Raw genomic sequence first — 121,896 nt, forward strand, 5'->3', positions numbered from 1 at the left:
AGGCACCTGTCTTTGTAGATCACGAAGGTCGGTTCCTGCGTGCCCTCTTACGGGCTATCTTAATCAATTTGTTGAGCAAACAATTTGCTATATTTAATCATTAATATCATTGGTCAACACAAGCAATCTGCTGCATACTTCAACGTAAGCAGAAGAGTACTCAGATGTTCATTTTTTTCCATCTGTTATCTTGTATTTGTGTACTAGCTATTAATATGTTGTTATATTGATCCGCTGCAGTATGTAAGAAAGCCGTCCCGATATCCCCATTGATGACCGCTTTCATAGAGTAGGATTTTCCAAATTTTCGGTTTGATTTCCGCTTTAAACTAACTTCTCTGGCTAGCTGCTTTTCTGATAAGTAAACCTCGCTCTCAATCCCCCTTCTCATCGCACACACTTCTCCTTCATCGACCACTCATATTCTCATGCTTCATTCTAATTCGATGGCACATTTGTTGGTTGATTCACCAAACCCTCCCCTGGTCTCACTAATTGGGTTTGAGAGATATGAGAAGCGCCTTGAGATCACTTTCTCTAAGGCACTTGTCTTTGCGGATCCCCAAGGCCAGGGCTTGCGTACCCTCTCACGGGCTATCTTAATCAATTTGTTGAGCAAACAATTTACTATATTTAATCATTAGTATCATTGGTTAACATAAGCAATCTGCTGCGTACTCCAACGTAAGAAGAAGAGTACTTAGATGTTTATTTTTTTCCATCTATTACCTTGTATTTGTGTACTAGCTACTAATACGTTGTTATATTGATCCGTTGCAGTGCGTAAGAAAGCCGTCCTGATATCCCTATTGTCGACCTTTTTCATAGAGTAGGATTTTCCAAATTTTCAGTTTGATTTCTGCTTTAAACTAACTTCTCTGGCTAGCCGCTTTTCTGATAAGTAAACCTCACTCTCAATCTTCCTTCTCGTCGCACTCTCTTCTCCTTCATCAACCACTCATATTCTCATGCTTCATTCTGATTCGATGGCACATTTGTTGGTTGATTCACCAAACCCTACCCTGGTCTAACCAATTGGGTTTAAGGGATATGAGAAGCGCCTTGAGATTACTTTCTCTAAGGCACCTGTCTTTGCAGATCCCCAAGGCATGCCCTCTCACGGGCTATCTTAATCAATTTGTTGAGCAAGTAATTTGCTATATTTAATCCTTAATATCATTAGTTCACGCAAGCAATCTGCTTGATACTAAAACGTAAGCAGAAGAGTACTCAAATGTTCATTTTTTTCCATTTGTTATCTTGTATTTGCGTACTAGCTACTAATATATTGTTATATTGATCCATTGCAGTGCGTAAGAAAGCCGTCCCGATATCTCTATTGATGATCTCTTTCATAGAGTAGGATTTTCCAAATTTTCAATTTGATTTCTATTTTAAACTAACTTCTCTGGCTAGCCACTTTTTGGATAAGTAAACCTCACTCTCAATCTCACTTCTCGTTGCACTCTCTTTACTTTCATCGACCACTCATATTCTCATGCTTCATTCTGATTCGATGGCACATTTGTTGGTTGATTCACCAAACCCTCTCCTGATCTCACCAGTTGGGTTTGAGGGATATGAGAAACGCCTTGAGATCACTTTTTCCAAGGCACCTATCTTTGTAGATCACCAAGGTCGGTTCCTGCTTGCCCTCTTACGGGCTATCTTAATCAATTTGTTGAGCAAACAATTTGCTATATTTAATCATTAATATCATTGGTCAACACAAGCAATCTGCTGCATACTCCAACGTAAGCAGAAGAGTACTCAGATGTTCATTTTTTTCCATATGTTATCTTGTATTTGTGTACTAGCTATTAATATGTTGTTATATTGATCCGCTGCAGTATGTAAGAAAGCCGTCCTGATATCCCTATTGATGACCGCTTTCATAGAGTAGGATTTTCCAAATTTTCGGTTTGATTTCCGCTTTAAACTAACTTCTCTGGCTAGCTGCTTTTCTGATAAGTAAACCTCGCTCTCAATCCCCCTTCTCATCGCACACTGTTCTCCTTTATCGACCACTCATATTCTCATGCTTCATTCTGATTCGATGGCACATTTGTTGGTTGATTCACCAAACCCTCCCCTGGTCTCACTAATTGGGTTTGAGAGATATGAGAAGCGCCTTGAGATCACTTTCTCTGAGGCACTTGTCTTTGCGGATCCCCAAGGCCAGGGCTTGCGTACCCTCTCACGGGCTATCTTAATCAATTTGTTGAGCAAACAATTTACTATATTTAATCATCAATATCATTGGTTAACATAAGCAATCTGCTGCGTACTCCAACGTAAGAAGAAGAGTACTTAGATGTTTATTTTTTTCCATCTGTTATCTTGTATTTGTGTACTAGCTACTAATACGTTGTTATATTGATCCGTTGCAGTGCGTAAGAAAGCCGTCCTGATATCCCTATTGACGACCTTTTTCATAGAGTAGGATTTTCCAAATTTTCAGTTTGATTTCCGCTTTAAACTAACTTCTCTGGCTAGCCGCTTTTCTGATAAGTAAACCTCACTCTCAATCTTCCTTCTCGTCGCACTCTCTTCTCCTTCATCAACCACTCATATTCTCATGCTTCATTCTGATTCGATGGCACATTTGTTGGTTGATTCACCAAACCCTACCCTGGTCTAACCAATTGGGTTTGAGGGATATGAGAAGCGCCTTGAGATTACTTTCTCTAAGGCACCTGTCTTTGCAGATCCCCAAGGCCGGGGCCTGCATGCCCTCTCACAGGCTATCTTAATCAATTTGTTGAGCAAGTAATTTGCTATATTTAATCCTTAATATCATTAGTTCACACAAGCAATCTGCTTGATACTAAAACGTAAGCAGAAGAGTACTCAAATGTTCATTTTTTTCCATTTGTTATCTTGTATTTGCGTACTAGCTACTAATATGTTGTTATATTGATCCATTGCAGTGCGTAAGAAAGCCGTCCCGATATCCCTATTGATGACCTCTTTCATAGAGTAGGATTTTCCAAATTTTTAATTTGATTTCTATTTTAAACTAACTTCTCTGGCTAGCCACTTTTTGGATAAGTAAACCTCACTCTCAATCTCACTTCTCGTTGCACTCTCTTCTCCTTCATCGACCACTCATGTTCTCATGCTTCATTCTGATTCGATGGCACATTTGTTGGTTGATTCACCAAACCCTCTTCTGGTCTCACCAGTTGGGTTTGAGGGATATGAGAAACGCCTTGAGATCACTTTCTCCAAGGCACCTGTCTTTGTAGATCACCAAGGTCGGTTCCTGCGTGCCCTCTTACGGGCTATCTTAATCAATTTGTTGAGCAAACAATTTGCTATATTTAATCATTAATATCATTGGTCAACACAAGCAATCTGCTGCATACTCCAACATAAGTAGAAGAGTACTCAGATGTTCATTTTTTTCCATCTGTTATCTTGTATTTGTGTACTAGCTATTAACATGTTGTTATATTGATCCGCTGCAGTATGTAAGAAAGTCGTCCTGATATCCCTATTGATGACCGCTTTCATAGAGTAGGATTTTCCAAATTTTCGGTTTGATTTCCGCTTTAAACTAACTTCTCTGGCTAGCTGCTTTTCTGATAAGTAAACCTCGCTCTCAATCCCCCTTCTCATCGCACATTCTTCTCCTTCATCGACCACTCATATTCTCATGCTTCATTCTGATTCGATGGCACATTTGTTGGTTGATTCACCAAACCCTCCCCTCGTCTCACTAATTGGGTTTGAGAGATATGAGAAGCGCCTTGAGATCACTTTCTCTAAGGCACTTGTCTTTGCGGATCCCCAAGGCCAGGGCTTGCGTACCCTCTCACGGGCTATCTTAATCAATTTGTTGAGCAAACAATTTACTATATTTAATCATTAGTATCATTGGTTAACATAAGCAATCTGCTGCGTACTCCAACGTAAGAAGAAGAGTACTTAGATGTTTATTTTTTTTCATCTATTATCTTGTATTTGTGTACTAGCTACTAATACGTTGTTATATTGATCCGTTGCAGTGCGTAAGAAAGCCGTCCTGATATTCCTATTGACGACCTTTTTCATAGAGTAGGATTTTCCAAATTTTCAGTTTGATTTCCGCTTTAAACTAATTTCTCTGGCTAGCCGCTTTTCTGATAAGTAAACCTCACTCTCAATCTTCCTTCTCGTCGCACTCTCTTCTCCTTCATCAACCACTCATATTCTCATGCTTCATTCTGATTCGATGGCACATTTGTTGGTTGATTCACCAAACCCTACCCTGGTCTAACCAATTGGGTTTGAGGGATATGAGAAGCGCCTTGAGATTACTTTCTCTAAGGCACCTGTCTTTGCAGATCCCCAAGGCATGCCCTCTCACGGGCTATCTTAATCAATTTGTTGAGCAAGTAATTTGCTATATTTAATCCTTAATATCATTAGTTCACGCAAGCAATCTGCTTGAAACTAAAACGTAAGCAGAAGAGTACTCAAATGTTCATTTTTTTCCATTTGTTATCTTGTATTTGCGTACTAGCTACTAATATGTTGTTATATTGATCCATTGCAGTGCGTAAGAAAGCCGTCCCGATATCTCTATTGATGATCTCTTTCATAGAGTAGGATTTCCCAAATTTTCAATTTGATTTCTATTTTAAACTAACTTCTCTGGCTAGCCACTTTTTGGATAAGTAAACCTCACTCTCAATCTCACTTCTCGTTGCACTCTCTTCTCTTTCATCGACCACTCATATTCTCATGCTTCATTCTGATTCGATGGCACATTTGTTGGTTGATTCACCAAACCCTCTCCTGATCTCACCAGTTGGGTTTGAGGGATATGAGAAACGCCTTGAGATCACTTTTTCCAAGGCACCTGTCTTTGTAGATCACCAAGGTCGGTTCCTGCTTGCCCTCTTACGGGCTATCTTAATCAATTTGTTGAGCAAACAATTTGCTATATTTAATCATTAATATCATTGGTCAATACAAGCAATCTGCTGCATACTCCAACGTAAGCAGAAGAGTACTCAGATGTTCATTTTTTTCATATGTTATCTTGTATTTGTGTACTAGCTATTAATATGTTGTTATATTGATCCGCTGCAGTATGTAAGAAAGCCGTCCTGATATCCCTATTGATGACCGCTTTCATAGAGTAGGATTTCCAAATTTTCGGTTTGATTTCCGCTTTAAACTAACTTCTCTGGCTAGCTGCTTTTCTGATAAGTAAACCTCGCTCTCAATCCCCCTTCTCATCGCACACTGTTCTCCTTTATCGACCACTCATATTCTCATGCTTCATTCTGATTCGATGGCACATTTGTTGGTTGTTCACCAAACCCTCCCCTGGTCTCACTAATTGGGTTTGAGAGATATGAGAAGCGTCTTGAGATCACTTTCTCTGAGGCACTTGTCTTTGCGGATCCCCAAGGCCAGGGCTTGCGTACCCTCTCACGGGCTATTTTAATCAATTTGTTGAGCAAACAATTTACTATATTTAATCATTAGTATCATTGGTTAACATAAATCTGCTGCGTACTCCAACGTAAGAAGAAGAGTACTTAGATGTTTATTTTTTTCCATCTGTTATCTTGTATTTGTGTACTAGCTACTAATACGTTGTTATATTGATCCGTTGCAGTGCGTAAGAAAGCCGTCCTGATATCCCTATTGACGACCTTTTTCATAGAGTAGGATTTTCCAAATTTTCAGTTTGATTTCCGCTTTAAACTAATTTCTCTGGCTAGCCGCTTTTCTGATAAGTAAACCTCACTCTCAATCTTCCTTCTCGTCGCACTCTCTTCTCCTTCATCAACCACTCATATTCTCATGCTTCATTCTGATTCGATGGCACATTTGTTGGTTGATTCACCAAACCCTACCCTGGTCTAACCAATTGGGTTTGAGGGATATGAGAAGCGCCTTGAGATTACTTTCTCTAAGGCACCTGTCTTTGCAGATCCCCAAGGCATGCCCTCTCACGGGCTATCTTAATCAATTTGTTGAGCAAGTAATTTGCTATATTTAATTCTTAATATCATTAGTTCACGCAAGCAATCTGCTTGATACTAAAACGTAAGCAGAAGAGTACTCAAATGTTCATTTTTTTCCATTTGTTATCTTGTATTTGCGTACTAGCTACTAATATGTTGTTATATTGATCCACTGCAGTGCGTAAGAAAGCCGTCCCGATATCCCGATTGATGACCTCTTTCATAGAGTAGGATTTCTCAAATTTTCAATTTGATTTCTATTTTAAACTAACTTCTCTGACTAGCCACTTTTTGGATAAGTAAACCTCACTCTCAATCTCACTTCTCGTTGCACTCTCTTCTCCTTCATCGACCACTCATATTCTCATGCTTCATTCTGATTCGATGGCACATTTGTTGGTTGTCAGGATCAAGCGCTACCATTACACCAAAACCCGCAGGTGTTAGTGAAGGCGCAACTTTATTTCCTTAAACTAGCGCAGGGGCCCATAGCGCCACGAGTCGACTCCGACCAAGCCTCGCCCAACTCCGGACTCCGACAGGGCCTCGCCAGTGGGTTCAGGGACCCCCTAGTGGTATAACCCACCCTACTCCTCCAGCGCATCCACGTTGGTAGGCGGCAGGACTGACTCGGCCCTCCAGGCCTCCGCCAACGTTGACTCGGCCCCTCAGGCCTCCGCCAACATTGGTTGATTCACCAAACCCTCTCCTGGTCTCACCAGTTGGGTTTGAGGGATATGAGAAACGCCTTGAGATCACTTTCTCCAAGGCACCTGTCTTTGTAGATCACCAAGGTCGGTTCCTGCGTGCCCTCTTACGGGCTATCTTAATCAATTTGTTGAGCAAACAATTTGCTATATTTAATCATTAATATCATTGGTCAACACAAGCAATCTGCTGCATACTCTAACGTAAGCAGGAGAGTACTCAGATGTTTATTTTTTTCCATTTGTTATCTTGTATTTGTGTACTAGCTATTAATATGTTGTTATATTGATCCGCTGCAGTATGTAAGAAAGCCGTCCTGATATCCCTATTGATGACCGCTTTCATAGAGTAGGATTTTCCAAATTTTCGGTTTGATTTCCGCTTTAAACTAACTTCTCTGACTAGCTACTTTTCTGATAAGTAAACCTCACTCTCAATCTTCTTTCTCGTCGCACTCTCTTCTTCTTCATCGACCACTCATATTCTAATGCTTCATTCTTATTCAATGGCACATTCGTTGGTTGATTCACCAAACCCTATCCTAGTCTCACCAATTGCGTTTGAGGGATATGAGAAGCGCCTTGAGATAATTTTCTTTGAGGCACCTATCTTTGCAGATCCCCAAGGCTGGGGCCTGCATGCCCTCTCACGGGCTATCTTAATTAATTTGTTGAGCAAGCAATTTGTTATTTTTAATCATTAATATCATTGGTTAACACAAGCAATCTGCTGCATACTCCAACGTAAGCAGAAGAGTGCTCAAATGTTTATTTTTTCCCATCTCTTATCTTGTATTTATGTACTAGCTACTAATATGTTGTTATATTGATCTGTTGCAGTGCGTAAGAAAGCTGTCCTGATATCCCTATTGATGACCTCTTTCATAGTAGGATTTTCCAAATTTTTAGTTTAATTTTCACTGTAAACTAACTTCTCTCGCTAGCCTCTTTTCTGATAAGTAAACCTCACTCTCAATTTTCTTTCTCATCGCACTCTCTTCTCCTTCATCGACCACTCATATTCTCATTCTTTATTCTGATTCGATGGCACATTTGTTGGTTGATTCACCAAACCCTCCCCTGGTCTCACCAATTTGGTTTAAGAGATATGAGAAGAGATCACTTTCTCTGAGGCACCTGTCTTTGCAGATCCCCAAGGCCGGGACCTGCGTGCCCTCTCCCGGGCTATCTTAATCAATTTGTTGAGCAAATAATTTGCTATACTTAATCATTAATATTATTGGTTAACACAAGCAATCTGTTGCATACTCCAACGTAAGCGGAAGAGTACTAAGATGTTCATTTTTTTCCATCTGTTATCTTATATTTGTGTGCTAGTTACTAATATGTTGTTATATTGATCCGTTGAAGTGCATAAGAAAGCCGTCCTGATATCCCTATTGATGACCTCTTTCATAGAGTAGAATTTTCCAAATTTTCAGTTTGATTTCCGCTTTAAACTAACTTCTCTGGCTAGCCGCTTTTCTGATAAGTAAACCTCACTCTCAATCTCTCTTCTCGTCGCACTCTCTTTTCCTTCATCGACCACTCATATTCTCATGCTTCATTATGATTCGATGGCACATTTGTTGGTTGATTCATCAAACCCTCCCCTGGTCTCACCAATTGGGTTTGAGGGATATGAGAAGCGCCTTGAGATTTTCTCTGAGGCACCTGTCTTTGCAGATCCCCAAGGTCGGGGCCTGCGTGCCTTCTCACGAGCTATCTCAATCAATTTGTTGAGCAAACAATTTGCTATATTTAATATCATTGGTTAACACAAGCAATATGCTGCATACTCCAACGTAAGCAGAAGAGTACTCAGATGTTCATTTTTTTCCATCTCTTATCTTGTATTTGTGTACTAGCTACTAATATGTTGTTATATTGATCCGTTGTAGTGCGTAAGAAAGACGTCATGATATCCCTATTGATGACCTCTTTCATAGAGTAGGATTTCTCAAATTTTCAGTTTGATTTCCACTTTAAACTAACTTTTCTATCTAGCCGCTTTTCTGATAAGTAAACCTCACTCTTAATCTCGTTTCTCGTCGCGCTCTCTTCTCCTCCATCGACCACTTATATTCTCATGCTTCATTCTGATTCGATGGCACATTTGTTGGTTGATTCACCAAACCCTTCCCTGATCTCACCAATTGGGTTTGAGGGATATGAGAAGCGCCTTGAGATCACTTTCTCTAAGGCACCTGTTTTTGCGGATCCCCAAGGCCGGGGCCTGCGTGCCCTCTCACGGGCTATCTTAATTAATTTGTTGAGCAAACAATTTGCTATATTTAATCATTAATATAATTGGTTAACACAAGCAATTGATTGATTGATTGATGCCTTATTCATCTTCTCTTGGTATGAATAGAATAGCTATTATCTCCATCCATCACATGAATAGAGTTAGATGAGATAGATTCGACCAATCAAGCTAATTTTTTTAATACAATCTATATTTTTTAATCTCAATAAGATAATTTATAAAAATATATATCTGAATCAGATTCGGAATAAATTTTATCATTATCCACTCTATTTTGGATCAGCTATGGATTGGATAAAATCTGCTTCATTGGAACAGATATATCCAAAGGGCAGAGTAAATTTCCATTTCTGGTGAGGGGTTCTGGATTAGGATAGGATGCTGAGAGGCAAAGCTGCCAACTTTCAGTTACGTAAGGGGACGCTTTGTGTTGCGACTCTTTTTGTTACCATCTATTTACGCCTCTGCTTACCGCTCACACTTGGCATGATTCCTTGCGGGCTCGGGGGGCCCAGTGGTCCACATGGTCACCGCGATTCACGGCTTTGTTTACGCCGAGCGGAAAACATGGTTGATTTCAAACTCTGAAGGCCATCCCTTGGTCTAATTATTAGATGGACGAGCCCAATAGACACTCGCCATGTCATTCCCTTTATTTAAATAATTCAAGATATGCCTTCAGATTTGGACTGATTGATCAGATCTGGTCCTACGATGATTTCTCTATTCCTTCGGCCGCGTTTGACCCCACTCCCCACTCTCGGTTTTGAATTCTCACGCTGCTGCCACGTGGAGGAGTCGCCATCCTCCCAGTGCCTAGAGTTATCTTTTCCATGACGTTATAAAATATCATGGGCTGCCATTTTGGTTGGTAGGTCAACCAGGCAAGTTGCCGAACCTACTGCATTTAATCAAGCAACCTCCCCAGATGTTACATAGGAAAAAACTCTATGGTACAATGTGGCAACGTACTGGATTATGTGGTTGCACCGTTTCTCTAGTGGGAGAAGGCCTTGGTTCAAAACTTTGGAAGAATTTTTCTCTGTTTTTGACCTAAGTAACCATTTCTCTCATCATATTTACTTTAGAAAATGAACGACAACGGTCCCATCTTCTGTTCTTAAAAGAATGGATGCAAACATGTTTGGATATTAGTCTTTTATAGGAAATCCGAAATATCACTCCAATAACCTAACGATATGAGGTAATGATTGACTCATAATTCTGGATTTGTGATTAGTTAGATTTTCAATAACTAATCTTGGGTTTACTTTATCACCGAGTTGATCTTTTTCATCTTAGTATGTACTTGTTTTTAAGCACCTTGGTATATATATTAAGAGCATGTTTGGTTAGAGAGAGTTGGGCTTTGAGATGGAAATGGAAATAGGAATGAGTAACTCCCATTCCAGCTATTCGGTTGGAAGAATCTTTCATTCCCATTTGGATTATAGAGGAAATAGAAATATCCCAATTCCTCAAAAACTCAATCCTAATTATTTTCCAGTATTCAGATCTCATTCCAATTTCAATTCCGGTTTCCGTTATAAATCAAATGCGTGGAGGATATGACCATTCTAATTTTCATTCCAATCCATTCCGATTTCTATTCCTATTTCAATTCTGATTCCGCTTACAAACCAAACACATCTCGAATGGAGTCTCGTAATGATTGCACATTCATGTCTCCCTGATGTTCTATTCATGCATAATTAATACTACTAGGCTGTTTTGAATTTTTATGAGACACTTGTTGGTCGAAGCGTTATATGATCCTACTTAAACGTAGCCGATATCTTGCTACTATGAAACAGATATAAGATTAAACTCATGCTTGCGTGCATGGGTCCTTATAGCTTAGCTTATTCTTAAACTCATGAGCTTTGAGGTTTGCTAGTAATTTGAGCTTTTCGATGGACTGCCATATGCCACTAAATTTTGTGTTTCATGCTAGCGGGGTAAGGCTGCATGAAATGGCAAAATGGCATATATCAAACATGGCCCAAACTAAAGAAGAAAAGGCCCATCATGCGTTCTGGTCAGATATAGTCTGAGATCAATTCCGGCCCATATTTAACCCAAATTGACGATACCTTCAGATCATATGATCAAGTCACTTTGCCTCCATCTTGATAATGGTTATAATGTATTAAATTATTCTCTAGACTTTTAAATGTGCAACGATGGGGAACATAGCTGTTCATTTCATAGAAGAAATGATGAAAATTATCCATATTTGGGGGAGCTTTTGGAGGGCCGAAAAGTACTTTCTGGCTCTCCAAAAGCATTTTTAGATGAAATAGATGTGTTTAGTAAAAATTTCGAGAAGCTGTTTTAGCTTTTCTAGAAAACTAAAAACAACGTTTTGGGAGAAACTCCATTTTGAAGCTTTCCGGAAAAACACTTTTAGGCCCCGTCGGAAAGCTATTTTTATGACCAAAATACCCGTGATAAAATATAACAATTATACAAAATGTTCCTTTATAATTTTGAAAATCTATAGAAGGGTGGAAAATTAATTTACACTAATAATAATAATATTTTATACCTTTATTATTATACTATACTATAAATATAATATTATATTACATTATATCATAATATATTGATATGTTATGTTAAATAATTTAATATTATATTAAATTGTTATGCTATAGTATACAATATTATATCACATTATAATTATTTTATACTATATCATATATTTATGTATTAATATATATTATATTTTATTATGCTCTCTTGTATACCAAAAGTACTCCTTAGTTTATTTACCAAACATATGTTAAAGTGCGACAATACTTTGAAAATATAGTTACCAAATAGGAAACATTTTTTTATACAAGCTCTACTTTAGAAAGCTCTATTTCCAAACGTTCTACTTCCAAAAGTCCTACTGCCAACAGCTCCTCAGATGGAGATTTAATGAGTTGGCACTTGCTTACCTGTTCGTCTGAGGCATCTTAGCTTCAAATCTTAGTTGCAGTTGCTTAATTGGATTATGTCGATAAAAAATTTTGGATAGCCAATGCCCAGAACCTGGCTCCTCTGCCTCCCTATTTTTTCTAAATTGCATCTATAAGAACCTGACACATCTTGATGATCAGGGGTGCCTGTGACAGAAAACTGCTTAAGTGCATTAATCCACTCCGTTCGATGCTCCATTCCTTGATCTGATGTGGTGCCTGGTGGTTAGCCAAACTCTACCTCACCAAAGCCCCATACATTGCATCAATCCTGATGGAAGATTGTGTGGTGATTGCGGACCATGAAGAAAATAAGCAATGGACCAAAAATGGTGTACCCTCCACTTTGGTACATTGGATCACACTCTAGGCCCCAGCACATAATAAGCTTATGAAAATGCATATGAAATCGGTTTGGTGACTGATGGATTCACTTGGATGTCAGTTGACTCTCCTATCAAGATAATTATATAACATGCAAAATTGATCTAGTGTTTTTCTGAGATTTTTTTTTCTTCTAAAAGAATAACAAGCAAGCATTGCTGACTCGGGTCGGACAGTAACAACACCACCACTTGGACTTTTCTCCAACATGAAGTGGGTCGGTTAATTTCAGTTGGCTAGGAACCTAAGTTTATCATCTTTGCCGACCATACATTAGTTGTGACTTAAGAGATGAATGGAGTTATGAGACTTTTATCACCAAAAAAATGGGGGGAAAATGAAAAATATTTTTCTAGAGGAGGATGTCAATGAGAGGTATAGACTGAAAGTCCTATGACTTTAATGCATCTTGAAAGTCTTTTTTTTTTTTTTTTTTTTTGAGAAAAGTTGTATCTTGAAACACTGATACATGCAATGTGACCTATGGAGGCCACATTAGCTAGTTATCCTTCTAAATAACGCGACCAAACCAGATTTGTTGAATACAGCTGAGAAATGACATGTGGGCCGAATTGAGATGCGTTTATTAGGTCAGTTGGAGATGAACTTTACCGCTTGATAGCAAATCCTGCCAAGACTCATAAATTCTTGCTAAACCTACTATCTGCTCTTTTGTAAACACAATCTAAAGATGCCGATTGTCTACGTAAGATAAATTTTATATGTATATATATACACATACATACACGTGTATATATATATATATATATGCATATAAATACATATATATATATATATATACCTATATATGTATGTATATAAGTATGTATGCATATATGTCTAGTATCTGCTTTCCCAGGGCAGGCTTCTTCTCTCAATCCTGCTGACATAGTGATCCTGCGGTCGTAGATTCATTTTTTGGGCGCAATCCTTTTCCACAGTATACCTTTCTCTAAAAAAAAGAAGATACAGAATAGAAGAGTAACCCAATATCTTTTGTCCAGGCACAGTGTTCACGGGCTCCACTTGGAAGTCGGAGCGCTAGACGCTGGAGTCGAGAATCCATCTCCGTGGCTTCCTAAAAAACTTCCACCCGTCCTGCTACGAATAAAAGAAAGAAAGACGAATTTTACCTCTCCCTATCATCGATGGGCCCACTGGATCGGCGGACCAATCACTTCACGCGACACCCCAAGGGCGCAAGGCAAACTTTTGTACACATGCCACTTGGCACTTGGCTAATTGCGTAGATTCTAATGGCTCCACCGTAACAACTCAAGGCCCTATCCAAAATGGCTGTCGGCATGGATCCTCACGTATTCTTCTTATTTAAATTTTGATGTTCTTGTCAGGTTAAAAATTCAAATTCATTCAAATTTAATCATAAATACCATGATCGGCCCATGGTCAGCTTCAATGAATTTGTATTACAGTGTCTCCTAATTCACATAGGTTATGGGACAGATCTGCTCTGATATCATTTGTAACAACTCAAGAGCTCATCCAAAATATCTAGCCGAAAAATATTATTTGAATTTTTTAATATTGTATAAGTATCCAAAATCTATTCAGCAAATAATCAATGTGAGGCTAAATACTCACATGCACGAGTCCTCACACTCACAATGCTCGCTATTGGAATCCTAATACAATATAACGTTTCAAGATGTTGTAGAAACATCTCTTATTAACTTAAAAATAATTTAAGCAATCATATTCTTAACACACCTAAGCAGAAGAGAAGAGAATGCCCGGCGCCGGCTGCCGGCTTTGTCTTCTTGTCTTTGGATAGCATAGTTTTCTTTGCTTGGACGGCAATATGGTTCTAACTGAAGATGTGTCTTTCTGCATGACACGGGCCGCAACCGGACCCGCACCATACCAATCACAACCACAAGGAATGCGTGACAAGAGATACCAGCAAAACTTCCTCTACAATTTACTCCAAATAATACTTAAGATGATAGCCGTGCGTAAACTTTGATGTAGATATCTCAGATGTGATCTTTAATTGGCCCCTTAGTTTTATCATCTGTGTATGAAAATAAAGGCTAAACCTTGCACGCACAGCAATAGCGACAACTAGACCAAACAAAGGGATTAAAGTTAAAGAAAGCAGATATGAAGTAAGTCTGTGGACATATCAAAACTTTCAAAGCATCCAAATCATAACCGAACCTTGACTTGGACAATAATCTGAAAGATACAAGTCTATCCATGCCAAAGGAGAAAAAGGAACGCGATAGTGAGAGCCACAAAGAATGGCGGTCAAAAAGCCTTATAATAAATATTCACTTTCATGGTTGGCCTGATGTTAGCTTTGGGCATTTGGCAAGTGAGAGTCCATGTTATGCATACAGGATCATTTAGGAATTCAATAAATTTATGCATCACTCACAATTAATATATTCTTTACCATATTAATCCACTAGATTGGGCCGAAACAAATCTCATTCTATCAACTCTTAGGTCTCGTTGTTTCTAATAACTTAAGAGTTATGGCAAAATATAACCTCGATCTAATGTGCTAGTCTAGTTTAAACTTGTGATATTTCTGCTTGTCAAAAGATAAAAATACCATGTCCAACAGATTTGCTTTGGACTAAAACTATGTGATTAGATTTCTATAATTAGCAAAAATAAGAAACACTAAAACAACGCTAATTACAAGCAAAATTACAATAATATGTTGAAAATTCTTGCAAGGAAGCAAACAAAGTCTCCACTTCCCAGCGGGTAGTCTTTTGGTGAATGTGATAGAAGGCTCGGTTCAAATGCCATTCACCCTTATTTAAGCTGGAGGAATTAAGAGGAAATAATATATTGAATTAATTTTGGTAAGAAATATGTATTCAATTATTAAACATATACGAACTTTATGGATACCGAGATGATATGATATACCGGTTTACTATATGCAGGTGTTGCTTGCCATTTGGTGGCGGGGGAGTCGGTAACCGTACTTAAAAATGCTACGCGATTGGCCCCGGCCATCATAAAAGCCGCTCCCTCCTCCCGATTCCTTGGCATACTTCCCATCGCCAGAATCCCCTCGGAATCTCATATCCAAATCCCCCGTCCTCCGCTCCCTCTCAATCCCAGTCCAAGGTCCAAAAATGGGTCTTCGATCCAAAGAGGAGGAGGAGGAAGAAGGGTCGTCTCTTGCTTTGGGCCCTTACAGATACAATTCGCCGTTTGTCCAGGTCTGCCTGATCGGGCTGGTGTGCTTCTGCTGCCCGGGAATGTTCAACGCCCTCTCCGGCATGGGCGGCGGCGGCCAGCTCGAGCACAAGGCCGCCAACAACGCCAACACCGCCCTCTACACCACCTTCGCCGTCTTCGGCGTCCTCGGCGGCGGCATCTACAACCTCCTCGGCCCCCGCCTCACCCTCCTCGCCGGCTGCTCCACCTACGTCCTTTACGCCGGCTCCTTCCTCTCCTACAACCACTCCCACCGCCAGCCTTTCGTCGTAACCGCCGGCGCAATCCTCGGAATCGGCGCTGGCCTCCTCTGGGCCGGACAGGGTGCCATCATGACCTCCTACCCCCCGGCCCACCGCAAGGGCTCCTACATCTCCCTCTTCTGGGCCATCTTCAACCTCGGCGGCGTCATCGGCGGCCTCATCCCCTTCCTCCTCAATTACCACCGCGAGGAGGCCGGCTCCGTCAACGACGGCACCTACATCGCCTTCATGTGCTTCATGGCCGCGGGCGCCGCTCTCTCCCTCGCCATCCTCCCCCCGGCGCGGGTCGTCCGCGACGACGGCACCCGCGCCACCGCCATGACCTACTCCAACGTCCGCACCGAGGCCGTGGAGATCCTCAAGCTCTTCGCCAACTGGAAGATGCTCCTCATCGTCCCCGCCGCCTGGGGCAGCAACTTCTTCTACACCTACCAATTCAACAACGTGAATGGACTCATCTTCACTCTGAGGACCAAAGGGCTGAACAACGTGTTCTACTGGGGGGCGCAGATGCTCGGCTCCTTCGGGATCGGCTACTTCCTGGACTACAGCTTCAAGAGCAGGAGGATGCGGGGGCTGGTGGGGATCGGGGCCGTGGCGGTGCTCGGGACGGCGATCTGGGCCGGAGGGCTAGTGAACCAGCTAAGGTATACTGATGGCAAATGGAAGGGGCATACCTTGGATTTCAAGGACTCCGGTGGGCGGTTCGCCGGCCCATTTGTCCTCTACTTCAGTTATGGCTTGCTCGATGCCATGTTTCAGACCTTGTGCTACTGGATGATCGGGGCGCTGGCTGATGACTCCGAGACCCTTAGCAGGTAAATTTTTCTTCTATGCATGCACTACCTACTTCCGAACTATCTTCTTTTTTTTTTTCTATTGCCTTCTGATCATCGATGGCTATTAAACTGTGTGCAGGTATAGTGGATTCTACAAGGGAATGCAGAGTGCCGGCGCTGCCGTTGCCTGGCAAATTGATAACAGTAAAACGAAGCTGCTGTCGCAGTTGATAGTAAACTGGTCTCTTACTACTGTAAGCTATCCCTTGCTTGTGGTGTTGGTGTTGCTTGCTGTGAAGGACGAGGACACGGCCGAGGATGGAGAGAGCAAGGTGCCAAAGCCATCACCTCTTCCTCGGTCAGCGGATGATGATCGTGTACAGGAGTACAGCGGGATAAATTAGGAAAGACTGGATGAAAGCTGCTTCTCTTTGGGAAACGGACTGGGTCGCCAGTATTGGTTAGATATATACGGGCACCACCATTGGAGCCATTCCCAATTTGCATACCAGCCGTCTCCTATTACAGCTCCAAGTAGTGCCGACCTAAACCGTACTTTGCTTCTGTTCTTGTGTTCGCCATGGTGATGATGCTCTCGTCTCACTGGTACCTGAAAATTGTGTCAAATATTTCATGAAAAAGAAGAAGAAAGAAACCGCGGCAGGCATCCATCATGCAACAACTCATGGGTGTCAGTTGCAAGTCTTCTCTGAATCTCACTTTTAGCTTCAATCTTATCTTGCACAATCTGTGGGAAAAGGTGTTTTTAGTTCTCGAGTAGGATTTTTTTTTTCTTCTTCTGAATGGAAAATGTTTGTCAACAAACGCACTAATCGTCTCGAATTTTAACAGTATGGTGCGTCTATCTCCATTTTTCTGAATGGTGCGTCTCATACCAGAGAATCTGCTGTTCTTCTACCTGTGTGAGAAATGGAGGAGATTCTCTGGCTCGTTAACTCCTGAAGTATCTGCATAAGAAAGCAACATTCTCCATGGTCACCTTTGTCTCTTCGGCTGGAGGTGGGGAGGGGGTAAACTGATTAGTGCCCCTTTCCAACATATTACCTGCATTGTTTACCGAAGAGCTATACAGAAACAAGCGCAGATGATGGGCCGCCAGGCCCATTCTAGCCCAGCCTGAAATTTAGCGGGCCTGGCCAAAAAAGGCCTGTTCTGAAAATCGGGCCAGGCATGGGAAAATTATAAATTGGCCCACCCCACCCAGCCCAAGATGATTATATATTTAATATTATATTAAATATAATAATAATAAAATTGTATACTATATGTTAATGGACATATCAATACCGGGTTTTTGGGCGTGTCTGGTATTGACCTTTGAGGATTGGGACGTTCCTGGACAAACAGAAGAGGCCCGATGGGCCGGGCTGGGCCTAGGCATATACCGGCCCAACCCAAACAGCTCTAGTCTACTGAATTTAAAAATAGTTTGATTTATCCAATCAGAAAACGAATTAACAACAGCTCATTTTGAGCAAATTTTCACGGACGCATGTTGGGGTACTGTTTTTAAGGAGCCTTTTTCGTCCCATTTCATCTATATTGGGATGAAGCCGGATTCAAAAAGGAGGGCACCAAATTTGGGCAATTCATGTCATGGTCCTACGATTGGATGCTGCATTAGGGAATTGGCATGATGCCTTGGCATGCGATCATTCTGTAAAATGCAGCGGGTTTGTAGTACTAGTAGATGGTATAAATATAAGAAAAGAAGAGATCTAAAAAGAACAGATCTATAGAAAAATGTTGATAATTATGGAAAAGCTGTCAGTCAACCAGTAGGGATACGCATTAGCAGTATACTAGATCTTGGTATTTTCACAGCCTTGGGGGTCAAACAAACCATGAACAATATTATGGTAGCTATGCTTGTGCTAAATGTGGTATGACTGAATTCATTTAATTGTTCGTATGTTGTTGCCAAAATCCAATCCGAAGCACGGATCTGCGCACACAAGAAAGGATAGAAGTCGTCGGAGTTGCCCAGTGAGGCGACTATCCAATGCTTAAGTTAGCGAATATGATTTTAGAGAATAGAGGAGAATAAGATCTGAATAATGGATCAGAGAGAAAGATCTTACCTTGTCTGCCAAGCTCTTATTTATAGGTACAAAGTCTTTGTCTTATTGGTGTTGGACTTGGGAGTCCTAAGTTATGTGAAAAACAAGTTCTTGGTTGTCTTTATCCAGCTCAGCCCATGAAGATTTGTCCAATGAAAAACAATCTTCTTCCCCTTTAGTGCTATGTGTCAGCCTGTGATTGGAGGTTGGATTTGGGCCACATCCACCATGGCGTGGTTTCACTACGCCTGCGGCTTTAAAGGAGCATCCTTGCAAAGCATAGGATGATTGGAATGTCAGTGAAGAGTTTCTTTGACCAACATTATTATATATGCCCTTTATTGCTGGGATAAAAGTGTTTTTGTTTGAATGTCTATGATCAAGATTGTTGCATGCAACTCTAAAACTTTCGATAGCTGGAGACTTATTAGAGGCAATTCTAGCTATGTTTTAAATTTTGATGAGATCGATGGAGTGTATCTCTGACTATTATATCCTACTCTTGCAACAAAAAGTGAACCGTGATGTGGGCCTACACTTCCCTGCAGAGAAAAAAGAAAAAGAAAAAAATTAGAAGGAAAGGAAGAAAAGAAAAAAAGAAAAAAAAAGAAAGAAGAAAAGAACGAATTAAAAAGGACAGAAAGAAAAGAAGGGAGAAGAAAGAGATCGAAAAGGAAAGAAATAAAGAATAAAAGAAAATAAAAAGAAGGAAAGGAAGAAAAAAAAAGGAAAAAGGAAAAAGTGAAATATAAAGATGAAAGGCAAGAAGAAGAGGACAGAGATGGAGGGTAACTATCGGGATGCCTGGCTAAAATAGTGTCATCAATATGAGACAGGACAATGGTGTATGTCCTTTCGCAGAGAATCCAAAACTCCTCTATCCAAGACTCTAAGAAAATAATATTCTATTAGTCTATATAATCAACCTATCTAGGCTTTTCTTCGGACCGCCACCACCTAATTATACTGATGAGTGCTTAATCTTGAGCACCATCAGAATTGCATCATCTTTTGGATCCATGATTTTATATTTAAGCATGCATCCCCATTATCATGTCCATCTTTAGCTATGAATTTAGTTTCTACTAATTCACAAAATTACATATCACAAGTCTCTCTCAAAAAAATCATAAAAGTCTCCAATTTAAGACTTTCTCCATGGGGAGAGTTTTGCTGGCCTAAGCTCTTATTGGTCATGTAACTATCTTACTTGAAATAAGTTTCACGACACATACAAATTACATATTCATCAGGGAATAATTCGTGTCTAATTGCAGATACGTCATTAAAATTTTACTTAGGGTTGAAGAGAAACATACATCAAGGCCTCTCTTAATTGTCATAGATTCTCAAGCTGGATTGTGTTACATGTCTAAGTTGCGAGACTCGACATGTTATGTTACGAATGATCAAACTCTTATAAAAAAAACACGCTGATCTTGTGAGTCATACCTATCTCCTCATCTGAAGTAAGATTGGGAACCAGCAAGAAAACTAGCCCTATTCCCAATACAGAATCTCTTCTTTTACACTAGTTGGCTAGATGTGATGGCAATTTGACTATTTCATATGGAAATGGCCTAGGTAATGGGCTTCACGAACAGGAGGCAGCCCACGGTCCTAGCCCCCCAAACCCTAATAAGATGGATTGCATCCCAAATAGTTTGGGATTAGCTATCAAAACTTTGTTTTGAGCTGATCCTGGCCATTTCCAGCTTTGACCCACCAAGTCAAGGCTTTTGCATCCAACCAGGCCATCATCCGAATGGGCCCTCGGCTTCGTGCGCTAAGGCTTATTGGGCTTCGGGTGGGAAGTTCACGTACACCGTGAGAGGGCAAGAAAGGACGAGCGGTGCGGGGAGGAAGAGCGAAACGGAGAAACTGAGGGCAGTATGCTGTTCCACGGCGGCGGCGGCGGCGTCGGCGGCGTCGGCGGCGTTGGTAGAGGTGCGGCGGCGGCATGCCGGATTCTGGTGCGGTGTTTCTCTCGGAAGCGCAGCCCGGATCTTCGGAGGATAAACCCCAAGGTGCCCAGGGAGGAGGCCAAGACCATCTCTAAAGGCCTCTACGATATCCTCAAGGACCATGGCCCCCTCACTGTCTCCAACACTTGGGACTACGCGAAGGTATTATAAACCTCTGTAGGCTTTGTTTGTCTTGCTTACCCTTCTTGCTTTTTTTTTTTTTCTTTTTTTTTCTTTTGTTCTCTTTTTCCCCTTTTCGCCAAGAACGTTTGTGACTTGGGTTTATGGTGGTAAGTGCATTGATAAAATTGTAGATTTTTCATTTTGTTCATGGACTTATTAGAGTTGGTTGGTTCTCATTCATGCTGTTTATCGGCTGCTAAGAAGATTTGAGTCATTCTAATAGGTGTTTGACGAATTGTCCTTGAAGCTGTTGTTGCCAGCCATTTGCTGTGGCTTTTCATCAGCTAATTCTTGCTTCCTTTTACTGTTTGAGGATGATATTTCTTTTGGTTTAGGATTCTTATTTCAAGGACACTTGATTGGAACAAGAAAAGGTGCTTTTAGTGTGTATTCGTGCCTTATCTATACTCAAAATATACATATTTGTGTATTCTTTCACCCGCCTAGCCACGACATCTTTTTTATGTGCCATGTTGCATCATTGTTGAATTTTCTTTCTGCCCTCGGACAATGCCCGCTCGATCTTCAATCATTTTTAGTATTTCGATTCACATATTCTTGAATATCGTTCCAATCAACTAGTCCCATATATGCAACCCAAGGGCAACCATTCTTAGGTATTCAACTTTCTTTTTTCTTTGTGGTCATGTTTGTTTGGTCTCTAAAATAACAACATTAGAATTAAATTTGGGCTATCATTTGACAAATTCTGTTATGTTGTGGAAATTAGTAGTTTGGGCAATGTGATTCTTTGAAATTTTTCTGTTGCTTTTCTTTGAAGCACTTAAGGAGCTGAATGCCTTATTGAAAGACATATTTTGTGTATGGTTGACTTCATTTTGCTTCGCATCAGAATTGAAAGATCTTTAGTTGTTTATGTGGCCACTGTTATGGAAAGATGAAATTTATTTTTGATATAGAAATAAAACTGTATGCATGCAAATCAGAAATTACACGCACAGTTCCGTTATTTGATTGGAGAAAACTTGTTATCAAGATTCATAAAAATTGAGATGTAGAATAATGTAAGAAAAACAAAATCTTTGACATATGACATATCCAAAATCATGAAACATGTTATGTATAGTCCGTATCACTCCATTGAAGGTCAACCAATAGATAGTGATTTTCCCCTCTTTTCCTGAATGACTCCAATTGATCACCAAAACAGCTTATGTTTCGTATCTAGTCTCCAAAGCAGAGAAAAGCAGGAGACAGAGAGCTATATAAATGGGACATTATCTATATACTAGAAAAAGGTTAAAATTGCAAAAAAGGCTTTTAAAAAATTATAATTCCCCAAGGAAGGTCTACTATTGCATGATGAGGATTTTCTTTCCTACGAGAAATAACTGCAGTTCTCTATTCAGAAGACTCCAAAATTAAGCGAAAAGCAAAACAAAAAATAGAAAAAAATTGTAAAAAAGTTGGTCAGCCATTTAAATTAATCCCTCAAACATTTTCCTCCTAGAAAGTGATGTGGGAGAGATTCAAATTCTGTTGAGCATATTTGTAACTATGCTAATTTTGATTTTCACAGAAGGCATCAGCTAGCCTTTAAGCTTGGTTTCTTGGTGTTTGTATAAGGGATCTGGAATCAAGTTTTTTCTCCCTTTCTTTTGGTTTGGTTTTTTTTTTTTTTCGAGCGCCCGCCGGGGGGTGGGGGGGTGGGGGGTGTTGGCAGGGGGAGGGGAAGTGGGTTGAAATTAGAAGTCTTCAGGAAGGTTGCCTCTTTTATGTAGTCCTAAATTGTTCATGAGTCTCATAACAAAAGGAAGTTTTGACTCAAGTAACTTCAACTTATTTAATTTTGTGGTTGTCTGAAACTATGCTTCATGTAGTTGTTAAAGTTTGCAATTTGTAGTTAAACTAATTTTATAGTGAATACAGTGCATGTAAAGCTGACAAAACTCGGAGCTGCCATTATATATAAAAGGTTACATCTAATCTAAATGTCAATAGATGTTACTTAGGTTTAGATTTGGTTGTTTTTCTTTTTGTGAGGTTTACTTTCTGTGGATATGCTGTATTATTGAATCGAAGGGGTCTTGTATTTAAGTCTTATGGGTGCAGGTATGATTTTATTATTTTTGGAAATCTTTGATAACCTTTTGTTAAGAAAGTGACTAGGATCATCATTGTGGAATTTTAGGTTGTTTAGGGCTCCTAATCAAATTGTGTAAGTTGATGTTGTAGGCTCATATAGGTAAGTTGTTAGTCCTTTTAATGTTAAATAAAATTGTTTTATTGTTGTTACATGTCAATAAATGGGGTTCCATGAAGAGTGATAATCTACTTTTTTCGTATGATTTATGGGTTACTCTGTATGAATCAACTGATTTTGCTGTAATTCTTGTATGTCCAGGTCCCTCTCAAATTTGTTTTTTCCTCTATTTCTCCCACTTCCTCAAATTGTTGTTCTCTCAAATTGACTTTTTTAGCTGTATTTTTTTCCATTGATAGAAGGATACAGCGTGAACATTTCAGATCTGAACTGAATTTGAACAAACTCTTGCTTTTAAAGTTTTAGTTGTCAGCATTTGCGTGTGGAGCTCGTTAATTTTTCTATGGCTTATTCAGGAGGAATTATATGTGGCATGTGTGTATGTATGATGTAGCTTATTGGGTGATGATGATTTTTGTGGGGCAATTGGTCTGGCCAACTTTCTTCAGGTTAGTTATAGTAGAGAGGCAGTTTCTTTAGCCAACCATCTCTTGCAATCAGAGTGGCAATAATTTAAATAGGCATCATATGGATGCTATTGTCACTCTAGCTTAAATAGCCGTCAATTTTGTGATCAATTTTTTATGATTTTTCACTTATATATTGATTCTGGCGTTTAGTATGCAGATATACCAACATTTTTATGATCTTGGACCCTCCATATAGCCCAAGCTTCTTAATTCATACAGATCCCAAGCCTGTCTTTGAATTTTAGAATCTATGTATATCTCTTTCTTTGATTTTAAGCCACTCTTCATTGTGATCAGATGGAGTAGAGCGTCAAAGAGATTACAGTTTGCTATCATGTATACCATGCAGAATATAGATTTTTGAAGGTTTAGTTCACATCATCAGGTTAGAAAACTCCACATTATTTTTCTTCGAGTGTTCTCTAGGTATATGCTTATCCTGGGTCAAAAAGGAAACGTGACTGCTCTATTAGTGTCTTCATGAGCAAGTCAAACCTCCAAATCATTTTAATACATATGGCTTGATGTGGTCAGTATTTTGACCACATTTTGTATGTTATATCATAATTTTGGCAAAGAAAATGCTAGATATGCTCTAAAATTAATTGAAAATAATCGTATGTGTTTGCTAAATCTTTTAGAAACATCAGAAAGCAAATTTATCATTACTTCATTAGGGAAGCAGGAAAAGAAAATTCTTTGAATAATTTGAGATCTTTGGTTTGCTTTATAGACTAGAGGATATTGGACAGATTTCCTTGTAGTCAAGGCTGATGTGCCAGAAACTACTGAATATTCAAACCTTGCTATTAGGTAAATGAGCTGTGGGTGATGATCTAATCATTTGGAAACATGTTCAATAAAAAATGTGCCTTCTTAAATTGTGGCCAACTTCTTTGTTTTGTTCAATGGGCAGTGAAAAAGATAATGTATGCTTGCCTAATTCTACCATGTTGATTTATTAATTTGTAGACATGAATACTTTTTATATGTGGAATTAGTGATACTTCAATTTGTTAGCTTGATTGCTAATCTTTGTATGTATCTGTGTAAAGTAAATGTTTTGGGAAACTGTAAGTTCCTTTGCATAACTCACAATTTTTATTTTATGATATAACTGTCAATTTCTCTTGATCCTTATAATACAGAGTCTCATCTTGTCCTTTATTTTATGATATAACTGTCAATTTCTCTTGGTCCTTATAATACAGAGTCTCATCTTGTCCTCCTACATGTTTAATTTGCATAGGTAAAGTATGCTATGCTTTCGCATACTTTTCATCTTGTTGTGGTTAATGATGGATGTTCTCATAGTTTAGTGAACAATTTTTTACTCTTTGAGTAGTCTAGTTTCGATGGTCAATGGGATGACATTATATAGATAAATTATGCTGCTTCCAGTTTTGGAGCAACGAGATAGCTGTCACAATTCATCTGTAATGCTACTTATAGTTTTTATTCCATTCATGATCTATTAACCAATGACCCTGAAATAATGGTTTTGATCGCTGGTTTTGTCATTTTAAATCTGTTCTAGCTGCAAAGATGAATAATGTTAGGCAATTGTTTTGAAAGGTTTCCATTATTCAGGGATATCATCATTACTATAAATTTCTTGTCTCCATGTACGTACAACTACTAATAGTAAACAATTTGTTGAGTTTGACTTTGTAGGAAGATAGGCTTCAGGGAGCCAATTGTGATGTAGGTCATCCAAGCACTCACTGCTAAAGGGAATACCATAAATTTTGGGGTGACAAAAGTTGGAGGAGAAATTTGATAATTAGGGTATTTTTAGCTATCCAGTTATGGTGATACACTGCCTAGGAAGGGCAAGGAAATCTGAATAATATGTGAGCAACGGATGGGTCAATTATTCATCTAAAGAGAGTATTAGAGCTTCAAATCTATTACCATCGAAACAATAATATATGGACATGCAATATCAGCCGGCGAGCTTAGGGTTCATTTAGTTGCAAGAAATGAATGGAACACTAATTTTCCCATGGAAAAGACTTTTTTTGGTTGGCTTTTTGCCGGATGAACATAAAATATGGAAAATTTTCTGCATTTGGTGGAAATCTTTGTTTAAAAAAAAATGCAGAGACAAAAAGTTCAACTTTTCTAAATTATACAGTCAATATTCCTTCAATCATAACTTTTCTTGCAAACCAAAGACATGGAATATTAAAAATCTCTTTTCTAAGGAAAAGGTTTCTTTTTTCTTTCTTTTTCTATAGATTTCCCTGCAAATAAAGAAACCCTCAAGGCTGTTTTTTTATTGTGGAATGAGTTAACCGAAAATAAATGGCCTAACTTACTACTAACCCAATTTACTCTAGAATAAACTACTCTACGCTATATAGTGGAATAGTTTACTTTGGTTTAGGCGGAAAAGTAGCTCTACCATTTTTTTGTCAATTGTCCACATTGCCCTAATTATAGATAGGTCATCCTCATTTGATTTTCGAGGGCTGTCATAAGCTGGTTTTGGAAAGAAACAAATTTTAAATGTAAACATCTTCTTGGGTGTGCAATTTCCTAAAATGTTAATTTAAGTTGGGATTAATAACAAATACCATTCACGGTGGAGGAAAGCAGGTTCAACATGCATCGACTACTTGATTGTCCAAGATGGTGTTTATTGCACATCCTGTCATTGTGTATGTTCAGACGCTTTTGCAAGTGCCCTCATGCATCCTGAGGCAAGATGAGTGATGAATGCTATCTCTGAGGATCAACCAGTTCAATGTCTGTCAAACCACATCTCTAGTAAAGTGAAATGTGTGGTTTAGGTTGGTCATGATGATAATATTTTAGTGTTCTAGGTGCTGGATGGTAGCTTGAGTTCTTGTCTACTACCTACTCTAGATGTCAGGGATAGTAGTTCTGTTTTTTCAGATCTGGCTGTAAGTTGTTCTAAATTTTGTTATCTTGCTATAAGTCCTGATGCTTGGCATTTGCTAGCTGTCAAAGTAATAACAATGTTAGAGTTGGATAGTGTTGAAGTTCATAGGCAGCTACATGAGCATCTCATGCATCCCTATGGTGGGATATGCAGTTGATTCCATGTTAGATTATCTAGAAGTCCAACAATGTTAGACCTGCTCCACTTTATCCTCAACTCATGCAGGACCTGCACCAATACTCTATACCATTGAATAATTGACGTTTTTGCTGCCCTATGTAAACTTAGGATTTGTTGTCATTTTTTGAGCAATGTATCACCTTGATCAGAGAGCTCAAAATACTTCAGGATCTCAGTTTTCAGCTCCCTGAATATTGTCAAATCCCTTTTATGGTGAATAATCACCCTTATCCAAATAATGGTTACCTCCACGAAGTTTTGCATCCACAAAATTAAGCCCATGACACTGCTTCTTGTTAGTATTTGTGGATATTTGTGGTATAAATGGAGGCAGAACATTTTAATATAGACAAAGAGGGATGTTGGCTTGGTGGCTTTTTCATATCTTAGCTTGAAAATTGGTGAAAGCTCACAAATCTTAGCAAAAGAAAAAAAAAAATCTCAGTTGGAAGCTGCTTGAGTGGGAGGTAATATAATAGACATTATGGTACCATCCTGTTAAAGGGGAGCTCTGAGCATAAATGTAATTATCGTTGTTGTATTACTAGAGTTAAGAAAACAAAATTAGTGATGATCTACTGTCACTTTTTATGCCCATGTTGTGACAGATGCCTGACTCACACTACAACAAATTTCTATATCAATGAGGTGAACATTATCCTTTTCTACCCTGATAAAGTCGGTCAGTTACTTGCAGAAGTGATGCGGTTATGCATGTTAAAACAAGGTCATAATAATGACAATACTTCGAAAGAATGGATCCCATCTGATTTATTTATGTTTTAATGATTTAATTTCCTGCATGATGCTATCTGCATTAGGTCTGGTAGATTCTTCTGGGTGTTATCTTGAGGCATTTAGAGTTCCAAGATAACATGGTTAATCTTTTTTAAAATTATATAAGAGTTCAACTTGGAGGAGTTTTGACCTCAAATTCACTTAATGATGAAATTATGTGAGATAAGAGGAAGCTTGCTTTAAAATATCCTCAATATTCACATCTTTTGGATTAGTGACCTGTTCCACAAAAATGTACATGCTTTTCTGGTCACAATTAAGAAAGCTAAGACTTGTGGTTGTTCTAACTTCAACAGGAAGCTGGCATTGATGGCCTGAATAGCAAAACCCATATGAAGATCTTGCTAAAATGGATGACAGGACGAAAGGTGCTCAAACTGTCATGTAATCACATTGGTTCAGCCAAAAAGTTCCATTATTCAATTCTGCCTGAGGAACTGCGGTCTGCTGAACAAATAAGTTCTCCATTGCCGGTATCTGAGAGCACAAAGCCTTCGATGCAGGGAAAAAAGCTGGCTAAAAAGGCCAACCGAAAATCAAGGTGAAGCTTTATGCTGAGTGCTACTAGTTTGGATGGTCAACTATTACTAGCTTTCATTTTGTATTGGTATCTCACAACCAGGAAAAACCAAAGTTCTTGTTTGTGATGTGTGTGGTAATTCTTATGTCAACTGACAATATATTGTTCGTCATGGTTGCCCTTTAAATTTTAACTGCGAGGCTATTTTAATGATAGAATGAAATCCATTTAATCTTTTTATGAATTTCATGCTTGCTATATATGAAGAATTTGATTCGATTATATTTGGCTCATGATTTGCAAGCTCCCTGAATTAGGTAATTTTTGTTTAAAGGTGCACAGGTCGTGATCGGGATGTGACCATCAACTTATAGGTTTACCATGCAATCATAGTTGTTGAAAATCGTCCATCTTGTTACCACAAAATGTTAAAGGATCTTTGAAATGTTTGATATTTGTATTTTACACTCTTTTTTTCTTTTTGGTTGAATGATTGCTGATAGTTTTGTAGTCCAGTTGTATCTAGAATGGTTTATAGATGCCCATCACAGTTAGTTCTACTAATCCTGGATTCTTGTATAGTTTAGGCAGTAAACTATAATAGGACAATCATTATTTTCATTAATGAGAGATTTCAACTAGCCTGCTCTTTTTTATTATTCATCAGAGATACCAACAATGCAAGTGGTGCAAATATATTCAGGGAATCAAGGACTGCAAATGGATCGACCCATCCACTTCTAATCTAGACTTGATTTTCATATAATCCAATTTCATTCAACCAAAGTCTTAGGAATAAAAGAGATAACCTATTTCAATTATAAATTAGATATGGATCATCAAGTGATCAGATCAAAATGCAAACTGGTACAAACTAAACCAGTAGATCATCTCTTTCAGAACCTTCTTGAATCTAAGAAATTGACTTTATTCTTTTGATAATTTTTGTATAGTTAATCATCGATTCGTGTGATTGATAATAACCAAAATCTGTTTTCAATCAAACTTGTGGGGGTGGGGACGGCATGGTCGCTTGTGAACCTCGGAGACGGTCATAACAATTATGAAATGACGCGTGCAAACCATCTTTTGCGGGCATCTATTACTTAACTAATGCCTCGACTTGATACCATCTTCCGCAACTTCCACACGACCACGACCGTAACATTTTAAATTCTTTATGAACCCTATTGTTTCCTTTAACGTCCATCTTTGTCGCTCTACAGCTTGATCAAGAGTCAAGAAGCGGTCTTAAACTAGAGCACCGAATGCTGTGCAGCCATTAATGACCTTTATTAAGAGATGGATAGCCACGTACTTTTGTAGAATGCTGTGCAGCTATGAATGACCCTCACTAAAGGATGGTTAGCCGTCGTACAAGATAATTCATGATACGAGCGTATTATTTGATGGCTGTTCATTTTCTGAAGGCGACTATCTATCGGTGTACGGCACTCTATGGTGGTGTAGATACTGCACTGCAGAAGATCCTGATTGCTCAAGTTAGGCCACTTGATGTTCCCCTCCTACCCCATGTCAAAGTCGGCAACCAGCCGACCCACCAACGTACGTTACGTACCCCATAAATGGCACATATGCAGAGATCCATGCAACTAATTTTCAAAGAGGAAGTACTTATATACATCTAATTTTAGTTATATCTTTAGCACCAAGGACGGCCATTACCCAATCATGCATTCATGTACAAGTACGAACACAAAGCCATGGAACGTAAAGGGAGACTTCGAAGAAGCAGCCTCGGGAAGGCAGAGGGAAACTTTTAATTTACCCTGAAAAATGATGCACCACTACCCAAGTCAACTATTCTCTTCTTACCGTGCCTTGTATTTAATGTAGCAATCAGACGAAAGAACCCCAATCCCAAGTTATTCCATTTAAGTTCCCAAAGCCATTTCAGTTCCATTTCACTCTCCTTCCCCCGCCTCTATATGTTTCCATCTCAGCGGCACCTCTACAAGTAACCAATCAGAGAGTCCATACTATCGATTCATTTTCTTGGAGGAAATGAAGCCTCTCTTCCTCCTCCTCCTCCTCCTCCTCCTCCTCCTTGCCATTGCTTTAGTCTCTGCTGATCTCCGAGTTGGCTTCTACAACTCCTCTTGCCCTCAAGCTGAATCCATCGTCCGCGCCGTGGTGGCAGAGAACTTCCGCAATGACCCCTCCATCACTGCTGCATTCCTTCGCATGCATTTCCATGATTGTTTCGTCAGGGTGAGCAACCTCACATCGAACATTTCTAGTTAGCCCTCGATCTTAATGTGCGTTGCATGGAGTTCAAGCTACGGTAGATTTGTCGGCCTTAGTGCAACATGCTAACATGAATGCATGCAAACGTTTTAGCTCAATTTAATTTGTTTGCTCCCTTCTAACTATATATGTTCTCTCTATAGGGCTGCGATGCGTCGATTTTAATAAAGACGACGAAGAAGAAGCCATCTGAGAGGTCCGCCGGGCCAAACCTCACGGTCCGTGGATTCGAGATCATCGATGAAGCTAAATCAAGGCTGGAGGCAGCATGCCCATCCACTGTATCATGTGCTGATGTAGTAACCCTTGCAACTAGAGATGCCGTCGCCGTAGCTGGCGGCCTGAACTATGCCGTGCCCACAGGGAGGCGGGATGGGCTCGTGTCGAACCCCGATGAGGTCAGGCTACCCGGTCCGCAGCTCCCTGTCCCTCAAGCACTCCAGTTCTTCACAGCCAAAGGTCTCGCACTGGAAGACATGGTTGTTCTCTTGGGCGGACACACTGTGGGAGTGGCCCATTGCACCTTCTTTCGCGACCGGCTCTCCGATTTCCAGGGGACCGGCGCTCCCGACCCCACCATGGATCCGAGCTTGAGAGCTAAGCTCATCCAAACTTGCGGGCCGACACCGAAGCCATTGGAGAAGGACCCTGCAGCATTTTTGGATCAGAGCACGTCGTTCAAGTTTGATGCTCAATATTATAAACAGATAGTAGCAAACAAAGGGGTGCTGAAAATAGACCAAGTGCTAGCATTGGATAATTCCACAGCACGGATTGTTTCAGGTTTGGCGTCGGATGGAGAAGGGTTCCAAAGGAAGTTTGCTGATGCTATGGTGAAGATGGGGAGCATTGAAGTTCTTGTGGGGAGTGCTGGGGAGATCAGAAAGAAATGCAATGCTTTTAACAAAAGTCCATAACCTATTAAATAAGAAGAAATAGGACTGCTTTCGTTCCTTTTTTTTTTCATCCTTGTTTATTGTTCTCTCTTATCCTATGATGATCTCGCCTATGATGAACTATTGGAATATGTTTCATGGCTTCCTCTGTGTTTTGGAAAGAATAAGTTTGTTTACGAGCACTGGAGACTTAGAGTGCCGTTGAACAACATTCAAATCTTGCTCATTAATTTCTAATTGTATCTTCGTCTTGTACATGGTTTAGTTGTATGTTTGACTTCTGAGTGTTCCATTGGACCTTGATATTCTTACGATCTGACAATGCTTCTAGGCAAATTCGGACTCCTTAATCACACATTTTACCTTTTTTTGTTCCTAATTTTTATGTCAGTACTAAAAGAATTAGACCATAATTTATGACATGCAGCCTAAAACAGAAGGGTGGATAAGAGCACTAGTAAGATCCCACTCCCCCTTGAATATTATACACTACAGTAAAAGGGGAAAAAGCCGACGCTAGGGAAAAGCATCGGTAAATTCTACTCCTGCACTTTTTGCCGACGCTTTTAGTGAGCGTTGGCAATTTGAAGGATTAGACGACGCTTAAAAGCGTCGTCGTAGACTGAAGCCAAACGACGCTTTAAAGCGTCGTTGTTGCTGGCCTAAGACGACGCGTATAAGCGTGGTTAATCGAAACGCTAAAACGACGCTTATAAGCGTCGCCGAAGGCCCCTTAAAACCCGGCGGCCGACCCCGAGCCCGCATACTTGCACTATCTACTCTCGAGCCCCCTCTTTCTCCTCCTCTCCGGCACCGAAGCCCCCGAACCCAGCGGCCTTCGTCTTCCTCCTCTCCGGCGCGGATCGTCCGACTCCTATCTCCTCTCCTCCTCCACGTCGACCGACCGACTCCAACCCGCTCCGCCCGAGGTAGTTTTCTCCTCCTCTCTCCTCTCCCTCCTTCTCGCTTGTTCTACTCCTTCTCCGCCTCCTCTTGTTCGTGTTTTCGTGAGTATTTTTCCTTTTTTAATTGATTCTCTAGCTTCGCCTCCGCCCGAGGATCTCCTCCTTCTCCCTCCTCTCCGGCACCATCCGAGCAGCCCTCAAGACTCGATCGAGCGGTATCCCTCCTGTCCGGAGACCTGCGTCGACCGACCGGCCTGAAGCAACAAGGTAATGCATTATGCTCTTGTATTGTTCTTTCTATGTGTGTTTCTGTTGGATTTAAATTTTGTTATTTGAGAAAGGATTGGACATCCATATTGGAGATCTATTATCTAGTTATCCTTCTGCTAATTTAAAGAATGACAAACCTCTGATCACTACATTGAGAAATTAACTCGTCTGTTCTCCATTAACTGACCATTGCCTTGATCAAAGCATACAAAGGTCTTACTAAATTACTGATAAAATTGTATCCAGAATGGCTTGACGATGCTTTGAGAAAATAGGACAATAAGAGCCTTGGTATCCCTCTTGTCACGCCCCGAACCCGAACCTAGGCCCGGGACGCGCCAGACGCTGCACACCCGCACGGCGGACCGCACGGGCGTGCAAGGCTGAATAATCAGACACTCAAGTCACAACATCAGATCACAATTTCAATACTAAAAATCTATCATTTATGATAATCAAATCAATAATTCAATTTCAAATGTCTCAAATAAAGTTGATAACATTTATTTACAAGATCAATTACTTATGACAAAATGAATCTAAATCTATCTATGTCCAGTGTCATAAGTCCTCTCCTCCTGAATCCCCCATCAATCATCTCCTGAAATTATGTCAAAAACAGGTATGAGGTACAACAGCTCAGTAGGTAACAACATGCATAAAGTCACGATAACATGTATTAAAGCATATGCAATGTAACTACAGGTCAGGTGCACAAAATAAATATGATGATCCGCAAACCAATCCGATACTCAAGTAATATATATATATATACCATCTCAGTCTATCATATCACGCATAACATAATCCACAGATCAAACCGCATGACTACGGCCACATCACCCAGTGGCATGGTCACACCGAAGTGTCAACACTCTGCTCCTAATGGAGCCCTGCACCGCAGTGCTGCACCCCAGGGTGCCCAATCTCTGCTCCTCAGAGCATGCTCCGCAGAGCCAAAACACCCCATAGTGCCGGAACTAGTTCCTCATACAAGTCGACAGGGCCAACGTTTCCACCCCATTGGCGGGAATCCTAGACAATAGTCACGCGGTCTCCAAAATCACATCCACAATTTCCAACAATCAAACTTAATATAAACATAAGTTTTCAAAACCAATATCTACATAATAGATTTTCAGATGATCGATTTCCAGTCAAAAACATGCTTCTAAATAATAATGATGCCAAGGATATAAAACATATCAATATGCTGGAAATAATCATACACATATGCATAATACATGTAAATCATACTTTGAGCAAGGTTACCTACCTGGGTTCGCTTAAGAATCCCTGTCACAGATATCACGAACCCCTGTTTAAAACATAAACATTAATTATTTAATTAACTAAGAAACATAATTTTTAAACTATTTCCAATTCCTTAAACTCCTAAGTTCATAGATCCAAGAATGGGCCCCTAAGATCAAACATAGACCCTAAAATCAGAACCCTTTAAACCCAAGTCAATTGTGGCCCAACACAGATTAGGCCCAATTGAACCAAACCAGATAACAGGTTCAGATCAGATTTCGGGCCCAACCCAAACCAGCCCACAGATCCAATCAGGCCCAACTCAGCCCACAAATAGGTCCCTAGCCCAACCCAAACCAGGTCTGATCAGACCAGATGAGACTCAAGTCAGACTAACCCAAATTTCTGACTCAGATCCAAACCATAACCCAAACCCATTCACTCAAATTCAGATCAAACCAAATACAAGGATTAGGTGGAACCGGTTCATAATCTAAACCGGTTCATGGTCTGATCCCCACTTGAGGCACGGATCTCAAAGCCAGGAAAAACCCAGGCCGAATGAAGAAGAAGAAGAAGAAAGAGAAGAAGAAGAAGGAAGAGAAGAAGAAGAAGAAGAAGAAGAGGGAAAGGAAGAAAAAGGGGGGGGGGGGGGGGTGGCGGCCGGTGGTTCCGGTCGGCCCTCGGCGGTCGACCGTGGCCCTCGGCGGCGGCGCTCGGCCAGCCGCCGTCAGCCATCCCCCTTCACAGGCGGCGCCGGACGGGAAGAAGAAGAGAAGAAGGAGAGGAAGAAGGGAGGAAAGAGAGGGAGACCGGGGCTGGAAGCCCGGCCCCCGTTCACCCACCTCCGGCCGAACCCGTTTCGGCCGGATTGACCCCGGTCGGCCACCGTCGGCCGGACGAATCTCACACAAGAAACTTCTCCGAAACAGGGGAAGTGAAATCGATTGAAAATACCATCAAAATGATAAAAAAAAACATGTCTTTCTCACCTCCGGTCGTCGACGAAAGGATCCCCGGCGGCGTTGGCGGCTCCGGCGGCGGCGGGGCTCCGGCGATCCTCTCACAAAGAGGGAAAAACGAAGAGGAGAAGGTTTGAACTTTCAGAAGAATGGGAGCTCCTCTGAGAGTTTCTCAAAGAGAGAGAGAGGGAGAGAGGGAGAGAGGGAGAGAGGGGAAGAGGGAAGAGGGGGGTGGGGCGGAGATCCCGCTGGCCGTTCGGCCGGCGTGGTCATCGTGGTCACCCCCACGATGACTCAACTGAAGTCGGCACCCCTTGCCGACTTCAGTATGTTGGGCCCTAGGACGGGCCCAACTCAGGTCTTCACATTCTAACCAACTAAAAAAAAATTTCGTCCTCGAAATTAAAACATACCTCAATCCGAGAACAAGGCAGGAAACTTCTCTCTCATCTCCTCCTCCAGCTCCCAAGTAGCTTCTCTCTTACTGTGATTGCTCCACTGCACCTTTACATAAGGAATCGTGCGCCTCCTCAAAACTTGGTCCTTCCTATTTACCACACGTAGTAAGTTCTTTTGATCTCCTTCAAAAGAATTCCAAACTCCCAACCTTGGATTAAAATGCCATAATTATATCCCAAAGAAATTAATTTCTCTTGATTCTACATAGAGATCATAATTGGCTTAATAGAAATAGGAGAAATCTTTAGTATCAAATCCTCTTAATATTCTATAATCATTTTTTTTTCTTTTCTTTCTCCCACATCATTCCAACAAATAAGAGATCCATGTTAAAACATTCCAAGTCTAAGACCAACCAAGGAATCATCAATCGTAAATGCTAAATTTAACATGCCCAAGATTCTCCCAAAAGTTGTCAACAATAGAAGATCCACTGGTGAAAATTACATAGCTACCTTTAGATCATCCATAGAATCAACAACATTCTCCTGAAACTAAATCAAGTATTTCATCATAATGCCTTTTAGATCAAATATTAATGATCTTAACCAGTTTCAAAATAAGTCAAACCACCAGACTTCCGCTGCACACTCTGATTTAATTCATTTAATTCTCTAAAGTCACAAATGATTTCTGACTAAAGTATCACTTTGCATTAAGACTAAAAAACTCCAAATTTCAAATTTCCAAGTAGAACTAGAGCAAAACCTCTAGATCTTTTTGTCCTCAATTTATATAGAGTATACTTACCATAACTAACCCCCAATCCTTTAGTCAAGTTTAAGGTCACTACGTGATCTCCACAACCTTCTTAGAATCCAAAAATATCTAGGTTTAATTTAAAGGGGTAATTCTTGTATTCCTTTAGCAATTTAATCAGAAAATCTACATTGATTTTCCTTCCAACAGAATTTACTTCAAATTCAATGGGTTAGAACTGTTGAGCCAATATCACTATGAGTAGGAATTAACCCTATCAACCTCCAAATTCTTTTTCACCAAAATTCTTAATGTCTATGATCAATGCTACACATAATAACTCACATAAGCATCTCAAAATCGAAATTTCTACTCAATTTTGTATTTTACAATGACAAAAATTTCTAGTTAGATCATAAACCGAGACTTGAGTTCAAATTAACACATCCAATAGTCTCCAACAATTATAAGAAAAATTCAGTAGCCCAATCTGAATATACAAATTCAAGTAATTAGAATTCTCAACCAATTTGCTTACTAGCCCTAAAAATTTAACCCACCAATAGAAATACATCTATTTAAAATATCCAAACATGTCAATACCAAATATAATTTCATATACAGATTTAACCTCGAAGAACAATTTGCTTTAATATTATGAAAAATCGTTCTTAGCTCACTCCAATGCTATAATAGATCCATGCACAAACTCTACTCTAATAATTACCAACAAAACCAAAAGTACTATTACATCTGCACCCATATCATGTTTGAACTTTCAGATCACTTACACAACATCTAAACATGATATAACTAATATGCCAAGGCTAACCTTCCTATACATGCCTTAGGTCTACCCTCTCTTATCATGATCAAAGACAATTTATACTTTCCTTCCACACTCATCGAAAACTAAATCCGATGCATACATTTTATCACAATGCCCAGTGATCTCACACCTTAAGCACTGAATTTAATTATCATGTCCCAAATGATCATAACCTTAAGCTATGATATATTTCTGTCACGATCCCTAGTGATCTTAAACATATGCTCAGATTCCAACTGGTCACATTTTCCAATAAGCTTAAACCTCAAACTTTAATGCCACTAAGGCCACAGTCCCTAGTGGTCTTAAACCTTAGATTATAATATCATTCTTGTTACAATCTCAAGTGATTATAAACCAAATCTCTGATAGTTTTTCTATCATAATTCTCCACTGATACTCACCTGAACATAAACCCTAGGATACCTTAACCTTAAGCTCTGATACCAATAAATCTGTCACGCCCCGAACCCGAACCTAGGCCCGGGACGCGCCAGACGCCGCACACCCGCACGGCGGACCGCACGGGCGTGCAAGGCTGAATAATCAGACACTCAAGTCACAACATCAGATCACAATATCAATACTAAAAATCTATCATTTATGATAATCAAATCAATAATTCAATTTCAAATGTCTCAAATAAAGTTGATAACATTTATTTACAAGATCAATTACTTATAACAAAATGAATCTAAATCTATCTATGTCCAGTGTCATAAGTCCTCTCCTCCTGAATCCCCCATCAATCATCTCCTGCAATTATGTCAAAAACAGGTATGAGCTACAACAGCTCAGTAGGTAACAACATGCATAAAGTCACGATAACATGTATTAAAGCATATGCAATGTAACTACAGGTCAGGTGCACAAAATAAATATGATGATCCGCAAACCAATCCGATACTCAAGTAATATATATATATACCATCTCAGTCTATCATATCACGCATAACATAATCTACAGATCAAACCGCATGACTAGGGCCACATCACCCAGTGGCATGGTCACACCGAAGTGTCAACACTCTGCTCCTAATGGAGCCCTGCACCGCAGTGCTGCACCCCAGGGTGCCCAATCTCTGCTCCTCAGAGCATGCTCCGCAGAGCCAAAACACCCCATAGTGCCGGAACTAGTTCCTCATACAAGTCGACAGGGCCAACGTTTCCACCCCATTGGCGGGAATCCTAGACAATAGTCACGCGGTCTCCAAAATCACATCCACAATTTCCAACAATCAAACTTAATATAAACATAAGTTTTCAAAACCAATATCTACATAATAGATTTTCAGATGATCGATTTTCAGTCAAAAACATGCTTCTAAATAATAATGATGCCAAGGATATAAAACATATCAATATGCTGGAAATAATCATACACATATGCATAATACATGTAAATCATACTTTGAGCAAGGTTACCTACCTGGGTTCGCTTAAGAATCCCTGTCACAGATATCACGAACCCCTGTTTAAAACATAAACATTAATTATTTAATTAACTAAGAAACATAATTTTTAAACTATTTCTAATTCCTTAAACTCCTAAGTTCATAGATCCAAGAATGGGCCCCTAAGATCAATCATAGACCCTAAAATCAGAACCCTTTAAACCCAAGTCAATTGTGGCCCAACACAGATTAGGCCCAATTGAACCAAACCAGATAACAGGTTCAGATCAGATTTCGGGCCCAACCCAAACCAGCCCACAGATCCAATCAGGCCCAACTCAGCCCACAAACAGGTCCCTAGCCCAACCCAAACCAGGTCTGATCAGACCAGATGAGACTCAAGTCAGACTAACCCAAATTTCTGACTCAGATCCAAACCATAACCCAAACCCATTCACTCAAATTCAGATCAAACCAAATACAAGGATTAGGTGGAACCGGTTCATAATCTAAACCGGTTCATGGTCTGATCCCCACTTGAGGCACGGATCTCAAAGCCAGGAAAAACCCAGGCCGAATGAAGAAGAAGAAGAAGAAAGAGAAGAAGAAGAAGGAAGAGAAGAAGAAGAAGAAGAAGAAGAGGGAAAGGAAGAAAAAGGGGGGGGGGGGGGGTGGCGGCCGGTGGTTCCGGTCGGCCCTCGGCGGTCGACCGTGGCCCTCGGCGGCGGCGCTCGGCCAGCCGCCGTCGGCCATCCCCCTTCACAGGCGGCGCCGGACGGGAAGAAGAAGAGAAGAAGGAGAGGAAGAAGGGAGGAAAGAGAGGGAGACCGGGGCTGGAAGCCCGGCCCCCGTTCACCCACCTCCGGCCGAACCCGTTTCGGCCGGATTGACCCCGGCCGGCCACCGTCGGCCGGACGAATCTCACACAAGAAACTTCCCCGAAACAGGGGAAGTGAAATCGATTGAAAATACCATCAAAATGATAAAAAAAAACATGTCTTTCTCACCTCCGGTCGTCGACGAAAGGATCCCCGGCGGCGTTGGCGGCTCCGGCGGCGGCGGGGCTCCGGCGATCCTCTCACAAAGAGGGAAAAACGAAGAGGAGAAGGTTTGAACTTTCAGAAGAATGGGAGCTCCTCTGAGAGTTTCTCAAAGAGAGAGAGAGGGAGAGAGGGAGAGAGGGGAAGAGGGAAGAGGGGGGTGGGGCGGAGATCCCGCTGGCCGTTCGGCCGGCGTGGTCATCGTGGTCACCCCCACGATGACTCAACTGAAGTCGGCACCCCTTGCCGACTTCAGTATGTTGGGCCCTAGGACGGGCCCAACTCAGGTCTTCACATTCTAACCAACTAAAAAAAAATTTCGTCCTCGAAATTAAAACATACCTCAATCCGAGAACAAGGCAGGAAACTTCTCTCTCATCTCCTCCTCCAGCTCCCAAGTAGCTTCTCTCTTACTGTGATTGCTCCACTGCACCTTTACATAAGGAATCGTGCGCCTCCTCAAAACTTGGTCCTTCCTATTTACCACACGTAGTAAGTTCTTTTGATCTCCTTCAAAAGAATTCCAAACTCCCAACCTTGGATTAAAATGCCATAATTATATCCCAAAGAAATTAATTTCTCTTGATTCTACATAGAGATCATAATTGGCTTAATAGAAATAGGAGAAATCTTTAGTATCAAATCCTCTTAATATTCTATAATCATTTTTTTTTCTTTTCTTTCTCCCACATCATTCCAACAAATAAGAGATCCATGTTAAAACATTCCAAGTCTAAGACCAACCAAGGAATCATCAATCGTAAATGCTAAATTTAACATGCCCAAGATTCTCCCAAAAGTTGTCAATAATAGAAGATCCACTGGTGAAAATTACATAGCTACCTTTAGATCATCCATAGAATCAACAACATTCTCCTGAAACTAACTCAAGTATTTCATCATAATGCCTTTTAGATCAAATATTAATGATCTTAACCAGTTTCAAAATAAGTCAAACCACCAGACTTCCACTGCACACTCTGATTTAATTCATTTAATTCTCTAAAGTCACAAATGATTTCTGACTAAAGTATCACTTTGCATTAAGACTAAAAAACTCCAAATTTCAAATTTCCAAGTAGAACTAGAGCAAAACCTCTAGATCTTTTTGTCCTCAATTTATATAGAGTATACTTACCATAACTAACCCCCAATCCTTTAGTCAAGTTTAAGGTCACTACGTGATCTCCACAACCTTCTTAGAATCCAAAAATATCTAGGTTTAATTTAAAGGGGTAATTCTTGTATTCCTTTAGCAATTTAATCAGAAAATCTACATTGATTTTCCTTCCAACAGAATTTACTTCAAATTCAATGGGTTAGAACTGTTGAGCCAATATCACTATGAGTAGGAATTAACCCTATCAACCTCCAAATTCTTTTTCACCAAAATTCTTAATGTCTATGATCAATGCTACACATAATAACTCACATAAGCATCTCAAAATCGAAATTTCTACTCAATTTTGTATTTTACAATGACAAAAATTTCTAGTTAGATCATAAACCGAGACTTGAGTTCAAATTAACACATCCAATAGTCTCCAACAATTATAAGAAAAATTCAGTAGCCCAATCTGAATATACAAATTCAAGTAATTAGAATTCTCCACCAATTTGCTTACTAGCCCTAAAAATTTAACCCACCAATAGAAATACATCTATTTAAAATATCCAAACATGTCAATACCAAATATAATTTCATATACAGATTTAACCTCGAAGAACAATTTGCTTTAATATTATGAAAAATCGTTCTTAGCTGACTCCAATGCTATAATAGATCCATGCACAAACTCTACTCTAATAATTACCAACAAAACCAAAAGTACTATTACATCTGCACCCATATCATGTTTGAACTTTCAGATCACTTACACAACATCTAAACATGATATAACTAATATGCCAAGGCTAACCTTCCTATACATGCCTTAGGTCTACCCTCTCTTATCATGATCAAAGACAATTTATACTTTCCTTCCACACTCATCGAAAACCAAATCCGATGCATACATTTTATCACAATGCCCAGTGATCTCACACCTTAAGCACTGAATTTAATTATCATGTCCCAAATGATCATAACCTTAAGCTATGATATATTTCTGTCACGATCCCTAGTGATCTTAAACATATGCTCAGATTCCAACTGGTCACATTTTCCAATAAGCTTAAACCTCAAACTTTAATGCCACTAAGGCCACAGTCCCTAGTGGTCTTAAACCTTAGATTATAATATCATTCTTGTTACAATCTCAAGTGATTATAAACCAAATCTCTGATAGTTTTTCTATCATAATTCTCCACTGATACTCACCTGAACATAAACCCTAGGATACCTTAACCTTAAGCTCTGATACCAATAAATCTGTCACGCCCCGAACCCGAACCTAGGCCCGGGACGCGCCAGACGCCGCACACCCGCACGGCGGACCGCACGGGCGTGCAAGGCTGAATAATCAGACACTCAAGTCACAACATCAGATCACAATATCAATACTAAAAATCTATCATTTATGATAATCAAATCAATAATTCAATTTCAAATGTCTCAAATAAAGTTGATAACATTTATTTACAAGATCAATTACTTATGACAAAATGAATCTAAATCTATCTATGTCCAGTGTCATAAGTCCTCTCCTCCTGAATCCCCCATCAATCATCTCCTGCAATTATGTCAAAAACAGGTATGAGCTACAACAGCTCAGTAGGTAACAACATGCATAAAGTCACGATAACATGTATTAAAGCATATGCAATGTAACTACAGGTCAGGTGCACAAAATAAATATGATGATCCGCAAACCAATCCGATACTCAAGTAATATATATATATACCATCTCAGTCTATCATATCACGCATAACATAATCTACAGATCAAACCGCATGACTAGGGCCACATCACCCAGTGGCATGGTCACACCGAAGTGTCAACACTCTGCTCCTAATGGAGCCCTGCACCGCAGTGCTGCACCCCAGGGTGCCCAATCTCTGCTCCTCAGAGCATGCTCCGCAGAGCCAAAACACCCCATAGTGCCGGAACTAGTTCCTCATACAAGTCGACAGGGCCAACGTTTCCACCCCATTGGCGGGAATCCTAGACAATAGTCACGCGGTCTCCAAAATCACATCCACAATTTCCAACAATCAAACTTAATATAAACATAAGTTTTCAAAACCAATATCTACATAATAGATTTTCAGATGATCGATTTTCAGTCAAAAACATGCTTCTAAATAATAATGATGCCAAGGATATAAAACATATCAATATGCTGGAAATAATCATACACATATGCATAATACATGTAAATCATACTTTGAGCAAGGTTACCTACCTGGGTTCGCTTAAGAATCCCTGTCACAGATATCACGAACCCCTGTTTAAAACATAAACATTAATTATTTAATTAACTAAGAAACATAATTTTTAAACTATTTCTAATTCCTTAAACTCCTAAGTTCATAGATCCAAGAATGGGCCCCTAAGATCAAACATAGACCCTAAAATCAGAACCCTTTAAACCCAAGTCAATTGTGGCCCAACACAGATTAGGCCCAATTGAACCAAACCAGATAACAGGTTCAGATCAGATTTCGGGCCCAACCCAAACCAGCCCACAGATCCAATCAGGCCCAACTCAGCCCACAAACAGGTCCCTAGCCCAACCCAAACCAGGTCTGATCAGACCAGATGAGACTCAAGTCAGACTAACCCAAATTTCTGACTCAGATCCAAACCATAACCCAAACCCATTCACTCAAATTCAGATCAAACCAAATACAAGGATTAGGTGTAACCGGTTCATAATCTAAACCGGTTCATGGTCTGATCCCCACTTGAGGCACGGATCTCAAAGCCAGGAAAAACCCAGGCCGAATGAAGAAGAAGAAGAAGAAAGAGAAGAAGAAGAAGGAAGAGAAGAAGAAGAAGAAGAAGAAGAAGAGGGAAAGGAAGAAAAAGGGGGGGGGGGGGGGGGGGTGGCGGCCGGTGGTTCCGGTCGGCCCTCGGCGGTCGACCGTGGCTCTCGGCGGCGGCGCTCGGCCAGCCGCCGTCGGCCATCCCCCTTCACAGGCGGCGCCGGACGGGAAGAAGAAGAGAAGAAGGAGAGGAAGAAGGGAGGAAAGAGAGGGAGACCGGGGCTGGAAGCCCGGCCCCCGTTCACCCACCTCCGGCCGAACCCGTTTCGGCCGGATTGACCCCGGCCGGCCACCGTCGGCCGGACGAATCTCACACAAGAAACTTCCCCGAAACAGGGGAAGTGAAATCGATTGAAAATACCATCAAAATGATAAAAAAAAACATGTCTTTCTCACCTCCGGTCGTCGACGAAAGGATCCCCGGCGGCGTTGGCGGCTCCGGCGGCGGCGGGGCTCCGGCGATCCTCTCACAAAGAGGGAAAAACGAAGAGGAGAAGGTTTGAACTTTCAGAAGAATGGGAGCTCCTCTGAGAGTTTCTCAAAGAGAGAGAGAGGGAGAGAGGGAGAGGGGGAGAGAGGGGAAGAGGGAAGAGGGGGGTGGGGCGGAGATCCCGCTGGCCGTTCGGCCGGCGTGGTCATCGTGGTCGCCCCCACGATGACTCAACTGAAGTCGGCACCCCTTGCCGACTTCAGTATGTTGGGCCCTAGGACGGGCCCAACTCAGGTCTTCACACCTCTTCCCCCTCTTTTTAAAATTGAAAGGCCTGAAAGCAAGTAGACTACACTAAAAACATTTCAGTTCACCATAGGAGGTCCGAGGTGAAGGAGAATTTTTGTGATTACTTCTTTCAGACAACCAAATAAAAGTTCTTAACTACCAGTATTAAATCCTAGGCTCGGGGAGAGTCAGTGGTGAGAGGCTGAGAGTTGCAACGGCTACACATAAAAAACGGAAAGCAAAAAGAAAAAAAATGATGAAAGTGCCTAAAATATACAAGCTAAGCGAGGAAACAATTTAAATTTTCTATGGAATGAGGATTGTTGTTTTCTTGTTCAGCTGTTTGTTTCCCTTTCTGTTGAATGGATGGTTTGGAAAAAGGAATGTTAAAACCTCTCATAGTTTTACAAGAATTAAACCATGATCATTTCTATATGTCATTTCCTACTGTTTGAGGGGAGACGCATTCTGTTTTCTTCAAAAGTAGATGAATTATGAAATGAGTGCTTCCAAGGGCAGCTACCCAAATTACACAAAAAGCCCGATGCTAACACTAAGGTGAAGGTTTTTGCAATGGAAACTGGTACTTGTGATTTTATTGGGGTGATTTCATTGGAAGATCTGGACTAGCCATTGGAAACTGGTACTTGTGATCCTACAGAAGAAAATTTGTCATGACATGCATAAATATGTTAATGATGCTATTAGGCCTTAGGGATACCTCGTGAGCCTCATGGGGTGCTGTGTCTTTTATAGGCTGCACCAGGTGAATATGTTGGTTTTCCATGCATGATTGGGCGATACATTTGGAGGAGAGACACTGTATGATTTTGGGAATACAAGTAGATCTAAGAGAGTTTTAACTGACTGGATTTTTTTCAGACCCTTTTGCTCTACTATTCAGAAATATCCTTGGAATCTTCTGACTTGTGCCTGCCCTTGGATGAAATAATAGTCAATGGTCTGCTGATAGTTTCTTAGTTGTTTTGGTTACCAAAAATATTATGGAATTGCTGGTTTGTCAATCAATCAAGGCTGAGGCTCGAGGTTACCACCAACTACTTATGATGTTTATAAGGCTGTTATGGTGGTCATATAAGCTACATTATGCTATACCATCTAACTACTTATTGTTTGGCTGATATGTTTTGTACTTCTACATATCCTAATTTTGTTTATCTTTTTTGTATAAATTGCAGTTCAATCGGTATTCTAATAGAATGGACAAAAGTTGGATAAATAAGTTGAGATCCAGTGCCGAATATTTGGATGGAGTTCAGAATTTCATTAAGTTTGCTTTTGAGAAATCTAATATGAACCGGAAGATTTTATGTTCATGTCAAAAATGTGTAAACGGTTCTGCTCTTGATCCAAAAATTGTTGAAGAATATTTGGTGTGGAATGGTTTTCTAAAGGGTTATACTGAATTGGTACTTCATAGAGAGTTCACACCTTCATGTAACCAACCCTCCTATCTAGAACACACTTTCAATTTTGAAACCAATGACACGGAACGAAATTCTGTAGGAGAAGATGATATAAGGGGCTTACTCAGAGATACTCTTGGACATAGTACAAGAACTGTAGTAGAAGATGAGCGTACATTTATTGATCAGTCCATGTATGTTGAGGAATCTATTTATTCTGATGACACAGCTCGTTATGATAACTTGGTGAAAGATTGTGATCAAGAACTGTATCCGGGTTGTAAGAATTTTACGAAGATTTCTTTTCTTCTGCATTTATTATATTTGAAATATTTGAATGGGTGGTCCAACAAGTCTTTTACTATGCTTATTCAATTATTAAAAGATACATTTCCGGAAGGTGTTACTTTGCCATCATCTTCATATGAAGCCAAAAAACTAATAAAAGAGTTGGACCTTGGATACGAGAAGATATACAGTTGTCCGAATGATTGCATTTTATATCGCGGTGAAAATAAAAACCAAGAGTCATGCCGAATATATGAAACTTCACGATGGGGAAAACATAAAGAAGACGAGAATGATTCGTTGACTGAAGTGGATGCTGCACCGACTAAGAAAAAACCGGCTAAAATTTTGAGGTATTTTTCTCTTATACCAAGATTGAAAAGGATGTTTGCATCACCGAAGACGGCTTCCTCGATGAGATGGCATGATGAAGGCCGTACAAAGGATGGAATGTTACGACACCCAGCGGATAGTCCCGCATGGAAAGCATTTGATGATAGGCATCCCGAATTTGCTTCTGATGTTCGCAGTGTTAGGCTAGGTTTAGCTACTGATGGGTTTAATCCATTCCGAACGATAAGCTCAACATACAGCACTTGGCCGGTTGTTTTAATTCCATATAATTTGCCACTATGGATATGTATGAAACAGTCTTCAGTAATTCTGTCAATGGTTATTCCAGGTGATAAGGGCCCGGGTAATGATATTGATGTTTTTCTACAGCCTCTAATAGAGGAATTGAAACAAATATGGGAGGGTATTGATGCATTTGATGCTTTTGCTGGCCAAAATTTCAAATTGTGTGCAGCTCTTATTTGGACTATCAATGATTTTCCTGCATATGCTAATTTATCTGGTTGGAGCACTAAGGGGCATATTGCATGTCCTTCTTGTGGAGATTCAACCCATAAACAAAACAAATATACTAAATCACATAGATATCAAAATGCACGCCATAAACAAGAACTTTTCATTCAAAATATTCATATTATTATTTGATTATATTGTACTTCAAAAACACACTAAAAACATATATCTCAAATTTCTGAGTAAACAATCTACGATGTATCAAGGGTCGACGACATCATCATCTCTACGAGTAGATGAAGTATCAACAGCCTACAAGAAAAAAAAATACTTTATAAACTAAGAATACAAAAGTTGTCATGCTCATACAAGAATACATTATAATTACATAAAATTTTCATATAGATTTAGTTATTTACCGGAGGAGCAAATCTCTGCAAAAAAGATGAAATATGGTCAAGTTGATCCTGCAAAGATTGTATCTTCAATTCTTAGCTCTGCTTCAACTCCTCCATATCGGTCATATGACTCTACCTCATCTCCTATATCCTTGTCTCATATGATTGCTTTATTTGTGCCATCTCTGTCTTCAAACTACAAACCTCTGCAGTGCTACTACTTTGTCTGGCATCTTGGGTATATCGGCTCACTGCAGACAACTGAGTGAGGGTAACTCTGACACTATAACCCCTCACTCAACTATAACGTTCTGGGCCCATCAATTCGGCATAGACCTGAGCCTCGACGCGACTGGCCGCGTCAGATGATGATGACTCCCCGACACGCTCTGAAATAAGAGTTGTAGCTCTTTCCTATATCTCTTTCAAAAAAAAAACAGTCACATTAATATTTTAAAAGAAGTAAAATTAATAAAAAAAATTTGAACAAATAAAAAATGAAGACATACAACTATATCTTTCGACTCGTCCCGGACAAAGCAGTCATCTCGGTGGGTGTGAGTCCTAGGTCCAGTTCCCACGCTTCCCGGCGTCATTTTCAATTGAGGATTATGACGACGCTTTTAAGCATCGTTGATTCTTTTAAATTGCTGACGCTCATTAGAAGCGTCGGAAAAATTTGGTGCGGAAGCCAAATTTGCCGATGCTTTTTCCTAGCGTCGGCATTCAAGAGTTGACTTTGCTTCTTTTTTTTGTAGAGCTCTCTCTCTCTTCAATGCACAGCATGGGTGTCACTCGGTTCATGAAGCAAGAAATAAGGATTCTAATGGAAGCTGGAACTTCTATAAGCTATTTTAGAGTGCACAATGGGTTGGCCATCCCTCAAACAGGACCATATTTCCAGTACTTCTTAGAGGGCTATTTAAGGACAATGTCTATAAGTTAATCTTAAGTAATAAACAATTACCTGAATAGAATATAACTTTTTAATTTCTCTATAAAAAGGTAAAGTAGGATGTCACCTCTTGGATTAGAATCCGGAACATGAACGCATTATCTTTAATATTCATAGGTACATCTCACTTCAACTTGAGACTGATAAGATCTATGAACAAGCAGTGCTATTTCGCTGATAAGATATCTCTCTTTTTCTTCTTTTTTTTTTTTGGATAAAAATGGCATTTCATATAGCTCTGAAGTGAGTACAGCCAGCTGCATCAGCAAAAAAAAAAGAAAACGATATCTCTCTTTTCACTTCATAGATTGTTCAGCTTGTTGAATAGTTTAACAGATCTACTTACAGTATACTATCTTTTGTAAAAAAAAATTTATTTCTCTTTTATATTTTTCTTTCTTGTAAATACTTTATAAATAGTTTCTGAAAACTTTTTTTTTCCTAATAAAGGTCGGATGACTTTGCCTCCCTCTTTATCAAAAAAAATAAAAGAAGAAAAGAAGCAGTGTTCCAACCGGTAGCTCTTTCGAGTGATAGTTCATGTATTCTATCATGGCCCGTAGGCTAGGCAAGATATTCTCTAGTCAAGGCACATTTCTATTGTGATTGGAGCAATTAAACATCAAGAATGCTATCATGATCGATCCACGGTCCCATGGGGTAGAAAACCGAGTTCTTAATGTTAGACACTTATACTGGATTTAGCCAAAAAAAAAATGCTATCAGCATTATATTGTTGAGTATATCCCATCATGGACTATATAATTAATGTAGATTTTCCATTTTTCCCTGTGATATAAAGGACCAACAGAAAGTGCAATCTTCCTATTTCAATTTTGTTAAGTGACCAAAAATCACAGTCACAAGGTATCAAGTTGCAACTTCAAATCAAGTGGAAATTAAGGTTTCTCATTTTAAAAAAAGGTGGTGGGGTGGAGTTGCATTGGAGCCCAAAATGTACCTAGGATGAACTCAAAAGTTGATTATGTGGAACCTCACCTAAATCTGATCATAACCTTTTAGTAAAATTATTTGTTTGGGCTACGACATATGATAATTAGAGATTGGAAGTGGGCTAGCGGCGAGATCACTTTTAATCATACCGATCATCCAAGACCACTACTAATCCTTCCAAGTTCCAATTGCACCAGCTTTCATCCATTAAAGATAAGAGAAGAGAGGGTTGCAGCCATAATTAGACACATGCACGCTTGCCGCTAAAAGGAGGGTCATTGGCTAATACGAATGCACAAACAATTTCATATCTGGCAATCTCTGACCTTGTTATCTTAAGGTTATGGCAGAAGGCCTGAAAATAAGGGATAAAAGAATATGTAATGATGGGATGAACAGCGAGCTGTCTCAAGCTCAGTATAACAAAAGCTGCTGCGAGGTATTATAGGTAGACATTGGATTATAAGATTTTTTTTCTCCTTCTAATGAAGCACACTTTAAGGCCACTTTGGACTATTTTTTGTTTCTTTTAATTATAATTATGAACAAGGGTGAGTACGGAAAAGAAGAGAGTGGGTTGGATCTCAAGTTCATTGGGAAACCCTCATCAGATGATCTAATTATCCACCAAAATTGTAGTTGCTAGAAAGCATGAAGTATATAGCCAATCTACTTCAAATGATTAGGTCGCAGTAGGCTACATGAAAAGCAACCTCTACATGCAGCATGTAACCATTCAGATGAGATACAAGACCCATAGGCCAGGTGTGAGGATCAACTGAAATTAGATTCTGAGTTGCAATATTAAAAACCTAAGAAACCCAACTCACTCAAATTTTCTATCTAAGGTTGGAGTGGTCATTAGATTAACTTATTGGGTCCATAAAAAAAATATTATGTAAATAATATAAAAGCTATAGAAGATATGAAAAATTAATATATATATTTTTTAGCGATGCAAAGTATCCTAACAAAAGTATATTAAAATCACTAATATTATATATGTATAAACTAATTAATGGTGATACCGGCGGCGGTGGTAGTAAAGGAAGACTTCCATTTTCAAAAATAAAAAAGAAAGCTATTCCTAAAAGCTTTTCTTTTTTTCAAAAATTTTGAACATACTTTTAGAAAATCAAAAAGCAACTAACAAGTAATCTTCCAACCCCGATTCCACATTTTTAGACATAAATACAAAAAAAATTGGAAAATAACAACAATGTCAAACAGACACATAGTTTCTGAATTAGAGAAGTAGTCCAAATCAATAAATCAAATAATAATCAATTGGATCTGAAATTTGTCCTATTCTATCCATATCCTCGATTTCTTGAGATGGATAACCAAGTTAACAAATGCATCAGTACCACCAAGGTGGTAGCCCAGTTGGAACGGGGCGTTTGCTTCTAACCAAGTGGTTCCAGGTTCGAAACGCACGGGCGTCGATTAAATCTGGGGACCGGATGCCCCGCGCCTGGACATGGGGTCTGGAAGTGCTACTGATCGGCTGGTAGCCTAGGTGGTGCCAGGTGTGACGTACTCACACGGGGTACTCGTGCCAGGGCCCAGTAGGGTAACTGAGCCGGGGCCACGGGTGGGGAGGATATGAGTAAAATATGGCTGGGGTCTGGTGAGCTGGGCCTATACCAAACGGTCATTCTGCCCGCATCGAACATGCTCCTAGCGGGGTGGGGGCCCAGTGTGGGGCTGCTACGCGGGGGTGGGCTTGCCTTCCCCCTCTCTTCCCCCTTTTTCTAAGCAAAAAAAAAAAAAAAAACAAATGCATCAGTGTCATGCATGTGCAAACTTGAATGTTTCTCTCTCTACGTATATACAACCAAGAACCAGCATGTTGGGTTACAAAATAAGGATCCCTCAACATAGGAAAAATTTGTTCCTGATTTCTTGCACAATCATCCACAAACTTTACTAAGCTGGCTACCTCACCTTGCTACATTCTCCAACAGCTTCACATGAAATGCTCAAGAGTACGTACAGGGTTACCACAGTTGCAAAAGCATGCATTAATGAAGCTGTCCCCCTTTTTCTCATCAAAATATAGTGTCTCCCTTTTCCTGTACATGCATACAATCATATTTCCTCAGGCCGTGCTTACAGATCATTATAATAATTCTGCATCGCTCCACCCCTCCACCCTCTTCTCACAATAAATACTATCCTCTACCAGGCTTCGAGTCACTCCATCCATACCAAACCCCTTCTCCACAATCTCCGACGAACCATGGGGAACCTCAAGAACGCCACCATTGCCTTCGTCGTCCCCCTCCCTTCCCTCCTCTTCTTCCTCTCTTTCGTCCGCCGCCATCTTCCTTGCTCTTCCTCCTCTCCTTCTCCGGCCACCACCACCTCCAACCTCTGGAGCTGGTGCTACCACCACCCTTTCCTCCTCGCCAACCTCCTCTTCTTCTTCAACGTCGACATCCTTTTCTGGCTCATCGGCCTCCTCCAGTCCAACAACTGGGTGGCTCCCCCTCTCCACTCTTCTTCTACTCTGTTTCCTTCCCAAAGTTCGCTCCTTTCTTGCATATTTTCTTTTACTAAGTAATGTGGAATCCGGTGCAGATGATTGATCCCTACTGGACGGTGATCCCTGTGCTGCTGGTCCACTACTACGCCAGCCACCCGCTGGCGGTTGCCGACGCCGCGAGATCGGCGGCGGCGGTGGCGCTGACATGGGTGTGGAGCGCCCGGCTGGCCCACAACTACTTCAGGAGGGAGAGATGGCAGTGGGGGGCGAGGGAGGACTGGAGGTTTAATGAGATGAGAAGGAAGTATGGGAGGCACTGGTGGTGGGTCTCCTTCTTCACCGTCTACCTCTCCGAGCAGGTAACCATGATGCCCACATTTTCTCTATGTTTTTCTCTTTATATGTGTGGATTTCGAACTGTTGGTTATGGTTGTAATTGGATCTGGTTATGCTTTTTTTTTTCGCCGTCGGCTAGTGCTATCTAGTTTCTTTGTTCAGTCTTCAAATTTTCAGTTTACATTTTAAATGTATGTCAAGAAAAAAAAAAAAGCTTTTTATGCACCCAAGCAACGTTGTTCATTTTTAAGTGTGCCTATCAGATCTAAGGCATTTACTTAATTCGAATCGATTTTAAGATGATTTTAAGCACATCTGGTTTAGTTTCTCACAACCATATCTTGCTTGGTAGGTCTTTTTGATTGGCATATGCCTACCAATGTATGCTATTCACTCGAGTGATGCGCCCTGGAGCGTATGGGACTCCATTGCTACAATTGCCTGCATAACTGGAATAGTTGTTGCCTACTTTGCGGATACACAGCTCTATGATTTTGTGACGAGAAATGAAACCTTGAAAGAGCTTGGTGCACCCTTGGTGCCTAACCTTGACAGAGGTCTGTGGTGGTATTCTCGCCACCCAAACTACTTCGGGGAGCAGCTGTGGTGGTGGGGGCTGTTTCTCTTTGCTTGGAACATGGGACAAGGATGGATGTTTATTGGGCCACTTGCGAATAGCTTGTGCTTGGCATATGTTACGGTGCTAGTCGAGAGGCGGATGTTGAAGAAAGAATTCAGGGCCGAAGCTTATAGACAGTATCAGAAAACAACATCAGTGTGGATCCCTTGGTTTAAGACAAGCATCAGAGAACCAAAGGAGAAGGATATCTGAGGATTGAGATCATCAGTCTTTTAATTATCTGCTCATTTCTTCGGTTTTCCTTTGTAATATCTTTGTGGATCCTACTACAAAAATGTCTTTGGTAGTGTACCATCTTTTTCCATAATGGATGATAACTTATTTTGTGTGAACCCGTATGGGCATGTGTGTTTCGTCCTATATCAGTTATTCGCTGGGTGGATCTTGAGTACTTGTGTAGGATCAAGAAACCTAAATAATACCTTCTGACTAGCCATTTTGGGTGAAGTCTTGATTGTGACACATTGTATCAGAGCGGTCTAGCTGTCTCATAACCTATATGAATTAGAAGATACTGCATCACGAATTTATTGGAATTGAGCATGTGCTGATCGCGGTACTTGTGATTAGATTTGAATGGATTTGAACCCTTAGTATGACCAAAACATCTGAACTTAGACGGAAGGAGTATGTGATGACCCGTGCGGGCGTATGTTTGGTCCCATATTGATTATTCGCTGAGTAGATTTTGAGTACTTATATATGATCAAAAAATTCTAATAATATCTTCTGGTTGGCCATTTTGGGTGAGGTGTGAGTTATTATACGTTTGAAAGCTAATTTTTTTTTACGGCTGAAGCCTCTTGCAGAATCAATAGTTTCTCGCTTTTTATATTTTCTAATAGTTGCAGAATCTTTGTAAACGTCTGATCCTGCTAAATCTTATATAAAGATTAAACCAACCCGACATATGGAACATACCCCACAATTAGAATTCAATAATGAAAAGAGATACAATTTAGGATCTCATTCTTCTATGCTCAAATCACAACATTATTGGATGCTTCCTCAAATGCGTCACAATGCTCCCCTCTCAGTGCGAGCTCTCCAGCGGGTGCTCGGCGGCTTCGGTCTTCTCGGTCTTTACATCTTTCTCCTCCCCGGTCTTTTCAGCAGCGGCCTCTTCAGCCTTCTCGGCGACCTTGTCGTCCGCCGCCTTCTCCTCTTCCTTTGTCTCTGCAGACTCAACGGGTGCCTCTGCCTTCAGCTCGCTAATCCCGGGAGCTAGGTCCTCACCTGCAGCAGCAGTGGATTCTTCTGGTTTGGGCTCGGAGAGATCGGCCAACGGTTCCTCCTTGGTCTCCTCGACATTTTCGGTCTTGGCCTACACATAGGAACTTTCATCAAGCTGCTGCAAGAGCCAAGGAAGGAGAATTGTGAGTTCTGCAGTTCAAGAACTCTTACCTCAGCAGTGGCGTCGCCCTCAACCGGTGTCGCGGTCTGCTCGGGGGCAGCTGGGTTCTCAGCTGGAAGGGCCTCAGGGTTGGGGCCTTCCTGAGCCTTGGGTTTGCTTGCACAGCCACCCATCGAGCCCGGAGAAGAGGGCGCTCGGAGTGCAGGTCGATGGGGAGCGGGATGTGGGAAGTATGCTGATCTTGGGCCCTGGCCGGAGCCTCTTATATAGGCTCGGGGAAGTGCGAGGAGAGGTGGGGAGGAAGAGGAGGAAGTGGAAGGGTGTTGAACTGCGTCTAATTTTAGGTGGGGAGGGAAAGCCCGGGCTGTCTTCGGACCCTTTCAAATGGACACCTTTCTATTTTCCATTCATCCACCGCGGCCTTTCAGGGGGAAACCAACCGTTGGAGTTCGTTACAGTTTATCAAGTGGCGGGAAATTTTTCCGTTATTCCCCTTTAATGCAAATAGATTTGCTGGTGGGGAGCTGGCTGATGAATTTAGGCCAGTCGATTTTGGGAGGGAGAGGTTTGCCACAAAAAAAAAGAGAGGAAAATTATGGAGTAATGAGATGGTAGAGGGTTTTTTTTTTTTTAAAAAGATGGCTATTATTGAGTTAGTCCAGGTTCTTAGCTAGTTTTATAGCAGCATCCTTGGCCATAAGAATGTCCTTGACTCCGTCAGAGATGAGTAAAACGAAGCTAGTGTGGTGGATTATGCACCTGACTGGTTTGAACATTTTGCCCGACAAGAATTACATTTAGAGCTAAAGATATGATAAGGGTCCAGATTGCAGAATATATATATATAGTTTTTTCAGTAGGAATAGAAATACAGGAGTCTTAGATTATCGAGCCTATATGATTCATGACAAAGAATATTACTTAATTTACTGCACCATTTAGCTTTAAAAGTGGAAAGAGGAGCACCAATCTTCGAATTATAAGATAAAGAGTAGGTAAGCTCCCTCAAATTAGGCTTTGAAGCACACAATCTATGCGATGACCGTCTTTGAATCCCCTCAATATATTATGATATTGCTGTCTCTTATATAAATATAGATATACCATACCTTTCCATGCCCCTCTTAATTCTGCCATTGGCATGGAAGTATTATGTCAAAGAGAAACATAGAACTATATACATTATTTTTCAATTGAAAACAGTAGGTGTTTTACCTTGACAAAGTGAAATGACCTTCCAAGACAAACTGAACTCTAGTACGTGGCAGTGATCGAATAGCAAACTTACGTGGCAATAAATCTGATATTCTCATATCACTAGCACCTAAATAAAATGTCTAAACTATTTGCGATCATTTGTTTAACAAACCTTTACTCTTTCGAATTAAAAGAATCCTTATTGTTTCTTAAAGAATTCCTTCAGGAAATTGTTTGGTAACGATAACTAACTAGTTGCCGCATCATGTACTATCGGAAGTATAATAGCCTCTCCTAGGAGGGATGCTATCTTTACTTTGCTCTTTCCTTCACCACCTTTTTGCCATCAACATCAGTGGATACATGACCTCACGGTGGAGCTGACTGAGAGGATAGTCACAAGATTTTTTTTGAGAGAAAGAATTGGGCGAAGCCGAATCCAAGCATAGTCATAACCTAAAACTCTTCTTTTAAATATGCCGGAACGGGAATAGCCGCTATATTCTCAGCCAAATTTTGGGGGAAGAAACATAATAACATCTACTTCAAACCAAGCTCCTTGTCATTGGCAATGATTAATTCATGAAGTATTTGGGATCACATAATGCCAATCGTGATGTCTTGGGAAAAACTCTTATTCAGGCACCAAGCTTTGAATGGTTAAGCATCATCAATTATTATGTGTGTAACATAAGCATCTTATTGTTCGATATTATTTCTAAACTATTCAACTATTATTATCAAAATTAAAGACCGGAGATGCCAATAAGAAGCAATATCTAAGAAATATGAATACAACCTTAACTAAGAATGGATATGAGGAATCTAATATCAACTCTATCATTTGTTTCCATCAAAAAATTTGTGCAACTATGCTTGCTATAAGTTATGCTACAATATGGTTTAGGATATTATGCAGTTTCCTTTCTAAAAAAAAGAAAAAAATTCTAGTTGGTACCTGGCTCTTTGCTATTGCAAGGTTGCAAAATTTGAGGGATGAATATAGGGAATCATGTTTCTCACTGACATCCTATGCCAGGCCTCATGTTACAACCAAAGCACTTCTGCTGCAATTTGAAAGCAGCATGGTGAATGGCTAATCTCCTTCTTGATGAAAATCTTACCCATGGAAGCTCACATTGTAGGCAGCATGGCCCATCTCTCACGATGGAATACTTACATTTTAACATGTTATGATTGAACGTTTCAAGATGAGCACTGTACGTCATATAATTAGTATTACGTTTATTTGACTCTCCACTCTAATAAATTGAGTTTGTTTGACAGAACCTATGCTCATTTAATTGGATACATGTACCATCCTTCACATGAAGGAAAGTTGAGATTCAAGTCCCATGAGATGCATCTAGAATTTCAAATTTATTTAGTTTCTTGAAAGAATAGAACTTGAAATGTAATGCAGAGCTTAATACAATGAAAAGCATGCTAATTAGATGCAAAATCAAGGGGTAATGGAACTAAGATGGAAAGCTTGATAAAAGGAGCTAGACAGGATGAAGAAGATGAATCAGCACAAAATGCTAGAAAACTTGTCAATGCATGTTGATCACCAAGATCCAGCAGATTGGATATTGGGATATGAATTTATTAGCTCACAAATTGACCATATGATACTTTATTAGATCTGCCCACTCCAATTGCTTGACCTTTATAGCCAAGGTGTTGTTGGGTCTTCTTTGTTTGGAGCTGCAGGACCCAAATTATCCATACCCTGCATTCCAAGAAAAAAATGTCTTCTTTAAATAGAAGTTTATATTCCTCATGTTAGAAAAAAAAAGTTAATTCTACCTTCCCTTTTCATATGCTTCAAATTAGTTATTTTTGATAAATGCTATATTTGCAAATGAGTGTACAAAAAAATCATATATAGAAACTATTTGGAGACCTGTAGTTGAAGTTGTATTGTAACTCAAGTTTATTGCAACTTAAGTTGCAGTAGTTGGCTTACAAGAAAGCTCATTTCTTATGTTGGAGAACAGTTTGGAAAAAATAAGCTTTTCCAACAGACATTTCGTTGAACATCTTGCAAGTGGATACCAAGTTGGAGCACTGGAAGTGTATGGAGATAAGAGTGTTTTGGTTGAAGAGATCGATTTTGAAGCTACCAGTGGAAGTGTATGGAGATAAGAGTGTTTTGGTTGAAGAGATCGATTTTGAAGCTACCAGTGGAGAGGGTCTTGGCATAGACTTGGATAACCATGGAGAAGGAACGAGTGACATTATAAGCCTTAAAGAGGATGGGAAAGGTGAAGTAGGGGAGTGGAGGGGATAAGTGGCAGAGGAGGAGGAGGCAGAGTGGAGGAGGAGGGTGGTATAGTGAAGTTCGAGATAAAAGAGATGGCCATGCATGGGCCCCCCGAAGGTGACAAGGGCTGGCGGCAGCATCGAGGGTGGTAGCAAGAAGGAACTCAAGAGCAAAATGAGATAAAGAGAGAGGAAGGGGAGGTGGAGGAGGAGGAGAAGGAGATGCCTTCTATGGTGAAGTTTAAGACAAAGAGGTGTTAGTGGACCTCCTAGAGGTGCCAAGAGCCGGTGGTGGCAAGGAGTGACTTAAGTGCAAGGGCATGGAAGGAGAGAGGAAGGAGAGGAGGAGGAGAGATTTTTTTTTTAATTAAAATACCTATTCGAGCTGCTACAACTAGTCCGACAATAATTTTGACTTCAAGTCAACCTAACGCATGATAATCTTGAGTTGCAGCCTAATGAGCAACTTAACTTATCGTACGGTTTAAGTTGCAGGCATCTAAACAGGTAGTTGGCCTACATGATTCAATTAGATAGAAGGAAGAATTTCTTTAACCTGTTCAACTCGATTTTCTCAAAAGAAAATTAGAAGAAGATGGAAGAATTACCAAAGTAGGGCTTAAATCTCTTTTTCTGTCATCCACACCTCAAACTGAGGTACATAGCCCCTATTGATAATATTATTGAGGTCTTTCCTTTCTTAATTCGAGATAGATTCTTCTTCTAATTCGAATAGGGCTAGATCTTCAAAAATAAATATGACTAATAGAAATAATTAAAAAAAAATATTCGGTCCTCCTATTGGAGGTAGATGTCAATTTCTATATTAACTTTTTTGTCTTCTGTGGCTCCACCTAATTCTTCGCGGATTAGAAGATAACATTCGGTCCAAATCTTTCTCGAAAAGAAAAGTTTTGGTCTGATCAACCCGTTTTGGAGCCTAAATGATGTAATTCAGGTCCGATTCAACCTCTTAAGGTGTTAACCTAAAATTATAGATCTCGAAAAGCTACCGAATTTTTTTAAAAAAATATCATTTTAATCAGAAGTCGTATGACCAAATTATGGTCTTTTGAAATTTAGCATACAATTCGACTTTTCGATGTGATGGATCTTGTCCTGCCCTATCTGTAGTAGCTAAAGTAATTTACATCGAGTCTGAAGATTTTTCTGAATCATCACATTTGTAATTTGGAGCTGCATATAACTCTAGTTATAGAAATCTAAATAGCCCCCTAATCTAAATAACCCATGCACAAGTATGGGGCTTTCATATTCTCTACACCTGAACCGTTGGACAGCTAGATCAAAATTCCAACAATAATTCTCACCTTCGATCATCTGTTTCAACTCCTTTCGTTAATCTTTGGGATCCTAGCATGTAAATCCATGTGAAATGGATGACAAGAAAACCATAGCCCTCCATCAAATTAACCAAGCCTAATATTGTTGGCCAATGCCACACTAATCGTAAAGTGGCAGTCAAAGAAAAGACCGCCAGTAAAAATCATGGTCATCTCTCGCGACAGTTGGAAACCTCGATTTACCACTACAACGGCTCGGCTTCTATTGGGCGTACAAAAATCGTACATTTATTTTTATTTTAAATCCTCTCTTTGCCTTACCGTTGAAGGCAGAGACTCGACGACCGGTTTCGGAGCGCGTTTGCTATATAAAAGGGAAAGGGCCCATTCGAGACCGTGTCACGCCGTCCCCCACCTCTCACCCACCCCGCACCAAAACCCCCAAACCAGCTCTATTTCCACCCCGGCGAGAACGAAGAAAGCAAGAAAGAAAAAGAAAAAAGCAAAAAGAAAACAATAAGGCGAAGAAGAAGAAATCAAAATTCCAGGTCCTCTCCAGTGGGCGGTGGCGTTCCGGCTAGGGTTCCGCCGCCTCCCGATCCCCCCCACCGGCGAGCCGAGGAGCCTCGGCCTCCGCGGCTCGCCCACCACCATGCCCGCCACCACCCTCTTCCCCTTCCTCTTCCTCACCCTCCTCCTCCTCCTCCTCGTGAACACCGCCCGCCCTGAGGATCTCGGAGGCGCCGAAGACGACGCCTGCCCCACTGTCCTGCTATCCGACGGCAACTCGTCCACCTCCGCCTTCTCCTCCTCCTGCCCCATCAACTGCTTCCGGGCCGACCCCGTCTGCGGCGTTGACGGCGTCACCTATTGGTGCGGCTGCCCGGAGGCCGCCTGCGCCGGCGTCCGAGTGGCCAAGAGGGCGCCCTGCCAGGTCGGTAACGGCGGCAGCGGCCTCGTCTCCGGCCAGGCCCTCCTCCTCGTCCACATCGTCTGGCTCATCGTCCTCGGCTTCGCCGTCCTGTTCGGCTTTCTATGAATCAATCAATCAAGTCGCCTTTGTACCGATGGCCGCCATCGCCCTCCCCACCCGTGCAGCCCCAACTAGATTCCGATGCCTCGAGGCGCCGGTGAATTTCCTTTCACTTCTCATCCAATATTTCTTTCGTTCTGTAGTCTCTTTTCTTTTTGCGCTGAGCAGACGGAGGAGGAGGAGGAGAGCATTTGATCTCATTCGTTGGGCGGCTGAACTTTGCATCTGCTATCTTTCTATACTCGCATCGAAAGAGTATATGATCATGTATCAAAAAAAAAAATCTGGTTCTTTAGATCAGAGTTTCTCTTTTGATAAATTTTCTTTTACTTTCATTTTTTTTTTATTGATTCATAATTTTGTTGTGGAACTAGATCTATTTGATAGTTGGATGAGAAATATTGCACAAAAAATGTGGATGTGAAAAGAATATGGATGCATTTTGATGAATCTAGGCATTTTTCTTTTCCTTAAGCATTAAGAATTCCTGAAGGGTAAGAAAAGAGCTTGGCTTTTGTTGGAAGGTTTGGGCCCCTTGGTGTCATTTGTTACTTGTTATTGTCTGATATCATAATTATCAAGCTATATCATGGGTTAGCTCTAAGAATTCTCATTCTCCTTTGCGTATCTCTTTTCTTTTTAGAATTGACTATCAGCCTAACATCAACCCTTCACCTATTTGTACATTGATTCTCGACACTAAATATAATCATATTGAACAAATTATGTGAGGTCAATTTTTGAAAAAGGAAACGAGCAATCTCATTAGTTCATCACAAAGCTAGATTGGTGTAAGTTCATCAATAGGTTATATGTTTCAGCTAATTAAATGTCAGATGATATGGTATTATGTTATGATGTGCTCTGTAAAGGTTATGATATAATGTGATATAGGTCTCTTCTTTATGAAGACAATCACTATTAGTTCTTTGATAAATGCCTTGCCATGTTTTGCCATTGGAATCTTATTTTTTTTAAAAAATTTTTACCTTGCATGATTCATATGGTTTTCCAAAGCTTCTACAAATGGAGCATAGTTGTTATCAATAATATACCATTTATATTTGCTATAAGCAAGGTTTTAAATACCATGGGACGGGAGCATCTACGTTTCTTCACAGAATAAGAAGCCCCTTGTCCCGCCTTGTCCACGTCGAGTGTTGTCCCTGTAGGCATATGCTGCAAGGAACTTCGGATACCTAAAGGGTTCGATACGCATAATCTTATTTTATCCGAGTCTGTCATTGCACACCTCTCTTTAAAGGTACCAAAATGTTATGATCTTTATTTGCATTGTTGATTAGTCTTTCTCAATTTAGTGTATAAGTACAAAAAAACCATTCTTTACAAGATAAGGTTTTTTGTATGAAAGAAAAGAAGAAGAATTTCTTCTTATTTTTTGGTCGGGCCTATTTCTCGAATTCTCTAGGATCACAAGCGGAATGCTAAGCAAGGGTGAGGATTTCTTCTTCTTTCCTTTATTCCTTTCTTTCTTTTCTCTTGTTATTCTGCCATGTAGATGGGTGACGGAGACCTCCCCCACCCTAACCCCTCCCAATTCTCACAAGACACCCCCTTGTCTTACCGAGATTTAAGACCTTGGCTGTAAATATCAAATGGCCTGAAGAGCATAGTTGTCATCGACAATTAGACCCATATATGGAGATTCAATCTACAAGGGCTCTATTGCAAAAAAGAAGTAGAAATGCGCTCTTCACCTTTTTCCAAACAAGATGCATGCTTCTTATCCTGTAACTTTCAGTCCTTTTTAAACAGTAGTACGTACATATGTAGTTATTAGTAATAATAATATCTACAGGATAAAAGGCTGATTAGGGATTAGGAATTTTAAAGAACAAAGAACAGGCTGATCGGTTCCCTGATGGAAGGTGACAGGGAACCATGTTTTAGCTAGCCTTCAAGTGCATTTGCAAACACAGGACTGGAAAAATTAACCCATAGATAGAGGCCATGTAGAACTGCCACTGACGGTCTCTCAATTTTCCAACTTATTGGTTTAAGAATTACAATCATTCAAAACTTAAACGAAGTTCGGCACTTAAATTACAATTCTTGTGACTTAAGTTCCAGCCATCACTCAGAAGTTTAAGAAAAATAAATACAGTAAACCTAATCTTAGTTGGAGAGCTACTACCCCGCCAACAAATTGGGTCTATCCTTGCACTTGTCCTTCTCATCTTGGCTCTCTTCACTATCTAAAAGTCATTGGAACCTATAGCATTATTATCTAGCATATTGCATACTGAGAACACCTAAATAGACAAACAGATATTTTGCAAAAAAAATAAGGGGAACTTAGATATAGTAAAGCCAATAAAGAAGAATCATCTTCCTAGTCCCATCTTTGCATTAGTTACATTGGATAATAAATATCATTAATATAGTCTTTATTTTGAATAATAAATAGAGCTCTTATATCTATTCTATTTGATTATATATTTTATTATCTATTATATCTATTATCTACTATATATAATTAAAATGGAGGCTCAACGTGTGCTGGGCTCTTCATTCGCCATGTAGATACCCATATTAATAATATTACTAATATGATTTCTATTTTAGAAAATAATTAGATTCTTCTGTCTATTATTTTGTATTCTATTTCTATAATCTATCTATTATATCTATTCTATATTACATTTTAAAACAACTAAAAAAAATAACAAAAGTTGTATCCCACACGCCGTGCGTCCGTCCGTGCGTGCGTCCGGGTCCGTGTCCATGTCCGTGTGTTCGTGTGTGTCTGTAACTTATTAAATCATATTAAATAAAAATTTTTATAAGTACTACTAAATTAATATAGAAATTAGTGATATTATTAATAATCATATTTACTTAATATATGTTGATATTAAATTCATTAGTACATAACCTGCTCATATCTTGTGCGATTGTTAGATTGCACTAATATTTTATTAATTTTTATTATAGTTTTATAATTATGATCTTATTTAAAAGTGAAAGTACAATAACTAATAACCTTTCTATGTTGTATTTAAATAGATGTGCTAATTTTTCATTTCTTATTATACATAGATTTGATCATGATCTTATTATTTTATAATAATATATTATTTTACTATATCGATATATATATTATTAAAATTTCATATAGTGATAAAATATTATAATATTAATATCAAACTTTATTTTAAAAAATAATTGGGCTCTTATATCTATTTATTTCTAGTCTATTTTTGTTATTTATTCTATTATATCTATTTTATATTATATTTCCACAATAGTTAAAAAAAGAAGAAAAAATTGCACCTTGCGAGAGTCATTAGATTATGCTAATATTTTTTTATTATATTTTTATGATTATGATCTTCGTTAAAGGTAAAAGTATAAGCAACTAATGACCCCAATATATCATAAATATCTTCTCTAGATGCAATACTTTTCTATTTTTTTATTTTATATAAATTGAATTATGATTTTTTTATTTTATGATAAAATATTATTTTCTATATCATTAGGTGTATATATGCTATTAGAATTTTGTATATGGATAGCATATCAAAATATTAATACCAAAAATCTATTTTACAAAATAATTAGGCTCTATATTCTATTCTATTTTTGTTATTTATTATATTATATCTATTTTATATTGTATTTCAAAAATAGTTTAAAAAAGAGAAAAAACTACACCTTGTGTATTACGTGGGTTTTATACTAATATATATTAGCTTATGTATGGTTCTCCATGCCCCACATAAATACCAGCATTAATAATGTTGAATTAATGTGCTCGGCCATCATTAATGTTCATTACTTAATATGAAACAAAATTTGGCTATCGAAACCTTTTATTAATTATAATATGTTATATTATCATATTGGATTTCAAAAGGAGTTGGCAAAAAGAAAAAAAAAAGGCCAGTATTAATGACAACAATATCAACGATAAGGGTTTTTAATTAAAGGTTTAGCTTATGCAAAGTTCACTATTTGCTATTTGGATGTTGATATTAATGATGGAAGTTTTTACTTGTCAATCATTAAAGTTCGTTGCTTAATATACTATAAACATTTGACTATTGAATTTTTTTATTTATTATAATAATATATGATATTTTAAGAATGGCCAAAAAAAGAAAATATCATCAATGTAGCTAATCTTAAACTTATCTTCGCAGAGTCAATTGTTTTAGGGCATCACATCATGGATGTAGTGTATCTCAAAGGATTCAGAAAAGATTATATCCTGATCCTTATACTTGACTTGCTTTGCTCCCTTATGATGTGAGTTCTCATCTTTCTCGACAACAGGGCAGAAATCGATCAGATATGGATCGGATACTAGTATAGTCATATTCATATTTATTTTTTTCGACCAATACTAATACAGTTACGGATGTTAGTCGAATTAAAAAAAATATATCCATATTTATTTTAAATAGATCCAAATCCAAATCGGATACTGAAAATATGGATATAAATACGAATATAAATCGGACAATTAAACTTTATGATCACAGAATCAAAAATACTACTAGGTGGATAATATATCAAGTTAATATTATGTTAATGTGGTCATTTATTTTTCTTAAATTAATGTTCATAAGTGCTATATAAAATTAAATAGGGTTACAAATAAAATCAGTTATTCGGATGTGGATCAGATAGTTGTCCATCCATATCCATATCCATTTTTCTTTGATGGATATGGATAAGAATATGGATATTAGTCGGATGCTCAAATTTCTATTTATATTTGAATAGTTTCGAATATAATTTCAAATACAAAAATAGATATAGATCAATATTATTTGATCCATTTTCACCTCTACTCCACAATATAGAATAATAGGACCTGTTGCTGGAAATTGGACCCGGAGGCAATCTTCGGTCGAGGAGAGGGAGCGACTGTTAGTCCTCACGGCGGGGCGGCGGTCTGTCGGCGGGCGGCGTCCTCCGTCCGGGGCGATCGGAGAGAAGGAACAGCAGGTCCTCGCAGCGGGGCGGCGATCCGTTGGCTGGCGGCGTCCTCCGTCCGGGTGCCTGCACACGAACCGGTGGCCGGGTTCTCCGGCGCCGGCCCTCCGACGCTCAAGTCAGGGAGGGGGCAAATAGTGGGGAGAAGGAGATAAACAGTGATTTTTGGGTGTATGAATGTTCCAATCCCCTCTTGAGAGGCCAAGGCTCCCTTTTATATGCGGGGGTCGGTTTACCTGTGATGTAACAGGGCGAGGCCGTAGTACGGCTTGGCATGTTGTTCAGGTCGGCGCTCGGTCAGGCGAATCATTGCACTGATGTCGGCGGTATGGCCGAGATCAGAGACTTATCATAGTCGACTAGACCCTGCTGGGTCGATTTGCCGTGGAGAGCTGGGGATCCGTAGATGTCAGGAGCCATGCGCATTTATTGTGGAGTAAGTCGGAGATCCGTATTTATTATGGAGTGAGCCGGAGATCCGCATTAATGGTGGAGTAAGCCGGAGATCCGCATTTATTGTTGAGTGTGCCGGAAGATTACAGCGGCCATGCGCAATAAATGCCGGAGGGGTGTTAGAGTACGGTCCTCGGACATCGGAGTTTCTCTTAGGTCGGAGGTTTCGGGGTCGGTCGTCTTGTGGCCGAGCGTTCCGAGGTCGGACGCTGACTTCGGCTGTCCGGGGTCGGAGGTTGTACGGCTTCTTAGGGGCATTTATGTCATTTGGGGGGAAACTTTATTCCCCCCAACACTACCCCCCGACTTCCGAGTTCGAGCGGCTTGTGGGGCTCGGACGTGGGAAGTAAAGTCTGTCACTAAGGTTGGGGGGAAGGTCTCGCCCGCCCCCTTGTGCTTTCCGGAGCTTTCATGGTGAGATATGCGCCCTTTGGTGTCTCGAGGCTGCTTTATTCGGTGAGCTAATGATGGAGCTCGTATCATCATGCTTCTTGAATCGCCAGGATCATTTTACGGCGGATTAATGATGGGGGACCTCGAGCTCGTCGAGGCGGTGTCTCGATTCCGTAATCGACGTTTCTGGCTCATTAATGAGTGTGCCGTTACGGGGTTTGAAACGGACACGCGGCGCGACCCGAGGTCGGACGCTTTCGATTTCATGTTACTGGATCATAATTCCGAAGAAGTGGAGGCCTCATCGGGGCTCCACGTGTCCCAGATCTTATTAAACGAGGGGAGCGGGGGTTACGTCCGCTCGTTCCTCAAGACGATTTGATTCTGTGGACCCATGATGAGGCCCCGAGATCCGATGGGACAACGCTTCGATTTCGTATCCGATTTATTAAACCGGAGTGAATACGGTGCCTCGGCTTCCGAGGTCGACACGTGGCGCAACCCGGTCGGGGGGATGGGAACCGACCCCGTCGATCTGGGCCGTCAGGGGGGTCTATATAAACCCCACGAGTCTGCCCTAAAGGTCTTGTTTGGCTGCCTCTTATTTTCGTCGTCTTTCCCCCCTGCTTCCTCCCTCAGCTGAATCTTGCTGGTGGTGCCCGGAGCGATTTCCGGCAATGTCCAGTAGGTTTTCTTCCTGTTTTCACTAGGGTTTCCTCTTTTCTCCTCCTCGTCAACTTCCATTTTCTACTCTTAACTTTTGCTCCACTCTTCCGTGAGAATGGGTTCCGGTCCCGAAGAGGTTGGGTCGAGTCTGTCGGAAGAGGAGCTGGAGTTAATTCGCTCCCGTTTCTTCTTCCAGCCCGGGTTTCGCCTTGAAACCGCAGGGCCGGAAGACAGGGTGACGCAGCCGCCCCCAGGTCGGATCGCGGTTTACCGCGAGACACTTTGGGCGGGCCTGCGTTTTCCCGCCCATGAGTTCGTGAGCAACTTGCTGGCCGAGTACCAGCTCGTCCCGGCGCAGTTGGCTCCGAACTCATGGAGGACCATAATCGGGTTTTTATCCCTGTGCCTCGGGCACGGGATCCCGATTTCGGTAGGCCTTTTTCGCCGGTGTTTTCTGTTAAAGAAAAACCCGGCGGACGTAGGGTGGTTATATTTCGCCTTTCGGGGCGGTATGTCACTCTTCCGGGGCGCCCCTTCCTCGATTCACGAGTGGAAGAGGAAGTTTTTCTTTCTGGCGTCTGCGGCGCCTTGGGGGTTCGAGCCAAGGTGGGGACACCCTCGGCTGAAGACCCTCAACAAACTCTCCGAGCCCACGGGGAGGGAGCTGAGGACTCTGGACTCTTTGCGAGCCCTCGGGAGGGGCAACGACCTGACCGAGCTCCTGCGGGAGGACGCCCTGGCGAGCGTGGGTCTGAGCTCGGCACGCCCCGAGGGTAAGGGTGGTTGCATTATTCTATTTATTTATTTCTTGTTCTCCGTCTTTACGGTCACTGGTCTGACTCTTAACAAAATTCTTGATTTCAGATATTCCACGCATGCCGACCAGCAACACATCACTTTTCTCTCGCCTGAGGAGGCGAGAGGCCGAGGCCGGGGGTGCTGTGCCCCAGCCTCGGAAGAGGGCGAGGACGGACGGCGCTTCTTCGTCGGCCGGGACGAGTGGCCCCGAGGCGGGGGCCCCTGCAGCCGACCCGAGGCGGGAGCGGGTTGTTGGTGATGCGGGCCCGTCGGCCCCTCCTTGCCCTACCCCCCTTTCCCAGTGGGGGGAGCCGTCCGTGGTCCGGCCGCAGCAGCCAGGACCCGGGCTTACCCGAGGCACCGAGGCGAGCGGCTCCGGGACCTCGGGTTCGATCGTGCCGAGCTCTTCCCGGGCTTTCCGAGAAGAGTCGGTCGAGCCGGACTCTTCTATTCCCGAGGGGCGCTCGGCCTTTCAAGATGCCGAGGTCGCACGCTCCATGTTGCGGCGTGCGGTGCTTCCAGCGGACCGGGCCGTGTTCCGGGGTATTTCGCTGGAGGAGGTCGTCGGCAGTGCTTACTGCAACACCGCCCGGGTAAGCTTCCTTCTTAATTTTCCTGAGTTTTTAGCGTACATATGTGCTTTTCAACTCACAATACCCTCGTTTCTTTCTTTTCAGCATATTCTCGAGCTCGACACCATGGCGTTCATCGCCCATGGGTATCGGGAAGAAGTTCAACAGCTCGGCCAGCAACTGGAGCCGGCCAAGAAAAGAGTCGCCGAGCTGGAGGCGGCGTTGGCCGCGGCCGAGGCTCGGTGGACAGCCACCGAGGCTGAGCGCCTTGCCATGGTGGGGGCGCTCGAGGAGGAGAAGGCGGCTCATGCCCTGACCAGGGCAACCATGCGCAGCACGGAGGCGCGCTTAGGGGAGGTCCAGGCCAGGGTCGCGGCCCTCGAGTATGAGGAGGGGGTCTTGCGCCTCCGACTCGGGCAACTTGAGGCCCGGGAGAGGAGGGCCCTCGAACGAGCCGAGCATGCTGTGGAACTCTTCAAAGAGTCGCAAGAGTTCCGCGACATGTTGGAGGAGGAGACGGTCGACGGTTTCCTTCGAGGCTTCGAGAACTTCCGGGAGCAGGTGCGCCGGTACTGCCCTCAGTACGACTTCTCGACGGTCCGTCCGAGGGAGGACCGGGGCTGGGGGTCCGACGTGCAAGCCCTTCCTGCCATCCTGACGTCCGAGGCGGGAATATACGAGCAGGACCCGCCGAGCCTTCGACGGGGGTAGCCGAGGCGGACGGTGTCATGGAGGCGGCTCCGGCGGCCGAGATCGACGCTGTCCCGGAGGCGGCGCCCGAAGCTCCTGCTCCCGGCCCCGAGCCTGTTCCGGAGGAAGATCATGAGGTCATCAATGTGCCGGATGACCCCCCGGATGTGGCTCCCGCCGCTTAGGACTTAGCATATTTTTCTTTTCTTTTTCATTGTATCCGGGGTCGGCCCTTGAGTGGCCGACTTCCAATTTTGTAATTGGCCTTCCGGCCCTTTGTTAATGAAGAAATGTTTTTGTCATTCTGTGTTCATCTTTCCCTCTGTTGTCGTGGATGAGGCTAGAACCTTAGCTAACCGCCTCGATGACCTCTAACTTCGTATTTTAATCTTTGGGCTGCTTAACGAAGCTGCCCTTTTCCCTGGCTATATCTTAGCCTTCTCGGATTCCAGTCGTCTCGACCAAAGGGAGCTCCGAGCTTAGGTTTCTAGAAAATTTCTCTAAGTCCTATAACTCGGATCTTAGAGTCGTGGGAGTTGCCACGTTTGGCCTTTAGAAAAATCTTAAGGCACCGAGGTCGGGCCTTAGCCCTTCAAGTGGGACCGGAATAGGTCTATTCGTGCCGCTATTCGGGGAGTTTAGTCGGGTTTCCGAACTCAACTCCGAACCTCTCATAGGGAGCGCGGGCTAATAAACAAGTTATTGCCGAAGGTTTTCATAGTTATCGTTCTCGGACCCTGCCGAGATTTCGGTGAACAAGGCTGGGATTCCCAAAGATTGCCTTGGTACCTGTGCTTGGCTGGTACATTCGTGGCCGGGACCACTTTCTCAGCTGGACGTCGGAGTTTACTTAGAAGAGCCGAGTTGGGCCCTACTTTATGAAACCTTAGTACGGATTGCGGAGACTTGACGAACAGAGCAGGCATAATGAGGTTGGGAGGTCGGTCTTAAGCCGACCCAGCGAAGAAGCCCGGCTTTGGGGCAAAATAAGACTCCAACATTGGACGAGATCCCGCTCGGCAATATATAGATAAAATTTGACAAGGAGGGCGTCTAGTTGGGTGTACCTCTTGCATTCTCGGGGTCATGCTTCGCATGGTGGAGTAGGTCGCTTCCCTTCCTCGTCGACCTCCGGAGTCATTTTTGACTTGTAAAAGGGGCTCGGGCTTCCCATGGACCCGGCGACTCCTGCCGGAGTTGAGAGGATCTGGGGAGGCTCTGTTGATTTGTAGCCCTTTTTGAGATCGAGGGGGCTTAAGACCCTATGGTCGGACCTCGGAGCGCCTCAACCTTGGTCGAGGGATCTCACGTCAGGTCGGCGGGTTCGTGGACGCTTTGCTGACCTGTGATACCTCCCGAGGTCGAGGGAGTCTGGTTCTCTACGGTCGACCCTCGGGGCATCCCGACCTTAGTCGAGGGATCGTTCGTCAGGTCGGCTGGTCTGGGCACGCTCTGCCGACCGGCGACGCTTCCCGAGGTCGAGGGAGTCTGGTTCTCTACGGTCGACCCTCGGGGCATCCCGACCTTAGTCGAGGGATCGCTCGCTTCGGGGATCGGGGATCGTCGACCGCTTCCGGGGGTCCACTTTGTGGCGCCCCGGGTGGAGCCACCCTTTCCACCCCTCACGGCGCCTTCCCGAGGTCGAGGGAGTCTGGTTCTCTACGGTCGACCCTCGGCGCATCCCGACCTTAGTCGAGGGATCGTTCGTCAGGTCGGCTGGTCTGGGCACGCTCTACCGACCGGCGACGCTTCCCGAGGTCGAGGGAGTCTGGTTCTCTACGGTCGACCCTCGGGGCATCCCGACCTTAGTCGAGGGATCGCTCGCTTCGGGGATCGGGGATCGTCGACCGCTCCCGGGGGTCCACTTTGTGGCGCCCCGGGTGGAGCCACCCTTTCCACCCCTCACGGCGCCTTCCCGAGGTCGAGGGAGTCTGGTTCTCTACGGTCGACCCTCGGGGCATCCCGACCTTAGTCGAGGAGGCGCTACGGGGGGCCGCGAAGGTACTACCCCGTTGTTGGTGTCGAGCGCCACGGGGGACTGCGAAGGTACTACCCCGTCTTCCCGAAGTGTCGAGGGGTCTGGGCACGCACTGTCGACACTCGGGGCATCTCGACCTTAGTCGAGGAATCTTGCACCAGTCGACGTTTCACCGTCCTGCGATTCTTCCCGAGGTCGAGGGAGTTTGGGACTCTACGGTCGAGCCTCGAGGCATCCCGATTTTGGCCGGGGGATCTGAGGATCACAGACGACCCAATATTAGAAGAGGATTACAGTCATCAAAATGAGAGAAATATTTGCAGAAAAAGGAGCTGAGTCCATTATCCTGATTATCTTGAACCCCTTGGGGTTTCACTGGTAGTACATTCGTAAATTCTCGGAGTTCCAGCTTCGTGGGATCAGAGTCCCTTCCAGGGACTTCAATTTGTACGCCCCTGGCCGTTGTACCCGGGCAATTTGATACGGTCCTTCCCAGTTTGGGGCGAGCTTTCCTTGCTCGGTTGGTTGAGAAGCCTCGGCTTTCCTGAGGACGAGGTCCCCTACTTTGAAGAGCTTGGGCTTAACTCTGGAGTTGTAGTATTGGGCCGTTCGCTGTTGATATCTCGCCATGCGCACTCGGGCGACCTCTCTTGTCTCTTCGACGAGATCCAAATTGCTCCTGAGCTGGGAGGAATTGGTATCGGGGTCGTAATGCTCCACCCTCGGAGAAGGCAAGCCGATTTCCAATGGGATGACGGCCTCAGTGCCGTATGCTAGGTTGAAGGGGGTCTCTCCCGTGGGCAGTCGGAACGTGGTCCGGTACACCCAAAGGACATTGTACAAGTCCTCGACCCACTGTCCTTTGGACCGATCAAGCCTAGCTTTGAGTCCCTGCAAAATAGTTCGGTTAGTTACCTCAGTTTCCCCGTTTGTCTGGAGATGGGCAACCGAGGTGAAGCGATGATCAATGCCGAGCTCAGAGCAAAACTCCCTGAAATGAACATTGTCAAATTGTCGACCATTGTCAGATATAAGGATACGGGGTAGTCCGAATCGGCAGATTATAGACTTCCACACGAAGTCCCGCATCTTTTGCTCGGTGATCCGGGCAACAGGTTCGGCCTCGACCCATTTGGTGAAGTAGTCGATGGAGACGACCAGGAACTTTCTCTGTCCGGTGGCCAGGGAAAAGGGCCCCAGGATGTCGATCCCCCATTGGGCAAACGGCCAGGGGACGATGATGGAGGTCAGCAGAGCTGAAGGTCGGCGCTGGATATTGGCGTTTCGTTGGCACCGATCGCACTTGCGGACGAAATCTGTTGCGTCCTTCTGGAGTGTGGGCCAGTAGTATCCCTGCCGCAGGATCTTATGGGCCAAGGCTCGACCCCCCAGTTGATTTCCGCAGATCCCTTCATGGACCTCTCGGAGGGCGTAGTCCGCCTCGGAGGGGCGGAGGCATCTGAGAAGGGGAGAAGTAAATGATTGTCGATAGAGTTTATTCTCGTACAAGACATACCGGAGAGCCTGGCGCTTGATTCGGCGAGCCTCCGTCTCGTCATGAGGTAGAGTTCTGTCCTGAAGATAGCAGACGAGCCCGTCGATCCAGCTTGGCTCGGAGTCGATGCACATAGTGGGCTCGGGTTCCTCCGTGCTGGGGACCCGAAGATACTCGAGCGCTGTTCCCTTGGGAAGCTCGCTCATGCGGGAGGTGGCCAGTTTGGATAGCTGGTCTGCCCTGCCCTGAGGTTTTCCGCTCTGGGAATATACTGAATATTGAAAGAATTCAGGGCAGATGTGAGTTCCCGCACCTTTTGGAGATACTTTTGCATGGATGGCTCTTTAGCTTCAAAATCTCCTTGGACCTGGTTCACCACCAGCTGGGAGTCGCTGAAGGCCGTCAGGTCTCCCACTTTTAGTTCTTTCGCCAGCTTGAGCCCGGCGATGAGAGCCTCATACTCGGCCTCATTGTTCGAGGCCGGGAACTCGAGGCGCAGAGCTTGCTCGGCCACCACTCCATCTGGACTGGTGAGGATAAGTCCGGCCCCGCTGCCCCCCGGGGTCGAAGACCCATCCGAGTGCAGGACCCATGGCTGCTTCGGGGTCTCCTCCACGGACTCAGATGGCGGCTCGGGGTCGTCCGGAAGGGTGCACTCCACGATGAAGTCGGCGAGTATCTGAGCTTTGATAGCCGGCCTGGGCCGATATTCTAGGTCGAATTCCCCGAGCTCGACCGCCCATTTGGCGATCCTCCCCGCACGATCCGACCTCTGCAATATCTGCTTCATAGGCTGGTCGGTTAATATAGCTATCGTGTGGGCTTGGAAGTAAGGTCTGAGTCTCCGAGCCGAGATGATGAGAGCGAAGATGGTCTTCTCAAGTTTAGAATATCGGGTCTCAGCATCCCTGAGAACCCGGCTGGTGTAATAGACCGGCTTTTGGAGCTTGTCTTCTTCCCGGACGAGGACCGAGCTTACTGCAGCTGGGGAGACGGCCAGATATAAGTAAAGAATTTCGCCCTTCTGGGGCTTGGTGAGCAGCGGGGGAGAGGCCAGAAGGCTCCGAAGCTCTTCAAAGGCTTGCTGGCATTCTTCTGTCCACCGGAAGTCTTTCGGCCGTTTGAGGCTCTTGAAGAAGGGGAGGCAACGCTCGGCTGATCGAGAAACAAACCTTCCCAGGGCGGCTACCCGCCCCGCGAGCCGCTGCACCTCCTTAACTGTCTTTGGAGGCGACATCTCTTGCAGTGCCCGGATTTTCTCCGGGTTGGCTTCAATTCCGCGTTGGGTCACTATGAAACCCAGGAACTTGCCCGAGGTGACTCCGAACGCGCACTTCGCCGGATTGAGTTTCATTTGGTATTTTCTGAGCTTGGCGAATGTCTCGTTGAGATCGGCTATGTGGTGTTCCGCCGCTTGGCTCTTTACCAGCATGTCGTCCACATAGACTTCCATGTTCCGGCCGATCTGGTCTTTAAAGATTTGGCTGACCAGTCTCTGATAGGTGGCCCCAGCGTTTTTCAGGCCAAAGGGCATCACCTTGTAGCAGTAGGTGCCCTTGTCGGTGATGAAGGCCGTCTTCTCCTCGTCTTCTGGCGCCATTCGGATTTGGTTGTATCCTGAAAAGGCGTCCATAAAAGTTAGCAGTTGGTGTCCTGAAGTGGAGTCGACGAGCTGGTCGATGCTCGGGAGAGGGAAGCTGTCTTTTGGGCAGGCCTTGTTCAGGTCGGTGTAGTCCACACACATACGCCATTTTCCGTTGGCCTTCTTTACGAGGACTACGTTGGCGAGCCAATCCGGGTAGGAGACCTCCCGGATGAAGCCGGCTCCGAGGAGTTTGTCCACCTCCTCGGCCGCAGCTCGTTGTCGCTCAGGGGCGGAGCCTCTTTTCTTCTGCTTTACAGGCCTGCTGGTTGGCCTCACCTGGAGTCGGTGGACCATGACCTCGGGGTCAATTCCTGGCACGTCCGCGGGCGACCAGGCGAAGACGTCAGCGTTGTCCCGCAGGAAGCTGACGAGGCGATTCCTCTCATGGGCGCCGAGGCCGGAGCCAACCTGCACGGTTAGCTCGGAAAAATTTTCTTGTAGTGGGATTTGAATAAGGAGCTCACCGGGCTCTACTTGCTTCTTCCAGAGGGTGTCCCTCGCATCGAGGGTTTCTATGGGCAGTGAAGGGCCCATCGGGCGGTCTGGTGCCTCGGCTGGTTGCTTTACTGTATGGGCCGCCATGTAGCATTGCTTGGCGACCAGTTGGTCTCCGCGGACCTCGCCCACTCCTTGGCCGGTGGGGAACCGCATGAGCAAATGGCGAGTTGAAACCACGGCTCGAAGGGCGTTTAACCCTGGGCGCCCAAGGATGGCGTTGTAGACCGAGGGCAGACGGACCACCAGGAAGTCCATCCTCACAGTGCTCTCCCGGGGGGCGAGGCCAACTGTGACAAGGAAGCTAGCCTCACCTTCAACCGGGACCGCATCTCCGGTAAACCCGACCAGCGGGGCATTGATTCTCCGGAGGTGTCCTTCTGTCAACCCCATTTTTTGGTAGGCATGGTAGTACAAAATGTTGGCTGAGCTTCTATTGTCAACTAGGACACGCTTTACATCAAACCTATTTACAATCATTGAGATGACCACAGCGTCATCGTGAGAGGTCTCGACCCCTTCTAAGTCCTCGTCCGAGAACGAGATGACTTCATCAGTGCGTGGGCGCTTCGGGGGTGCTCCCTGGGCGGCTGTTCCTGCCGAGGTCCGCCCAATCATGTTGATGGTGCCGGCGATAGGCCTGTTGCCGCCAGGATTTTCGGTTGGTGCGACATTCTCCGCCGGCCTCCTTTCCTCATGTCGGTTCCTCACGAACCGGTTGAGTACTCCCCGTCTGATGAGCGCTTCTATCTCGTCCCGGAGTTGGAAGCAGTCCTCCGTGTCGTGCCCGCGATCTCGGTGGAAGCGGCAGTACTTCCTGGAATTTCGGGGAAATCCCGTGTCTCGCATAGGAGGCGGGGGTCGGAAGAAGTCCCGACCCTCAATTTCCATCAGGATCTCGGCCCGAGGAGCATTGACGGGTGTATAGTTCTCGTACCTCGCCTGGTACGTCCGGGGCCGTGGTGGAGACCTCGGATGAGGAGGTGTCCTCTGCTGAGGTCGCCCCTGCTGACGGGGCGGGCTCCTCAGTCTGGGGAGATTCTTCTCTCGGCGGGGAGACCGGCTCCTTTGTCGACCGCGCTCCTCGCGGCGCTTCTTCCGCTTCTTCGAGGTGGGCTCGATTGCCCCCCGCCTGGAGGCGACTGCCTCCTCGGCCTTGGCGTACTTCCGGGCTCGGGCCAGCATTTCGGTGAAGTCGGCCGGGAAGCTCTTCTCGATGGAGAAGAGGAATCGGTAGGAGCGGACCCCAGTCTTCAGAGCCGACATGGCTATCGACTGGTCTAGCTCGCGAACCTCCCATGTGGCGGCGGTAAAGCGGTCCAGGTACTCTTTGAGGGACTCCCCCTCCTTCTGCTTGATGTCCAGGAGGGAGTCTGATGTCCGTCGCTGGCGCCGGCTGGCAGCAAAGTTGGTGGCGAACTGCCTGCCGAGCTGCTCAAAAGAGGACACCGTGTTCGGCTTCAGACCAGAGAACCAAAGCCGAGCGGTCCCTCGGAGGGTTGCTGGGAAGGCCTTGCAGAGTATGGCCTCCGAGGACCCTTGTAGGGCCATGAGGGCCCGATAACTCTCCAAGTGGTCGAGGGGGTCGGTGATTCCGCTGTAGGGCTCCACCTGAGGCATTTTGAACCTCGCGGGAACTGGCTCGTCCTCGATCTGGCGGGAGAAGGGGGACTTGGTAGTGAACTCAAAGTCCCCTTCCTGTCTTGCCTTCTTGCTGTGGAGTGCCGCAATCTGGCGCTCCAGATGCTCGACTTTTCGGTCGAGCTCCCCCACCCGTGGGATTGTCGCTGTGGTTTGCGCCAGCTCACGGTGATCCGGGGCTGACTCCGCCTCAGAAAGTTGGGATCTCCGGTCGAAACCTTCTCCCGGTAACTCTCTCCGGGGAGAAGCTCGTTCTCCATTGTTGGCTCTGGAGGAGCCATGCAAATTTTGGCTGGGGAGAACCGGGCCGTTGGGGAGACTCCGGCGGGGCCTGGGCCTGCGGGGGAAGTGCCGGTAAAGCCTCCACACGCCGCAGGCCCTGAACGGCGGCGGCCAGGGCCTGGACTTGCTGTGCCAGGGCATTGAACTGTTCCGGCTGGACCTGAGGAGCTAGGTCAGCCGGAGTTGGAGAATTCTGGACGGAGTGTCCAGGACTTTGCGGGGGACGCCGGGAGACGTTAGAGGCTCCCTTACTTCTCAACTTCATGACTGCTACTCGGGCCCTTCCTCTAGCGCCAACTGTTGCTGGAAATTGGACCCGGGGGCAATCTTCGGTCGAGGAGAGGGAGCGACTGTTAGTCCTCACGGCGGGGCGGCGGTCTGTCGGCGGGCGGCGTCCTCCGTCCGGGGCGGTCGGAGAGAAGGAACAGCAGGTCCTCGCAGCGGGGCGGCGATCCGTTGGCTGGCGGCGTCCTCCGTCCGGGTGCCTGCACACGAACCGGGGGCCGGGTTCTCCGGCGCCGGCCCTCCGACGTTCAAGTCAGGGAGGGGGCAAATAGTGGGGAGAAGGAGATAAACAGTGATTTTTGGGTGTATGAATGTTCCAATCCCCTCTTGAGAGGCCAAGGCTCCCTTTTATATGCGGGGGTCGGTTTACCTGTGATGTAACAGGGCGAGGCCGTAGTACGGCTTGGCATGTTGTTCAGGTCGGCGCTCGGTCAGGCGAATCATTGCACTGATGTCGGCGGTATGGCCGAGATCAGAGACTTATCATAGTCGACTAGACCCTGCTGGGTCGATTTGCCGTGGAGAGCTGGGGATCCGTAGATGTCAGGAGCCATGCGCATTTATTGTGGAGTAAGTCGGAGATCCGCATTTATTATGGAGTGAGCCGGAGATCCGCATTAATGGTGGAGTAAGCCGGAGATCCGCATTTATTGTTGAGTGTGCCGGAAGATTACAGCGGCCATGCGCAATAAATGCCGGAGGGGTGTTAGAGTACGGTCCTCGGACATCGGGGTTTCTCTTAGGTCGGAGGTTTCGGGGTCGGTCGTCTTGTGGCCGAGCGTTCCGAGGTCGGACGCTGACTTCGGCTGTCCGGGGTCGGAGGTTGTACGGCTTCTTAGGGGCATTTATGTCATTTGGGGGGAAACTTTATTCCCCCCAACAGGACCAAACTCAAATCAAATCCAATCCCTTAACAAAATATGATTCGAAACAATTTTATTATTAATTGTTCAGACATCTCCGGACCTCAATTGACCAAAATATTCAATCCAAAAATAATTTGAAATAGATCAAATTAAATTATTTTTCTCAAGGACTCCTGTTACTTGAGGAGGAAGTCTATCACAAGCAATACAATCAAGTTCGAACTGATGACACCACTGTAGAAAACAAATTGGACTGCCCAATCTCTTCATAAAAATTGCTGAAGCAATACAAAATTCTTATGCAGGCACAATTATACAGCCGCCGTGTAACTCTCCAAATGAAATTGTAATCGATAGCTTGTCATGTTAAGCTTGTGTACGAGATTAGAAATTCTAAAAAATCAATCTCTATCAAGTTGAGTACTTAATGGCTCGACTCAACCCTTTTCGCTTTTTTTTTTTGTTTTTTTTTTTTTGTTGTACAAAACCCGTTTTCTTCTGGTTACCCGGTTCTAATTGCATCCATGCTTCGCTGTGGTCATAGTTTCCTTATCCTTACCTCTGGCTCGAAGTTTGCTTAGCCTTACCGTCTCCCCATCCGGTTCTCGACAGCTCGATAGAACTAGAAGGATCCTTCGACCCTCCCAATAAAAGGGCAAAAAGATTCCGCTGCCGTCAGTATCCTATCGAGATCACAGAAGGATAGGGAGGAGAACAAAAACCAGTCACCCGGAGCACAGCACCGGAGCCAAGTCGCCCCACCGTAATCCTCCACCAAGATAACCGCATCTAACCATCGATTTCTGTCTTCTTTACTAGTCTGAATTTTGTTTTTAACTGTATCCGATGTTCTTTAATGGTTTGCAATCTATGTTCCTGATTTTTGTTTGGTGGTGAAATTCTTATTTCTTCGGAGCCATGTTCTGGTCGATTAGTATCTATGCTGGACTCATTCTTTCATCATCATCTACAATTTCTCATCTTATGCTTCCCAGGAGGGGACTTGGGGGCCAATTCTTTGTATTTAACCCCACAAGTTGTCCAGGATACCCACAAGATTTAAAAAGATAAAAACCCTAGAAGTAATAAAATGGGTAGGAAGTTTGGAGTTCTTCTATCGGATAGTATGAGATACTTGACCTTATGGGGCACGGATATATGGTATATGTTTAAACAGAGCATTCTTTCCCTAAGTATTAGTTGTGCGCTGATAGATAGTTTGTTACATCAGTATCAAGATTTCCAGAGCAGTTGTTATATCCCAATCTGAAAGATCAATCTAAGAATTGCTTTCCTTACATGATTGACAGTGATTTTTTTTTAGCAAATTGAGGTGGGATCGTGGCTCCCATTTAATTTAAAAAAATGGTGTTACCATGTCTATCTAACCTTGCATTCTATATTTTGGCGCTTAAACATTCCAACTATATGCCCAAGCAATTTTGTTTTTATTACTTTTGTGTTTGTGCGTTTGCGCGCGCATATGAGAGAGAGAGAGAGAGATGAACCTGGTTCATCTCTAATCAATACGATGTAGCATTTTTCCTGACAAGAATATTCAATTCATATAAGAGAGAACTTTCAATTACAATTAAAAGGAACTAAATTAATTGTACCGCAGGAGTTGTTTAGGCCTTTTTTGCTTTAGTTGTTGGGTAATGGTTAAGATAAAGCATGATCTTTGTCTCAATGGAAGGAAAATGCTCATGACTTGGTGTGCCTGTTACACAATTTTTATTGTGTACATCTTAATATTTGTTACTTGAGTAAAATTTAATAATAATATTCTTGGTGCATATACTGGTATCCACTGCATGTTACATGGTCCTTTTTTATAGTTGCAGATATCTTAGCAATGGGCACTGAAATTGGTAGTGGAGATTGTCTAGCTTGGGCTGCAAGAGATGCTTCTGGAACTCTTTCACCCTACAGATTCAACCGCAGGTGCACTTGTTATAGCGCATGACTTCTTTCTTTTTTCCCCCTTAACAATAGAAAAGATAGATCCAAGATTCTTGTATTTGCACATTATTTTTGACTGAAGTTGTCTTGTTGATTTCGGATGGGCATCTTAAAAAATGGACATGTAAGATTATGCAATATGATGTATGCAATTGTTCAACCATATAATATAGTTATTAATCAGACAGGTCCTGGTTTTTACATGCCGAATTGTAGTCGTATGATTTTTTTCCCTTGGTGTCATATATTTACCATGTACTCTTCCAAATCTTAGCAGCACGAAACTTCACTTCGGGTGGTGGACTCGCTTCGGAATCTCTCTGGAAATTCATCCCTGGTACCCTCTTTTGAAATGATTCCTTATTCAAAATAGTTTTAAGAGATCCACTTCCCCGCACCCGCACCCAAATCTGCTCCTGCATCAGCACCCACCTCAGGTAACTAAGTTCCAGATAACACTACAAGCTTAATTTGGATTCTGCTGAAAAATTGTATTAATATTTATGTCATGCAGAATCATAGCATATGTGTGTTATACTTTGTTGCTTTATCAATCTTCCAACCAGTAATATGAGAACCAAGATTGTCCAAGTCTATGCTTCAAGGTAAATTGGTATTCTTTATTTGATTTTGAAATCTGTAAATACTATTTTTGTGGCCAATGGATGTTAACTCTTGAATCAAGCATCCGGGATGCATGGATAATAATTGTAAAGGTGCTTAAAATTATCTTAATTTCATCATGTTTCTTATTCAGTCTTCTGTATGTGCATAAGAACTGTTCTTAATTTATATCAATTAGATGATTCTTGATTTATTATGTTAATCGGTAGTCTTTTCTAAGGTATGACAATCATTGTAAAATACTTGTCTCAAAACTATCATGAACCATTATTAATCTCCTCTCCAAGTCATGCAGAGTTGTTAGAAGAGATGATGTTCGTATAAAAATAACACATTGTGGAGTTTGTTACGCTGATGTCATTTGGACTCGAAATATGGCTGGTGACTCAAAGTACCCATTGGTGCCTGGGTATGTTTTCGTTTACTCAACTATATTGCATAGTTTTCATTTGCCAAAAACTGTATTAGTAATGAGTGAATTATCTGCTTCAAATTTTACTATCATAATGCCACATGTGAAATTTGCTGGTCCTAGCAAAAAAGTATGCTAATAGAACTAGAAAGATATCTTGACGGACGTTTTAAGAATACATATTTTTCTAATGCTATTAAAGATACCTGTTCAATTCTATCATGAACAAGATTTTGACAATTGATATGCTAATACCGCTTGATGATCCAATTTTGACTTAAAAGAAAATTTTGGAGGAAAAAATTTGTTGCCTAAGAAGTGGTCTAAAAGTTGATTAAAAATTGCCTAAAATATGTGAGACAAATTCATGGAATAGTGGACTAGTGTTCTTATCTCTAATTAATAGGACAAAAGGTGGCCACAGGGTATTTGTATGAACATGAACCTATCTATTTTATCAAAGAAAAAATATTGCCAAGATGTATGTATCTTCCTATGAAGTAGTCATCAGAAGAAGCATGTTTGACATTTCCTCTTTACTTTCTGTCAAGGTAAATTCAAATACTTGCAATGACGAAAATGTATGCTTAGATACTTCATTCTGGTTTGGTTGGGCCTACCAAGTTTCAAGTCAACAATTTTAGCTGGAGCTTCAAACGCAAGAAACTTAGAAAAATAATAGAAAAAATATTAGGTAAATAAGGGAAAAAAAGACCAAGAAATCATATTTTATATAATTTTATAGCATATTATATTGTTTGTAATATTCAGAGTTATGGTTTTGATGTTTTCAGGCTGAAAACTAAAAATATAAAAAATCATAAAAATTGATAAAACCAATAAAAATGCTAAAGAAATATGTTACATTCAATTATTTAATGTTAATTTAATCCTTAAATCACCTCACAATGTTAATATTGTGAAAGTTAACTATACTGATATAGAATGACATATCAATGTGAAATTGGATATAATGATCTCCAATTTGGGTGACCTACAATTGATTTTTAAATCATTAAATCTTTCATCCAAAATTCAACATCTCTTTGTCTGTGTGCGTATCTGCGAGAGAGAGAGAGAGAGAGAGAGAGAGAGGCATACTTTTGGTATACACACAAATATATATATATATATAATTATAGTTCCAACAACCAACCAGGAAGCAGTATCTCATCTATATGGCATTTGCATAATGCATCAATACATTTACAAATATTCTGAGAATATATTTTGATTGAGTTTCTTCCTAGCATTAGACAAGAACCTATGATATCTAAAACACCAAATATGCATAACGAGATTGTGCGTATGAAGTTTAGAGAAATTATAGAGCAAGCCTTCCTCTAAACTAAGAAAAAGTATAATTATAAGGAAAGAAAACAAAAAAAAACTTTGTAAGGAAGATATGAATCTCCCAAGTAGAGTTGCAAGTTAAAAGCTAATTTTGGTCTGGCCTTGCTGGTCCGTAGCAGGTCTGAATTGATATGAGGCTAACAAGGTCTGGCTTGATCCACTTTAGAGCCTGATTCTTTGCATCCCTGACCCTACTTGAATGAGGCCTGACCTACGAGCCCTAACACAGTTCAGGCCTACTAACACTCCTAGGTGATGCAGTCAGTCCAGCAATTCTGATAAAAGAATTATGAATAGATGTCAACCTAGAGCTTCAAAGTTGGTAGGTATAGTTTGATAAAAAATTTCTCTTGTTTTTGTAAAATGAATTTTGAAAAACGAGTATAAATGCAAACGAATGAGATAAATGGAACATTAAAGTAGTTTGGCAATATCACAACATATACACTTATGTTGGCCTGTATTACATGTAATTGAAGTGTCCTCGAATAGGAATTAGAAATTACCAGGGGAATGATTTTATGTTGCATACAGTTTGAATAGGCCAGCTAGATGAGGATGGGGGGTATAGTTCAGGAGCAGTTTGGCATTGTAATTTAGCTATTGAAAAGGCTTAGAAATAAACTAGATGATTTGTATAGATCAAGGTTCACCGAACCAGTACTGAAGGTCTTATTAGTTGGCAATTATTTAGCATGTTATGGGTCTGTACCATGCCATTCTTGGGTGTACCAAAATAGAGAGCCGAAGAGGGAGGAGAGAGAGGAAGAGAGAGAGAGATGGGCTCGAATCCGGTGAGAGAGAGGGAGGGAGGTGAGGGAGGAAGGGAGGGAGAGTGAGGGGGAGGGAGGAGGAGAGAAAGAGAGGCTTGGATCTAGTGTGTGTGTGTGAGAGAGAGAGAGGGAGAGAGCAACTTACCTAGCCAAGGACCTCATCGTCATTGTTGTCGTCGTCGTCAAACCAGCCAGGGGTGGAGGGATTTTGGGGTTAGGGTTTCGAAACGGTGGAGGGGAAAATGAGATGAAGAGGGATGAGTCAAGCAATTTTCTATTTTGAATCAAAAGGGAGGCTTGAACTATGCTGATAACCGATCGATCTAATTCGGTATGTCCCGAACTTGCCAGTTTAGCACGGTTCGACTAATCTTGGTATAGATAACATCCCAAATGAATAGTTCATGAATGCTTAAGTGTGAAGTAGATTCTTAAGCATACACACGCGGGAAAAAAAGAGAAATTTGCGCTACTAATGCACTACATGTTTTTCATGGTGGATCCTGCATCTTTGGTTTAAAACTATAGCTTAGAATTTTAGAAAGTTATACAAACTTTTGTCATTTTACAAAAATGAAATGTTGAGAATGTGCTTAGTTTTGTTGCCGCTGTTGTGACAATGGGAATTTCCGTAAATGCAAGAACTGCTTATGTTAAGTTTGTGGGAAACAACTATTTCTGTACAGACTGATTCTCATCATATTGGAATAAGGAGACATGATTAAATTTTTAGACTTTAAAAATAAATGTGCATGCAAGAAATAAACTTTCTCAGAATGTTAGATAGAAATTTAATATATCTCAGCAATTTGGTAGAGAGTCTTGATACTAGTTGTATGATATGAAAGGTCAGTGCATAATCAGTTTGCTTAGGTCAACCATTATCCAGTGATATATCCTAAATTGAAGTTTGAAAGACATGACAGAAAAATCAGTGAACCATTGAGATTAATTCCTAGATTGATAGGATTGACATGGACAACTACGTTCAAGGTGAGGCTAGCATACTTCAGAGATCACGATACCTCTTGGTTACCATCTAGTCATGAGTCCTGACCTCCTCCCAAGGAAAAAAGTGGGCACTTAATTTCTGATTAGAAAATTATTAAAAAATTGGAAAGTTTAGAAGCATACTTTAATGTTGGTTAAGGTCCTAGGTTTGAGATTACAAACACAAAAATGTTTTTTATGTGCACTATAAATCAAAAGAAGTTTTTATTCCATATAATATAAGCTGCAAGTACTCACTGCAAAAAGCTAGCACAATATACAACATATTGCACTTAATATAAAAAGGATGGTGTTTTTCCTTTTAGGAAGCCGTTATACATACTTATACTCAAGGAAAATGTCATCTTGTCCATGTGCCTTCCATCACTTGAGCTTTAATAGGCCAATCTTGATTCACTCAATGGAAGAAGAGAGATCAGTGGAGGTATATATGATGTCTGAAATAATGGTAGTATACGAATTGCAGAACAGATTTTCCTATTTAATTTTATACGATGCACTACTAACTTAAGTAGAGCAACTGTATTGCTGATTCACATAGTCTTCATATAAGAGAAAAGATGAAAACTGCGATATATATTAGAAAATGATTTCTATGTTTCCAAAAAAGAATGATTAAATATTAGGAAACAATTTCAAAAACTTAACAACATGTGTTACTTGTTTTATTTTTTTACGAGATTATAAGATATTTTCCAAAATTATGTATTTGTGTGTTAATATTGGCTATCTATGTTTCAGGCATGAGATTGTTGGAATTGTCACAGAGGTTGGTTCCAGTGTTAAAGGTTTCAAAGTTGGTGATCATGCTGGTGTTGGCACGTATGTTGATTCATGTGGAGAGTGCGAGTACTGTAATGATTTTCTAGAAGTTCATTGTTCAAAAGGATCAACTTTCACTTTCAACGCCGTTGATTCAGATGGCACTATCACGAAAGGGGGATATTCCAGCTACATCATAGTTAAGGAGAGGCAAGTTACTTATCCTCAGCTGAAATTTCTTCATTTCTGTTATAGATTTTAACTATATTATAATACAAAAGCATGGCAAATAATGACCATAAGTTAAAGTCTTCTTTCTTGACAATCTAATGTTATTATCTATTTCTCTTGGAATACATCTTCTTCAACTTTATTGACGAGTTTTAAAAATGTTAGATCTTATTTAAAAGTTTCATGGTCCTTGTGTTTTCAAGATGATCTATTTAATGGGCAGTATGTAAAAGAAATTATGCAGAGCACTGATACTAATTCAGTATAACTGAATGTAGATTGCAGTATAAGTTGTGGTGGATGAGTATGTTGACATGGAACTTTCTGTGAATATCAGTCCTGTCATCTTGGATATGTCATACAAGAAAACAGAGTAGTATCAAAGATTTATTAATGAAGTTTGGCATGGTAGATCAGTCCAACTGGTTTTCTTGAATGTTGTGCGGTCTTCGAATGTCATTGAGAGATTAGAGAAAATTCATAGGACTGTAACTAAAACAACAACTGATAAATGTCAGATACTAAATCACTGGTTGATAGAGCATTGGTGGTCCTCCTGTATAGGATGAGCATTGCATACATGAAAGCATTAATTTGAATATGTGACAAAGGAGTAGGAATATAATCAGAAAGGAGTGCATCTAAGGAATTCTAGGCATTGTATCAATTGTGGATGAGTTTATAGATTATAGACATCTGCTGCTGCTTTATTTGCTTTAAGAGATCAGTCAAATCCTAGTCTAGCATTCCACGTGATAGTGAGACAAGCATAGACGTAAGAGGAAATATTGTGAACAACTGTGGAAGTCTTTAAACTGGCACTTAGGGGTTAGCTTTCAGATATTGACCATCAAGAACCGTAAGGCATGGAACGTATCAAACTATTGATTTTGTAGGACATCATTGTGGTAGATAGATGGAAATTTACATGCGTTAATTTACATAAAATATCCTGGATATTGACTAGAACACCACCAATGCTGGTCCTAAGCCCAATAGAAGAAGTTGGGAGTAAGAAGCTCAAGTTATGAAATGAAACCTAATTTGATATTCGTATGTGATGGAATGTTTGTAACTAATGCTGGTTTTGCTTGGCCACGGATGCAGGAATTAGATCAAACACATATCCAAGGGTTTGACTCGAGAAGTGGAAAAAACGATATATGGGGAACCATAGAAATGGAAGTAATTTTAACTAGATATTATTCGTTAAATACTTCCAATATACATGTACTTTTATCCAAACTTCCAAATTAATTCAAGAATATGAGAAACATGAATCCTCTGCAAGGCTATTCTAATCCTTGATCAGTTTCTAAAAGGAACAAGAGCCCATTTCTAATGGTATTATGGTGGGTCAGACTTATTTTTGGAAGAGTCCAACTTTTCTCCACTTTTTAAAAGCTAAAACTGAAAATTTTCATAACTTGATGCATAGCAAATTCAACACATTCTTTGTGCTGGACCAATTGTCCATGCCAAATGGATGACTTGAGGAAGTAGTATCTTGGAGAGGTTTGGATACTGCACCAAATGAGGACAAAATGATGGATAACTTATAAGATGTTATAGGCATATGCAATAAATATTTGAGGGGATTATGATAATTGAGTGGTGCTTGAATCTGTGCTAAAAAGGTTTAGAAAGTTGAGGGAAAGACCTATGTTGATATAAATTCTTTGAGCTGGATGCAAGTGCTCATGTAAAAGCGATGAGTTCATCAGGATGCAAAACTAAGGATAAAGAGAGGAACTAGTGTATTGGACACTGCATGAACATTATGACAAATGTGGACAAAGTGATGGACAACAAATAAAATGTTATATGCATGTGCAATTTATCTCTGAGGAGGTTGTGACATGGAGTGGTGCTTGAATCTGTGTCAAAGGGTTGTGTAAGATAAGGGAAATATTGCTAATATGGATGATAATTTTGCAAAAGGAGCATATAGGGGTGCTTGAAGTTGAAGCAAAACCCAAGCAATTAGAATAAAATTTAAAGGTTTCGGTTATAGTTGTAAGTAATCTTTCAGATAATCAGTCTTTCTCTGTCTCTCTTTCTCTCCATCTGAGATTATGATTCCACAAATCTTGCTAAAGAGATTTTTTTTACTAGCAAAGGTGCTTATAGGGGTACTCGAAGAAAATGCCAAGCAGTTAGAGTAAAATTTAAAGGTTTTCATTGGTTGTAATTAGTTTTTCAGACTAACCAGTCTCTCTCTGTTTTTATCTCCATCTGAGATTATGATTCCATAAATCTTATAAAGACATTTTTTTACCCTTTTTTTTGTGTTAGAAAATCTTTGGGCTTTTGAAGTTGGCCTGAAATGGATAGTCAGTTAAATTTAATAAGTGAACTTACTAAGTGTGCGGTACAAGTGGTGCCGTGTTAACTAAAGACAATTTTATCAGCTTGAAATTCTGCCACCGAGAGTCTAAAAGTGTGCTACTTACAGTAATGCATGGGGACAAAATCCTTACTGTCTTACTGACATGTGTGATTTCTTTCTGTTAAATGTCATTAGTATATTCACTTGACTAGGTAGTGATGTGACTTTGTAATTCAAAGGTCCAAGTTAAACAAATGCATGGCAAATATTTAGTTGCACATTAGCCATATGTGCTGATGTTGTTTTATTGGTTGGGAGTGGATAGGTACTGCTACAGGATACCTGACGGCTTCCCATTAGCTATGGCAGCACCTTTGCTGTGTGCTGGAATCACAGTGTACACTCCCATGATGCGCCATAAGATGAACCAACCAGGCAAATCTCTTGGAGTTATTGGGCTAGGTGGCCTTGGTCACATGGCAGTGAAGTTTGGAAAAGCTTTTGGTTTGAAAGTAACAGTGTTCAGTACAAGTGAATCCAAGAAAGAAGCAGCACTAAAACTTCTTGGAGCAGACAAATTTGTGATCTCATCAGACAAGGAGCAGATGGAGGTAAAAACAAATCGCCGTACATCTTTAACACACCTTCTTGTGGCTCAAGCTGCTTATTTGAGTTTTTGGGAGGGTTGAATATCAAGTGCGTCATTCTCTATGAATATGTGGTGAAGTAACTTAAATTTCTGTTGTATGGTCCCCAAAACTTTATTGGATAATTAAAGCTATCAAAATTATCACAGTTTCCTGTTTTTTCCTTTATAGTTTTTTAGTTAGTACTGTAGCACAACCCCACCAATTCACCAAGATGAGCTTGTGGTCTCAATTTGGAATTATGTTTCACACTAGGATTCTTCTGTTTAAATCATTAGCCTCTTTTTTTTTTTTTTTTGAGCGAGAGAAAACCCTCTGTTTATTTTGAAAAGAAATATACAGAATTATCTTAAATCATTCATTTTTTTTTTCTCGAGAATCATAGACACTTTTGTCATGAGGAAGGTAATCAAATACTGTAGAGATCACTACTACTACACTACTGATAATTTTGGGAAATGGCTTTGCTCACTGCTGGCTTCTAATGTAGTCTTTGTTGCAGTCCATGACAAAATCCCTGGACTTCATCATTGACACTGCTTCTGGTGATCACCTCTTTGATCCTTACATGTCACTGCTGAAGGTTGGTGGAGTACTGGTCCTAGTGGGCTTTCCTAGTGAAGTCCGCCTGCATCCTGGAAGTCTTAGCTATGGTATCTTCTTATTCTTGAAAGGAATTTTTTCATTCTAGTGGTCTTTTTTTCTATTTCAAGGAAAGAAATTTTGATATTGGCTCCAAGTTCTTGCCATATTTGATGATAAATTACTTTTGGTAGCTTCAAGAACTATTGCTGGGAGTTTGACCGGTGGTACCAAACAGACACAAGCAATGCTGGAATTCTGTGCAGAAAACAAAGTATACCCAGAAATTGAACTCATTAACATTCAGTACATAAATGAGGCACTTGAGAGGCTTGTAAAAAGAGATGTGAAGTATCGTTTCGTGATTGATGTTCAAAACTCTCTCAAGTGATGCAAAATAAATAAGGTACCGCATGGAGCTTCTCCAGACTTCGTGATTGATATGCAAAACTCTCTCAAGTGATGCAAAATAAATAAGCTACTGCATGGTGCTTCTCCAGGCTTATATAAGTCGCTGTTTATGTGTTTTCAGAAACATGGACACTTAATAATGATATTTTTGTAACTGCTAGTGGGTAAATATGTTTAAATTTTGCACATTTGCTGCCAGTTTTTCACTTTTATATAAATAGTTATGTTTTTATGCCCTTTTTCTTTATGGATTATGTGTTATTTGATTTGTTCTTTACATCCTCCGGTTTTTGTTGTAAAAAAGCTTTTGGACAGAATTCATATTTTGTTGGATTTTAAATTTAACATTCTATGGTTTGAGGTTCTTCTGGCTATCCTGGATGACAGTGGAAAAAAAAACAAACAAAAAAAATGGGCAAAACATACAAGAAATCCTCGACTGGCTGTGCCAGAGGCACATCCGCAGATTGCATCGGGTAAATTTGTGAGAACAAAATATTGCTCCTCTAAAATGTGATCTACAATTAAATCAATTAAAGCTCCGGCACCTGATGAGACATGGAAGCAGACTGCACTTTTTGCCATTAGGATTTTGTCACTAGTACTCACCCATTAACACCATACGATGCTGAAGAACAGCAATTTTTTCTTGATTTTTCTTTACCGTGTTTTCTGTTAACCTGGTATTCAATGTCTGGCATGCCCAAAGTGTATCAAAAAAATATTTACTTGAATCTTTGAAAGAAAGAAAACAAAAAAAAATCAATATTTACTTGTTTAGGATCGCACTCACGATAATTCATCTGGTCTACCCTCGTAACAACGTGCGATATCTTACACAAGCATCACACGTTTCATTAGCAAATATCTTTATCTTTTATTTACTGATTAGTGATTACTCAAGAAAATAATTGATATTGAAAATAACTAAAACTAAAAATGATTAAAACCATACCAATTGGTACTTCAGTTCGTATATCAAATTGAAACTCAATACCATACTAGTACTTTTCTGGCATGACATGATACAATATAGAATGGTACAATATAATCAATACGGCCAAGTACAGTCAGATACCACAGACCCTGGAGAAAACCCAATTTTCGCGCTATAATCCTGCCATGGTCATTTTCCTCTGAAAGCATTGCTTGTGTGCAGGAAAATAATAAATCTGATAGTCTCCGGGAAACAATTTAGAACATGGCGGTCCATCCATTGGGATCATAATTTTCCGACACTGCTTAATTCAGTTTCCAACAGTTTCAGTGCTCTTTATTTTCCTATAAGCATTAATGTAGCCTCGGCCTTGACCTTTCCTAGCCAAAATAAATAAATAAATAGCCAAATCAATAAAGCATCCTGAATGTTGGACGAAAAAACAAGAATAAGTAAGATTTAACAGAGACAAGAATGTCAAAGTGAATGTATAATCAAATTTCGTTAAAAATGATATGTACAAGGAGCTACAGATTTCTACAAAGTTGATATAAGTGAGTGAGAATTGAATAAGCCATATGAGCCTGTACATCTAAGATATCAGGGAATCTGAGTACTTTGACCTTTGTTTAAGGAAGCAGAAAATAAGAAAACCTAAAAAACATGAATGAAAGTTGTGAAAATGATGTAAAAATAAATACATAAATAAATAAACAAACAATAACAAATATAATACAAATTGGAGTACTCGGCATATGAGGATCCCTATGGGACAAGGTCTACTGCTTATGGCTATACGTTGATTTGAACTTTGGTGGAAAATGCCTTGAGACTGGTCCGCTCTCCTCATGGTCTGTGAATTCTCTGATAAAAAGGCTGGAAAGATAGAAGGTATGCTTGTAATTAGCTAAACAGTATGAAGCAAATGTTGCAACTAAAGGATTGGCAACTTCGCAAAGGAATGTGTTTTCAACACTAAAACACGACTAAGCTAATACAGCAGTCCAATTATCCCCACTGTAGCATTCATCTCATGATATTGCTACATGTAATCATGTGATAGCTGTTTGTACTCTTACAGGTCCATAGGAGCATCTAATTGCCAGTTGACTTCAAGCATCTAAAGCATGTCAAAAGATAGTAGTAAGCTTTGTGATGATTCTAAGTCTTTGCAAAGGCTTCTGGAACTAGCTCTCATAAACATCGTATTCTTTTGGTTCAAGATTCCCAACTAAGCAAATCTGATAGGGAACCTGCTAATTCAACAATCTGATATTACGTTAGATACATCAATGAGTGCAAGAGTACCTAATGAAAATCAAAATACCATTATCAATCAATACAAAAGATCCACGCTGAAAATTTGTCCCACCAAAAAGCACCTCTTTCTGTCTCCAGTTTTTAGTAATCCAATCTTGAAAAACAGAGACATTGTAACATTGATAACGGAATTTTATTTCTTAACACCTCATCATCATCTCTCCTCCTATGCTGCACATTCATAATTAGAAAAAGGTGATGATTTTTGATTGGGATGATGGAGAGCAGAGAAAAATGCCACTAAGGCACCACATCAAATGTGCCTGATCTGCATATTTGATCTCAATATATATCCTGATTGTCTGAAAGAGATGCTAGAACTATGCACCATATATTGATGGATAATTTGCCAGGGCTCACCTCTCAGGATCTAAAACTGGAACAAGCAATTAGTCACCAAATGATGGAAACATATGAAAGTCTTTTATATGTCAAATCAGTTATATGGACACAAAATTGAAAAAGAAAAGGAAGACTAAGTTGCAAAGATAAAGGGCCACTGTATAAGGTGATGTAGACAAATTTCCTATCAACCTGCTCCTTTACCAACCAAATATATACAAACTAAAGTTTTCCATCCAAATATTTATACGAATAAACTTAAACCATGAATGCAAGCAGCATATGATACTTGAAATAATTTAAGTTATAACATAATGAACCCAAAATAAGATGCAACATAGGATCTCATGTACACCTTGAACTGTCATGATCTTGCCAGATTTCAATCTAATTTTAGCCTTATTAGCAGAAAAAACATACAAGCATTGCATTGGCCTACATGTTGCTGCTCCCTCCCTGAAGACCATGCCCACAGTCAATGTACGGTTCTTTATCATGTTTCCAACTACAAACGTTTGAAGTTACAACCTCTGAGAACCTTCATTCCAACAAAAGTCAACACAAAACCTGAATGTGGAACAAGTAAATTTTAATGCTGCCTCATAATCTGAGTTTAAGAACAAGAGGTGCCGTATTTTGTGATACCGCATCAAGAAAAACCATGATACTACTCAGAGGACTCTGTTTTAAGGTTCTGCAACATACAGAATATGCAAGTTGAAGTGGCATCTGGTATAGCATAGCACAATGGAATCTGCACATATCCATTTCACAGTCACATCAAAGTCCTCAAGATATAGAATTAAAATAGTGAACAATGCCGGAAAAAAGTAATAGACCATCTCTCTCCTATTTTCCTCACAGCCAACCTCTCATACCAGTCATGTGCATCACACATGCAAGTTCTATGAGCCTAGTAAGAATAATTTCTGAATTGTAGCTGGCACTTGATGGAAAAATGAAAATGAGAGCTTCAAACGCTTCAACCACTAGATTTTGAGACAACAATTTATCTGAAAGTAAGAAACAGTATGATGGTATCATCTTTAGGCTCTTGGTACTTCCAACATGGGCTTTCAGAAAACACTTATGTGTTGCCAGGCAACATTGGCAAGTGGCTCCAATAATCAGACAAATTACAGTTTTTTTTCGGTCACCTGTATTCTCAATTCCTGGTTAAAAACCCAAAAGGCCATATAGAAGTTAAGGATGATACATATTTAGTGGCCTTTTTTCTTGGTTTCTGGCATCCACACTTTCCACCAAGGAGACCTAAATATGCTTGTACTTTAGAACACGGTTGGATCAGTAGACAAAATCCACTTAAATAGTTCTCTTTTTACTTGATGAGCATGGTGAAATACCCATGAGAATAACAGAAGACAGATGGACCCAAGGACCCCAAGATTGAGTTTAAATGAAGGTTATCTGCAAATAAAGCATATAAAGGTAAAGAGTCTTAGATTTCTAATCCATACCAAAGAAAAGAGCACTGCATAAATATATAGCTATTAGACCTGCCAAAGAGCAGATATGACCAAATCCAACCCAATTAGGTTGGGTTTAGGTTGCATCTATGACATGGAAGCCTGATAATAGCCAGCCCTGGTTACCAAACTTAGTAATCAGTTGGCAGCTCGACTCTGGGTTGATCCAACCGGATTTAGTGCTGTCAAAGATGCTCCGGGTGCCCACCTGGGTGCTCAAGATATGCAAGGACACCCCAGAGTGCCACAACAGTCCCTAGGTGAGGGAATTTACTAAGGTAATGCCTAGAAAGTGCCTGGGACAAATCAAGCGGCATTCAGTCAAGCGCCGTTCCAATATTCAGCAATAATCTTCTTATTCTTTTTTTGCCTATTCTTTTAGAGGTTCAATAGCTTTACTTTGACAATTACCTTGGTTTAATCGAGTTGTTATAAATAAAGGGCTACTCCAGGATGTTCAATGATTTTCTTTTTTTGTGCTATTTTTTGTTTAAAAACATCAAATATGTTTTAGGAAGTGGGATTTTGCTATCATGTTTGAATTTTGAAGCTATTCAAGGATGTCCAATAGTTAATTTTTGCTAACTTTGTTCAAAAACATGGTAATATAGGAAGTGGTATTTTGATGTGATGTTTTGAAAGATGCAAAACACAATATCTGACGTACAAGACAATTATGATTTTGATGTTGAAACTTGAATATCTTATAATGCCTATATTGTTATCGGATGCGTGGGATAGAAATAAATATTTATTGAATCTTTTTACATTAGTGACTTGCTTTCTTCAAGCAAGCGCCTTTTTGGCGCCTAGTGTCTCAGGCAATACAGGGTTGCCGTTGCCTTAAGGCGCCTTTTGCTTTTGACAATATTGCCCAGATTACATTATTATATAAATAAATATGATTTATATTCTTCCAATTCCCTTCCTCTGCCAAACATTCTTCCTGTCTCCTCCTCTTCTGTCCCGATCTGCCATCATCCACAGCCATCAACTGGTGACAGCCATAGTAGCTACTCTCTCTCTCTCTCTCTCTCTCTCTCTCTCTCTCCATGTTGCGCGTGCACATGCATATGCATGCAGCTGTGCATGCATGGACGTGCGTATACATGCAGCTGTGCACATGTGCGCAGCTCAGCACCATCCTTAGCAGGCCAGCCATCCACTGCCCCACCCTACTAACCCCAATCCAAGCTGCCTTAACTCCAACATAAACCTAAAACCTTTACCTAACATCTACCCATTCCCCAACCCAACTACCTTGCCCAAACCCTAACCCTGGTAAGATTGGATACATGGCAAGTTTTGTGCTCAAAAATATTGCAAGTTTTTAACAAGGTAATTCCAATGTTCATAATCCAATTATAAACATACTTATATGTTTTCTTTGCCCACGGCAGAGCTCAAGCTTTAAATAATTCTTTAACAACTCAATCTTATCCACTAGTTCCACAGTTATTGTATTGAATTATCAGCTATAACATCATTTCATATTACACATATGGCGCTGAATATACAGTTTCCTCTTTGGGGAAAGAAGGCAGAACACTGAGAAGGTCAGGTCAGAGTATCTTGAATATGGATATTTAACAATGAAAATCCAAGTCAAAAGCTATAGACACTACAACATACCATTCCAATCATTTCATTCATCACAGAGGATGAAAAAAGAAAATGAATAAGAGAACTGATCCCTGCTTGCTCGTTATCAAATAATGCCACCACTTTTATGGAGACGATGGAGCTTCCAAAATTTGTTCGAAGTACAGCTATCAAATGCAATGGGGACAAGACAAAGATCACAGGGTCATTTTTTGGCTTTTCTTCCCTTATTCATCACGTTCCTCTTCTATAGGTTTGTTCTGTAGTCCACTCACTTCACTCTAAGGGCAAAAAGCAATTCAATTATAGTCCAAGGCATACTGAGAGATTATAATGCAGCTATGCAAGTCAAAACAATGATTCAGTTTGAATGCTTTACTATGTTCTCATATGAGAGAGAGAGAGAGAGCCTGAACTTATGGTGTGTCCAACCAGCTTCAAAGCAGTTCAACTGGCTACTCCACCATTTGATACAGATGTGTATGGGTTATAGATATCTTCTTTTTTTCATGTATTCTTTTACATTATTTAACATAACTAGTCTAAGTCTTAAAAACACCTACATATACCTTACCAGTGTTACTCAAACTAATATTCCAGGAATATAAAACAAGGGGCAATGATAACTCTGATGGAAATAAATAGTTGCATTTCTTGCTTGCATTAACCTGCATGATTTTATGTTGGGAAAGGTACTAAGGTTGATCTTTCAAATTGTGGAGTTAAAAGACCCAAGTCCTAAAAAAAAATAATACTCTATAAAGTTTTGATGTTCTCAGACAGTTGATCCAATTCAAGACTTTTCTGGTTAAGTGGAATCGCTTATTCAATTAACAAGGGGCTTTGTCAATAGATGCCCCCCACCCTCATGGCAGCATCACAAAACACCATAATTCCAAATTGACAAAGAAAAAATTTGAAAGTCTCAGACAGTAAACTATCCCATCAGACCTCATCTTGAAGAGATTCAATTATTCCACCAAATCACATAAAGTAGAGAAACTTTCATGTAGATTGTTGAGGATGAAGATTATAATATTGGTCATTTGAAATTGTTATGAGCGAAAAATAAGAGTTTTGGATTGATGATATAGTTGCAAATATTGGTTGCATGAAGAAAAAGAATGTTGGTGAAGCAACTTCAAAACTGCAAGCCAATAGGTTCCAAATCGGCACCAATGAAACCTTAAAAAGACATAAATGGAGATGTCTAGAAGCACAAGACCAAGCTAGCTACTAAAGACTTCATGAATACAGGGTGTTGATTACAAGGAAATGATTCCATTTTGTTTGTAGATAAGAACAGAATAATCATGGCATTAGTTGCCTATTTTGGCTGAATTGATCTACATAGATGCTAAGACCACCTTTTGCAAATGGGGCTCAGCCAGAAGGATGCATGTATTAAAAGTAATGAAACAGGAAGAACATGATATACAACTGTAACGATGTTAACCATGGTAATAATTAAATGGATTAAACACTTCAAAGATGTATTGAAAAGACATAATCCTGTAAATACTTCATACTTTGTTCATATCTTCCTGTCAATTGCTTCATATAATTTATGCATTCATAGTTTCATACTAATCTATAATGTTTCTTCAGCTTATGCTGATAGAAATAACCAACTAACAGGGGATATATTAAAAGGTCAAGACTTCAAATAAACCTGATTTGGGCCTCAAGAGGACCCATATGAAGGGATAATCAAAGAATGTTAATCTGGTATGCAGCAGGGTATTTTAATCCCTAAAATAAGTTTTTGTCAGAGCACATATGAGGATCTGACGACTAGCTTAATATCATTATATGTTTCTTTTTCCACGTATTATCAGGATATGAAGATTTGGATCTATTTATATATTCTAACATGCTTTTTTATGGCTGGCTATCAACCTACCTATCAGCTCGCTATCCTTTTCATCTGCTCTTGGACCAGCACTGACAGTTCTATGAATATGGTTGTTGAGATTTGAAGGTTTCCCTGTATTTCTTTCTTCTCCTAAGCATAAGAGCATAAAAGAATCAAAGCCGGAGAAAAAAAAGAAAAGAGAGAACGGGCGGGGGAGGGGGAGAGAGAGGGAGAGATCGGGAGCGCCGGCGAAGGCCGAGGCAGGTGAGGCCGCGGCTGATTCTCCCGAGGAAGAAGCGAAACATAATCAACTTGAATTCGGGACAGCTATTCGAAATCTTAGGGAAAGACTCGAGATTTGAGTGCGTCTGGTCGTATGTACCTGGCTGGTAGTCCCGCATAAAAAAAATTCCCAATACATTTCGGTGGGCATATGGATTGATTCGGATCAATATGGAATTATTACCCCACGCTCATTCTATATTTTCCCCCTGGTTGGTAATAGTTGGAACGATGCATTTTGTATTTATTATTTATATTAATTTATTATTTATATTAATAATATTTCTATTAATATTGAATATTCAAAAATATTATTAAAATTTAAATAATTTAACGACGAGATTTATTGTCGTTTCGAACGAAATGGAGGTCTGCCCACAGCTTAAAAAAATTCGGAATTTTTAAATGAAGTGAAGTCGGCAAGCGATAGTCGGCAAATCGCTTGCCCACTTCACTTAAAAATTCTGAATTTTTTTAATTTTACAATTTTTAACTGAAGTCAACAAACGATTTGCCGACTTCACTTAAAAATCGCAAAATTTTTTAAGTCACGGTCGGACCCTTGTTTCGTTCGAATAGAGAAACCGGTCGCAGCCTCCGCCGGCGCTCCCTCTCCCCCCTTCTCTCTCTCTCTTTTTCTCTCTCCCACGGTATCGTGCCCTTGCTCATCGGTACAGGCTCAGCATGAGCCGTACCAGCTCGTGCCGCCGGAGAACCGATACGGTGCTTGGTACCGGTTCCTCCGACCTTGACTCGGACATTGTTCCCCCTCTCCCTTCTCAATTTTTCTCTCTTCTTTCCTCTATTAACTTACTCCATCATACTTCATCATTCCGTCCCTTCTATTTTTCTCACTGCTGACTTACTACAACAAACATATGCAGCAGACCTATTCTGTCTAGCTGCACAAGTACTAAGAACAAAGCCTAAAACTCATAGCCACATCCAGTCCCCTAAGATCAAACTAAGCAACCCATTGCCAACACCTAAGGCCTAATACTGATTTTATTATCTCAGATACTCAGATCTCTAAAGACTCTACCTATCCCTCCCTATCACAATTGTTAACTTCTGACCTCAAATACAATTTTTTTGGAAAGCAATAAACCCCTTATTTGTTAAGCTAAAACTCTCCCCTCTATCATCCCACACCCCTTATCATCCCGCAAGTGATCTCAGACACTCAGAAATTACAGCAGAGATCCAAAAGAAATCTACTTGAATAATTGTCCAATTTGGTCATCCTACCTAGTCTAACAACCAAATTAATAAACCTTAATGCAACATTATTTGCACTTCTTGATGATGCATATGTCAATGAAATGAGATGGAATGTATGTCAATTGAAGACAATTATTGTAGCACATAGTATGGCCTTTGGTGGTAACGAAAGATAAAACAATTGACTTGAACACACAAATGTTGTTGGCTTTTTGACCTGTTAAAACTTAAGTTCATGGCTACTTATATTTGTGCTTGAAATAGTTCATGTTTTCAATTTTCTAAATATTATGCCTCCAAAGTCCGCCAGAAATTTAAATTGAATGTTCCCTTTGGTCTTTTTAATAAGAAGAATTGTTTTCCTCAAAAGTATAAGTAAAACCAGTTAAAGTTGTTGGGTTATATAACCATCATTTTATCATCTCCTTCCACATAATGCTCCAGTACTTCAGCTTAAGGCTTCAAAAACTTAAGCAATTTTTTTATATTCTTAGAAGCAACACCAAAAGTCATTGATGATGTAGACCAGTCTCCTTTAATTATAACATTTATAATATAGTCGTTGAATACATTATTACATTTTCTCCCATGAAGCGAATTTAGAAACTAACCCTTTGATATACAAATATATACCTCATCTAACTTATTTCAAGAAAGTGTTTTTTTTTTTTTTTTTTTTGGGGGGGGGGGGGGGGGGTACTGCTTTGCTGTTAATAGAATTATTGAAATGGTTCCCAAAAGTTTGGTAATCAATTTACTTCAGGCCAGAAGTCTTTAAGTTTGGCTTCATTACAATTTATCTTCCTCAAATACCTCTGGTTCTTTCTTCCCATCAAATCCCACATGTTGCACTTTGGCAATCTACACCAGAGCTTTTCACCCGACCAAAAGTTTCAAACCATCCATCTTTAACTTTATCATTTTGCTTGAAGATACCCTAAATATGCAAAGAAATCATAAAAGGTCTGTGGATAACATTTTGGCCCACAAGGTCATCATGTGGCACATCCTTTCATCTTTGAACCTTTGTGTTATGATGGTTAAAACATTTGCTATTAAATTTTCAGATACATAACAACAGCCTAAAAAGGAATATAATAAGAGTATGATATGTAGTTCACAGTCTAATTGTTGAAAGAACAATCAAGTATCCTTGATGGAAAAATTTTTCAAATGTTTTGTCTATCAATTTTGCACCAGTTCACAAGAAAAGCCTTGGATTCTAATTTTATGGTTCATATCTGTGAAAGATAACTGAATTATGATGGAAATAACAAAATGATAGCATCATTTTTCTAGATAATTCCTATTTCTAATTAAGTGATGCTCTGTTAAAGGATTCAAATGACAGGACAAAGGGGAAATAAAAACATATTTACCAGAAAATAAATTGATAGCAAAAATTACCTCTGCCCAAAAACAGCTGCTGCAATGTTGTCAGCATTACAAGGATCAATATCCTATATAGCTTGGATCCGCAGTATACTCCGCAATCTGCTCCAGCCTCACAGTGATCAAAGCATGAGTGTCTGCATCCCTGACCACAGCTGTCTCATCTTCCTTGTTCCTCTCCACCAGGCTTCCAAAGACACCCTCATGCTTCCCACAGAGCACAAGGACCGGTCCCCCTCTTCTGGGCAGTGCAGTCTCAAGGATCTCCTGGTCCACTCCCTGCAACAACTTCCTGCTCCCATCCATTGCAATATCGCATGTGGTGGGGCCAACCACATCCACCACCTCCCCCTTCTGCAGAAACAGCTTACCTCCCATGAAATCCTCACTGATTATCCTAACTCTAATGTGATTCTTGAGCCATCGAACTGCTCTGCTCCTTTCCCCACAGCCACTGCTCGACCTCTGGTGCAAGTCCTCACCTTTCTTCACTTCCTCATCCCTACCCCTTTTCTCTTCCCTCCTCTTGTCCCTATTCCTCTTATCCTCCCTCTTGTCATCCTTCTCCGCAACCCTTAATTCATTCAATCTCCTCAAGAATGTCTCTTCCTTCTCGGAGCCCAACTCAACAACCATATCACCTTCAAGCTTGACCTCCTCTCCAGTCTCAAGCAGCTTCAAAAGGATCTTGGAGGCCACTGAACCCTTCAAAACCTTGCCTTTCATGCCAGTATGCCGTCCTGATATAACCCTAACAATCTTATCTTTGTCCTTATCCTTCTCTTGCTTCTCCTTCTCCTCCTGGGAAACCCATTGGCCCTTCCTCTTCTTGGGATCACGCGAGGAAGGGACATATCCCAACCCTTCGGTCCCAGCCCTCCGCTCATATTGGACGACCTTGGTATCGCCCTTCTTATTCCGGCCGATCCCCTTGCCCTCCGACCACCCATACCCAGCAAGGAGCGCAGCACCAAAACCCTCGACTGGGATGTCGTTAAATTCGTCAAAGCCGCGATCTTCCGGGAGGTTCTCCATGTCTTCCTTGAATCTCCTGAGCATCGAGTCCTCCACCGAGGCAGCGCGGTGGCGGTCTCCGTCCTCCTCCTGGGATCTAGAATCGGCGGAGGTGGCGGCGCCGTTGGAGCGGAGGGTGAGGCCGTAGGGGATGTTGGAGGCGGGGGCGTCGCCAGTGGAGGTGTCAAGGACAAAGCGGGTTTCTGAGGCGGCGGCAGCGGAGGGGTCGTCCTCGGCGGTGGGGAGGAGGCTCTTCATCTTCTTGGTGGGACGGAGGTCGACGTTGGGGATGGGGGGGATGACGAGCTTGGCGGGGGCATCTAGGGTTTGGGCGGGGTCGAACACGGTGACGAATTGGGGCTTGGCCTCGCCGTCCTCCGCCTTGCCGCCGCCGTTAAGGATCTCCTGGGGGGGTTTTGAGGGTTTGGAAGAGAGGGAGAAGGAGAGCTTCATCTCTATTCGCGCTTCGAGAGAGAGAGAGAGAGAGAGAGAGAGAGAGAGGAGGAGGAAGAGAGAGAAACGGAGACGGATCAATTAAAACGGAAGAGGCAACGTACTGTGGTCGGACGACAACAACTCAAACGAGCCGGTTGAATTTGCCCAAAAACGAAACAAATACTGATATATTCATATTTATTATAAATTGATAATTAAATATATTTAATTCTTATTTTGAAAAAATATAGATATAAATTAAATATTATTTGTACCTATATTTTTTCCTGTTCAAACACAAATATAAATTAGATATTTAGATATACATCAAATTTTAGTGAAATTTAATGATGAAAACCAACAATATTATATAACCATCAAAGATAGAAATAAAATTCATTATGTAGATCCACATGCACAATACACATGTAACTAGCAATCTAAGACATGGTTATTAGACCTGCATGGAAACTAACCTAATAAAGGATCTATATCACTGCTCCAACCAAATTTATATTAAAATAACCAAAATAAAAAATATTTAAAATCAAAAAATAATATAAAAATATTATTTTTTTTTGAAAAATACAATTGTTACATTTTAATTATAGCATAAATAGAATAACAACGAATTATCTAAGAGCTTATAAGAAAAACTATATATAAATATAGAAGTATAAAGAAGTTATTAATATTTTAGATTTTTGTAACAAGAAATATCACATGTAACTAAGGCACACATGTATAGCACACCTAGGAATCTAAAGACATGGTTATTAGACGCGCATGGAAACTGACCTAATAAAGGGTCTATATCATTGGTCCAACCAAATTTGTATTAAAAAAACAAAAATGAAAACTTATTTAAAATCAAAATGTGAGATAAAAATATTATTTTTTTTTGTGAAAATACTATTGTTACATTTTAATTATAGCATAAATAGAATAACTAAGAATTATCTAAGAGCTTATAAGAAATTAATATTTTATATTTTTGTAACAATAAATATCTAAAATTCCTAAAAAACAGAATAAATCATTTTTATTCTATTAAATAAAAAAGATTTGTTTTCACAAAAAATAATAATTAAAATGTAAAATATCATTATATACATCGATTATTTAATAACCTTAACACATGTAATTAAATAAAAAAACTAACTAACTACCACATAGTAGAAACACAAATTACGGTGATTGAGAGCTTGTCATTCAAACTAGAATTTTGGGTTAGTCAGTTTATTTTAGTTAATTTTTTACCAAATATCCAAAACTAGATATAAGAGCCAGGTTCGGTCGAATATCAAAATTTCCAATTTAGATACAAAAACGGATGCGACCAGATTTTATCCCACTCATTTTCAACCCTGGCTTGAATTGAAAGAAACCAATTGAATCCAACTAGCTCGCCATAGGCTAGATTCTTTTTATTTCTTTCTTCTTTTGCAAACTGCATGGTTTTTTTTTTTTTAGGTACAACGACGGCTTACACACTACGGATGTGAATACGACCAACAAAATCAGAAAATAGAAGGCTATATAAAAGCCCTGGCACAGACCCGCTGTCCACTCAGACAAAACCACCAAAGTGGTGGGTCGCATAGGAAGCCACCCAGTCGGCAATCCCATTTGCCTCCTTATAGATGTGTGAGGCTTGGTGGGAACCCATAGATTAGGTGGAGTCAAGTCAGGATTCAAGATACTCTAAAGCTAAATCTGACCTAATGAGCTGCAGATTGGGGTGATAGGATATGGACTTGACCCATGTGGATTTCAGAGGAAGGAAATCTACAAATATGAGGACCTAAGGCAAATCAAAAATAAAGTATGTGTGGCAATGTTTTACACCTCAGTGTGTACTAAGCACTTGCATGTATGCCTAACTTTGAGTTGTAGTTCCTTACATAGGTTTGATGCAAAAATCTGGCCAAATATGAGGACTTTTTGGTATTACCTCATTATTTATCATGAGGTTTAACCTTAATACAAGGGTCATAAATATTCTTCAATCTAGGGTTTAGGGAGTTCTACCCTAAACCCTAGTTCTTAGAAAAAGGAAGGCAAAAAAAGATTGGGTTGGAAGAGAGAGAATAGAGATCATTATTTATTAGCACATGCAATGCATATGACAAAACTAAGAAGCATTGATAGCTATGATACATCATCGATTATATTATGAGAGAATCAATGAGTAGAAGCATGGAGGAGGGAGATTCTCAAATAAATTTTAAAGTTGTAATAAGAAAAGATGGGAAGAAAAGTTGCATATCTTTCTCTGAACTCTTGGAACCCCTTTTTTTATTTATTTCCTTTGAAATATAGTTTCATTGGGACTTTCTTATTTTGTGGACACTTTATGTTAGATTGAAAAAAAAAAATGTAGCTTTACAAATTTATCCATTTTACTATTGAAATATTATGGTTGCCAAGTTTTTAGTAGCTTGAAGTGTCAGTTGAGCTGAAATACAGTGAAGAATTTAAAATTTAAAATATACTAGGGCACCTGAATGTCAGTTGAAGTGGGTTTTTTTGGCCATATGTTCTTTTGGTACTACTTGCGCAATTTGTTATTTATTATGAATATCTTAAGCTGCTTTTCTCAAGAATCACACCCCTTGCACAACTAAAGAATTTGCATTTTCGCTGTTCTTCATTTTCTTACCACACACCAGAAAGAAGTTATCTCTTTACCGGAAGGCCCTCTGTCAGTTGCTGCTTACAGCTGAATGCCAAATCTTGAGGCTATGCAATAGCTTATTGCTAAGAAGACAATCCCTAATAATAAGAGCTAAAAATTCATGAAACTGTGACCACCTTTTGCCGGCTATTGAAATCATTACATTGTTTGTCATTGTTCTCATTTCTAAGTAGGGCGACAATCATTGTTCTCATTGCTTGGCACACCTAAAATTGACTTTGGCAAAGTCTTTTCAGTTTCATGCTCTTTATCACCATTTTCATTGGAATTTCTACTTCCCCCCCATAATACACAATAGAGGCCTACAATTATGATGAAGGCACCGACCAAGCTGCATGGAAAACAAAAAAAAGAAAAAAGGATGCTTAAATCAATTATAAATCAATAGGTTAAAAACATAAGAAAAGGTGATACTGATTATATTATGCACATTTTATCTACCATGATACCAAACTGAGTGTGCATCTAAATGAAATGTTTTCTGATTACCTCAAGCTCTATGTATCGACTATAGATAATAAAGAGAAGTTATTTATTATTGCTAGATCAGACTAGCAGGACACTATAGTGACACAGCATTTAGTTCAACGACCTTTGTTTACTTTTCTCGGATAAAGCTGAGCATGTTGCTATTTTTTCATTGGACAGAGTTATGCATTGCTGTAGACTTTATTTCTCAGATTCCCAGAATGAAATGCAAAGCATGTCAGATGCAAACTTTTTTCCCACATGCACTGGAATATTGTATATTGGGACATGTTCATGTTTTAGTATATTACAAAAATTTGAAAGGAACCATAGCATCCATCTGAATTTTAAGATACCATCTATTACTAAGCTGTGGTATTACTAAGCTGTGCAAATTATGGAACCTAATAATGGAGCAGATATGGCAACGTTTTGCAGCACTAATATTTTTCCAGGTCCCAAACATAACTTGCATACTTCCATGGCTTTAAGTTATTATCTCCATGTAGTAATGGCCCTTAGGTTAGAAGGTGTTTCATATTTCAGTAATCTTGGTCTTCAGATCTATCGAAGGAGGTCAAACAATCTACTTACCGTTATCCTCTAGCGTGGATTGTTAGATAAACAAACCCTTTTAGCATCACACAAGAGTAAACAGGATTCATGACTTATGGAATCAAGTTCCAACTGGTACTGTAAATGCAAGAACATATATAGCGATAACTGGTTTAATTACAAGTGCAACATATTAGAAGCTACAGAAAAAAAAAAAAGAAAGAAAAAAAGAATAACTCTGTCCTGCATGCTTGAATCAGGATCCACAAGATATATCAGGACATATCATTTTAATTGATGTTTAAGTGGATTTACAAAAGTAAGAGGCAAAGCTTAACATGAATAGTTACATTTTTCTGCTGCTCACCTGCCTATATGAAGTTGTTCAGCGAAAAAGAAGGCTGAGAAGATGCCAACGAACACAAGTAGCAGTGGGGTGAACATGGCAGCGAAGACAGGCCCCTTCTCACTAATACTAAAAGTTTGTAGGTAATATGCAAGGCAGGATATCACAGTCCCCTAAAATGATGAACATTGAAACTGCATTTCTTAAGTTGAAGAACTATGAAAATTAGGAACCTTCCTATTTGCTTTGGAAGCAAGTTCATTAAAATATGTCCCACAGAAATGGATGGGGGAAAGACGTACGCAGTAGATGATCGTAAGAAGCTGTATGTTCCAGTGCAGGTGCCACGATGATGCGTTCCTCTCAAAGATCAAGGCAAGTGCAAAAGATTGCAATGATGCAAAGAAACAAATCAAGGTGTTCATCGACAATCGGGCTGGGTAGACCTCGCAAACCATTGCCTGCATTTCTCACTGACTTCAGAACTCAGTAGCAGAGTTAACTTATTTTTCTAGAAAACAAAATGTCCATTGATCATGATTTTCTTGAGTAAATATATGATTAAGTTTCCTATCATGCCTTCTTGCTTTCTTATTAACAAGTGGTTGGCTGCAGAAGTAAAATTTTTAATGGGTTTACAAGAAGGTAATTATAATGATCTAATTTTTGGGTAAACAAAAGTTTATTAATAAAGTTTCATTGGATCTAAGAATTTGAATTTTGTGTTACAAAAATGCCCTTCAATCTGCGAAAATATGGTTTCCATTTAAGTAATGTCATATGCTTATATTTGTGTAGAGTTTTTATTGATCATACCAATTGATGACCAAATTATAGTACTTCTTAATCTTTATTTGGTATCTGTCATGTGAGATCTTAAACCTTTAAAGCTTGAACGTCCACCAGTAAGTGACATAGTAGGATTTTCACTGGCAGTTCCTATTTTCTCATAGAATTTATTTATGTTCCAAAGAACTTAGGAAAAACCCATGAAAGCCATAATATGCACTCGTTTTCCAACATGCTGCATATCGTGGACAATCAACAAATAAGCATGACCTAATTATTGTGTGCTGATGGGGAAAAAAGACCTTTTTTTACGCTTTCTTGATTTTTATTTGCATTGTTTGACTCTATCTTGTAGTTTTCATCAAAGCTTTCCCATTAAACATAAGGATCCCAGAATTTTGCCACCATGTTCATCAAGTTATAGTATACTAACTCACTTCAATCGCCGAGTGCAATAGATAATAAGAGGCTCTGTTTGAGGACCTGAAGAACAAGCCATGCACTAAAAGCAACATAGCTGGTTAGAATGAGCACAGAGCCTTTGATCCAATCCTGTTTCCCATGCACTGTCTCATCGCCAGGACCTTTGCCATGTACCATAATCAAAGGCTTCTTAACAAAGCCCTTGAATGCTTGACCTTTCCAAAAGGTAAACATGAGAGCCCCACTGATGCAAATCATGGCACCCCAGAACTTGGCCCTCCCTTTTGCACTCCTAATCCCGGCCTTCTCCATCCTGAAAAAAGAAGCATCAGGTCATTCTAGTGATCAGCTTAACTAAATTTACATGCCACATTCATCTAAAGCAGCAAAATGGCAGACCAAGATTTTAAAATTTGGAGCTTGCCAAACTTGCATACTTATCTGTCTGATTGTCTATTTTGGCCTTTCATCAAAAGAAGAAGAAGAAGAAGAAGAAGAAGAAGGAGAAGAAGGAGAAGAAGAAGAAGAAAATGGCCAATTTCAATCAGTATTTCTTGCTTTTGGCCTAAATCCATCACAGTCATATATAACACTTAGTCCAATAAATGAAACAAGTCTCCACACTGCAAAGTTGGCATCATCCATGTTACAATTTCAGATAGGTTCACAAATTCTGTAAGTATTATCAGGAATGCAACAGTTCTTAAACAAACTTCAAATTATTTTCCGTACTAACCTCAACAGAATTGCCAAGATAAAGGTGAGAGCTGGAATGACATTGCTCAAGGCGCTGGCCACAGTTGGAGAAGTATAACTAAGGCCTGCATAGTATACGCTCTGGTGTATCGTAGTCCCAAATAATGCAAGAATGAAGATTCTGGTGAGGATAGGGAATGAGATTGAAGGTCGCTGATTCCTAAAAATCATGCATCCATTTCATTAGAATTAGTGAGAGATAGCTTTCACTAATGCTGGCTGATCTATGTACCTTTCTAGCACATGTGCAAGAGGGCCCAGTATGGCAATAGCCATGAGATGCCTGTACACGATGAAGACGAAGTAACTTAGTCCCTGCTCCAATGCAAGCTTGCTTAAGATATTTGATCCACCATAAGCCAATTGGATTACAACCATGGCAACATAGGGAGCACAGATCTTCACAGGTCTCATTTTTAAGATATGCAATGGTTTCCGACTTCTCGCCATTTTTTTAGTGCTGATGTATTTATAGCTATGGAAAGATTAGCACCAACCACAGGTTCGGTAGTGCTCTGATTCACTTGGTGGAGTATGATATTCACTTGGTGGAGTTCAGATTCACTGAAGCAATAAGGCCATTTTTTTTTTGGCTCCTGCTGTCGGAATAGTGCTAGTAGAATGTTGGAATGGTATCAGTTTCTTTAGATTATGAGGCCAGAATGTAAGGTGGGTCTGGTATCGGATGTCATAACAGTGTACTGATAGGACTTCTGATACAGACCTTAAATGAAGGAAACCTAAATGGCCAACTCGATTCTCCATTGATAAAGACGCACTTACAGTTACAGACTAATTCTCTCCACCAATCTTAATTCGATTCCCTGTAATCCTTCTAGGCTGGTTCTTTCTTGGGAGCTAAAGCCATCTAGGCATATATATATATATATATATATAGCAGCCACGAAATGGAACTTAGCATTGAAGTCACCTGAATGATATATCTTGGAGTATTCTAACCTGCCAATTAGACTGAAATTGGATTGAATATGGATCGGATGCTAGTATGTTCATATCCATATTTATTTTGATTGACGATTACAGATATGGATATGGATGCTAGTCAAATGAAAAAATTTATATGCATATTTATTTTAATCAGATACGGATACAAATCAGATACCGAAAGTATAAATATAAATACGAATATAAATCGGATAATTAAAGTTTAAGATTACGGAATCAAAGACATTACCAAGTGGATGATAAATTAAATTAATAGCATGTTAATATAGTCATTTATTTTTCTTAAAAGTTCATAAGTACTAAATAAAATTAAATAGGGTTACAAATAAAATCGGATATTCAGATACGAATCAAATAGTTGTCTATCCATATCTATATCCATATCTATTTTTTTTTACGGATATAGATGCAAATACGAATATTAGTCGGATGCTTAAATTTCTATTCATATCTGGATAGTTTTACATGTAAAACTAGATTCAAATGGATATTATCTGATGTACTTTTACCCCTAACTGCCAACTTGATTTTGGTTCTTTGATCTTTGTTTTCCTGAGCAAATAGAGGACCTGCAACTCAAAGGTTGGAAGGACCTGCACTACAGCCTACAAGCAAAAATACCATCACCTTTGTATGCCTATTCAAATAAAAATGCCGTCATAGTATGAATAATTTTTGCGTGGAGTAGCCTTTGGCTATAATGTTCGACTTATGGCATCAGTAGGCAGATTAAACTGGAAACTAAAGAACAATTTAGTTCACTAACTCCTTCCTGTCTCCAAAAGTTCAAACTTCAAAGTGAGGAAAAATCCCTCAAGGTAGGGATTTAAGATCTGCCACCAATTACATCTGCACAATGAAAGATTGTCAGGTTTATTCCCAACTTCTATCACCCAAGAAGGAAAAATTGGTTGGTCTATGTTTAGTTTCTGCGTCACCAGGTGATACCACTTGTCCCACCAATCACAAACTTCAGAAAATGTCGCTATAATTCTGATGCGTTTGTTGCAAAATTTCACCAAAACTAGCCAAAGAACATCTAAAAATTGCATTATTGTCTTTTGGTCTTAAGTGGTCATGAGTGCAGGCCCGGGCTTTTGTTCTTTCTACTTCTTCTTCTTCTTCTTCTTTTCTTCTTCTTCTTTTTTTTTTTTTTATTTATTTTTTTTTTACAACGGCAGCTCAAACAGCTTGTGTATGAGTACAACCACTAGAATCAAAAAAGAGAAAATGTCGTAAACATGAAGGAGTAGTTACATCACTAATCCACAGAACTACTCTAGAATGTCAAACAACAAACGAGGCGACTCGGACTGCCACCCTATTCGCCACTTGGAATACATGAACTACTTGGAAAGAGTCCAAGTCTCTCACCAGTCGGCAGATGTCACACAGCAACAGGTGCCCACTCCCATACCGGTCCTCTCCCCGTATCCAGTTAATCACTGTGGTCGAGTCTCCCTCAAGATATATGCTGCTTGCACCAAGCACATGCCTCGCGAAAATGATGCCCTCCCAAGCTGTCCGAAGCTCAGACCCAATGATAGTTATGCCAGGAGAGAGTCGTCCCTCCGCTGCAATCAACCTGGAGTCATAATCATTAATCACAAAGCTGACTCCACCGCTGACAACATCGGCAGACGCACTACTGTCGAAATCCACCTTGAGATAGCTGGGGGTAGGGGCACCCAAGTGAAAAGGACAAACCTGGACGCTGCTGCAGCAAAACGGGTATTCCAGATGTCTCTAGCCATCCCAGATGAAATCACAGTGGTAGCCATGGTGATCTTTGCAACATATCGAAGAGCTCCGTCCACAACTGACCTCACGTGCACCCTCCTACCCCCTGGCTTTTTCACCAGAATGCCATTGCACGCATAGTTTGCTATGTGCAATTGAATGTAATGTCTATTTAAAAGGATCGGACCGATTATTTGGTTTGGGAAAAATGTGGAGACATGCAATTATCTATCACAAAAGATGTCGAGCCTTGGCACCACGGTAAGTTGCTCCACTGTGATTTGGAGTTAAAGGTCACCGATTCTAAAGATCAAAAAATCTCTAATTAAAGCTACCCTCCCTTGACCGAAGTCGGCACCCGTTTTTTTTCTTTTCTATGCAGTTATCAAACATCAGAGTTTGGAAACAGTACAAGGAGAGGCACCAACCAATTGTTTGATCACATAAGATGTTGTAGAAACTATTATCCATAAATTTTTACAAAAAAAAAAAAATCCCTATCTAATTATCTTCAATCTAAAGAATAGTTACAACACTTCAACACAAACAAGAATGGTAATTCAAATCTTAAGTCTGAACTTCCAATTCCAAATCTTTTGTCAGACATTTAGCTAAAAATAGTCCAGTATAGATGAAACTGAACCTTTTACATCATTTTGGACATCATCAGTGTTTGCGGCATACACTGAGGTCCTAAGGGGAATGAAAAATGTTCTTTAATAGTTGCGGTATAACCCAAACGGCACATACCGATTACTCGAGAAATCCCTGTGGGCGTTGGTCATGCTAGTGTACCCGGCTGCAAGGAAAAATTCACAAGAAAGACAAATTTTTGAAAGCTAATTTAGGTGTCTAGAAATTTTGTGAAGGTAATTGCAACTCCTAGAAAGAAGATAAAGGTTTAGATGTTAAGGAAAACATTACAGGGCCCAAACTAATAATGTACTAACATCGAGAAATCAGAGTCGAGATAGCTAATAAACCACATCACATTTGCAAATAACGTTGATCCACCTTGATATCCGTCTTGCAAATCTTTACCGACCATCTACGAAAAAAACGATAAAGGACTAAATACTCATAACAAGAGTAGTTAAAAATTAGCAAAGTTTTAGGAGATAGCAATAGCCAGCATGCATGGATTTGGTGATACAAGCTGGCAAATCCATCAGCAGTGTACGCCATGAAATAGGCTGCTTACAGGATACATGGGTTTACATATCATGGATGTACCAGAGCCGATTCTAACGGTCACCTGAGAGGAAATCATATGGCCGAATAATAAAACAAGGAGATTGGCAAGAAAACCCATCTTAGAACCAAAATTAAGTACTTTCAGAGATAGCTAGAATAATCCAACCGCACTTCAATAAACCAGATCAAGAATTTTGGAAATGCACCATCCAATAATAGGACCCACTATAATAGTGATGCGAACCTAAAAAGCACCCCCACAATTTATCTAAGACCACATCCGAAAATTGGAACAGCACAAGGGCATCAAGGACACAGTTGAAAACAAGCAAAATAAACTAGCTTTCATAGTTCAAACACATGCCAAGATTATCTACTTTCATCATGATCAAGTAAAAAGAAAAGAAAAGAGAAAAAAAGGTCTCCACAGCTAATTATCTTGAACTTGAAGACTAACCAGAGTTGCTAACTTCCAACATCATAAGATAGAAACAGTAATTGATATCAATCACAAGATAAAATAGATATCTTAAACCTCCGCCTCCATTTCCTACCCTCTGCAGACATTAAGTTGAAGATAAGAGAAAATCGTCTAGCCAGAGACTCCTCCACAAGAAAGCTTCAGGGAGACTCTAACCATCTTCGTAATCATTTGCTATTCCTCAACTGTTCCCTTCTCACTAACATAGATACCATCCAAGAACTTCCTGATGTCTTTGTTCTTCACATGGCATTTCTGTTAGCGCAAAAACAGAAAATCTTAGTCTGAAGAAACAAATACATGACAATATCAAAAGCATGCGGCAAATTCCTAATTTGGTATATTCAAATGCCTGACCTGGTTGATCAGGGCAGCAGAGCGAGAAACAAGTTCAACATCATTCCCATCAAGGACGAGCTCATCCTTGACCTTCTCAGACCGCACTATTGACACACCCTCAAGCATATCCACCTTCCGCACCTATACCGATAAAAGATAAAAATACTTAAAACAAAGAAAAATGCTACAAGAATTACTAAATGAAACATATCAATCAATATCCAATGTACAGTAAGAATGTAAAATTTAAAGCACTAAAATCAGGAAGCACCCCAAAACTTAGTTCCGGCAGATGCATGGTTTTATGAATGGAATTAGTTCATATAATTTATTGGCAAGTTTATCGAAGTGACACCCAAACCAAGGCTCCCATGTGGTACAAGATGCCGACATACAATGTCATGTCACTAAATCAATCAAGAAATTACTTATCAAAGATAAACGGCTTTAAGAGAGCTGGGTTTTTTTTGTTTCTGATGGTCTCTCTCTCTCTCTCTCTCTCTCTCTCTCTCTCTGTGTGTGTGTGTGTGTGTGTGTTGTGGTGCAGGGAGGAGAAGAGGAGCTTGCCAAGTAATGAGCTTATTAGTCTCAAGAAAAACTGACAAAAAGAAAATAAACATGATACATCCCCTAACAAATTATGAAATCTCAACAGACACCACATAAAAATACAAATCAGTAATGATTGTCAGAATGAGTGTCATCAAATATCAAAATCAACCAGGAAAATGTAGTAGTTCAGATTTAATCCAACTTGTTGAACCTGTTTATATAGTTGATAACTGAAAAACCACAAAGTATTAAGGTCAACCACAACTAAAACCTTGCTTCAGGCAACATAGCAGAACCCACAGGTAGCAAAATAACATCGAGATAACATTCAGTAAGGCCACTGGAGTTCTTAGGTTGAACTGTTGGAGACTAAGCAACTATCATCTGGTTAGCCAATGCAGCCAACTCTAGCCAACAATAATATATTTAACAACTAATTCAATAAAAATTATTTTAGAAACAAAAAATTGTGCAAGTGGAAAATTTTCAAACGATAGTTTGTTTTGAACTCACACGAATGATCAATTAAACATCAAATGCTTGGTAAAGTTTGAATTACTTTACATATCCAAAAATTAATACATCACAAAGAATAAAAGTTTGCCATTGAGCTTGGTAGCATATGCAAACTCTTTGAATAGAGAAGTCGGAATCATCAGTATTTAGGACGTATTTAATGAGTGTAGCTAAGAATAAAAGGAAAAAACTACTTAAGATATTAAAATACAGAAAAAAAAATTGATCACAGAAAGCTGCAGTTGTATATAGCTTGCAATCTGAGACCCCGACCATGCCAACAAGTGTTAAATTATCTACAGGTCGTTCACAGATTGTAACTCTACAATACATGTATGGACAATAAGGCAAATCATCACCAAGAATCTTATAGATCACCAGCCATAAAAAATCTTGGGAGTTGTAGGACATGCATATGGTGGACAAAGTTATGAGATACGTAACTAGTCCAATATACAAAGGGCAAAAAATGTCTCATGCTTACAAAATAAAAATAGAAGAGAGATTAAACCATGGAGGTACTTAGGATTAGTAAATTTATTGGCTGCAAAAATTTAATGACATAATGACTCATTTACATCTTGTTCACTACCTTAACTTAAGTTGTGCCCAATAAGTGTAATCACATATCGGGCAAAAGCAACGGAATATCAGTTGGTTAATATTGACCTTGCTGCATATGAACTCATGACAAGAAGACTTGTAAACAAATTTACAGTTATCGTGACAATTTTAGTTGAACAAATTACTTAAATAGGAATAACGCATAATGCATAAAACCCTTTTCACAACTAAAAAGACAGGGATTTCACATCTATAACAATAAAAAGGACTTCTAAATACTTTAAAAAAAGAGAAAATGAGCGATTTTTTTTAGGATGAAAGAATAAGAAGCGAATAGCGAAAGGATGGAGGGAGATGAGACCTTTTTCTCGCCGAGGAAGTTGCGGATCTCGATGGAGGAGTTGCTGTTGGTGATGGAGGCGTTGATGGGGAAGTGGGCGTAGACAAAGCGCATTTTGTAACGGAAGCCCTTTGTCACGCCGGTGATGAGGTTCTGGACGTGGCTGATGGCGGTGCGGATCGCGGCCGTGGTCTTGCGGGAGCCGAACCAGGCGTCGACCTTTAGCTGGCGCCCCCCCTCGATGAGCTGGAAGTCGAGGTTGAGGTGCTTGAAGTTGCGGGCCAGCTTCCCCCGGGGGCCCTCCACCTCGATCACCTTCGCCTTCACCCGGACCGTCACCCCCTCCGGGATCTCCATCGTATCCGTCGACAGTATCGTCTTCATCTCTCTCTCTCTCTCTCTCTCTCTCTCCCTCCCTCCCTCTCCCTCCTTCCGCCGCCTCCGCCGACCCTGCGTGCTCCAACTGATGAGGGGAAAGGGGGAGGGCAGAAGCCCTAGTACGTCGTGGTCTCTGCTTATATACGAAAGTTCGTCAGATCTTAACCGTTGGCTTGTGATCGGTGGTGTTGGGCGGGACTGGATCCGCTGGGAGTGGGAGCTAAGCCATTTGGTTAACAAGTTTGGGTCAGGTCTAACCAGGTTGTCTTCAAACGCATTGGACTCGGTTCCATCCCCGCATGGGACCCGATTTAGCTCCGCGGGCCAGAGGAATGGATGCTTGTTGCAGGTTTTGCAGAGCTAGATGGGAGAAATAGGGATTGATAATAGAACAACAGGATTGCATCTTTTGCACGAAAGAAAGATCCATCTTTCTTCGAGTTCATTGTTAGATTGTACAATGATCCCTTTAAAATGACCCCTTTAAAATTTGGAGTACTTTGAGAGGATGCCGCCTCGAGCGGAGACTCCAGCGAGGAGGAGGAAGAACAGAGGGGTTTGGATGCTGGAGACGATCTCAGTGGAGGTTCTGAAGGCGATGACGAGGACGAGGGGGGGTGGAGCTCACCAGGGGATCACGAAGTTTGCCGAAGGTGCAAAAGCGTTTAGGGTGGTTTTCTTGAAGATTATGAAGAAGAATCTTCCAAACGATCCACTGGTAAGTGTTCCTCGAGGCATTTATATGATTCTTGACGGGGAAAAAACAGGTTTTTTTCTCCTTTTTATACCTTATTCTTAATTTTTATTTATCAGGGACCCATATTGTTGACACACAGGAAGCTTATTGCTGAGAAGCTCACGGAAGAGGAAGTTGAGCATAAGGTGAAGGGTGAAGCCAAGAAAGAGAAGCATTTGGTGAGTACTCTTTAACTTCGGGGACTAGAATTTGTAGTTTAAATGACTGAATGCATATTTTCATGTTATTTTTTATTTACATTTACGACAGGCAGCAGAAAAAGGGCATGTAAAGCCAGCTAATTTCTTAGGTTCAAAGGAGAAATCTCTTATCAGTATTGCCACAAAAGGAGGTATACTTAAATTATAAGAGGATTGATTTTTGACCTTTTTTTGACCATAGCAGTGGTGCTTGAGTGGCTACTTTCATTCTTAATTTCAACACTGGTAACATACTCTCTCTGTCTTGCATATTTGATGGTGGTTGTTCAGTGGTCAAGTTATTTAATGCGGTAAGACTTCACTCAGTTACTTGGTGTCTCTTCGTTGGTTTTTGTTCCATTATATCTGGCATGATTTTAACCTAAGGCTTATTTTTTACTATTGTAAATCATAACTTTAGGATGTTATCTACAGGTAAGTAAGGCACAGAATTCTCAGAAAGGCTTGAATCCTTCAAAGTCAAAAGATTCAAAAGGTACGACAGTTGTAACTATATTGCCTTTCATCTGCCTGGAGTTAGGAGTGCTACTATCAAGCTGGGAAAATTATGAACTTATTTAATTTCATCCTTACAAGATCTCTCTCAAGAAATCTATCACTTATCTTATCTAGGATGATTTTACTCCTATTATTATGCCTTTTCTTGCATCATGTCATTAGAGAGGGCCAATTGGTATGCAGAACTTAGACAGTAGAATTGCAAATTCAAACCCTTCTCTGGGTCATGATGAGCATGCTTTCTGCTGTTGGATATAATAAAATGAAAGTGAGATTATGTAGGCATTATAGCTGCTTACTCATGCTTGCTTTCATTAGTTTCAGGACAATATATGACTAGACGGATTCTCTAGACACATTCTAGTAGGCTATTTTGGACAACAAAAACACAGAAAACTAATTTTATAAATTATTTTCTTTACCTCCTTAGAAGATGTTCCTTTTGTTTGAAACAGTTTAAAATATTAGAATTGTGGGCAAGGTTAGCCAAACCGATACTGGGACCTATATCGGTCGGCCACTGATTCAGTACAGTACCAATTCGATATGTGGTGAACCGGGCAGTTCGCCCATGTTTAACAAACTATGATTCAAACCTTTTGGGATATTGTAAGAAGAGAGGGGGGGGGGGAACCATTTGGTTCGGAGCGATTTATGCTATTTTCCTAAAAACAATGCTGAATCATGCAGGTTTCATGCTGGTTCGGTTCGGTATGGGATGAACCGGGTGGTTTGGCCCAGTTCAATTGACCATGATTGTGGGGATTGCTGCAATAGTGAAATTAGTGAGAGGGGATCATTTGAACGGTACAAAAAATAGTGAGGATTACTCAAAAAGGTATAGGCTTGCGAGATGTGTCAGCATAGGCTCTCTGTGAGAATGTATTGTCATCTTGAAGCACAAGGGTTTGGGAAGTGGGCTTTGATACAACATCCAAATGCCTAAAAATGGTCAGATTCATCCAAACCCCTCTTATTCAATTCTTCCTATACATGATAGATGGCAGCTTAACTCCTTGACGTAGAACTCTAGAATCTTTAAGGTAATATTTTCCAATCATTTTAGGTATTTTAATTCGAGTTCTTAGTCAATACTTGGCATGGTTGTATTCTTTTCATCCTTTTTGGTTAGGCATCTGATTCACGGCTTTATCAAATGAGTGTCATGTTTTGTGATTATGTTCTAAAGATATCTTCATTCTTCAAGTTTGCATCATATAGCGTTAAATATTTGTCATATCATAGGTACCTCTTACCAGTCATTCACTTTAAGGAGGTGTGATCTAATATAGCTAGGAAGTAAGCATCATGTTGACAATAATGCTGGGATAAGTTTAAGTAAGGTTGTTCTGCAAAAATGCCTTTAAGGCTGGATAAAATTAGAGAATACAGGTTCCTTAGGTTTTCTATAGGGGCAAGGTTGTTGGCAAGCTATTTGGGGGAACAAATATCTTCTTTTGATGGTATTATACTTTTTCTGATTGAAGGTTGTCGTGTTCAATTTTCCAGTATGTGTTACGGTGTTTAAAGGCTGACAAGACTAGGTTAAAGAGTATCCAGAGTGACGTTTTGCTGTTACTTATTTTTATCAAATAGAAGTTGCAGAGACTTTTTTTAAACTGTATTTCTTATGTCACTATTAACATTGCCAGATGTTTCTAATATCACGGTGTCTCCAGTATGTCATGTAATTATATTCTTTTAATTTATTCTAACCAGTATATTTGCAATGGTGACAGTGTTGGCAAAACAAAGAAAACAAACTTTCTTGTCAGAACTGCAAAAGCCAACAACACAAGCTCTTGACTAACCAGTATATTTGCAATGGTGACAGTGCTGGCAAAACAAAGAAACAAACTTTCTTGTCAGAACTACAAAAGCCAACAACACAAGCTCTTGACAGCCCTTCGTCATTCAACTCTTCAAGGGTATCCTCATTTATATGCTTCTTGTGCATGCCATGCTCTTTTCAACCTTCATAGATTACATTCTTTACATTTTTATATAGAAATCCTTCTCTTTGTGCCTTGCAGTGGTGAGAAAGCATTGATACTCAGATCTGTATAACCTTGCTGTTGATTTTGCTGTAAATCCTTCAAGTTATGGCTTTTCTGAGGTCATCAATGTTCTTGTGTTCTATGTTTATCTGGGGTAGTTTATCCTCAGGAGCCTGCTTTTACCAAGGTAGCTATGATTTGATATTCCTGAAATTCTTGCAACAATATTCTCTTAAACTGCACAAATTCTTTAAATACGTCTTGTTGGCTGTCATTTATTGTCTCATTTTGTGTGCCTTTTGAAATGGCATATGGAAGTTGTATGGCTCGTTTTTTCTTTGGTTTTTAGGAGCAGAATTTTCATCTTGATTTATGAGGCTGATTCACAAGAACTACTTGGGAACTTGTGGATCAACGAGAAAGCAATGAAACGGAACTTGTTCTTCATATAAATCTTGTTGGCTTTAGTTCACGAGAGATTTATCATAGGCTGTGGAAACCAAAATGTGAAAGGTTATATATAGGTGACTTTGGAGGAATGCTCTATTTAGAAACTCATTTTCAGCTGAGGTATATATTTGTGGTGTATTTTAGCTACATTGAGCATTGGCTTGATATATGATATTGTTTTTTGCTTGGCCAAGTATATTATGACATTGACTAGATTTGTGGGCGAGCAGGATGCCAAGGCAATGGACCTAGTCTATTGCCAGGTTATCTTGCCCAGGCAACTGACTGAGCACAAAGTCAAAACATTCTTGATCCAATTTTGTTATTTGTATCATCATATTTTTCATAGCATATCAATAATTGACATATTATCTATCATCCTTAAGGCATAAACAATGAACATAAACATTTAAAAGACAATATGCTGTAGTTTGTAAGATCTATATTGAAACAACAATGTGTTACATCTGTATCATTGTTGTCCTAGCTCAAATGATAGAAATTGCCAGGTTTTGCCAATTGTTTTTCTTCCTAGAGACTGGAAACTGGAGCTTGGATGTAAAATTTTGAAGGAAAGGTCATTTCAGTTCACCTCTTTTTCACATTTTAACATGCCTTAAGGCACACACATGAATATAAACAATCAAAAGACACCTTAAAGATATAACATAGTTTGTAAATCTATACAGAATGTATGTATGTACGTATGTATATATTAATTATCGTTGTCTTAGATCAACTAGTAGAGATTTCTAGGCTTGCCCAAATGTGTCTTGTGTGTATTGCTAGAGACGAAAGAATTGGAGCTTAGGCCTATAGCTTTGAAGGAAAGAATATTCCAGTCACTTGTTTCCATGATATGTCATATCGTACTGAATCAGATAGTATGAGCATGTTGTACTATACCAGTATATAGTATGGGGAGCGTACTGATACTCGGTACGCTGAATCAGCCCCCATACTGGGTGTACCAAAATAGTGACAAGGTGGCACCGGTACAAGACACGGTATCGAGATAGCATACCTTGCTTGTTTCATACTATTTATTTTTATCAGTACTATTTGATGTTCCTTGGATCCAATTTGATGCATCTGTCTTCCATCTTAGCAATCATCTGTCAACATGACAAGAAATAAAATTTGATGTATGTATGTATGTATGTATGTATGCATATATGTTTGTATTATTGTTGTCTTAGATCAACTGCTAGATATTTCTAGGCTTGCCTAAATGTGTCTGGCTAGAGGATAGAGAACTGGAGCTTGGGCTTAGGGCTTTGAAGGAAAGAACATTTCTGGTCACTTGTTTCATAATATTTTTTTTATCAATACTATTTGATGTTTCCTTGGATCCAATTTGATGTATTTGTCTTCCTCGTTGGCATTCATCTGTCAACATTCAAGAAATTACAATGAAATATTTTAAAAGTTTAAATTCATATCAATCTCTAGACACGCATGCAGAGATATGTATATCCCCACATAAATGTTTGTTTCCACATATTATATATATTACAAGTGTCTATCTGTATATTATATGTGGGCATGCATATGTATGTATGATCATCTAAGTGAGGGTCGCCTAGGCAACGTGAGGCATGACAACTGCCCAGGCACCCAGGCTACAACAATGTTTTGGAGTGGTATGACCATTTGACATCTTTAACTGCTTTAGTGTTTTGGCTGCTATTTATTTTCGGGAATCTGAAAGCAATATTAAGATTTTCAATTTTAATTTCATTTTTTGTTGGCTTCTTATATGTGAAGTGACTCTAAGACACATGGTTAAGGCTAACTTTTTAGACTTCTAAATCTACATAAAATGGAAGTTGTATTTCTAAACTTTTATTTGTCTACAGCTTCATAATATTTTACACTAGTCCATTTCCATTAAAAATAATTGCATGTGGGTTGTGTATAATTTAAATATGGTCATATCTTGAGCAAGTAGGTTCTATTCCTTTGGATCATTCTGGTTAACCTTGGCATCTATTGTAAATAACATGCTTTGTGCAGGCTCAAATTCTACAAATAACAAACATAGCAACGAGCCTGGGTGGACTCCATGATGTGACACTTACATGCTTAGTTCGAAGTTGAAGGACTGGGACAAAATGCCAGTAAGAATTGATAAGAATATTTAATTTTCTTCTATTTGCATTTTGTTTGTGAGATACAAGTATAGGTTGTTTTAAACATTCTTTCAAATGCTTCTTGGATTTCTCCTGCCACTTATCTAGGATTTTGCTGGAGCTGTTGATCAAGACAATGTTTCTCTGGAGAGTTCCTCTGATGAGGAATAAAAACTGGAAAGCTTAAGGTGAATATGCTCTTTTCAGCAAATTTTCGAACCTGGAAGTAGAAAATATATGCTTTATCTTATAATTCAATACTTAGGGTTCCTATGCCTCATTGGATATTTGTGACTATTTTCACCCATCAACATCAGCTGAAGATTGGACTGGTTAAGTTACATGCTTTAAACTATCTAGAAAGTCAAGGATGATAAAAGTAAGGTAGGGTGAGGTGCAAAGTATCTAAATTAACCCCCAGACCTTAATATGAATGGTATTGGATAAGTCAAACATTAATGTGCCCCTTGTTTTATCAAATAAAGCCATGCAAGTTATTGATTTTTTTTATAGCATATATTGCTAATGACTCCTAGATCACTAGAAGGCAAATGTTCAAGAATAAATTTCTTGTCTAAAACCTTATTTCTCATTAAAAATGGTATTCATGTTTGTTTTCTCTTTATGGAAACTGGACCAGTGGATATCCTAAATGCGCTCTGATTGTTCCCCGCAGGTTCATCTATAAGTACCCTGTGTTCTTGCAATGCTTATGCAAAAGTTCAAAAAGAGGGATGAAATGGGTATGCTCTAATTGTAGATAAGCAGTTTCTCTTCTAGCATGGCTGGAATATACTGCAAAAAACAAATGTAAACTCTGTTGCAATACAGCAGAGTGACTTGATGTCATGAAAAACTTGCTGATTCTGATGCAAACAATTTCTGAGATTTAAGCATGATTGAACTGTCAATAGCCTGCTGCTCTATCAGCACCTATGGTAGGCGAGGACCAGGGCAGTACAACAACTGTTCTAAAGTGAAAACTCTTAAAAATGCAACATCCAATCTGTATTAGAATAGGTGCTGAAATGTAAAGAAGATTGCTACTATAGGGGAACATAGTTAATTGTGCTATTAAGGTGCTTAAGTTACTCATTGAAGCGATGTTGACTAGAATCAATAAGATTCTGGTAAACCTAATCTGAAGAGACATAAAACAGAAAATATGGGTTTTCCAGCGTATAGTAGTGCATCTGTATGAATATATGATAATTGATGCCAATCCACACTTGACATGGGCACGATACATGATGCTCGAATCCTTATTAATTTTGTATTCATTCACAAGCTGCCTAAATACCTTTTTGACTTTCTAAGTGTGAGTTTTTTTGGGTGGGAAGGGAATTGTGAATGATTCACTTAGAATTTTAAATTCTACTGTAATAAGCTTTTCCAGAACAGAGAAAGCATTAATTATAGGGAGACATTTAGGTTAATATTGTGAGGATGTTAAAGATGCACTACTGATGTTGTTAGGGCTTATCTGTAGACATGCATAAATACATGTTGTATGAGAGGGGAAGACATAATGGGCATGTTTGGTGTTGCTTTTGCTTTTTAGAAAGTTATGCTTCTTAAAGAAACAAGCCAGAATCTAAGTTTTCTAGCTTCTCCAAAAAGTGTCTGTTTTACAATTTTCCTCATAGAAGCACTTCAAAGATAATGTTGCCGAGCACGTTTTTTAGTTTTTTCTTTTCTTTGCTTTAGAAGTTAAAAAAATAGTTTCTTTAAGCAAGACTAAACACGCCCTAACACCTTCTCTTTATACTTATTACTCTGTCTTGCAATCTTCCTTAAGAATTGCTTTATGATCACACACATATATACATGTAGATACGTACTTATACATGTGTGTATCTATGTATTTAAAGAGAAATGAGCTGTTACAGTTTCTATAGGATTTTAGACTCAGTTCCACCATTACTAAATCAATTATGGGCTTTTAAATAGAGGAATCGTTCTTAGTTGCAATATGCAATATCTACTATACCTAAAAATAAAATTTATTTATTTTTATTATGCATGAAGTTGAAACAATATCAATCGTGCTAATAAAGCTAGTGCATGAAAATATGTTATAAGCTATAAAATGCAAATCGAAACCAATGATCCTGATATATAGATCTTAAAACGGAAACCAAATTCAATAAATTCAGGCCCTTATTTCTATTTTGATTTAATGTACAATTTGGAAGTCTAAAAACTTCTATTTTCAGTGTTTAGGTATTTTAGATATTGTAGGTCATGTTAACACCACCTTTTGAGTAAGATGTTATTTATTTTGCTCTCTTCCTCTCTCTATCTCTCTCTCTCTCTCTCTCTCTCTCAGAGGGGATGCTCCAGCTAGAATTTTTTCTGGTATTTTTGGAGGCAGGGATCTTTGATTTTGGTGGTCCATTGTTAATTTTCAAATCATCAAATCTTTTGGGAAGCATTTGTCTAGTGTGTAGCTCACTGGATGTGCAGATATTTGAGGCCATGCAGTCATTTAGTTGGAGATGAACTAACCAGTATCATATGTATTGATTTTTCATTGCTTATTGACTCGAGACAATATGTCTGTTTAATTGTTTTTTGAATTTCCAATCTTTGGTCATCTTCCCCCCTCAATCAACTTGATTATGGGATAATACAGCCATTTAGTTTTCTGTTGGATGAGGCGTACTAGCTGGCTATATTTATAGCTTGATGCAACATTATGGCCAAGGATAGAATGAAATGTAAACTGTGGTTACCGAAATGACTAATGGAATTCAACTTCATGTATAGAGTTCATGAGCTTTTCTGTTGATTCTACTTATGACGATGAACTGCTTATATTTCCAGCCTCTTTTTCATCTTAACTGTAGCTCCTGTTTACAGTTACAAGTATTACATAAAAATAAACCATCATTTTTATCTTGTATCTTGCATGCTTTCTCTGGCTGGTGTGAGAAGAATGGAATTATATACCTAGAGGTAATGCTTGAGTATCATATGCTTGTCTAACCAATTTGCTTCTTCAGAATCAGATTCATGCACTGGGGCAGATTTAGAGGTTGTTACAACAACAGAGATATATAGTTAGCATCAACATTCTATAAATATTGGAGCAAGAGGTCCGGGTTTTCCATGTTCTGTCCAAAGAGCTTCAATACTGCCAATGAACACCGGTTCACTGATTTTTGCTGTCATTTCCTTTCTTTTAAAGCTTTTCCACCTTGTAGCTTCAGATAGCGAGCAAATCCTGTTGTAACTTATTTTGCAAAATTGTAGCTCAGTGCTGATATGTTGAATTTTCAAACTGCCTATAGATCCATTATGAAGGATTTAGAAAGGGAAATTTGCATCCCCTTTTGGTATCTGTATTAGAAGGCATTCACAAGCAAATGTTCTTGATAAAGTAAATGGATGCTTAAGAGGTTGTTTTAACTCTGTGCATGATGTAGGTACTTGTGTAGTCTGCTGGATCCTTTTCTGCCGCATCTATATAAATACATAAACAGGTGGGAAACGTAACATGAAGATGTGCATGATAAATAAATCAGTGTCGACCTGCATCATGCAAGATGCACCTGAAAGCAAGGAATGATTTGATTTGAGGCTAGTCAAAATGTCCGTTGCTAAGGATTGATA

General features: G+C 40.5%; 10 protein-coding genes across 42 annotated transcripts; 7 read left to right on the forward strand and 3 right to left on the reverse strand.

Annotated features, from left to right (window-relative positions):
- Positions 1–15,112: 15,112 nt before the first annotated feature.
- Positions 15,113–17,360, forward strand: LOC103703533 (UNC93-like protein 1). Its single transcript, XM_008786411.6, has 2 exons — positions 15,113–16,574; positions 16,675–17,360. Exons 1-2 carry the CDS (start codon positions 15,409–15,411, stop codon positions 16,937–16,939), a joined length of 1,431 nt encoding a protein of 476 aa, XP_008784633.2. The 5' UTR covers positions 15,113–15,408; the 3' UTR covers positions 16,940–17,360.
- Positions 17,361–20,426: 3,066 nt separating this feature from the next.
- LOC103703531 (tumor necrosis factor receptor family protein) lies at positions 20,427–28,107 on the forward strand. Its single transcript, XM_008786410.6, has 2 exons — positions 20,427–20,742; positions 27,640–28,107. Exons 1-2 carry the CDS (start codon positions 20,509–20,511, stop codon positions 27,886–27,888), a joined length of 483 nt encoding a protein of 160 aa, XP_008784632.2. The 5' UTR covers positions 20,427–20,508; the 3' UTR covers positions 27,889–28,107.
- Positions 28,108–29,462: 1,355 nt separating this feature from the next.
- Positions 29,463–31,291, forward strand: LOC103703530 (Peroxidase superfamily protein). The gene is made up of 2 exons (XM_008786409.6): positions 29,463–30,095; positions 30,275–31,291. The coding sequence occupies exons 1-2, from the start codon at positions 29,889–29,891 to the stop codon at positions 31,046–31,048; spliced, it is 981 nt and encodes a 326-aa protein (XP_008784631.2). The 5' UTR covers positions 29,463–29,888; the 3' UTR covers positions 31,049–31,291.
- A 19,205-nt stretch (positions 31,292–50,496) lies between these two features.
- LOC103703599 (uncharacterized protein C594.04c-like) lies at positions 50,497–52,113 on the forward strand. Its single transcript, XM_008786508.6, has 3 exons — positions 50,497–50,799; positions 50,901–51,164; positions 51,494–52,113. Exons 1-3 carry the CDS (start codon positions 50,560–50,562, stop codon positions 51,971–51,973), a joined length of 984 nt encoding a protein of 327 aa, XP_008784730.2. The 5' UTR covers positions 50,497–50,559; the 3' UTR covers positions 51,974–52,113.
- A 6,168-nt stretch (positions 52,114–58,281) lies between these two features.
- On the forward strand, positions 58,282–61,465 carry LOC103703528 (uncharacterized). The gene has a single exon (XM_008786407.6). It carries the CDS (start codon positions 58,554–58,556, stop codon positions 58,938–58,940), a length of 387 nt encoding a protein of 128 aa, XP_008784629.2. The 5' UTR covers positions 58,282–58,553; the 3' UTR covers positions 58,941–61,465.
- Positions 61,466–76,716: 15,251 nt separating this feature from the next.
- LOC103703526 (putative cinnamyl alcohol dehydrogenase 4) lies at positions 76,717–87,487 on the forward strand. Of its 15 annotated transcripts, none has more exons than XM_017841892.4 (9): positions 76,717–76,921; positions 78,003–78,102; positions 78,398–78,557; positions 78,635–78,725; positions 79,040–79,153; positions 83,035–83,265; positions 85,941–86,226; positions 86,753–86,915; positions 87,039–87,487. In XM_017841892.4, exons 4-9 carry the CDS (start codon positions 78,646–78,648, stop codon positions 87,233–87,235), a joined length of 1,071 nt encoding a protein of 356 aa, XP_017697381.2. In that variant the 5' UTR covers positions 76,717–76,921; positions 78,003–78,102; positions 78,398–78,557; positions 78,635–78,645; the 3' UTR covers positions 87,236–87,487. The 15 variants fall into 15 exon arrangements, with proteins under 15 accessions (XP_017697381.2, XP_088574524.2, XP_008784623.1 ...); XM_088718404.2 differs by having other exon boundaries at positions 76,721–76,921; positions 77,997–78,102; positions 78,395–78,557; positions 86,765–86,915; XM_088718400.2 differs by having other exon boundaries at positions 76,721–76,921; positions 78,395–78,557; positions 86,765–86,915.
- A 708-nt stretch (positions 87,488–88,195) lies between these two features.
- Positions 88,196–99,273, reverse strand: MOS2 (D111/G-patch domain-containing protein). 10 transcript variants are annotated; one of them, XR_015976352.2, is made up of 3 exons: positions 97,709–99,257; positions 90,275–90,421; positions 88,196–88,567 (listed from the first exon to the last, which is right to left on the reverse strand). XR_015976352.2 is itself a non-coding variant. In XM_026803130.4 (2 exons), the coding sequence occupies exon 1, from the start codon at positions 99,158–99,160 to the stop codon at positions 97,754–97,756; it is 1,407 nt and encodes a 468-aa protein (XP_026658931.3). In that variant the 5' UTR covers positions 99,161–99,273; the 3' UTR covers positions 88,196–88,567; positions 97,709–97,753. The 10 variants fall into 10 exon arrangements, 8 of the variants coding, with proteins under 8 accessions (XP_026658931.3, XP_026658932.3, XP_088574521.2 ...); XR_015976351.2 differs by having other exon boundaries at positions 88,196–88,572; XM_026803130.4 differs by lacking the exon at positions 90,275–90,421 and having other exon boundaries at positions 97,709–99,273.
- Positions 99,274–101,768: 2,495 nt separating this feature from the next.
- Positions 101,769–106,031, reverse strand: LOC103703597 (WAT1-related protein At5g64700-like). Its single transcript, XM_089929666.1, has 6 exons — positions 105,410–106,031; positions 105,158–105,337; positions 104,482–104,734; positions 103,512–103,670; positions 103,231–103,382; positions 101,769–102,171 (listed from the first exon to the last, which is right to left on the reverse strand). The coding sequence occupies exons 1-6, from the start codon at positions 105,625–105,627 to the stop codon at positions 102,006–102,008; spliced, it is 1,128 nt and encodes a 375-aa protein (XP_089785792.1). The 5' UTR covers positions 105,628–106,031; the 3' UTR covers positions 101,769–102,005.
- Positions 106,032–109,395: 3,364 nt separating this feature from the next.
- Positions 109,396–112,374, reverse strand: LOC103703525 (large ribosomal subunit protein uL6-like). The gene is made up of 3 exons (XM_008786399.6): positions 111,891–112,374; positions 109,916–110,038; positions 109,396–109,813 (listed from the first exon to the last, which is right to left on the reverse strand). Exons 1-3 carry the CDS (start codon positions 112,251–112,253, stop codon positions 109,733–109,735), a joined length of 567 nt encoding a protein of 188 aa, XP_008784621.2. The 5' UTR covers positions 112,254–112,374; the 3' UTR covers positions 109,396–109,732.
- A 39-nt stretch (positions 112,375–112,413) lies between these two features.
- On the forward strand, positions 112,414–121,692 carry LOC120109889 (uncharacterized). Of its 10 annotated transcripts, none has more exons than XM_088718411.2 (10): positions 112,420–112,965; positions 113,061–113,162; positions 113,254–113,335; positions 113,475–113,494; positions 113,619–113,679; positions 115,442–115,458; positions 115,553–115,630; positions 115,736–118,269; positions 118,390–118,469; positions 121,287–121,692. In XM_088718411.2, exons 1-8 carry the CDS (start codon positions 112,756–112,758, stop codon positions 115,739–115,741), a joined length of 576 nt encoding a protein of 191 aa, XP_088574537.2. In that variant the 5' UTR covers positions 112,420–112,755; the 3' UTR covers positions 115,742–118,269; positions 118,390–118,469; positions 121,287–121,692. The 10 variants fall into 10 exon arrangements, with proteins under 10 accessions (XP_089785796.1, XP_088574537.2, XP_038979426.2 ...); XM_039123498.3 differs by lacking the exon at positions 115,442–115,458 and having other exon boundaries at positions 115,537–115,630; positions 115,736–116,223; positions 118,166–118,269; XM_039123497.3 differs by lacking the exon at positions 115,442–115,458 and having other exon boundaries at positions 115,537–115,630; positions 115,736–115,886; positions 118,166–118,269.
- The last annotated feature ends 204 nt before the right edge of the window (positions 121,693–121,896 follow it).

The sequence above is a fragment of the Phoenix dactylifera genome, chromosome 3, assembly GCF_051530095.1.
Source record: "Phoenix dactylifera cultivar Ajwa chromosome 3, Ajwa_hap1_PhDact_Kaust_v1.1, whole genome shotgun sequence".
In the NCBI taxonomy this organism is placed as follows: Eukaryota; Viridiplantae; Streptophyta; class Magnoliopsida; order Arecales; family Arecaceae; genus Phoenix; species Phoenix dactylifera.

Coding starts and splice junctions, on each gene's coding strand:
- LOC103703533 (XM_008786411.6), top strand. CDS start 15,409: ATGGGTCTTCGATCCAAAGAGGAGGAGGAGGAAGAAGGGTCGTCTCTT. Junction 16,575..16,674: donor GACTCCGAGACCCTTAGCAG/GTAAATTTTTCT, acceptor AACTGTGTGCAG/GTATAGTGGATTCTACAAGG.
- LOC103703531 (XM_008786410.6), top strand. CDS start 20,509: ATGCTGTTCCACGGCGGCGGCGGCGGCGTCGGCGGCGTCGGCGGCGTT. Junction 20,743..27,639: donor ACACTTGGGACTACGCGAAG/GTATTATAAACC, acceptor TAACTTCAACAG/GAAGCTGGCATTGATGGCCT.
- LOC103703530 (XM_008786409.6), top strand. CDS start 29,889: ATGAAGCCTCTCTTCCTCCTCCTCCTCCTCCTCCTCCTCCTCCTTGCC. Junction 30,096..30,274: donor TCCATGATTGTTTCGTCAGG/GTGAGCAACCTC, acceptor TTCTCTCTATAG/GGCTGCGATGCGTCGATTTT.
- LOC103703599 (XM_008786508.6), top strand. CDS start 50,560: ATGGGGAACCTCAAGAACGCCACCATTGCCTTCGTCGTCCCCCTCCCT. Junction 50,800..50,900: donor TCCTCCAGTCCAACAACTGG/GTGGCTCCCCCT, acceptor AATCCGGTGCAG/ATGATTGATCCCTACTGGAC. Junction 51,165..51,493: donor CCGTCTACCTCTCCGAGCAG/GTAACCATGATG, acceptor CTTGCTTGGTAG/GTCTTTTTGATTGGCATATG.
- LOC103703528 (XM_008786407.6), top strand. CDS start 58,554: ATGCCCGCCACCACCCTCTTCCCCTTCCTCTTCCTCACCCTCCTCCTC.
- LOC103703526 (XM_008786401.6), top strand. CDS start 78,014: ATGGGCACTGAAATTGGTAGTGGAGATTGTCTAGCTTGGGCTGCAAGA. Junction 78,103..79,039: donor CCCTACAGATTCAACCGCAG/GTGCACTTGTTA, acceptor CAAGTCATGCAG/AGTTGTTAGAAGAGATGATG. Junction 86,916..87,038: donor TCCTGGAAGTCTTAGCTATG/GTATCTTCTTAT, acceptor TACTTTTGGTAG/CTTCAAGAACTATTGCTGGG.
- MOS2 (XM_026803130.4), bottom strand. CDS start 99,160: ATGAAGCTCTCCTTCTCCCTCTCTTCCAAACCCTCAAAACCCCCCCAG.
- LOC103703597 (XM_089929666.1), bottom strand. CDS start 105,627: ATGGCGAGAAGTCGGAAACCATTGCATATCTTAAAAATGAGACCTGTG. Junction 103,383..103,511: donor TTCTTACGATCATCTACTGC/GTACGTCTTTCC, acceptor TCATCATTTTAG/GGGACTGTGATATCCTGCCT. Junction 102,172..103,230: donor GAACAACTTCATATAGGCAG/GTGAGCAGCAGA, acceptor TTTTCCATGCAG/CTTGGTCGGTGCCTTCATCA.
- LOC103703525 (XM_008786399.6), bottom strand. CDS start 112,253: ATGAAGACGATACTGTCGACGGATACGATGGAGATCCCGGAGGGGGTG. Junction 110,039..111,890: donor ACTTCCTCGGCGAGAAAAAG/GTCTCATCTCCC, acceptor TTATCGGTATAG/GTGCGGAAGGTGGATATGCT. Junction 109,814..109,915: donor CTGCTGCCCTGATCAACCAG/GTCAGGCATTTG, acceptor TTGCGCTAACAG/AAATGCCATGTGAAGAACAA.
- LOC120109889 (XM_089929667.1), top strand. CDS start 112,756: ATGCCGCCTCGAGCGGAGACTCCAGCGAGGAGGAGGAAGAACAGAGGG. Junction 113,336..113,474: donor CAGTATTGCCACAAAAGGAG/GTATACTTAAAT, acceptor GTGGTTGTTCAG/TGGTCAAGTTATTTAATGCG. Junction 113,680..115,536: donor AAAGTCAAAAGATTCAAAAG/GTACGACAGTTG, acceptor CAATGGTGACAG/TGCTGGCAAAACAAAGAAAC.